Genomic DNA, 133,178 nt, shown 5'->3' with positions numbered 1-133,178 from the left:
GTCAAAATGTTGGACACACCTACTCCTTCAAGGGTTTTACTTTATTTTAACTTTCAACTACACATTAAAACTATGAAATAACACATATGGAATCATGTAGTAACCAAAAAAGTGTTAAACAAGTCAAAATATATTTTAGATTATTCAAAGTAGCCATCCTTTGCCTTGATGACAGCTTTGAACACTCTTGGCATTCTCTCAGCCAGCTTCATGGTGTAGTCACCTGGAATGTTTTTCCAACCGTCTTGAAGGAGTTCCCACATGCTGAGCACTTGTTGGCTACTTTTCCTTCACTCTGCGGTCCAACTCATCCCAAACCATCTCAATTGGGATGAGGTCGGGTGATTGTGGAGACCAGGTCATCTGATGCAGCACTCCACTCTCCTTCTTGGTCAAATAGCCCTTACACAGCCTGGATGTGTTGGTTCATTGTCCTGTTGAAAAACAAATGATATTCCAACTAAGCACAAACTAGATGGGATGGTTTATCGTTGCAGAATGCTGTGGTAGCCATGCTGGTTAAGTGTGCCTTGAATTCTAAATAAATCACAGTGTCACCTGCAAAGCACCCTCACACCTCCTCCTCCATGCTTCACGGTGGGAAACACACATGCAGAAAGACACAGCGTATGGAACCAAAAATCTAAAATTTGGAGTCCATACCAAAGGACACATTTACACTGGTATAATTTTCATTGCTCGTGTTTCTTGGCCCAAGCAAGTCTCTTCTTATTGGTGTCCTTGAGTAGTGGTTTCTTTGCAGCAATTCGACCATGAAGGCCTGATTCACGTAGCCTCCTCTGAACAGTTGATGTTGAGATGTGTCTGTTACTTGAACTCTGTGAAGCATTTATTTGGGCTGCAATATGTGGTGCAGTTAATTGTCGTTTTCTGAGGCTGGTAACTCTAATGAACTTATCATCTGCAGCAGAGGTAACTCATTTACATTTAAGTCATTTAGCAGACGCTCTTATCCAGAGCGACTTACAAATTGGTGAATTCACCTTCTGACATCCAGTGGAACAGCCACTTTACAATAGTGCATCTAAATCATTTAAGGGGGGTGAGAAGGATTACTTTATCCTATCCTAGGTATTCCTTGAAGAGGTGGGGTTTCAGGTGTCTCCGGAAGGTGGTGATTGACTCCGCTGTCCTGGCGTCATGAGGGAGTTTGTTCCATCATTGGGGGGCCAGAGCAGCGAACAGTTTTGACTGGGCTGAGCGGGAACTGTACTTCCTCAGTGGTAGGGAGGCGAGCAGGCCAGAGGTGGATGAACGCAGTGCCCTTGTTTGGGTGTAGGGCCTGATCAGAGCCTGGAGGTACTGCGGTGCCGTTCCCCTCACAGCTCCGTAGGCAAGCACCATGGTCTTGTAGCGGATGCGAGCTTCAACTGGAAGCCAGTGGAGAGAGCGGAGGAGCGGGGTGACGTGAGAGAACTTGGGAAGGTTGAACACCAGACGGGCTGCGGCGTTCTGGATGAGTTGTAGGGGTTTAATGGCACAGGCAGGGAGCCCAGCCAACAGCGAGTTGCAGTAATCCAGACGGGAGATGACAAGTGCCTGGATTAGGACTTGCGCCGCTTCCTCTGGGTCTTCCTTTCCTGTGGCGGTCTTCATGAGAGCCAGTTTCATCATACCACAGCAGAGGTAACTCTGGGTCTTCCTTTCCTGTGGAGGTCCTCATGAGAGCCAGTTTCATCATACCACAGCAGAGGTAACTCTGGGTCTTCCTTTCCTGTGGAGGTCCTCATGAGAGCCAGTTTCATCATACCACAGCAGAGGTAACTCTGGGTCTTCCTTTCCTGTGGAGGTCCTCATGAGAGACCGTTTCATCATACCACAGCAGAGGTAACTCTGGGTCTTCCTTTCCTGTGACGGTCCTCATGAGAGACAGTTTCGTCACAGCGCTTCATGGTTTTTACAACGCGAAGAAGCTTTACATTTTCCGGATTGACTGTCCTTCATGTCTTAAAGTAATGATGGACTGTGTCACTTGTGTTATTGACTGTACGTTTGTTTATGTGTAACTCTGTGTTGTTGTTTTTGACAAACTCTGCTTTGCTTTATCTTGGCCAGGTCACAGTTGTAAATGACAACTTGTTCTCAAGTGGCCTACCTGGTTAAATAAAGTTAAAATAAATTAAAAAATAAACTGTCGTTTCTCTTTGCTTATTTGAGCTGTTCTTGACATAATATGAACTTGGTCTTTTCCCCAATAGGGTTATTGTCTGTATACTAGAGGTCGACCGATTAATTAGGGCCGATTTCAAGTTTTCATAACAATCGGTAATCAACATTTCTGGACTCCGATTACATTGCACTCCACGAGGAAACTGCGTGGCAGGCTGACCACCTGTTACAGCAGGCTGACCACCTATTACAGCAGGCTGACCACCTGTTACAGCAGGCTGACCACCTGTTACAGCAGGCTGACCACCTGTTGGCAGCAAGGAGCCAAGGTAAGTTGATAGCTAGCATTAAATTTATCTTATAAAAAAAATCTATCTTAACATAATCACTAGTTAACTACACATGTTTGATGATATTACTAGTTTAACTCGCTTGTCCTGCATTGCATATAATCGATGCGGTGCCTGTTAATTTATCATCAAATCACAGCCCACTTCAACTTCGCCAAATTGGTGATGATTTAACAAAAGCGCATTGCCGAAAAAAGCACAATCTTTGCACAAATGTACCTAATCATAAACATCAATGTACCTGACCATAAACATCAATGCCTTAATTAAAATAAATACACAGAAGTATATATTTTTAAACCTGCATATTTAGTTAAAATTAAAAGAAATTCAGGTTAGCAGGCAATATTAACTAGGGAAATTGTGTCACTTCTCTTGCGTTCATTGCACGCAGAGTCAGGGTATATGCAACAGTTTGGCCCGCCTGGCTCGTTGCCAACTAATTTGCCAGAATTGTACATAGTTATGACATAATATTGAAGGTGGTGCAACGTAACAGCAATATTTAGACTTAGGGTTGCCTCCCGTTCGATAAAATACGGAATGGTTCCTTATTTCATTGAAAGAATAAACACTTTGTTTTTCGAATTGATAGTTTCCGGATTTGACCATATTAATGACCAAAGGCTCGTATTTCTGTGTTTATTATATTATAATTAAGTCTATGATTTGATAGAGCAGTCTGACTGAGCGGTGGTAGGCAGCAGCAGGCTCGTAAGCATTCATTCAAACTTTACTCCGTTTGCCAGCAGCTCTTAGCAATGCTTGAACCACGGCGCTGTTTATGACTTCAAGCCTATCAACTCCTGAGATTAGGCTGGCAATACTAAAGTGCCTATTAGAACATCCAATAGTCAAAGGTATATGAAATACAAATGGTATAGAGAGAGAAGTCGACACGTCATAATTCCTATAATAACTACAACCTAAAACTTCTTAACTGGGAATGTTGAACCACCCAGCTTTCATATGTTCTCATGTTCTGAGCAAGGAACTTAAACGTTAGCTTTTTTTACATGGCACATATTGCACTTTTACTTTATTCTCCAACACTGTGTTTTTGCATTATTTAAACAAAAAAAATTGAGCATGATTCATTATTTATTTGAGAATAAATTTATTTTATTTATGTATTATATTAAGTTAAAAGAAATGTGTTAATTGTTCATTTAGTATTGTTGTAATTGTCATTATTATTATATATATATATTATTATATATATATATATAAGTCGGCCGATAAATCGATAGCAGCTTTTTTGGTCCTCCAATAATCGGTATCGGCCTTTTTTGGTCTTTCAATAATCGGTATCGGCTTTTCTTCGTCCTCCAATAATCTGCATCGGCCGTTTTTGGTCCTTCAATAATCGCTATCGGTGCTGAAAAATCACAATCGGTCGACTTCTACTGTGTACCAACCCTACCTTGTCACAACACACCTGATTGGCTCAGAAGGAAAGAAATTCCACCAAATTAACTTCTAACAAGACACACCTGTTAATTGAAATGCATTCCAGGTGACTACCTCATGAAGCTGGTTGAGAGAATGCCAAGAGTGTTCAAAGCTGTCATCAAGGCAAAGGGTGGCTACTTTGAAGAATCTCAAATAGAATATATATTTTGATTTGTTTAACACTTTTTTTGGTGACTGCATTATTCCATATGTGTTATTAAATCGTTTGAATGTCTTCACTATTATTCTACAATGTAAAATAGTAAAAATAAAATGAAGAATGAGTAGGTATGTCCAATCATTTGACTGGTACTGAATGTATTCAAATAGGTCTATGTTTTACAAATGCCTATTATAGCAAAAATGTAAATCATCGTTACCTTGAAAGAGCCAAGCGTCCTGTATGGTACTGAATGTATTCAAATAGGTGTTAATCATCGTTACCTTGAAACAGCCAAGCGTCCTGTGTGGTGGCCACTCCTCTCCAGTGGACTGGTGTTTTCCTCCTCTCCCCATCCCAGACCTGCAGGTGGACCACCAGGTCAGCAGGGGGTGCTCTGCTCTGTCCATACAGATAACAGAGGAGGGGTTCCACACCTGGCTAGTGCTAGGACCTCTCTCCATACCGCCCTTTGGAGAGAGAGAGAGAGAGAGAGAGAGAGAGAGAGAGAGAGTAAGAGTAAGAGAGTGAGAGAGAAAAAAGAGAGAGAGAGAGAGAGTAAGAGTAAGAGAGTGAGAGAGAGAAAGAGAGAGAGTAAGAGTAAGAGAGTGAGAGAGAGAAAGAGAGAGAGAGAGAGGAGGAGAGAGAGGAGAGAGAGAGGAGAGAGAGAGAGAGAAAGAGTAAGAGAGTGAGAGAGAGAAAGAGAGAGAGAGAGAGAGAGGAGAGAGAGAGAGGAGAGAAAGAGTAAGAGAGTGAGAGAGAGAAAGAGAGAGAGAGAGAGAGAGAGATTTGATTTGATTTTTATTTGGATCTCATTTGGACTAAATCTTCCAAGAGTCCTTAAACATTAAAATACAATTTATAATACGATCACATTTTCACATACAGTGGGGAGAACAAGTATTTGATACACTGCCGATTTTGCAGGTTTTCCCACTTACAAAACATGTAGAGGTCTGTAGTTTTTATCATAGGTACACTTCAACTGTGAGAGACGGAATCTAAAACAAAAACCCAGAAAATCACATTGTACGATAGACAGCTGCCTCTGATTGACAACAATACCAGGCCAAAACACAGAAATACCAAATCATAGAAAAAAGAACATAGACTGCCCACCCAACTCACGCCCTGACCAACCTAAAACAAAGACATCACAAAAGACATAAATAAAATGTTATTTAGCCTATTTTACTTTTCTGTCTGGAAAAACACGTAGATGGTGGACAATCTATTCCTAGTATTTACTGAATGTCTGTCTCTTACCAACTGAATACTGTTGTGATTAGAGTTTGGCCGTTTTAAATGGTGTATAGTTATGAAATAAAATAAGCATGTATTTTTTTTTCAATTATCTTGTTGATTGATGACCAACCAAGAGCATTGCGCATGACAACAACAGAAGAACCATATCTGCACCGTAAAACAGTCCTTGCTGCTTTGTTCTGTGCGTTCTGCGGCCTCCTAATTTCACTTGCTGATGCATTTCTCCAGACCACAGAACAGTAGTTCACCTGACTCTTAATTAATGCTTGTGTTATTTGCTTAAGACTCTTTCTTGGTAAATATTTTCCTTCTGATCATGCTGCTGTTTTAATATTATATATTTTTTTTTTACGTAGATTAGTTATTTGAGATGACCATGATAAGCAGTTGTCTAGCTACACTCCCGGTAGTTTGGTTTCTGACACTTCCTCAGTTGTCTAGCTGCCCTCCCGGTAGTTTGGTTTCTGACACTTCCTCAGTTGTCTAGCTGCCCTCCCGGTAGTTTGGTTTCTGACACTTCCTCAGTTGTCTAGCTGCCCTCCCGGTAGTTTGGTTTCTGACACTACCTCAATTTGTACTCCCTCCATACTTAATTGTATCCAATGCTGTGTTGGCCTTTTCTTAGTGGAACAGACCAACATAACTTTGGTTTTCTTGGTGTTTAAAACAAGTTTGTTCCGGGCAAACCCACTCCCTGATATTCTCCAAATCTCCTTGTAAAGCTTGCTGTACCTGTTGAACCGATTGTCTTGCTGTATAAATTGTTGTATCATCTGCAAATATAGTAGCTTGAGTTTCAGATAAGGCATAAGGAAGATCACTGGTATATATTAAATTAAGAAGTGGCCCAAGGCAACTGCCCTGCGGTATTCCACAGTTTAAAGCATGAGGGGAAGAAAATTAACCGTTGATACAGGTGGACTGTTTCCTATCAGTTAGATATGGCTGTACCCAATTCAATGCTACCTCCTTAAAACCATAATGCATTACATTTTTGTCAAAATTATCTCATGATCCACTAAATCAAACGCTGCACTGAAATCTAAAAAGAATACGCCCGCAAACCTGTCATTATCCGTAGCATTGAGCCACTGGTCGTTCATGTCGACCAATGCAGTGGTAGTGCAATGGTTTTTGTGATACGCATGCTGATTGGCTGTAATAAGATCATTCTTTTCCATGTACTCCCATATTTGTCTACTCACAATTACCCTGCAATATCTTACTGAGTGAAGGGAGTAGATGAGTGAAGGGAGAGAGAGGAGAGGAGGGAGAGAGACAGGGAGAGTGAGGAGGGGAGGGAGAGAGACAGGGAGAGTGAGGAGGGGAGGGAGAGAGACAGGGAAAGAGGAGGGAGAGAGAAAGAGGGAGAAAGAGAGGAGGGAGAGAGACAGGGAGAGTGAGGAGGGGAGGGAGAGAGACAGGGAGAGAGGAGAGAGGAGGGAGAGAGACAGGGAGAGTGAGGAGGGGAGGGAGAGAGACAGCGAGAGAGGAGAGAGGAGGGAGAGAGACAGGGAGAGTGAGGAGGGGAGGGAGAGAGACAGGGAGAGAGGAGAGAGGAGGGAGAGAGACAGGGAGAGTGAGGAGTGGAGGGAGAGAGACAGGGAGAGTGAGGAGGGGAGGGAGAGAGACAGGGAGAGAGGAGAGAGGAGGGAGAGAGAGAGGAGGGAGAGAGACAGGGAGAGTGAGGAGGGGAGGGAGAGAGAGGAGGTGAGGGAGAGAGAGAGAGGTAAGGGAGAGAGAGGGAGAGAGACAGGGAGAGTGAGGAGTGGAGGGAGAGAGAGAGACGGAGTGGGAGAGAGAGGAGGTGAGGGGGAGAGAGAGAGGTAAGGGAGAGAGAGGGAGAGAGACAGGGAGAGTGAGGAGTGGAGGGAGAGAGAGAGACGGAGTGGGAGAGAGAGGAGGTGAGGGGGAGAGAGACAGAGAGGGGGGGTCAAGCAGGTAGCTTAACTAATGGGGAAGGAGATCGATAGGGAGAGAGAATTGGGATTGGAGAGAACAGAGGAGAGAGACAGACAGACTCTAATTTCTGTAACCAGTCATATCTCAGTCTGTGTAAACTGTAGCTACTGTCTGTCTGTCTGTGTTGTTTATCCTCCAGGTCTCTGTCTGTTGGTGTTGTTTATCCTCCAGGTCTCTGTCTGTCTGTCTGTGTTGTTTATCCTCCAGGTCTCTGTCCGTTGGTGTTGTTTATCCTCCAGGTCTCTGTCTGTTGGTGTTGTTTATCCTCCAGGTCTCTGTCTGTCTGTTGGTGTTGTTTATCCTCCAGGTCTCTGTCTGTCTGTTGGTGTTGTTTATCCTCCAGGTCTCTGTCTGTTGGTGTTGTTTATCCTCCAGGTCTCTGTCTGTCTGTCTGTGTTGTTTATCCTCCAGGTCTCTGTCTGTCTGTTGGTGTTGTTTATCCTCCAGGTCTCTGTCTGTTGGTGTTGTTTATCCTCCAGGTCTCTGTCTGTCTGTTGGTGTTGTTTATCCTCCAGGTCTCTGTCTGTCTGTTGGTGTTGTTTATCCTTCAGGTCTCTAACTGTTGGTGTTGTTTATCCTCCAGGTCTCTGTCTGTCTGTTGGTGTTGTTTATCCTCCAGGTCTCTGTCTGTTGGTGTTGTTTATCCTCCAGGTCTCTGTCTGTTGGTGTTGTTTGTCCTCCAGGTCGCTGCTTGTTGGTGTTGTTTATCCTCCAGGTCTCTGTCTGTTGGTGTTGTTTATCCTCCAGGTCTCTGTCTGTTGGTGTTGTTTATCCTCCAGGTCTCTGTCTGTCTGTCTGTTGGTGTTGTTTATCCTCCAGGTCTCTGTCTGTCTGTTGGTGTTGTTTATCCTCCAGGTCTCTGTCTGTCTGTTGGTGTTGTTTATCCTCCAGGTCTCTGTCTGTCTGTTGGTGTTGATTGTCCTCCAGGTCTCTGTCTGTTGGTGTTGTTTATCCTCCAGGTGTCTGTCTGTTGGTGTTGTTTATCCTCCAGGTCTCTGTCTGTCTGTTGGTGTTGTTTATCCTCCAGGTCTCTGTCTGTCTGTTGGTGTTGTTTATCCTGCAGGTCTCTGTCTGTCTGTTGGTGTTGTTTATCCTCCAGGTCTCTGTCTGTTGGTGTTGTTTATCCTCCAGGTCTCTGTCTGTTGGTGTTGTTTATCCTCCAGGTCTCTGTCTGTCTGTTGGTGTTGTTTATCCTCCAGGTCTCTGTCTGTCTGTTGGTGTTGTTTATCCTTAGGGTCTCTGTCTGTTGGTGTTGTTTATCCTCCAGGTCTCTGTCTGTCTGTTGGTGTTGTTTATCCTTAGGGTCTCTGTCTGTTGGTGTTGTTTATCCTCCAGGTCTCTGTCTGTCTGTCGGTGTTGTTTATCCTCCAGGTCTCTGTCTGTTGGTGTTGTTTGTCCTCCAGGTCTCTGTCTGTCTGTTGGTGTTGTTTATCCTCCAGGTCTCTGTCTGTCTGTTGGTGTTGTTTATCCTTAGGGTCTCTGTCTGTTGGTGTTGTTTATCCTCCAGGTCTCTGTCTGTCTGTTGGTGTTGTTTATCCTCCAGGTCTCTGTCTGTTGGTGTTGTTTATCCTCCAGGTCTCTGTCTGTCTGTTGGTGTTGTTTATCCTCCAGGTCTCTGTCTGTTGGTGTTGTTTATCCTCCAGGTCTCTGTCTGTTGGTGTTGTTTATCCTCCAGGTCTCTGTCTGTTGGTGTTGTTTATCCTCCAGGTCTCTGTCTGTCTGTGTTGTTTATCCTCCAGGTCTCTGTCCGTTGGTGTTGTTTATCCTCCAGGTCTCTGTCTGTCTGTGTTGTTTATCCTCCAGGTCTCTGTCTGTCTGTTGGTGTTGTTTATCCTCCAGGTCTCTGTCTGTTGGTGTTGTTTATCCTCCAGGTCTCTGTCTGTTGGTGTTGTTTATCCTCCAGGTCTCTGTCTGTCTGTTGGTGTTGTTTATCCTCCAGGTCTCTGTCTGTTGGTGTTGTTTATCCTCCAGGTCTCTGTCCTCCTCTAGGAGGCTACATGGCTGGCATGTCAAACATATCACCATCACTAAAAAGTTGATCACTATGCTTACACAGTACACACACACACACACACACACACACACACACACACACACACACACACACACACACACACACACACACACACACACACACACACACACACACACACACACACACACACACACACACACACACACACACACACACACAGGATAGAGTGTCAGGATAGAGGGAGAGTGTCAGGATAGAGGGAGTAGATGATCAGTCTGACCTTTATCATATCTACTGGGGCATGTTGCTACTTATTAATCACTAATGACCCCACTGGGACTGGGACTGGGAGTGTGTGTGTGTGTGTGTGTGTGTGTGTGTGTGTGTGTGTGTGTGTGTGTGTGTGTGTGTGTGTGTGTGTGTGTGTGTGTGTGTGTGTGTGTGTGTGTGTGTGTGTGTGTGTGTGTGTGTGTGTGTGTGTGTGTGTCCTAAGGGAACTTCGGTTGAGCCCTCAGCTGAACAAAAGGTCACCTTACTGGGGGAGGAGGTGCAAAGACACAACTGCCCCTCCCCCTCCCCTGCTCCTTGAGGATGTGAATGTGTGTTTAAGCTTCTTGCTCCCCCCTCAAACCCTTCCACCACCTCTTCTGCTCTGCATGTAACCTCACCCACACACCCACACACACACACACACACACACACACACACACACACACACACACACACACACACACACACACACACACACACACACACACACACACACACACACACACACACCCACCCACCCACCCACCCACCCACCCACCCACTCTCTCTCTCTGCCATTGTCTCTCCGGTGTAATGATGTCTGTGGGTTGTTTTAGAACTGCTGCGTGTGATCAGGTGGACTACAGGACGGTGATGACGTAAAGCAATAAAATACATTCTACAACACACACACACCTGCTGCACCTGAAGGGGTCGACGACACACACACACCTGCTGCACCTGAATGGGTCGACGACACACACACACCTGCTGCACCTGAAGGGGTCGACGACACACACACACCTGCTGCACCTGAAGGGGTCGACGACACACACACACACACACACAAACACGGGTACCCACACACACACACGGGTACACACACACACACACATGGGTACACACACACACGGGCACACACGCACACACGGGCACACACACACACACAGGTACACACACACACGGGTACACACGCACACACGGGCACACACACACACACAGGTACACACACACACGGGTACACACACACACACGGGCACACACGGGCACACACACACACAAGTGTACACACACACACACGGGTAAACACACACGTACACACTCACATCCATGATGCAATAATGATTCAATCAGAACCACTATAATAACCAAGACAGATAACAATCACAATATAGACCCACATATCGCAGACTGTCTGGCGCTAGGTGTGTGTGTGTGTGTGTGTGTGTGTGTGTGTGTGTGTGTGTGTGTGTGTGTGTGTGTGTGTGTGTGTGTGTGTGTGTGTGTGTGTGTGTGTGGTACTGTCCTTGAGTCAGTTATTTAAACTGACTCAAGGACAGTTCCTTTGTCATAAAGAATGGCTCGGTAACCGTGGCGACTTCGGGAAACGTTTACGTGACCCATGGATTGCGGTTGCCGTGAGAGATGATGCTGAAAAATCTGTGATGTCATTGTCTCCTCCTTACGATCAAAGGCCTAGACTAGGGTCTAGTCAAGACTATTGAGAAACACACTGTATCTGTGGGTCCTAGACTAGGGTCTAGTCAAGACTATTGAGAAACACCCTGCATCTGTGGATCCTAGACTAGGGTCTAGTCAAGACTATTGAGAAACACACTGTATCTGTGGGTCCTAGACTAGGGTCTAGTCAAGACTATTGAGAAACACCCTGCATCTGTGGATCCTAGACTAGGGTCTAGTCAAGACTATTGAGAAACACCATTTATCTGTGGGTCCTAGACGAGGGTCTAGTCAAGACTATTGAGAAACACCATTTATCTGTGGGTCCTAGACTAGGTCCTAGTCATGACTATTGAGAAACACCCTTAATCTGTGGGTCCTAGACGAGGGTCTAGTCAAGACTATTGAGAAACACCATTAATCTGTGGGTCCTAGACTAGGCTCTAGTCAAGACTATTGAGAAACACCCTGTATCTGTGGATCTTCGACTAGGCTCTAGTCAAGACTATTGAGAAACACCCTGTATCTGTGGCTTCGAGACGAGTAAAACTATTTACAAAACAATGTGTAGCTTACACAGGAAAGGGCTAAGAATTGCCCATATTAATATATGTGCCCTTAGAAATAAGGTGCATGAATTCAATAACATCGGGTAACATTCGTATACTGGCCATCTGAACTCAGATCATTATTTTGATGATACAGCAGTAGCAATACAGGGATATAATGTAACATCTACAGAGAAGACAGGAATGCCTATGGTGGAGGTGTAAGTTGTTTATATTCAGAGACAACAGCTGCTACTTCCTGTTCGGCTTAACAAAGGATCTCATGTCAAATGCTGTTGACGTAATATGGCTACAGGTTCACCTGCCTCGGCTAAACTCTTCTTTTGGGGCGCTGCTACAGGCCAAGTGCCAACAGTCAGTATGTGGATAACATGTGTTGCAATGCTTGATAATGTGTGTGATGTAAACAGAGAGGTCTATTTTCTGGGTGACCTGAACACTCAGCCAACTACAGTGTGACTGATGCCGGTAATACAACCCAGATTATCACTCAGCCAACTACAGTGTGACTGATGCCTGTAATCTAACCCAGATTATCACTCAGCCAACTACAGTGTGACTGATGCCTGTAATCTAACCCAGATTATCACTCAGCCAACTACAGTGTGACTGATGCCTGTAATCTAACCCAGATTATCACAAAACCAACTACAGTGTGATTGATGCCGGTAATATAACCCAGATTATCACTCAGCCAACTACAGTGTGATTGATGCCGGTAATATAACCCAGATTATCACTCAGCCAACTACAGTGTGACTGATGCCTGTAATCTAACCCAGATTATCACTCAGCCAACTACAGTGTGATTGATGCCGGTAATACAACCCAGATTATCACTCAGCCAACTACAGTGTGACTGATGCCTGTAATCTAACCCAGATTATCACTCAGCCAACTACAGTGTGACTGATGCCTGTGATATAACCCAGATTATCACTCAGCCAATTTAGAGTGTGACTGATGCCTGTGATACAACCCAGATTATCACTCAACCAACTACAGTGTGATTGATGTCGGTAATACAACCCAGATTATCACTCAGCCAACTACAGTGTGACTGATGCCTGTGATACAACCCAGATTATCACTCAGCCAACTACAGTGTGACTGATGCCTGTGATACAACGCAGATTATCACCCAGGCAACTACAGTGTGACTGATGCCGGTAATACAACCCAGATTATCACTCAGCCAACTACAGTGTGACTGATGCCTGTAACCTAACCCAGATTATCACTCAGCCAACTACAGTGTGACTGATGCTGGTAATCTAACCCAGAGTATCACTCAGACAACTACAGTGTGATTGATGCCGGTAATATAACCCAGATTATCACTCAGCCAACTACAGTGTGACTGATGCCTGTGATACAACACAGATTATCACTCAGCCAACTACAGTGTGACTGATGCCGGTAATACAACCCAGATTATCACTCAGCCAACTACAGTGTGACTGATGCCTGTGATACAACCCAGATTATAACTCAACCAACTACAGTGTGACTGATGCTGGTAATCTAACCCAGAGTATCACACAGCCAACTACAGTGTGACTGATGCCTGTAATCTAACCCAGAGTATCACTCAGCCAACTACAGTGTGACTGATGCCTGTAATCTAACCCAGAGTATCACTCAGACAACTACAGTGTGATTGATGCCGGTAATACAACCCAGATTATCACTCAGCCAACTACAGTGTGACTGATGCCTGTAATCTAACCCAGATTATCACTCAGCCAACTACAGTGTGATTTATGCCGGTAATCTAACCCAGATTATCACTCAGCCAACTACAGTGTGACTGATGCCTGTAATACAACCCAGAATATCACTCAACCAACTGCAGTGTGACTGATGCCTGTAATACACCCCAGATTATCACTCAGCCAACTACAGTGTGACTGATGCCTGTAATCTAACCCAGATTATCACTCAGCCAACTACAGTGTGACTGATGCCTGTAATCTAACCCAGATTATCACTCAGCCAACTACAGTGTGATTGATGCCTGTAATACACCCCAGATTATCACTCAGCCAACTACAGTGTGACTGATGCCTGTAATCTAACCCAGATTATCACTCAGCCAACTACAGTGTGACTGATGCTGGTAATCTAACCCAGAGTATCACTCAGACAACTACAGTGTGATTGATGCCGGTAATACAACCCAGATTATCACTCAGCCAACTACAGTGTGACTGATGCCTGTGATACAACCCAGATTATCACTCAGCCAACTACAGTGTGACTGATGCCTGTGATACAACCCAGATTATCACTCAGCCAACTACAGTGTGACTGATGCTAGTAATCTAACCCAGATTATCACTCAGCCAACTACAGTGTGACTGATGCCGGTAATATAACCCAGATTATCACTCAGCCAACTACAGTGTCACTGATGCCTGTAATCTAACCCAGATTATCACTCAGCCAACTACAGTGTGATTGATGCCGGTAATATAACCCAGATTATCACTCAACCAACTACAGTGTGATTGATGCCGGTAATACAACCCAGATTATCACTCAACCAACTACAGTGTCACTGATGCCTGTAATCTAACCCAGATTATCACTCAACCAACTACAGTGTGATTGATGCCGGTAATATAACCCAGATTATCACTCAGCCAACTACAGTGTGACTGATGCCTGTGATATAACCCAGATTATCACTCAGCCAACTACAGTGTAAACCAATAGTGTCCGATCTATGACATCCACTTGTATTGATCATATAGTCACTAATGCTGATGAGCTTTGCTCCAAACTAATATAAATTCCCATTGGCTGTAGTGACCATAACATTTTTGTCAATAACAAGGAAAGTGCCAAAGGTTTGGGCCTGAAGTAAATTCATCAGAGATCAGACAATATATTTTCTCAGGACTCTGTTGTTGTTGTTGAAGATGTAAACATGTACAAGTTGGTCTGATGTGTTTGAGGAAGTGAATCCAGATGCAGCACTGGAAATATTTGTAAAATTATTCTTGCCAATTGTTAATTCCTTAACTGTTAGAACCCTGTTAGAACCCTGTGAGAACTGTTAGAACCCTGTTAGAACCCAGTTGGAACCCTGTGAGAACTGTTAGAACCCTGTTAGAACCATGTGAGAACTGTTAGAACCCTATTAGAACCCTGTGAGAACTGTTAGAACCCTGTTAACTTGATGAGGAATTGAAACATTTTATGGTTCAAAGACATGATGCAAAAAAAGTCAGGCTGCTCAGCTGATTGGTTGACGTATTGTTCATTGAGACCTATTGTGACTTAAACTTAGCAAAAAAAAAATAAGAAGAAATGATATTACCAAACCGAGATAGACGACGTAAAACACAATGGGAAAAGACGTTGGAGTACCTTAAATGATATAACGGACAGAAAACCCCATTCATCTCCGTCGGTCTTTGAAGTTGACAGGTCACCGATAACAAAACCTTTTGGTGTTGCCCGTACGGTTAAATGGCTGTTTCCCTACTAAAACTGGAGGACAAAACACAATATTGAACAGTGAACCGTCATACTAATATATAAAATATCTAACAGTGAAAGAGAAGGATTGCAGTTTTGAATTTGGTCAAGTTAGTGTGGGAGAGGTAGAGAAACTACCTCAGCATGCGTATAGAGAAGGGCACTCAACTGGTACTGCACTGACTCAGATGACTGCTGATTGGTTAAAATAACAGGATGACATTGGAGCTGTATTGTTAGATTTCAGAGCAGCTTTTAATGTTATTGAAGAAACTAACTTGCCGTGGCTTTACATCACCTGCCATCACATGACTGGAGAGTCATTTAACCAATAGAACCCAGAGTTCTTCAGTGGAAGCTTCTCTAGCATCAGATATGTACAGTGTGCAGTGTCCCTCAGGCAGGTCGGGCCGTTACATTTAACCAATAGAACCCAGAGAGTTCTTCAGTGGAAGCTTCTCTAGCATCAGATATGTACAGTGTGCAGTGTCCCTCAGGCAGGTCGGGCCGTTACATTTAACCAATAGAACCCAGAGAGTTCTTCAGTGGAAGCTTCTCTAGCATCAGATATGTACAGTGTGCAGTGTCCCTCAGGCAGGTCGGGCCGTTACATTTCTCTATGTTCATAAATGATTTTACCGCTGGTCTAACACCAAGCCAGGACGGTATGCGCATGATTCTACTCTCTACATGGCAGCACCCAAAGCCAGTGAGCTCACTGAGGTTCTAAATAAGAATGGGTGATGTAATAATGAACTGGTCACGGTCAGTATCAGAATGGGTGATGTAATAATGAACTGGTCAGTATCAGAATGGGTGATGTAATAATGAACTGGTCAGTATCAGAATGGGTGATGTAATAATGAACTGGTCAGTATCAGAATGGGTGATGTAATAATGAACTGGTCAGTATCAGAATGGGTGATGTAATAATGAACTGGTCAGTATCAGAATGGGTGATGTAATAATGAACTGGTCAGTATCAGAATGGGTGATGTAATAATGAACTGGTCAGTATCAGAATGGGTGATGTAATAATAAACTGGTCAGTATCAGAATGGGTGATGTAATAATGAACTGGTCACGGTCAGTATCAGAATGGGTGATGTAATAATGAACTGGTCAGTATCAGAATGGGTGATGTAATAATGAACTGGTCAGTATCAGAATGGGTGATGTAATAATGAACTGGTCAGTATCAGAATGGGTGATGTAATAATGAACTGGTCACGGTCAGTATCAGAATGGGTGATGTAATAATGAACTGGTCAGTATCAGAATGGGTGATGTAATAATGAACTGGTCACGGTCAGTATCAGAATGGGTGATGTAATAATGAACTGGTCAGTATCAGAATGGGTGATGTAATAATGAACTGGTCACGGTCAGTATCAGAATGGGTGATGTAATAATGAACTGGTCACGGTCAGTATCAGAATGGGTGATGTAATAATGAACTGGTCAGTATCAGAATGGGTGATGTAATAATGAACTGGTCAGTATCAGAATGGGTGATGTAATAATGAACTGGTCACGGTCAGTATCAGAATGGGTGATGTAATAATGAACTGGTCAGTATCAGAATGGGTGATGTAATAATGAACTGGTCACGGTCAGTATCAGAATGGGTGATGTAATAATGAACTGGTCAGTATCAGAATGGGTGATGTAATAATGAACTGGTCAGTATCAGAATGGGTGATGTAATAATGAACTGGTCAGTATCAGAATGGGTGATGTAATAATGAACTGGTCAGTATCAGAATGGGTGATGTAATAATGAACTGGTCAGTATCAGAATGGGTGATGTAATAATGAACTGGTCAGTATCAGAATGGGTGATGTAATAATGAACTGGTCAGTATCAGAATGGGTGATGTAATAATAAACTGGTCAGTATCAGAATGGGTGATGTAATAATGAACTGGTCACGGTCAGTATCAGAATGGGTGATGTAATAATGAACTGGTCACGGTTAGTATCAGAATGGGTGATGTAATAATGAACTGGTCAGTATCAGAATGGGTGATGTAATAATGAACTGGTCAGTATCAGAATGGGTGATGTAATAATGAACTGGTCAGTATCAGAATGGGTGATGTAATAATGAACTGGTCACGGTCAGTATCAGAATGGGTGATGTAATAATGAACTGGTCAGTATCAGAATGGGTGATGTAATAATGAACTGGTCACGGTCAGTATCAGAATGGGTGATGTAATAATGAACTAGTCAGTATCAGAATGGGTGATGTAATAATGAACTGGTCACGGTCAGTATCAGAATGGGTGATGTAATAATGAACTGGTCACGGTCAGTATCAGAATGGGTGATGTAATACTGAACTGGTCACGGTCAGTATCAGAATGGGTGATGTAATAATGAACTGGTCAGTATCAGAATGGGTGATGTAATAATGAACTGGTCAGTATCAGAATGGGTGACGTAATAATGAACTGGTCAGTATCAGAATGGGTGATGTAATAATGAACTGGTCAGTATCAGAATGGGTGATGTAATAATGAACTGGTCAGTATCAGAATGGGTGATGTAATAATGAACTGGTCACGGTCAGTATCAGAATGGGTGATGTAATAATGAACTGGTCACGGTCAGTATCAGAATGGGTGATGTAATAATGAACTGGTCACAGTCAGTATCAGAATGGGTGATGTAATAATGAACTGGTCAGTATCAGAATGGATGATGTAATAATGAACTGGTCAGTATCAGAATGGGTTATGTAATAATGAACTGGTCACGGTCAGTATCAGAATGGGTGATGTAATAATGAACTGGTCAGTATCAGAATGGGTGATGTAATAATGAACTGGTCACGGTCAGTATCAGAATGGGTGATGTAATAATGAACTGGTCAGTATCAGAATGGGTGATGTAATAATGAACTGGTCAGTATCAGAATGGGTGATGTAATAATGAACTGGTCAGTATCAGAATGGGTGATGTAATAATGAACTGGTCAGTATCAGAATGGGTGATGTAATAATGAACTGGTCACGGTCAGTATCAGAATGGGTGATGTAATAATGAACTGGTCAGTATCAGAATGGGTGATGTAATAATGAACTGGTCACGGTCAGTATCAGAATGGGTGATGTAATAATGAACTGGTCAGTATCAGAATGGGTGATGTAATAATGAACTGGTCACGGTCAGTATCAGAATGGGTGATGTAATAATGAACTGGTCACGGTCAGTATCAGAATGGGTGATGTAATACTGAACTGGTCACGGTCAGTATCAGAATGGGTGATGTAATAATGAACTGGTCAGTATCAGAATGGGTGATGTAATAATGAACTGGTCAGTATCAGAATGGGTGATGTAATAATGAACTGGTCACGGTCAGTATCAGAATGGGTGATGTAATAATGAACTGGTCAGTATCAGAATGGGTGATGTAATAATGAACTGGTCACGGTCAGTATCAGAATGGGTGATGTAATAATGAACTGGTCAGTATCAGAATGGGTGATGTAATAATGAACTGGTCAGTATCAGAATGGGTGATGTAATAATGAACTGGTCAGTATCAGAATGGGTGATGTAATAATGAACTGGTCAGTATCAGAATGGGTGATGTAATAATGAACTGGTCAGTATCAGAATGGGTGATGTAATAATGAACTGGTCAGTATCAGAATGGGTGATGTAATAATGAACTGGTCAGTATCAGAATGGGTGATGTAATAATAAACTGGTCAGTATCAGAATGGGTGATGTAATAATGAACTGGTCACGGTCAGTATCAGAATGGGTGATGTAATAATGAACTGGTCACGGTTAGTATCAGAATGGGTGATGTAATAATGAACTGGTCAGTATCAGAATGGGTGATGTAATAATGAACTGGTCAGTATCAGAATGGGTGATGTAATAATGAACTGGTCAGTATCAGAATGGGTGATGTAATAATGAACTGGTCACGGTCAGTATCAGAATGGGTGATGTAATAATGAACTGGTCAGTATCAGAATGGGTGATGTAATAATGAACTGGTCACGGTCAGTATCAGAATGGGTGATGTAATAATGAACTAGTCAGTATCAGAATGGGTGATGTAATAATGAACTGGTCACGGTCAGTATCAGAATGGGTGATGTAATAATGAACTGGTCACGGTCAGTATCAGAATGGGTGATGTAATACTGAACTGGTCACGGTCAGTATCAGAATGGGTGATGTAATAATGAACTGGTCAGTATCAGAATGGGTGATGTAATAATGAACTGGTCAGTATCAGAATGGGTGACGTAATAATGAACTGGTCAGTATCAGAATGGGTGATGTAATAATGAACTGGTCAGTATCAGAATGGGTGATGTAATAATGAACTGGTCAGTATCAGAATGGGTGATGTAATAATGAACTGGTCACGGTCAGTATCAGAATGGGTGATGTAATAATGAACTGGTCACGGTCAGTATCAGAATGGGTGATGTAATAATGAACTGGTCACAGTCAGTATCAGAATGGGTGATGTAATAATGAACTGGTCAGTATCAGAATGGATGATGTAATAATGAACTGGTCAGTATCAGAATGGGTTATGTAATAATGAACTGGTCACGGTCAGTATCAGAATGGGTGATGTAATAATGAACTGGTCAGTATCAGAATGGGTGATGTAATAATGAACTGGTCACGGTCAGTATCAGAATGGGTGATGTAATAATGAACTGGTCAGTATCAGAATGGGTGATGTAATAATGAACTGGTCACGGTCAGTATCAGAATGGGTGATGTAATAATGAACTGGTCAGTATCAGAATGGGTGATGTAATAATGAACTGGTCAGTATCAGAATGGGTGATGTAATAATGAACTGGTCACGGTCAGTATCAGAATGGGTGATGTAATAATGAACTGGTCAGTATCAGAATGGGTGATGTAATAATGAACTGGTCAGTATCAGAATGGGTGATGTAATAATAAACTGGTCAGTATCAGAATGGGTGATGTAATAATGAACTGGTCACGGTCAGTATCAGAATGGGTGATGTAATAATGAACTGGTCACGGTTAGTATCAGAATGGGTGATGTAATAATGAACTGGTCAGTATCAGAATGGGTGATGTAATAATGAACTGGTCAGTATCAGAATGGGTGATGTAATAATGAACTGGTCAGTATCAGAATGGGTGATGTAATAATGAACTGGTCAGTATCAGAATGGGTGATGTAATAATGAACTGGTCACGGTCAGTATCAGAATGGGTGATGTAATAATGAACTGGTCAGTATCAGAATGGGTGATGTAATAATGAACTGGTCACGGTCAGTATCAGAATGGGTGATGTAATAATGAACTGGTCAGTATCAGAATGGGTGATGTAATAATGAACTGGTCACGGTCAGTATCAGAATGGGTGATGTAATAATGAACTGGTCAGTATCAGAATGGGTGATGTAATACTGAACTGGTCACGGTCAGTATCAGAATGGGTGATGTAATACTGAACTGGTCAGTATCAGAATGGGTGATGTAATAATGAACTGGTCAGTATCAGAATGGGTGATGTAATAATGAACTGGTCAGTATCAGAATGGGTGATGTAATAATGAACTGGTCAGTATCAGAATGGGTGATGTAATAATGAACTGGTCACGGTCAGTATCAGAATGGGTGATGTAATAATGAACTGGTCACGGTCAGTATCAGAATGGGTGATGTAATAATGAACTGGTCAGTATCAGAATGGGTGATGTAATAATGAACTGGTCACGGTCAGTATCAGAATGGGTGATGTATTAATGAACTGGTCAGTATCAGAATGGGTGATGTAATAATGAACTGGTCACGGTCAGTATCAGAATGGGTGATGTAATAATGAACTGGTCAGTATCAGAATGGGTGATGTAATAATGAACTGGTCAGTATCAGAATGGGTGATGTAATAATGAACTGGTCAGTATCAGAATGGGTTATGTAATAATGAACTGGTCAGTATCAGAATGGGTGATGTAATAATGAACTGGTCAGTATCAGAATGGGTGATGTAATAATGAACTGGTCAGTATCAGAATGGGTGATGTAATAATAAACTGGTCAGTATCAGAATGGGTGATGTAATAATGAACTGGTCACGGTCAGTATCAGAATGGGTGATGTAATAATGAACTGGTCACGGTCAGTATCAGAATGGGTGATGTAATAATGAACTGGTCACGGTCAGTATCAGAATGGGTGATGTAATAATGAACTGGTCAGTATCAGAATGGGTGATGTAATAATGAACTGGTCAGTATCAGAATGGGTGATGTAATAATGAACTGGTCACGGTCAGTATCAGAATGGGTGATGTAATAATGAACTGGTCACGGTCAGTATCAGAATGGGTGATGTAATAATGAACTGGTCACGGTCAGTATCAGAATGGGTGATGTAATAATGAACTGGTCAGTATCAGAATGGGTGATGTAATAATGAACTGGTCACGGTCAGTATCAGAATGGGTGATGTAATAATGAACTGGTCACGGTCAGTATCAGAATGGGTGATGTAATAATGAACTGGTCACGGTCAGTATCAGAATGGGTGATGTAATAATGAACTGGTCAGTATCAGAATGGGTGATGTAATAATGAACTGGTCACGGTCAGTATCAGAATGGGTGATGTAATAATGAACTGGTCACGGTCAGTATCAGAATGGGTGATGTAATACTGAACTGGTCACGGTCAGTATCAGAATGGGTGATGTAATAATGAACTGGTCAGTATCAGAATGGGTGATGTAATAATGAACTGGTCAGTATCAGAATGGGTGATGTAATAATGAACTGGTCAGTATCAGAATGGGTGATGTAATAATGAACTGGTCAGTATCAGAATGGGTGATGTAATAATGAACTGGTCACGGTCAGTATCAGAATGGGTGATGTAATAATGAACTGGTCACGGTCAGTATCAGAATGGGTGATGTAATAATGAACTGGTCAGTATCAGAATGGGTGATGTAATAATGAACTGGTCACGGTCAGTATCAGAATGGGTGATGTAATAATAAACTGGTCAGTATCAGAATGGGTGATGTAATAATGAACTGGTCAGTATCAGAATGGGTGATGTAATAATGAACTGGTCAGTATCAGAATGAGTGATGTAATAATGAACTGGTCTTGAATAATTCTAAAACTAAATGCATTGTGTTTGGTTCTAAACATTCTCTAAGACCTTAACTGGCATGGTGCATGGAGGGTGTTGTGAGCACTGAGGAAGCTAAACTCCTAGGTATAACATTGGATGGTCAATTATCATGGTCTAGTCATATTGACTAAGTTGTTGTTTAGATGAGGTGAAGTTATCATGGTCAGGTCATATTGAGTAAGTTGTTGTTTAGATGAGGTGAAGTTATCATGGTCAACTGTTGTTAGACTAAGTTGTTGTGTAGTTAACATGGTCTAGTCATATTGACTAAGTTGTTGTGTAGTTATCATGGTCAGGTCATATTGACTAAGTTGTTGTTTAGATGAGGTGTAGTTATCATGGTCAGGTCATATTGACTAAGTTGTTGTTTAGATGAGGTGTAGTTATCATGGTCAGGTCATATTGACTAAGTTGTTGTTTAGATGAGGTGTAGTTATCATGGTCAAGTCATATTGACTAAGTTGTTGTGAAGTTAACATGGTCTAGTCATATTGACTAAGTTGTTGTGAAGTTAACATGGTCTAGTCATATTGACTAAGTTGTTGTGAAGTTAACATGGTCTAGTCATATTGACTAAGTTGTTGTTTAGATGAGGTGAAGTTAACATGGTCTAGTCATATTGACTAAGTTGTTGTTTAGATGAGGAGAAGTTAACATGGTCAACTGTTAGACTAAGTTGCTGTGAAAATGGAGAGGGGTATTGTCTGTTATAAAAATATGTTCTGTGTTTCTGACACAAAGATCCACTGTACTAGTTGTTCAGACTCTGGTCTTGTCCCATCTTGATGACTGGCTGGTAATGTGGTCAGGTGCAGAAAAGAAAGACCGAGCAAAGCTGTCTCAAAACAAAACAGCACGTCCTTGCCCTTTAAAACTACACACATAGAACTAACATCAACAACATGGTTGATAGTCTTTAGGGTTGAGGGTTGAGGAGAAATGTACTGCTTCTCTTATAGTTATGATAAATATTACTGTGGTCGAAAATTCCAAATTGTCTTCATAATCAAATCACATTCAGCTCACACACCCATACATACCCCACAAGACATGCCACCAGGGGTTTCTTCAGACACCCATACATACCCCACAAAACATGCCACCAGGGGTCTCGTCAGACACCCATACATACCCCACAAGACATGCCACCAGGGGTTTCTTCAGACACCCATACATACCCCACAAGACATGCCACCAGGGGTTTCTTCAGACACCCATACATACCCCACAAAACATGCCACCAGGGGTCTCTTCAGACACCCATACATACCCCACAACACATGACACCAGGGGTCTCTTCACACACCCATACATACCCCACAAGACATGCCATCAGTGGTCTCTTCACACACCCATACATACCCCACAAGACATGCCACCAGGGGTCTCTTCACACACCCATACATACCCCACAATACATGCCATCAGGGGTCTCTTCAGACACCCATACATACCCCACAAAACATGCCATCAGGGGTCTCTTCACACACCTATACATACCCCACAACACATGCCACCAGGGGTCTCTTCACACACCCATACATACCCCACAAGACATGCCATCAGGGGTCTCTTCAGACACCCATACATACCCCACAAGACATGCCACCAGGGGCCTCTTCCCAATACCAAAACGGGAATGGTGAGGGGACACACACACAGACATCATTTTTTTGTGTATTGTATATCGTTGTATTTTAATTTTGTGGGACTGTCCTTGTCTATCAGTGTATCAGTGTTGTGTCACTTGTCATGTTTTTTTGTGGACCCCATGAAGAGTAGCTGATGCTTCTAAAGAAGCTAATGGGTGTCCAAATGAACAAATAGAGACACCCTTTGTCTGTGTGTCCTAGACGAGGGTCTAGTCAAGAGTATTGAGATACACCCTTTGTCTGTGTGTCCTAGACGAGGGTCTAGTCAAGAGTATTGAGATACACCCTTTGTCTGTGTGTCCTGGACGAGGGTCTAGTCAAGAGTATTGAGATACACCCTTTGTCTGTGTGTCCTGGTCTCAAGGTCCTTTGTTGCAGCTGCCATGGCGGATTTAAGCGTCCGTAACGGGCCTCTACTGAAGCAGGCTCACCTCCTCTCACACAAAGAGCCATTTAAACACTGAAAGGACGACTGAAGTCTTCATTATATATACCTCCCGGAGAAAGAGAGAGGAACCTCGGGGGCGAGGAGGAGAACACATTGGCCCGCGTCCCAAATGACACCTTATTCCCAATACACCGAGTCAACAAATAATTAGGAACACCTGCTCTTTCCATGACATAACGACTGACCAGGTGAATGGTAGGATCTCTTATTGACGTCGCCTGTTAAATCCACTTCAGTCAGTGTAGATGAAGGGGGAGGAGACGGGTTAAAGAAGTTGTTTTTTTTAAGACGAGACATGGGATTGTGGGTGTTTGCCATTGAACGGGAAGGACAAAAGATTTAAGTGCCTTTGAACGGGGTACCGGTTTGAGTGTGTCAAGAACTGCCACGCTGCTGGGTTATTCACGCTCAAGAATGTATCAAGAACGGTCCACCACCCGAAGGACATCCAGCCAACTTGACGCAACTGTAGGAAGCATTGGAGTCAACATGGGCCAGCATCCCTGCGGAAACGCTTTCGACACCTTCCAGAGTCCATGCTCCGACGACTTGAGGCTGTTCTGAAGACAAAGGGGGTTGTGCAACCCAATATTAGGACGTTGTTCCTAATGTTTTGTACACTCAGTGTGTAGCGCACAATTTCTTACCAGAGCCAATAGGGTAGTAATGCACTACGTAGGGAATAAGGCACCATTTGGGAAGCAGCCTGTTTGGAGAGGGTTGGTTCGTAGCTAAACCGCCATGGAGGACGGCTGTTTGGAGAGGGTTGGTTCGTAGCTAAACAGCCATGGGGGACGGCTGTTTGGAGAGGGTTGGTTCGTAGCTAAACAGCCATGGGGGACGGCTGTTTGGAGAGGGTTGGTTCGTAGCTAAACAGCCATGGGGGACGGCTGTTTGGAGAGGGTTGGTTCGTAGCTAAACAGCCATGGGGGACGGCTGTTTGGAGAGGGTTGGTTCGTTGCTAAACAGCCATGGGGGACGGCTGTTTGGAGAGGGTTGGTTCGTAGCTAAACAGCCATGGGGGACGGCTGTTTGGAGAGGGTTGGTTCGTTGCCAAACAGCCATGGGGGACGGCTGTTTGGAGAGGGTTGGTTCGTAGCTAAACAGCCATGGGGGACGGCTGTTTGGAGAGGGTTGGTTCGTAGCTAAACAGCCATGGGGGACGGCTGTTTGGAGAGGGTTGGTTCGTAGCTAAACAGCCCACAATATGTGTTAAGAGACACGAAGCATCAAACTAAGGAGACGAGCACGACTTGTTGGTTTATTGTGTGGAGAACAGTAGAACAGTAGCTATCATCCGTATTCTGTGGGTTCTACAGCACACAGACAATCCTAACAGCTAACGAGAGAAAGGCTGAGATCTGTCTCTCTCTTCTCAGAGCTCCACACAGGCTCATTACCGAGTAATAACCAGAAAAAGAAGAAAAACAACTGGAAAGAGGAAAAAAAAGCCTAGAAACCACAACGCCTGAGAGGTGTTTAAACCCATTCATTCATCCCCTGTTCTTTTTCAGCCCGGCTCGGGCCCATAAAGAGGACTGTCAGCGTGTCTGCAATGGCTTCCTACTGATGTGTATTGAGACAGTGTGAATATAGAGAGACCAAAATGGCCTCCTCCTCCTCCTCCTCCTCCTGCAAGGCTGGATTAGCTACACTGGATTAAAAGATTTACCTCCTGCTGCTTATTCAAATATTGTTTCACGTATTGTCATCAACAGTCTTGGAGACTCTACCTACTGCCCAGGCGAGAGAGAGAGAAAAAAAGAACCCTACATTAAACCTAGTTTAGAAATCGGAAATGTTTCCTCTCTATAACAGTCTAACAAAGGAGTTCTATTTGATTGGGGAATGAGAATGTGGAATCGGAACGTTGTGGGTTAGTGAAATAATGGAGGAGAGTTCTGAGGCATTCTGCAGCCAAGGAAGAGCGGATGGGGTGGAAGGAGATGGAGGGTAGAGATGGAGCAGGATGGGGTGGAAGGAGATGGAGGGTAGAGATGGAGCAGGATGGTGCAGGATAGAGCAGGATGGGGTGGAAGGAGATGGAGGGTAGAGATGGAGCAGGATGGGGTGGAAGGAGATGGAGGGTAGAGATGGAGCAGGATGGGGTGGAAGGAGATGGAGGGTAGAGATGGAGCAGGATGGTGCAGGATAGAGCAGGATGGGGTGGAAGGAGATGGAGGGTAGAGATGGAGCAGGATGGGGTGGAAGGAGATGGAGGGTAGAGATGGAGCAGGATGGGGTGGAAGGAGATGGAGGGTAGAGATGGAGCAGGATGGAGCAGGATGGAGCAGGATGGGATGAAAGGGGATGGAGGGTAGAGATGGAGCAGGATGGAGCAGGATGGAGCAGGATGGAGCAGAATGGAGCAGGATGGGGAGAAGAACCCCAGCAAGGCGAAGATGTAAATGAATGTGTCAGGAAAGCGGTGATCTTCGAGGTCTTTTTCCTGGAGACTCTCCTGGCAGTCAAACCAATTGATGTGGTTCCTTTGATGTGGATAAAGGGCTTCTGGAGACAGAAGGACCAGGATGAAAGGAGCGCAAAAAAAACAGAAGGAAAAAACTAACGGTTATTAGATTAGAAGACGAACACGACAACAAAACGGGTCGGACGACGACGACGACGACGCCGCGGCGGGGGACATGTTTTGGAGGTTCCGTTGGCGTACGGACGGTGGGAGGGCGGTGGCAACGACATGGTAAACGGTGATTCTTACCGTGACGATGATGTGGCGGTGTCCGGCCGATCGTCGTCCCGTTGTAACGGACAACGGTTCTGGTACTCCGCAGGACGATCCGTTAATCTGGACTCCCGTTGGCGTCCCGCAGTGGAATCTGTCGCCATCTTTGTGTCGTTGTCTTGGTTATCAGCCCTTCTCTCTCTCTCTCCTCCTCTCTTTCTCATCCCCTCCCTCCCTCCCTCCCACCCCTCCCTCCCTCTCTTGTTTCCGTGTTGTGATGTCATCACGCTGCAGCGACATTGAGGAGCAACGAAGGCCTTCTCCGTTCTGCAGGGGGCCCCGCCACCAACACACACACACCAGACAGACCCTTAGTAGAAAGGACGTCAGACTGACAGAAGACCCCCTGCTGGGCTTGCCCTGTGTTTGATGTTGTATTTAACAGCTTTATTCATATCTCTCTCTCTCGCCCTCTCTCTTTCACCCCCCCTCTCTCCTCTCCCTCTCTCTCTCTGTCTCTCTCTCCCCTCTCTCTCTCTCTCTCTCTCCCTCTCTCTTTCCCTCTCTCTCTCTGTCTCTCCCCCTCTCTCTTTCTCGCCCCCTCTCTCCTCCCTCTGTCCCCCTCTCTCTCTATGTTCAATACCTTCTCAAATCCTGTTAATGCTGCAAGGGGCAGTGTGTGTGTGTGTGTGTGTGTGTGTGTGTGTGTGTGTGTGTGTGTGTGTGTGTGTGTGTGTGTGTGTGTGTGTGTGTGTGTGTGTGTGTGTGTGTGTGTGTGTGGGTGTGTGTGTGTGTGTGTTGGAGAGCCCTTCTGTCTGGATCATCAACCGTGGCAGCTGCTTCTCTTTGAAGTCTTCATATATAATCACTATTCATGTTCCTCCTTTCAACATTTGTTTATCCCTTTTGAGTTGTGTTGACATGCTATCTGTGTGTGTGTGTGTGTGTGTGTGTGTGTGTGTGTGTGTGTGTGTGTGTGTGTGTGTGTGTGTGTGTGTGTGTGTGTGTGTGTGTGTGTGTGTGTGTGTGTGTGTGTGTGTGTGTGTGTGTGTGTGTGTGTGTGTGAGTGCATGCGTGTGTGTGCGTGTGTGGGTTTAATCTATATAGTTTGATGTGCTGCTTTAGCGAGGGTAACTTGGAAAGGGGAAAGCAGAAGATGACACCGCAGAAAGCAGCCATTTTGGAAACGTGAATCTGATCCATTCACTGGAAGCAGACATGATGGGTCATATCTCAATACTCTGAGGCAGACATGATGGGTCATATCTCAATACTCTGAGGCAGACATAATGGGTCATATCTCAATACTCTGAGGCAGACATGATGGGTCATATCTCAATACTCTGAGGCAGACATGATGGGTCATATCTCAATACTCTGAGGCAGACATGATGGGTCATATCTCAAGACTCTGAGGCAGACATGATGGGTCATATCTCAAGACTCTGAGGCAGACATGATGGGTCATATCTCAAGACTCTGAGGCAGACATGATGGGTCATATCTCAAGACTCTGAGGCAGACATGATGGGTCATACAGTGCCTTGCGAAAGTATTCGGCCCCCTTGAACTTTGCGACCTTTTGCCACATTTCAGGCTTCAAACATAAAGATATAAAACTGTATTTTTTTGTGAAGAATCAACAACAAGTGGGACACAATCATGAAGTGGAACGACATTTATTGGATATTTCAAATTTTTTTAACAAATCAAAAACTGAAAAATTGGGCGTGCAAAATTATTCAGCCCCTTTACTTTCAGTGCAGCAAACTCTCTCCAGAAGTTCAGTGAGGATCTCTGAATGATCCAATGTTGACCTAAATGACTAATTACATTTACATTTAAGTCATTTGGCAGACGCTCTTATAAATACAATCCACCTGTGTGTAATCAAGTCTCCGTATAAATGCACCTGCACTGTGATAGTCTCAGAGGTCCGTTAAAAGCGCAGAGAGCATCATGAAGAACAAGGAACACACCAGGCAGGTCCGAGATACTGTTGTGAAGAAGTTTAAAGCCGGATTTGGATACAAAAAGATTTCCCAAGCTTTAAACATCCCAAGGAGCACTGTGCAAGCGATAATATTGAAATGGAAGGAGTATCAGACCATTGCAAATCTACCAAGACCTGGCCGTCCCTCTAAACTTTCAGCTCATACAAGGAGAAGACTGATCAGAGATGCAGCCAAGAGGCCCATGATCACTCTGGATGAACTGCAGAGATCTACAGCTGAGGTGGGAGACTCTGTCCATAGGACAACAATCAGTCGTATATTGCACAAATCTGGCCTTTATGGAAGAGTGGCAAGAAGAAAGACATTTCTTAAAGATATCCATAAAAAGTGTAATTTAAAGTTTGCCACAAGCCACCTGGGAGACACACCAAACATGTGGAAGACGGTGCTCTGGTCAGATGAAACCAAAATTGAACTTTTTGGCAACAATGCAATACGTTATGTTTGGCGTAAAAGCAACACAGCTCATCACCCTGAACACACCATCCCCACTGTCAAACATGGTGGTGGCAGCATCATGGTTTGGGCCTGCTTTTCTTCAGCAGGGACAGGGAAGATGGTTAAAATTGATGGGAAGATGGATGGAGCCAAATACAGGACCATTCTGGAAGAAAAGCTGATGGAGTCTGCAAAAGATCTGAGACTGGGACGGAGATTTGACTTCCAACAAGACAATGATCCAAAACATAAAGCAAAATCTACAATGGAATGGTTCAAAAATAAACATATCCAGGTGTTAGAATGGCCAAGTCAAAGTCCAGACCTGAATCCAATCGAGAATCTGTGGAAAGAACTGAAAACTGCTGTTCACAAATGCTCTCCATCCAACCTCACTGAGCTCGAGCTGTTCTGCAAGGAGGAATGGGAAAAAATTTCAGTCTTTCGATGTGCAAAACTGATAGAGATCTACCCCAAGCGACTTACAGCTGTAATCGCAGCAAAAGGTGGCGCTACAAAGTATTAACTTAAGGGGGCTGAATAATTTTGCACGCCCAATTTTTCAGTTTTTGATTTGTTAAAAAAGTTTGAAATATCCAATAAATGTCGTTCCACTTCATGATTGTGTCCCACTTGTTGTTGATTCTTCACAAAAAATACAGTTTTATATCTTTATGTTTGAAGCCTGAAATGTGGCAAAAGGTCGCAAAGTTCAAGGGGGCCGAATACTTTCGCAAGGCACTGTATCTCAATACACTGAATCAGACATGATGGGTCATATCTCAATACTCTGAAGCAGACATGATGGGTCATATCTCAATACTCTGAAGCAGACATGATCGGTCATATCTCAATACTCTGAAGCAGACATGATGGGTCATATCTCAATACTCTGAAGCAGACATGATGGGTCATATCTCAATACTCTGAAGCAGACATGATCGGTCATATCTCAATACTCTGAGGCAGACATGATGGGTCATATCTCAATACTCTGAGGCAGACATGATGGGTCATATCTCAATACTCTGAGGCAGACATGATGGGTCATATCTCAATACTCTGAATCAGACATGATGGGTCATATCTCAATACTCTGAATCAGCTTCCTCCCCTCTTCTACTTCTTCCTGTCTCTTTCTTTCACTCTCCACAGTTCACACCACAACAGACTCGCACTCCTCAATCTCCCCTCCCGTCCTCTCCCCTCCTCCCCTCTCCCCTCTCCCCTCCTCCCCTCTCCCCTCCTCTCCCCTCCTCCCCTCTCCCCTCCTCTCCCCTCTCCCCTCCTCTCCTCTCTCCCCTCCTCCCCTCTCCCCTCCTCCCCCTCCCCTCTCCTCTCCTCTGCCCTCTCCCCTCCTCTCCTGCCCTCTCCTCTCCCATCCTCTGCCCTCTTCCCCTCCTCCTCTCCTCTGCCCTCTCCCCTCCTCCCCTCTCCTCTCCAATCCTCTGCCCTCTTCCCCTCCTCTCCTCTCCTCTCCTCTCCTCTCCCCTCCTGTCATCTTCCCCTCCTCTCCTCTCCTCTTCCCCTCCTCTCCTCTCCTCTTCCCCTCCTCTTCCCCTCCTCTCCTCTCCTCTCCTCTCCCATCCTCTGCCCTCTTCCCCTCCTCTTCCCCTCCTCTCCTCTCCTCTCCTCTCCCCTCCCTCTCCTCTTCCCCTCCCTCTCCTCTCCCCTCCTCTGCCCTCTTCCCCTCCTCTCCTCTCCCCTCCTCTGCCCTCTTCCCCTCCTCTCCTCTCCCCTCCTCTGCCCTCTTCCCCTCCTCTCCTCTCCTCTGCCCTCTTCCCCTCCTCTCCTCTCCTCTCCTCTACCCTCTTCCCCTCCTCTCCTCTCCCCTCCTCTGCCCTCTTCCCCTCCTCTCCTCTCCTCTCCTCTCCTCTGCCCTCTTCCCCTCCTCTCCCCTCCTCTGCCCTCTTCCCCTCCTCTCCTCTCCCCTCCTCTGCCCTCCTCTGCCCTCTTCCCCTCCTCTCCTCTCCCCCTCCTCTGCCCTCTTCCCCTCCTCTCCTCTCCCCCCTCCTCTGCCCTCTTCCCCTCCTCTCCCCTCCTCTGCCCTCTTCCCCTCCTCTCCTCTCCCCTCCTCTGCCCTCTTCCCCTCCTCTCCTCTCCTCTCCTCTGCCCTCTTCCCCTCCTCTCCTCTCCTCTCCTCTCCTCTACCCTCTTCCCCTCCTCTCCTCTCCCCTCCTCTGCCCTTTTCCCCTCCTCTCCTCTCCCTCTCCTCTGCCCTCTTCCCCTCCTCTCCTCTCCTCTCCTCTACCCTCTTCCCCTCCTCTCCTCTCCCCTCCTCTGCCCTCTTCCCCTCCCCTCCTCTCCTCTCCTCTGCCCTCTTCCCCTCCTCTCCTCTCCCCTCCTCTGCCCTCTTCCCCTCCTCTCTCCCCTCCTCTGCCCTCTTCCCCTCCTCTCCCCTCCTCTGCCCTCTTCCCCTCCTCTCCCTCTCCCCTCCTCTGCCCTCTTCCCCTCCTCTCCCCTCCTCTGCCCTCTTCCCCTCCTCTCCTCTCCCCTCCTCTGCCCTCTTCCCCTCCTCTCCTCTCCCCTCCTCTGCCCTCTTCCCTCCTCTCCTCTCCCCTCCTCTGCCCTCTTCCCCTCCTCTCCCCTCCTCTGCCCTCTTCCCCTCCTCTCCTCTCCTCTCCTCTGCCCTCTTCCCCTCCTCTCCTCTCCTCTACCCTCTTCCCCTCCTCTCCCTCCCCCTCCCCCTCCTCTGCCCTCTTCCCCTCCTCTCCTCTCCTCTCCTCTGCCCTCTTCCCCTCCTCTCCTCTCCTCTACCCTCTTCCCCTCCTCTCCTCTCCCCTCCTCTGCCCTCTTCCCCTCCTCTCCTCTCCTCTCCTCTGCCCTCTTCCCCTCCTCTCCTCTCCTCTCCTCTACCTTCTTCCCCTCCCTCTCCTCTCCCCCTCCTCTGCCCTCTTCCCCTCCTCTCCCTCTCCCCTCCTCTGCCCTCTTCCCCTCCTCTCCTCTCCCCCTCCTCTGCCCTCTTCCCCTCCTCTCCCCCTCCTCTGCCCTCTTCCCCTCCTCTCCCCTCCTCTGCCCACTTCCCCTCCTCTCCTCTCCCCTCCTCTGCCCTCTTCCCCCTCCTCTCCTCTCCCCTCCTCTGCCCTCTTCCCCTCCTCTCCCCTCCTCTGCCCTCTTCCCCTCCTCTCCTCTCCCCTCCTCTGCCCTCTTCCCCTCCTCTCCTCTCCTCTCCTCTGCCCTCTTCCCCTCCTCTCCTCTCCTCTCCTCTACCCTCTTCCCCTCCTCTCCTCTCCCCTCCTCTGCCCTTTTCCCCTCCTCTCCTCTCCTCTCCTCTGCCCTCTTCCCCTCCTCTCCTCTCCTCTCCTCTCCTCTACCCTCTTCCCCTCCTCTCCTCTCCCCTCCTCTGCCCTCTTCCCCTCCTCTCCTCTCCTCTACCCTCTCCCCTCCTCTCCTCTCCTCTCCTCTGCCCTCTTCCCCTCCTCTCCTCTCCCCTCCTCTGCCCTCTTCCCCTCCTCTCTCCCCTCCTCTGCCCTCTTCCCCTCCTCTCCCCTCCTCTGCCCTCTTCCCCTCCTCTCCTCTCCCCTCCTCTGCCCTCTTCCCCTCCTCTCCTCTCCCCTCCTCTGCCCTCTTCCCCTCCTCTCCCCTCCTCTGCCCTCTTCCCCTCCCTCTCCTCCTCCCTCCCTCTGCCCTCTTCCCCTCCTCTCCCCTCCTCTGCCCTCTTCCCCTCCTCTCCTCTCCTCTCCTCTGCCCTCTTCCCCTCCTCTCCCCTCCTCTGCCCTCTTCCCCTCCTCTCCTCTCCTCTCCTCTGCCCTCTTCCCCTCCTCTCCCCTCCTCTGCCCTCTTCCCCTCCTCTCCTCTCCTCTCCCTCTCCTCTGCCCTCTTCCCCTCCTCTTCCCCTCCTCTCCTCTCCTCTCCCCTCCTCTCCTCTTCCCCTCCTCTCCCCTCCTCTGCCCTCTTCCCCTCCTCTCCCCCTCCTCTGCCCTCTTCCCCTCCTCTCCTCTCCCCTCCTCTGCCCTCTTCCCCTCCTCTCCCCTCCTCTGCCCTCTTCCCCTCCTCTCCTCTCCCCTCCTCTGCCCTCTTCCCCTCCTCTCCCCTCCTCCTGCCCTCTTCCCCTCCTCTCCTCTCCCCTCCTCTGCCCACTTCCCCTCCTCTCCTCTCCCCCTCCTCTGCCCTCTTCCCCTCCTCTCCTCTCCCCTCCTCTGCCCTCTTCCCCTCCTCTGCCCTCCTCTGCCCTCTTCCCCTCCTCTCCTCTCCCCTCCTCTGCCCTCTTCCCCTCCTCTCCTCTCCCTCTCCTCTGCCCTCTTCCCCTCCTCTCCTCTCCTCTCCTCTACCCTCTTCCCCTCCTCTCCTCTCCCCTCCTCTGCCCTTTTCCCCTCCCTCTCCTCTCCTCTCCTCTGCCCTCTTCCCCTCCTCTCCTCTCCTCTCTCCTCTACCCTCTTCCCCTCCTCTCCTCTCCCCTCCTCTGCCCTCTTCCCCTCCTCTCCTCTCCTCTACCCTCTCCCCTCCTCTCCTCTCCTCTCCTCTGCCCTCTTCCCCTCCTCTCCTCTCCCCTCCTCTGCCCTCTTCCCCTCCTCTCTCCCCCTCCTCTGCCCTCTTCCCCTCCTCTCCCCCCCTCCTCTGCCCTCTTCCCCTCCTCTCCTCTCCCCCTCCTCTGCCCTCTTCCCCTCCTCTCCTCTCCCCTCCTCTGCCCTCTTCCCCTCCTCTCCCCTCCTCTGCCCTCTTCCCCTCCTCTCCTCTCCCCTCCTCTGCCCTCTTCCCCTCCTCTCCCCTCCTCTGCCCTCTTCCCCTCCTCTCCCTCTCCTCTCCTCTGCCCTCTTCCCCCTCCTCTCCCCCTCCTCTGCCCTCTTCCCCTCCCCTCCTCTCCCTCTCCTCTGCCCTCTTCCCCTCCTCTCCCCTCCTCTGCCCTCTTCCCCTCCTCTCCTCTCCTCTCCTCTGCCCTCTTCCCCTCCTCTTCCCCTCCTCTCCTCTCCTCCCTCTCCCCTCCTCTCCTCTTCCCCTCCTCTCCCCTCCTCTGCCCTCTTCCCCTCCTCTCCTCTCCCCTCCTCTGCCCTCTTCCCCTCCTCTCCCCTCCTCTGCCCTCTTCCCCTCCTCTCCTCTCCTCTCCTCTCCTCTGCCCTCTTCCCCTCCTCTTCCCCTCCTCTCCCTCTCCTCTCCCCCTCCTCTCCTCTTCCCCTCCTCTCCCCTCCTCTGCCCTCTTCCCCTCCTCTCCCCTCCTCTGCCCTCTTCCCCTCCTCTCCTCTCCCCTCCTCTGCCCTCTTCCCCCTCCTCTCCCCTCCTCTGCCCTCTTCCCCTCCTCTCCTCTCCCCCTCCTCTGCCCTCTTCCCCTCCTCTCCCCTCCTCTGCCCTCTTCCCCTCCTCTCCTCTCCCCTCCTCTGCCCACTTCCCCTCCTCTCCTCTCCCCTCCTCTGCCCTCTTCCCCTCCTCTCCTCTCCCCCCTCCTCTGCCCTCTTCCCCTCCTCTGCCCTCCTCTGCCCTCTTCCCCTCCTCTCCTCTCCCCTCCTCTGCCCTCTTCCCCTCCTCTCCTCTCCTCTCCTCTGCCCTCTTCCCCTCCTCTCCCCTCCTCTGCCCTCTTCCCCTCCTCTCCTCTCCTCTCCTCTCCTCTGCCCTCTTCCCCTCCTCTTCCCCTCCTCTCCTCTCCTCTCCCCTCCTCTCCTCTTCCCCTCCTCTCCCCTCCTCTGCCCTCTTCCCCTCCTCTCCCCTCCTCTGCCCTCTTCCCCTCCTCTCCTCTCCCCTCCTCTGCCCTCTTCCCCTCCTCTCCCCTCCTCTGCCCTCTTCCCCTCCTCTCCCTCTCCCCTCCTCTGCCCTCTTCCCCCTCTCCCCCTCCTCTGCCCTCTTCCCCTCCTCTCCTCTCCCCTCCTCTGCCCACTTCCCCTCCTCTCCTCTCCCCTCCTCTGCCCTCTTCCCCTCCTCTCCTCTCCCCTCCTCTGCCCTCTTCCCCTCCTCTGCCCTCCTCTGCCCTCTTCCCCTCCTCTCCTCTCCCCTCCTCTGCCCTCTTCCCCTCCTCTCCTCTCCTCTCCTCTGCCCTCTTCCCCTCCTCTCCTCTCCTCTCCTCTACCCTCTTCCCCTCCTCTCCTCTCCCCTCCTCTGCCCTTTTCCCCTCCTCTCCTCTCCTCTCCTCTGCCCTCTTCCCATCCTCTCCTCTCCTCTCCTCTACCCTCTTCCCCTCCTCTCCTCTCCCCTCCTCTGCCCTCTTCCCCTCCTCTCCTCTCCTCTACCCTCTCCCCTCCTCTCCTCTCCTCTCCTCTGCCCTCTTCCCCTCCTCTCCTCTCCCCTCCTCTGCCCTCTTCCCCTCCTCTCTCCCCTCCTCTGCCCTCTTCCCCTCCTCTCCCCTCCTCTGCCCTCTTCCCTCCTCTCCTCTCCCCTCCTCTGCCCTCTTCCCCCTCCTCTCCTCTCCCTCCTCTGCCCTCTTCCCATCCTCTCCCCCTCCTCTGCCCTCTTCCCCTCCTCTCCTCTCCCCTCCTCTGCCCTCTTCCCCTCCTCTCCCCTCCTCTGCCCTCTTCCCCTCCTCTCCCCTCCTCTGCCCTCTTCCCCTCCTCTCCCCTCCTCTGCCCTCTTCCCCTCCTCTCCTCTCTCCTCTCCTCTGCCCTCTTCCCCTCCTCTCCCCTCCTCTGCCCTCTTCCCCTCCTCTCCTCTCCTCTCCTCTGCCCTCTTCCCCTCCTCTCCCTCCTCTGCCCTCTTCCCCTCCTCTCCTCTCTCCTCTCCTCTCCTCTGCCCTCTTCCCCTCCTCTTCCCCTCCTCTCCTCTCCTCTCCCCCTCCTCTCCTCTTCCCCTCCTCTCCCTCCTCTGCCCTCTTCCCCTCCTCTCCCCTCCTCTGCCCTCTTCCCCTCCTCTCCTCTCCCCTCCTCTGCCCTCTTCCCCTCCTCTCCCCTCCTCTGCCCTCTTCCCCTCCTCTCCTCTCCCCTCCTCTGCCCTCTTCCCCTCCTCTCCCCTCCTCTGCCCTCTTCCCCTCCTCTCCTCTCCCCTCCTCTGCCCACTTCCCCTCCTCTCCTCTCCCCTCCTCTGCCCTCTTCCCCTCCTCTCCTCTCCCCTCCTCTGCCCTCTTCCCCTCCTCTGCCCTCCTCTGCCCTCTTCCCCTCCTCTCCTCTCCCCCTCCTCTGCCCTCTTCCCCTCCTCTCCTCTCCTCTCCTCTGCCCTCTTCCCCTCCTCTCCTCTCCTCTCCTCTACCCTCTTCCCCTCCTCTCCTCTCCCCTCCTCTGCCCTTTTCCCCTCCTCTCCTCTCCTCTCCTCTGCCCTCTTCCCCTCCTCTCCTCTCCTCTCCTCTACCCTCTTCCCCCTCCCTCTCCTCTCCCCTCTCCTCTGCCCTCTTCCCCTCCTCTCCTCTCCTCTACCCTCTCCCCTCCTCTCTCTCTCTCTCCTCTGCCCTCTTCCCCTCCTCTCCTCTCCCCCCCTCCTCTGCCCTCTTCCCCTCCTCTCTCCCCTCCTCTGCCCTCTTCCCCTCCTCTCCCCTCCTCTGCCCACTTCCCCTCCTCTCCCTCTCCCCTCCTCTGCCCTCTTCCCCTCCTCTCCTCTCCCCTCCTCTGCCCTCTTCCCATCCTCTCCCCTCCTCTGCCCTCTTCCCCTCCTCTCCTCTCCCCTCCTCTGCCCTCTTCCCCTCCTCTCCCCTCCTCTGCCCTCTTCCCCTCCTCTCCTCTCCTCTCCTCTGCCCTCTTCCCCTCCTCTCCCCTCCTCTGCCCTCTTCCCCTCCTCTCCTCTCCTCTCCTCTGCCCTCTTCCCTCCTCTCCCCTCCTCTGCCCTCTTCCCCTCCTCTCCTCTCCTCTCCTCTGCCCTCTTCCCCTCCTCTTCCCCTCCTCTGCCCTCTTCCCCTCCTCTCCTCTCCCCTCCTCTGCCCTCTTCCCCTCCTCTCCCCTCCTCTGCCCTCTTCCCCTCCTCTCCTCTCCTCTCCTCTCCTCTCCTCTGCCCTCTTCCCCTCCTCTTCCCCTCCTCTCCTCTCCTCTCCCCTCCTCTCCTCTTCCCCTCCTCTCCCCTCCTCTGCCCTCTTCCCCTCCTCTCCCCTCCTCTGCCCTCTTCCCCTCCTCTCCTCTCCCCTCCTCTCTGCCCTCTTCCCCCTCCTCTCCCCTCCTCTGCCCTCTTCCCCTCCTCTCCTCTCCCCTCCTCTGCCCTCTTCCCCTCCTCTCCCCTCCTCTGCCCTCTTCCCCTCCTCTCCTCTCCCCTCCTCTGCCCACTTCCCCTCCTCTCCTCTCCCCTCCTCTGCCCTCTTCCCCTCCTCTCTCCTCTCCCCTCCTCTGCCCTCTTCCCCTCCTCTGCCCTCCTCTGCCCTCTTCCCCTCCTCTCCTCTCCCCTCCTCTGCCCTCTTCCCCTCCTCTCCTCTCCTCTCTCCTCTGCCCTCTTCCCCTCCTCTCCTCTCCTCTCCTCTACCCTCTTCCCCTCCTCTCCTCTCCCCTCCTCTGCCCTTTTCCCCTCCTCTCCTCTCCTCTCCTCTGCCCTCTTCCCCTCCTCTCCTCTCCTCTCCTCTACCCTCTTCCCCTCCTCTCCTCTCCCCCTCCTCTGCCCTCTTCCCCTCCTCTCCTCTCCCTCTACCCTCTCCCCTCCTCTCCTCTCCTCTCCTCTGCCCTCTTCCCCTCCTCTCCTCTCCCCTCCTCTGCCCTCTTCCCCTCCTCTCTCCCCTCCTCTGCCCTCTTCCCCTCCTCTCCCCTCCTCTGCCCTCTTCCCCTCCTCTCCTCTCCCCTCCTCTGCCCTCTTCCCCTCCTCTCCTCTCCCCTCCTCTGCCCTCTTCCCCTCCTCTCCCCTCCTCTGCCCTCTTCCCCTCCTCTCCTCTCCCCTCCTCTGCCCTCTTCCCCCTCCTCTCCCTCCTCTGCCCTCTTCCCCTCCTCTCCTCTCTCCCTCTGCCCTCTTCCCCTCCTCTCCCCTCCTCTGCCCTCTTCCCCTCCTCTCCTCTCCTCTCCTCTGCCCTCTTCCCCTCCTCTCCCCTCCTCTGCCCTCTTCCCCTCCTCTCCTCTCCCTCTCCTCTGCCCTCTTCCCCTCCTCTTCCCCTCCTCTCCTCTCCTCTCCCCCCTCTCCTCTTCCCCTCCTCTCCCCCCTCCTCTGCCCTCTTCCCCTCCTCTCCCCTCCTCTGCCCTCTTCCCCTCCTCTCCTCTCCCCTCCTCTGCCCTCTTCCCCTCCTCTCCCCTCCTCTGCCCTCTTCCCCTCCTCTCCCTCCTCTGCCCACTTCCCCTCCTCTCCCCTCCCCTCCTCTGCCCTCTTCCCCTCCTCTCCCTCTCCCCTCCTCTGCCCTCTTCCCCTCCTCTCCCCTCCTCTGCCCTCTTCCCCTCCTCTCCTCTCCCCTCCTCTGCCCTCTTCCCCTCCTCTCCTCTCCTCTCCTCTGCCCTCTTCCCCTCCTCTCCTCTCCTCTCCTCTACCCTCTTCCCCTCCTCTCCTCTCCGCTCCTCTGCCCTTTTCCCCTCCTCTCCTCTCCTCTCCTCTGCCCTCTTCCCCTCCTCTCCTCTCCTCTCCTCTACCCTCTTCCCCTCCTCTCCTCTCCCCTCCTCTGCCCTCTTCCCCTCCTCTCCTCTCCTCTACCCTCTCCCCTCCTCTCCTCTCCTCTCCTCTGCCCTCTTCCCCTCCTCTCCTCTCCCCTCCTCTGCCCTCTTCCCCTCCTCTCTCCCCTCCTCTGCCCTCTTCCCCTCCTCTCCCCTCCTCTGCCCTCTTCCCCTCCTCTCCTCTCCCCTCCTCTGCCCTCTTCCCCTCCTCTCCTCTCCCCCTCCTCTGCCCTCTTCCCCTCCTCTCCCCTCCTCTGCCCTCTTCCCCTCCTCTCCTCTCCCCTCCTCTGCCCTCTTCCCCTCCTCTCCCTCCTCTGCCCTCTTCCCTCCTCTCTCCTCTCCTCTCCTCTGCCCTCTTCCCCTCCTCTCCCCTCCTCTGCCCTCTTCCCCTCCTCTCCTCTCCTCTCCTCTGCCCTCTTCCCCTCCTCTCCCCCTCCTCTGCCCTCTTCCCCTCCTCTCCTCTCCTCTCCTCTCCTCTCCTCTCCTCTGCCCTCTTCCCCTCCTCTTCCCCTCCTCTCCTCTCCTCTCCCCCCCTCTCCTCTTCCCCTCCTCTCCCCTCCTCTGCCCTCTTCCCCTCCTCTCCCCCTCCTCTGCCCTCTTCCCCTCCTCTCCTCTCCCCTCCTCTGCCCTCTTCCCCTCCTCTCCCCTCCTCTGCCCTCTTCCCCTCCTCTCCTCTCCCCTCCTCTGCCCTCTTCCCCTCCTCTCCCCTCCTCTGCCCTCTTCCCCTCCTCTCCCTCTCCCCTCCTCTGCCCACTTCCCTCCTCTCCTCTCCCCTCCTCTGCCCTCTTCCCCTCCTCTCCTCTCCCCTCCTCTGCCCTCTTCCCCTCCTCTGCCCTCCTCTGCCCTCTTCCCCTCCTCTCCTCTCCCCTCCTCTGCCCTCTTCCCCTCCTCTCCTCTCCTCTCCCTCTGCCCTCTTCCCCTCCTCTCTCCTCTCCTCTCCTCTACCCTCTTCCCCTCCTCTCCTCTCCCCTCCTCTGCCCTTTTCCCCTCCTCTCCTCCCTCTCCTCTGCCCTCTTCCCCTCCTCTCCTCTCCCTCCCTCTACCCTCTTCCCCTCCTCTCCTCTCTCCCTCCTCTGCCCTCTTCCCCTCCTCTCTCTCCTCTCCCTCTCCCCTCTCCCCCTCCTCTCCTCTCTTCCCTCCTCCCTCTGCCCTCTTCCCCCTCTTCCTCTCCTCTCCCCTCCTCTGCCCTCTTCCCCTCCTCTCTCCCCTCCTCTGCCCTCTTCCCCTCCTCTCCCTCCCTCCTCTGCCCTCTTCCCCTCCTCTCCTCTCCCCTCCTCTGCCCTCTTCCCCTCCTCTCCCCTCCTCCCCTCCCCTCTCTCTCCTCTCCCCCTCCTCTCCCCTCCCCTCTGCCCTCTTCCCCTCCTCTCCTCCCTCCCCTCCCTCTGCCCTCTTCCCCTCCTCTCCCCCTCCTCTGCCCTCTTCCCTCCTCTCCTCTCCTCTCCTCTGCCCTCTTCCCCTCCTCTCCCCCTCCTCTGCCCTCTTCCCCTCCTCTCCTCTCCTCTCCTCTGCCCCTTCCCCTCCTCTCCCTGCCTCCTCTCCCTCCCTCCTCCCCTCCTCTCCCTCTTCCCCTCCTCTCCCCTCCCTCTCCCTCTTCCCCTCCTCCCCCTCCTCTCCCTCTTCCCCTCCCCCTCCTCTCCCTCCTCTGCCCTCTTCCCCCCTCTCCCCTCCTCTGCCCTCTTCCCCTCCCTCTCCTCTCCCTCTCCCCTCCTCTCCCTCTTCCCCTCCTCTCCCTCTGCCCTCTTCCCCTCCCCTCCCCTCCTCCTCCCCTCCTCTCCCTCTCTTCCCCTCCTCTCCCCTCTCCTCTGCCCTCTTCCCCTCCTCCCCCTCCTCTGCCCTCTTCCCCTCCTCTCCTCCCCCTCCTCTGCCCTCTTCCCCTCCTCTCCCCTCCTCTGCCCTCTTCCCCTCCTCTCCTCTCCCCCCCTCCTCTGCCCTCTTCCCCTCCTCTCCCCTCCTCTGCCCTCTTCCCCCTCCTCTCCTCTCCCCTCCTCTGCCCACTTCCCCTCCTCTCCTCTCCCCTCCTCTGCCCTCTTCCCCTCCTCTCCTCTCCCCTCCTCTGCCCTCTTCCCCTCCTCTGCCCTCCTCTGCCCTCTTCCCCTCCTCTCCTCTCCCTCTCCTCTGCCCTCTTCCCCTCCTCTCCCTCTCCTCTCCTCTCTGCCCTCTTCCCCTCCTCTCCTCTCCTCTCCTCTACCCTCTTCCCCTCCTCTCCTCTCCCCTCCTCTGCCCTTTTCCCCTCCTCTCCTCTCCCTCTCCTCTGCCCTCTTCCCCTCCTCTCCTCTCCCTCTCCTCTCCTCTACCCTCTTCCCCTCCTCTCCTCTCCCCTCCCTCTGCCCTCTTCCCCTCCTCTCCCTCTCCTCTACCCTCTCCCCTCCTCTCTCCTCTCCTCTCCTCTGCCCTCTTCCCCTCCTCTCCCTCTCCCCTCCTCTGCCCTCTTCCCCTCCTCTCTCCCCTCCTCTGCCCTCTTCCCCTCCTCTCCCCTCCTCTGCCCTCTTCCCCTCCTCTCCTCTCCCCTCCTCTGCCCTCTTCCCCTCCTCTCCTCTCCCCTCCTCTGCCCTCTTCCCCTCCTCTCCCCTCCTCTGCCCTCTTCCCCTCCTCTCCTCTCCCCTCCTCTGCCCTCTTCCCCTCCTCTCCCCTCCTCTGCCCTCTTCCCCTCCTCTCCTCTCCTCTCCTCTGCCCTCTTCCCTCCTCTCCCCTCCTCTGCCCTCTTCCCCTCCTCTCCTCTCCTCTCCTCTGCCCTCTTCCCCTCCTCTCCCCTCCTCTGCCCTCTTCCCCTCCTCTCCTCTCCTCTCCTCTGCCCTCTTCCCCTCCTCTTCCCCTCCTCTCCTCTCCTCTCCCCTCCTCTCCTCTTCCCCTCCTCTCCCCTCCCCTCTGCCCTCTTCCCCTCCTCTCCCCCCCCTCTGCCCTCTTCCCCTCCTCTCCTCTCCCCTCCTCTGCCCTCTTCCCCTCCTCTTCCCCTCCTCTCCTCTCCTCTCCCCTCCTCTCCTCTTCCCCTCCTCTCCCCTCCTCTGCCCTCTTCCCCTCCTCTCCCCTCCTCTGCCCTCTTCCCCTCCTCTCCTCTCCTCTCCTCTGCCCTCTTCCCCTCCTCTCCTCTCCCCTCCTCTGCCCTCTTCCCCTCCTCTCCCCTCCTCTGCCCTCTTCCCCTCCTCTCCTTTCCTCTCCTCTGCCCTCTTCCCCTCCTCTCAGGATAATAAATACTGAGTACCATTGACTGATTGCCGTGAGTCAGGTGTTAAAACTCATGTCTCATCACTAATTAACACATCATTATAAAAACATATCTTCCCTTCTCCATTCCCTTCCTGGTTTGTTTCTCCTCCAATCACATCTCAAACTACTCCACATTTAGGGCCCAGATGGCACCCTATTCCCTATGGGCCCTGGTCTGAAGTAGTGCACCCTATTCCCTATGGTCCCTGGTCTGAAGTAGTGCACCCTATTGGCCCTGGTCTGAAGTAGTGCACCCTATTCCCTATGGTCCCTGGTCTGAAGTAGTGCACCCTATTGGCCCTGGTCTGAAGTAGTGCACCCTATTCCCTATGGATCCTGGTCTCAAGTAGTGCACCCTATTCCCCATGGATCCTGGTCTGAAGTAGTGCACCCTATTCCCTATGGATCCTGGTCTGAAGTAGTGCACCCTGTTCCTTATGGTCCCTGGTCTGAAGTAGTGCACCCTATTCCCTATGGTCCCTGGTCTGAAGTAGTGCACCCTATTCCCTATGGGCCCTGGTCTGAAGTAGTGCACCCTATTCCCTATGGGCCCTGGTCTGAAGTAGTGCACCCTATTCCCTATGGGCCCTGGTCTGAAGTAGTGCACCCTATTCCCTATGGGCCCTGGTCTGAAGTAGTGCACCCTATTCCCTATGGATCCTGGTCTGAAGTAGTGCACCCTATTTCCTATGGGCCCTGGTCTGAAGTAGTGCACCCTATTCCCTATGGGCCCTGGTCTGAAGTAGTGCACCCTATTCCCTATGGATCCTGGTCTGAAGTAGTGCACCCTATTTCCTATGGGCCCTGGTCTGAAGTAGTGCACCCTATTTCCTATGGGCCCTGGTCTGAAGTAGTGCACTAGTTAGGGGGGATCCATCCGTCTGATCACTTCCATTCCCCCAGAAAGCTTTGGGGTCCGAGGGGACCAATGGGTGCTCAGAGTCAACACGGGCCACTTGAGACAGCTCCACCTGCTGTGTTCTGCTGTGTTGCCGTGGTTACAGCTAATAGCCAGTCAGCTGACAGACTGCTGAGTGATGATAAGAGTTTTTCATTATAAAACTCAGTCACACAGCGTACACACACACACACACACAGAGGGAAAGGGGAGAGTCATTACGGGGTAATCTCACCAGTAAATGGATGTAACTACATCTCCCAACAAGGTGTGAATAACAAGTGGGACTTTATATTACCTGTGGTGAGTGATACGGAGAGGAGTTCAGGAAGTGTTTGTGTATGTCGTGACTGTGGGAAGGGGAAAGTGTGTGTGGCATGAGAATCACAAAACCACTCAGCACACAACAGTCTAGAGAATCACACCCTGAAATATCACTTCTTCCTGTTCAACTCTGACCTCTGTAGCAGCAGTCTGACGTCCTGTTCAACTCTGACCTCTGTAGCAGCAATCTGTCGTCCTGTTCAACTCTGACCTCTGTAGCAGCAGTCTGTCGTCCTGTTCAACTCTGACCTCTGTAGCAGCAGTCTGTCGTTCTGTTCAACTCTGACCTCTGTAGCAGCAATCTGACGTCCTGTTCAACTCTGACCTCTGTAGCAGCAGTTTGACTGACGTCCTGTTCAACTCTGACCTCTGTAGCAGCAGTCTGACGTCCTGTTCAACTCTGACCTCTGTAGCAGCAATCTGACGTCCTGTTCAACTCTGACCTCTGGAGCAGCAGTCTGTCGTCCTGTTCAACTCTGACCTCTGTAGCAGCAATCTGTCGTCCTGTTCAACTCTGACCTCTGTAGCAGCAATCTGTCGTCCTGTTCAACTCTGACCTCTGTAGCAGCAATCTGTCGTCCTGTTCAACTCTGACCTCTGTAGCAGCAGTCTGACTGACGTCCTGTTCAACTCTGACCTCTGTAGCAGCAATCTGTCGTCCTGTTCAACTCTGACCTCTGTAGCAGCAGTCTGTCGTCCTGTTCAACTCTGACCTCTGTAGCAGCAATCTGTCGTCCTGTTCAACTCTGACCTCTGTAGCAGCAGTCTGACGTCCTGTTCAACTCTGACCTCTGTAGCAGCAGTCTGACGTCCTGTTCAACTCTGACCTCTGTAGCAGCAATCTGTCGTCCTGTTCAACTCTGACCTCTGGAGCAGCAGTCTGTCGTCCTGTTCAACTCTGACCTCTGTAGCAGCAGTCTGACGTCCTGTTCAACTCTGACCTCTGTAGCAGCAGTCTGTCGTCCTGTTCAACTCTGACCTCTGTAGCAGCAATCTGTCGTCCTGTTCAACTCTGACCTCTGTAGCAGCAGTTTGACTGTCGTCCTGTTCAACTCTGACCTCTGTAGCAGCAGTCTGACTGACGTCCTGTTCAACTCTGACCTCTGTAGCAGCAATCTGTCGTCCTGTTCAACTCTGACCTCTGTAGCAGCAGTCTGACTGACGTCCTGTTCAACTCTGACCTCTGTAGCAGCAGTCTAACATCCTGTTCAACTCTGACCTCTGGAGCAGCAGTCTGACGTCCTGTTCAACTCTGACCTCTGTAACAGCAGTCTGACGTCCTGTTCAACTCTGACCTCTGTAGCAGCAGTCTAACATCCTTTAAATGCTGAATTGAATGGCAGAACTCAATAATTAGCGAGCTAACTCTTCAGCAGAGACCAGTGTGATGCCTACATGCATAGTACGTGTGTGTGTGTGTGTGTGTGTGTGTGTGTCAGGACCAGATGTCTTGGAGGAGGCCCAGGAGACAGATAAGTTTGCGTCTGACGGTGAAGGTCACATATGGCTTGATTCCCAAATGGCAACACTATACCCTAGGTAGTGCACTACTATTGAGTAGGGCCCAGAGGGCTCTATATAGGGAACAAGGTCCCATTTGGAACTCAGCCATAGGGCTACACTTGTGGATGATAATCCCCATGTCCTCAGGGACAATGTGCACAGGAGTGTGTAGAAGTGTGTGTGTGTACTGTATGTTCCATTGTTTCCGGGGCCTCTGACCTTTCCACTCAAACGAGAGGGGTTTCGGCCAATCCTGAGTGACGGGTGTGTGAGTCTCAGGTCTGAGTGGCAGGGGGGCCTCAGGTCCCACAGAGAAACACAGAGCAATTAGACAGGACCAGAGGGCCAATTAAATCATCAGAGACAGGAAGAGGGTGTGTGTGTGTGTGAGACTCCTGTGTGTTTTCTTAAGAGACGACCGAGCACAAACTGAATTCATGGGTAATATTGTTGGCTTCAACCTCTTCACTTTATTACGTTACCTAATTACCATATTATTCTAACAGTATGAACGGGTTAATGCATGTAGGTCAGGATAGACTAACAGGTGTAGGTCAGGATAGACTAACAGGTGTAGGTCAGGATAGACTATCAGGTGTAGGTCAGGATAGACTAACAGGTGTAGGTCAGGATAGACTAACAGGTGTAGGTCAGGATAGACTAACAGGTGTAGGTCAGGATAGACTAACAGGTGTAGGTCAGGATAGACTAACAGGTGTAAGTCAGGATAGACTAACAGGTGTAAGGGATAGACTAACAGGTGTAGGTCAGGATAGACTAACAGGTGTAGGTCAGGATAGACTAACAGGTGTAGGTCAGGATAGACTAACAGGTGTAAGTCAGGATAGACTAACAGGTGTAAGGGATAGACTAACAGGTGTAGGTCAGGATAGACTAACAGGTGTAGGTCAGGATAGACTAACAGGTGTAGGTCAGGATAGACTAACAGGTGTAGGTCAGGATAGACTAACAGGTGTAAGTCAGGATAGACTAACAGGTGTAAGGGATAGACTAACAGGTGTAGGTCAGGATAGACTAACAGGTGTAGGTCAGGATAGACTAACAGGTGTAGGTCAGGATAGACTAACAGGTGTAGGTCAGGATAGACCAACAGGTGTAGGTCAGGATAGACTAACAGGTGTAAGGGATAGACTAACAGGTGTAGGTCAGGATAGACCAACAGGTGTAGGTCAGGATAGACTATCAGGTGTAGGTCAGGATAGACTAACAGGTGTAGGTCAGGATAGACTAACAGGTGTAAGGGATAGACTATCAGGTGTAGGTCAGGATAGACTAACAGGTGTAAGGGATAGACTATCAGGTGTAGGTAAGGATAGACTAACAGGTGTAAGGGATAGACTAACAGGTGTAGGTCAGGATAGACTAACAGGTGTAGGTCAGGATAGACTAACAGGTGTAAGGGATAGACTAACAGGTGTAGGTCAGGATAGACCAACAGGTGTAAGGGATAGACTAACAGGTGTAGGTCAGGATAGACCAACAGGTGTAGGGGATAGACTAACAGGTGTAGGTCAGGATAGACTAACAGGTGTAGGTCAGGATAGACTAACAGGTGTAGGTCAGGATAGACTAACAGGTGTAGGTCAGGATAGACTAACAGGTGTAAGGGATAGACTAACAGGTGTAGGTCAGGATAGACTAACAGGTGTAAGGGATAGACTAACAGGTGTAGGTCAGGATAGACTAACAGGTGTAGGTCAGGATAGACTATCAGGTGTAGGTCAGGATAGACTAACAGGTGTAAGGGATAGACTAACAGGTGTAGGTCAGGGATAGACTAACAGGTGTAGGTCAGGATAGACTAACAGGTGTAGGTCAGGGATAGACTATCAGGTGTAGGTCAGGATAGACTAACAGGTGTAGGTCAGGATAGACTATCAGGTGTAAGGGATAGACTATCAGGTGTAAGGGATAGACTAACAGGTGTAAGGGATAGACTAACAGGTGTAGGTCAGGATAGACTAACAGGTGTAAGGGATAGACTAACAGGTGTAGGTCAGGATAGACTAACAGGTGTAGGTCAGGATAGACTAACAGGTGTAAGGGATAGACTACCAGGTGTAGGTCAGGATAGACTAACAGGTGTAGGTCAGGATAGACTAACAGGTGTAGGTCAGGATAGACTAACAGGTGTAGGTCAGGATAGACTAACAGGTGTAAGGGATAGACTAACAGGTGTAGGTCAGGATAGACTAACAGGTGTAGGTCAGGATAGACTAACAGGTGTAGGTCAGGATAGACTAACAGGTGTAAGGGATAGACTATCAGGTGTAAGGGATAGACTAACAGGTGTAGGTCAGGATAGACTAACAGGTGTAAGGGATAGACTAACAGGTGTAAGGGATAGACTAACAGGTGTAGGTCAGGATAGACTATCAGGTGTAAGGGATAGACTAACAGGTGTAGGTCAGGATAGACTAACAGGTGTAGGTCAGGATAGACTATCAGGTGTAAGGGATAGACTAACAGGTGTAGGTCAGGATAGACTAACAGGTGTAGGTCAGGGATAGACTAACAGGTGTAGGTCAGGATAGACTAACAGGTGTAAGGGATAGACTAACAGGTGTAGGTCAGGATAGACTAACAGGTGTAAGGGATAGACTAACAGGTGTAGGTCAGGATAGACTAACAGGTGTAGGTCAGGATAGACTATCAGGTGTAAGGGATAGACTAACAGGTGTAAGGGATAGACTAACAGGTGTAGGTCAGGATAGACTAACAGGTGTAAGGGATAGACTAACAGGTGTAGGTCAGGATAGACTAACAGGTGTAGGTCAGGATAGACTAACAGGTGTAGGTCAGGGATAGACTAACAGGTGTAAGGGATAGACTAACAGGTGTAGGTCAGGATAGACTAACAGGTGTAGGTCAGGATAGACTAACAGGTGTAGGTCAGGATAGACTATCAGGTGTAGGTCAGGATAGACTAACAGGTGTAGGTCAGGATAGACTAACAGGTGTAGGTCAGGATAGACTAACAGGTGTAAGGGATAGACCAACAGGTGTAGGTCAGGATAGACTAACAGGTGTAAGGGATAGACTAACAGGTGTAGGTCAGGATAGACTAACAGGTGTAGGTCAGGATAGACTATCAGGTGTAAGGGATAGACTAACAGGTGTAGGTCAGGATAGACTAACAGGTGTAGGTCAGGATAGACTAACAGGTGTAGGTCATGATAGACTAACAGGTGTAGGTCAGGATAGACTAACAGGTGTAAGGGATAGACTAACAGGTGTAGGTCAGGATAGACTAACAGGTGTAGGTCAGGATAGACTAACAGGTGTAGGTCAGGATAGACTAACAGGTGTAGGTCAGGATAGACTATCAGGTGTAAGGGATAGACTAACAGGTGTAGGTCAGGATAGACTAACAGGTGTAGGTCAGGATAGACTAACAGGTGTAAGGGATAGACTAACAGGTGTAGGTCAGGATAGACTATCAGGTGTAGGTCAGGATAGACTAACAGGTGTAGGTCAGGATAGACTATCAGGTGTAGGTCAGGATAGACTAACAGGTGTAAGGGATAGACTAACAGGTGTAGGTCAGGATAGACTAACAGGTGTAGGTCAGGATAGACCAACAGGTGAAGGTCAGGATAGACTAACAGGTGTAGGTCAGGATAGACTATCAGGTGTAGGTCAGGATAGACTAACAGGTGTAGGTCAGGATAGACTAACAGGTGTAAGGGATAGACTAACAGGTGTAGGTCAGGATAGACTAACAGGTGTAGGTCAGGATAGACTATCAGGTGTAGGTCAGGATAGACTAACAGGTGTAGGTCAGGATAGACTAACAGGTGTAAGGGATAGACTAACAGGTGTAGGTCAGGATAGACTAACAGGTGTAGGTCAGGATAGACTATCAGGTGTAGGTCAGGATAGACTAACAGGTGTAGGTCAGGATAGACTAACAGGTGTAAGGGATAGACTAACAGGTGTAGGTCAGGATAGACTAACAGGTGTAGGTCAGGATAGACTAACAGGTGTAGGTCAGGATAGACTATCAGGTGTAAGGGATAGACTAACAGGTGTAAGGGATAGACTAACAGGTGTAGGTCAGGATAGACTAACAGGTGTAGGTCAGGATAGACTAACAGGTGTAGGTCAGGATAGACTATCAGGTGTAGGTCAGGATAGACTATCAGGTGTAGGTCAGGATAGACTAACAGGTGTAAGGGATAGACTAACAGGTGTAGGTCAGGATAGACTAACAGGTGTAGGTCAGGATAGACTAACAGGTGTAAGGGATAGACTATCAGGTGTAGGTCAGGATAGACTAACAGGTGTAAGGGATAGACTAACAGGTGTAGGTCAGGGATAGACTATCAGGTGTAGGTCAGGATAGACTAACAGGTGTAAGGGATAGACTAACAGGTGTAGGTCAGGATAGACTAACAGGTGTAGGTCAGGATAGACTATCAGGTGTAGGTCAGGATTGACTAACAGGTGTAAGGGATAGACTAACAGGTGTAAGGGATAGACTAACAGGTGTAGGTCAGGATAGACTAACAGGTGTAAGGGATAGACTAACAGGTGTAAGGGATAGACTAACAGGTGTAGGTCAGGATAGACTAACAGGTGTAGGTCAGGATAGACTAACAGGTGTAAGGGATAGACTAACAGGTGTAGGTCAGGATAGACTAACAGGTGTAGGTCAGGATAGACTATCAGGTGTAAGGGATAGACTATCAGGTGTAAGGGATTGACTAACAGGTGTAGGTCAGGATAGACTAACAGGTGTAAGGGATAGACTAACAGGTGTAGGTCAGGATAGACTATCAGGTGTAGGTCAGGATAGACTAACAGGTGTAGGTCAGGATAGACTAACAGGTGTAAGGGATAGACTATCAGGTGTAAGGGATTGACTAACAGGTGTAGGTCAGGATAGACTAACAGGTGTAAGGGATAGACTAACAGGTGTAGGTCAGGATAGACTAACAGGTGTAAGGGATAGACTATCAGGTGTAAGGGATAGACTAACAGGTGTAGGTCAGTATAGACTAACAGGTGTAGGTCAGGATAGACTAACAGGTGTAGGTCAGGATAGACTAACAGGTGTAAGGGATAGACTAACAGGTGTAAGGGATAGACTAACAGGTGTAAGGGATAGACTAACAGGTGTAGGTCAGGATAGACTAACAGGTGTAGGTCAGGATAGACTAACAGGTGTAGGTCAGGATAGACTATCAGGTGTAGGTCAGGATAGACTTACAGGTGTAGGTCAGGATAGACTATCAGGTGTAAGGGATAGACTAACAGGTGTAGGTCAGGATAGACTAACAGGTGTAAGGGATAGACTAACAGGTGTAGGTCAGGATAGACTAACAGGTGTAAGGGATAGACTAACAGGTGTAAGGGATAGACTAACAGGTGTAGGTCAGGATAGACTAACAGGTGTAAGGGATAGACTAACAGGTGTAGGTCAGGATAGACTTACAGGTGTAGGTCAGGATAGACTAACAGGTGTAGGTCAGGATAGACTAACAGGTGTAAGGGATAGACTAACAGGTGTAGGTCAGGATAGACTATCAGGTGTAAGGGATAGACTAACAGGTGTAAGGGATAGACTAACAGGTGTAAGGGATAGACTAACAGGTGTAGGTCAGGATAGACTAACAGGTGTAGGTCAGGATAGACTATCAGGTGTAGGTCAGGATAGACTAACAGGTGTAGGTCAGGATAGACTAACAGGTGTAAGGGATAGACTTACAGGTGTAGGTCAGGATAGACTAACAGGTGTAGGTCAGGATAGACTAACAGGTGTAGGACAGGATAGACTAACAGGTGTAGGGATAGACTAACAGGTGTAGGTCAGGATAGACTAACAGGTGTAGGTCAGGATAGACTAACAGGTGTAGGTCAGGATAGACTTACAGGTGTAGGTCAGGATAGACTAACAGGTGTAAGGGATAGACTTACAGGTGTAGGTCAGGATAGACTAACAGGTGTAGGTCAGGATAGACTAACAGGTGTAGGTCAGGATAGACTAACAGGTGTAAGGGATAGACTAACAGGTGTAGGTCAGGATAGACTAACAGGTGTAAGGGATAGACTAACAGGTGTAGGTCAGGATAGACTAACAGGTGTAAGGGATAGACTAACAGGTGTAAGGGATAGACTAACAGGTGTAGGTCAGGATAGACCAACATGTGTAAGGGATAGACTAACAGGTGTAGGTCAGGATAGACTAACAAGTGTAGGTCAGGATAGACTAACAGGTGTAGGTCAGGATAGACTAACAGGTGTAGGTCAGGATAGACTAACAGGTGTAGGTCAGGATAGACTAACAGGTGTAGGTCAGGATAGACTAACAGGTGTAGGTCAGGATAGACTAACAGGCAGTCCGTATTCCGTTGACTCATATTCTGTAAATGGGTCATTATGACGTTAGATATCTGATGGGGTATATTATAATTTTTTAATGGCCGTTGTTTTTCCAGGCTTGAAAACGCGCTCCAATCATCCTCTACTCGGGCGCTATTGAGATACTCACCTTGTCCAGTAAAATGTCAAACCGGGGTCGCTTGAGACGAGCCGGTAGCAGCTAATTTACCAACGAGGAGGAACGGAACGCACCGGCTGTCGGGACTAACGATTGGCGGGGTCGTTAGGAACACTCCCTGCCCAGGTAATTAGCTTTAATAAGGGAGAGTGAAAACTGCCACTTTGGGGAGATGTGTGTGTGTGTGTGGGAGAGAGAGAGGTCAATATGGCATACAAATGAGAGAGAGAGAGGGGGGAGCGAGAGGTGTGGGTGGGAGAGAGAGGAGGCAGAGAGAAGGGGCGGGAGGTAGAGAGAGAGCGAGCGAGCGAGCGAGACGGGGCGGGAGGGAGAGAGACGGGGTCGGGAGGCAGAGAAAGAGAGAGGGGAGAGAGAGAGAGGTGTTCTAAATTAGCTTTACAAATGAGTCAGCTCCTACTAAATGGAAGACAAAATTGAATATGAAAATATTCTGTTCTGTTCTAATGGAAGCCTCCGTCTCCACATTGGCAACCTGTCTCTCCTATCTGTTTGTCTGTCAATATCACTGGAAGTCTGTGAGCCAATTAGTACAACCCATCCCCCCTGTCTCTGTCTGTCTGACAGTCATTGCACTCTGCCTACAGATCCATAATGGAACTCAATAAGTTGTCGCTCAAATTACACTCAAGTGGCACCCTGGTCCAAAGAAGTGCACTATATAGGGAATAGGACTCTGGTCTAAAGTAGTGCACTATATAGGGAATAGGTCTCTGGTCTAAAGTAGTGCACTATATAGGGAATAGGACTCTGGTCTATAGTAGTGTTCTACATAGGGAATAGGGCTCTGGTCTAAAGTAGTGCACTATATAGGGAATAGGTCTCTGGTCTAAAGTAGTGCACTATATAGGGAATAGGGCTCTGCTCTAAAGTAGTGCACTATACAGGGAATAGGGCCCTGGTCTATAGTAGTGTTCTATATAGGGAATAGGGCTCTGGTCTATAGTAGTGTTCTATATAGGGAATAGGGCTCTGGTCTATAGTAGTGTTCTATATAGGGAATAGGGCTCTGGTCTATCGTAGTGTTCTATATAGGGAATAGGGCTCTGGTCTATAGTAGTGTTCTATATAGAGAATAGGGCTCTGGTCTGTAGTAGTGCACCATATAGGGAATAGGGCTCTGGTCTATAGTAGTGTTCTATATAGGGAATAGGGCTCTGGTCTGTAGTAGTGCACCATATAGGGAATAGGGCTCTGGTCTATAGTAGTGTTCTATATAGGGAATAGGGCTCTGGTCTGTAGTAGTGCACCATATAGGGAATAGGGGGCCATTAGGGAAGCATACTAACACTCCTGAGATGGTGAGTGTCCAGACTGGACCAATGCTTCACTGATCCTGACCTGCTCATGAAGGAGAGATATGAAGAGACCGATGGCTGATGGCGGATGGCCTGAACTTGGCCATCTTCAGTTGTTGTGCAGGGTAGCCTAGTGGTTAGAGAGTTGTCCCCGAGCTGACAAGGTACAAATCTGTTGTTCTGCCACTGAACAGGTGTCATTGAAGATTAGAATTTGTTCTTAACTGACTTGCCTAGTTAAATATAAAGATAAAAAAAATCTTAATTCCGGAGCAGTCTTTGTGGTAAATAACAGGTACCAAAACAGGGAGGGCCAACCACTGTTCCTAGGCCGTCATTGAAAATAAGAATTTGTTCTTTATTGACTTGCCTAGTTAAATAAAGGTAAAATAAATAAATAAAACCTGCACTACCCCAATAATACTCCTCCCCATTGCAAAATGTTTTGCTTCGCTGTGCCCCGAATGAATTGGACCCAGGAGTCGAGGTGGTCAGAGCTGCACACCAGTAGCAAGGTTTTGTGCCACTCCTGCGCAGTGCACGCTGACACGGTTGCCAGGTTACGGTGTTTCCTCCGAGTCACTGGTGCGGCTGGCTTCCGGGTTCAGCGGGCATTGTGTCAAGAAACAGTGCGGCTTGTTTCGGAGGACGCACGGCTCTCGACCTTCGTCGTTCGGGAGTGCCAATCGATGGGACAAGACTGTAACTACCAAAGAAAATGGGGGTAAATAAATAAAAATAGGTCGGAGCAAAAGCCTGCTCTGTCGGTAGCTCTCTATATGAAGAGGATTTGGTCACCTCTGTGCTACTGGCTGGGTTTAGTGTAATACAGCGCCACCTGGTGTTACACAGCAGTAACGGCAAAATTAAATTGGAATAGGTATTTGTAACCAGGTTTACACACAACTTTTGATTTAAGAATAAATCTGAGTGAAGTAAAAATGTCATGACAGGCCTGACGGAAACAACTATTTGTTTTCGGTAAACTTTCCAAATGTCGACAAAACAAAATACGCTGGACAAGGTGGGATTTTATGCAGATATTGATATAATAACCATCATATGGAAGTAACCGTTGAGTTACGCGATGACGCGGTGTGTGATCCTCCCCTACGACTCGTCGGGAAAGCAAGCAGTTTATTAGGCTTCAGATGAAATATGTAAGAAATCATGAACTTCACAGGGTGGTGAAAGGATCTTATTCCGGTGACATGATGATTGATGCCGAACTGCCCTTTGACAAATAAAAATTATTCATCTCTTTAGTACATAATCTCATCGCTCGCTATACAACGCAACATGTCTTGAGCTGACTATTAAGAGCTGAAAATGCAACGGAAACAGATTGTCGGTACGTGGGAATTTAACCCTAAAAACAATGTATTTTATATGCACCATGTCATCACACACAGCCTTTTATCTGCTACAAGTCAGTTTGATGGAAACACCTCTCTCTCTCCCGTGGGAAACTTTGCATATTGTTTTTATGCAGATTTTACAATATTCGCATTGAAAATCTCCCGTCAGTTAGACGGAAACCGAGCTGGTGAGTTACTTTGAAAATAAAGTGGAGGGAGAATGAGAATATAAAAACACACAAAAAAATCACTTTATTTAAAGGATCTGTTTTTTGGGGGGGGGGGGGGGTTACTCTGTTCTACAAAACAAAAAGGTATATTACAGTATACCTCCATTATCGGACAGTATACAAGAGAGTCCTGCACTCAGATCAGGCCTACATTCCTGGTCTCAGAGCTGATCTAGGCACAGTTGTCTTTAAGATTATAACAAATACAATTATATGGACAGAGGGAACCTGATCCTAGATCAGCACTCCTACTCTGAGACACATGATACATAACAGCCCTTGGACTAAGAAGCACTTTCAATGGAGATTCTCAATGAAAGAGTGTTTTATGAGGTCCATGAGTGTGTTTCATCTGGGTCCATCTGGGTCCATGAGTGTGTTTCATCTGGGTCCATGAGTGTGTTTCATCTGGGTCCATGAGTATGTTTCATCTGGGTCCATGAGTATGTTTCATCTGGGTCCATGAGTGTGTTTCATCTGGGTCCATGAGTGTGTTTCATCTGGGTCCATGAGTGTGTTTCATCTGGGTCCATGAGTATGTTTCATCTGGGTCCATGAGTATGTTTCATCTGGGTCCATGAGTGTGTTTCATCTGGGTCCATGAGTGTGTTTCATCTGGGTCCATGAGTATGTTTCATCTGGGTCCATGAGTATGTTTCATCTGGGTCCATGAGTATGTTTCATCTGGGTCCATGAGTGTGTTTCATCTGGGTCCATGAGTGTGTTTCATCTGGGTCCATGAGTATGTTTCATCTGGGTCCATGAGTGTGTTTCATCTGGGTCCATGAGTGTGTTTCATCTGGGTCCATGAGTGTGTTTCATCTGGGTCCATGAGTATGTTTCATCTGGGTCCATGAGTGTGTTTCATCTGGGTCCATGAGTGTGTTTCATCTGGGTCCATCTGGGTCCATGAGTGTGTTTCATCTGGGTCCATGAGTATGTTTCATCTGGGTCCATGAGTATGTTTCATCTGGGTCCATGAGTGTGTTTCATCTGGGTCCATGAGTGTGTTTCATCTGGGTCCATGAGTGTGTTTCATCTGGGTCCATGAGTATGTTTCATCTGGGTCCATGAGTGTGTTTCATCTGGGTCCATGAGTGTGTTTCATCTGGGTCCATGAGTGTGTTTCATCTGGGTCCATGAGTATGTTTCATCTGGGTCCATGAGTATGTTTCATCTGGGTCCATGAGTGTGTTTCATCTGGGTCCATCTGGGTCCATGAGTATGTTTCATCTGGGTCCATCTGGGTCCATGAGTGTGTTTCATCTGGGTCCATCTGGGTCCATGAGTGTGTTTCATCTGGGTCCATGAGTATGTTTCATCTGGGTCCATGAGTATGTTTCATATGGGTCCATCTGGGTCCATGAGTGTGTTTCATCTGGGTCCATGAGTATGTTTCATCTGGGTCCATGAGTATGTTTCATCTGGGTCCATCTGGGTCCATGAGTGTGTTTCATCTGGGTCCATGAGTATGTTTCATCTGGGTCCGGGAAACCAGCCCTGTAAGAACTGGGTCAACTTAGAAGTGTAGTCTTCTACCATTAATTTACAGAGGAGAGACTGTCAGGTGACTCGGGTTGAAAAGTCCCAGATGCAGCATATCCTGAATAGAGAAGGACTAAGCAGGGAACTCAGAACCCTACCGCCAGGATTTCTGGGAAATTAGGGAATTTAAATCAAATAAAAAATATGACACCTTTATGTTAAAAAAAAAAGTATTGATTTTAAAAATCTAATGAAATGTAATAAAAAATTATCCATCAGCTTTCAGTGAGAGCTCGGTGATGGAGAGGAGACCAATGGACTGTCAGCTTTCAGTGAGAGCTCGGTGATGGAGAGGAGACCAATGGACTGTCAGCTTTCAGTGAGAGCTCGGTGATGGAGAGGAGACCAATGGACTGTCAGCTTTCAGTGAGAGCTCGGTGATGGAGAGGAGACCAATGGACTGTCAGCTTTCAGTGAGAGCTCGGTGATGGAGAGGAGACCAATGGACTGTCAGCTTTCAGTGAGAGCTCGGTGATGGAGAGGAGACCAATGGACTGTCAGCTTTCAGTGAGAGCTCGGTGATGGAGAGGAGACCAATGGACTGTCAGCTTTCAGTGAGAGCTCGGTGATGGAGAGGAGACCAATGGACTGTCAGCTTTCAGTGAGAGCTCGGTGATGGAGAGGGGACCAATGGACTGTCAGCGATGAGGAGGACATGTTGGAGACGATACAAAATGGAGGACCGAAGGGATTTTGTCATAGTCAGGGTTGGGTACCCTATTCCCTACATAGTGCACTACATTAGACCAGGTCCTATGGTACCCTGTTCCCTTCATAGTGCACTCATTCTGACAAGGGATCCATAGGCCTCAGGTCAAAAATAGTGCACTATATAGGGATTAGGGTTCCATTTGGAATGGACAACAGGAATAGGACCTGTTCTACAGTAAAACTACCTAAAACACATTGACTGCATCACCTGCACTGTGAGATGCCTTTTGAGTTGTTTATCAGTCCCATTCCCCTCCCTCCCTCCCTCCCTCTTCTTCTCTCCCTTCCTGGTACAGGGATCTCCTTCTCTTCCTCCCTCATTCCCCTCCCTCTTCTTCTCTCCCTTCCTGGTACAGGGATCTCCTTCTCTTCCTCCCCCATTCCCCTCCCTCTTCTTCTCTCCCTTCCTGGTACAGGGATCTCCTTCTCTTCCTCCCCCATTCCCCTCCCTCTTCTTCTCTCCCTTCCTGGTACAGGGATCTCCTTCTCTTCCTCCCCCATTCCCCTCCCTCTTCTTCTCTCCCTTCCTGGTACAGGGATCCCCTTCCTCCCTCATTCCCCTCCCTCTTCTTCTCTCCCTTCCTGGTACAGGGATCTCCTTCTCTTCCTCCCTCATTCCCCTCCCTCTTCTTCTCTCCCTTCCTGGTACAGGGATCTCCTTCCTCCCTCATTCCCCTCCCTCTTCTTCTCTCCCTTCCTGGTACAGAGATCTACTTCTCTTCCTCCCCCTTTCCTTCCCGATCTGTTTTTGGGGCATCCTTTCCCTCTTCCTGCTTTCCATCCTTCTCTTCCTGGTTCGACTTGATCTCTTCCTGTTTCCCATCCTTCTCTTCCTGGTTCGACTTGATCTCTTCCTGTTTCCCATCCTTCTCTTCCTGTTTCCCATCCTTCTCTTCCTGTTTCCCATCCTTCTCTTCCTGTTTCCCATCCTTCTCTTCCTGTTTCCCATCCTTCTCTTCCTGGTTCGACTTGATCTCTTCCTGATTTGTGGTGACCTTTTCCTGTTTCCCATCTTTAGGCCCCTCCTCCTTGGCTACCTCCTGCAGGTTGTACTTCCTGTATAGAGTGTAGTCCCTGACGACGCTGACGCAGCACACACTCTTGATGACCTCGACGATGATGGTGAGCTCAGGGGTGGTCAGGTCAACCTTGTTTTTAGGATTCATCTTCCCCACCAGGCCTGCAGGGGGGAGATAAACATAATGAGCATGGCCAGGTACAGAGTTTATAGGAGCGAACACAGTACACACACAGGGGTTGTCCCATGGACAGAGGACAGGTGTGTGAGATATGGATACACTAGGAACATGTAGAGACAGTTTCCTGGATGTAATCTCTACCCAGCATGCTTCTCAGACCAGGCCCAATCTGTGTCTGGGGAAAATGGTCCAATGAGACACACAGAAACATCCAGGATGGAAGTGGTCGGACCAAGCAAAGAGGTTTAACTTTGAGGAAGATTAAATCTGTCTTCAGTATTCTAGAAGACCGTTTTAGAATTCTATAATAGAACTTCATTTAATGTGTTCTATTCGATAGGATCTCTGTGATTATACGGCATCACAATAGATCAAAGGTAAAAGAGGGAGGTCCTCAATAAGGAAGTGGTCGGGCCAAGCAGACACGAGGCCGGAAGACCGTTTTGCTAGTACAGACTGGGATATGTTCCAGGGATTCAACCACAACAGTCACGAGCTTCCCCAATAAGTGCATAGACGATGAACGCGCCCACAGTACCTATAAGAACGTATCCAAACCAAACACCATGGATTACAGGCAGTATCCACGATGGGCTGAAAGCCCGAGTCACATCTCACAGGGGACGGGACATGGACACATACAAGAAAGCTACGACATCAAACATGCAGAAGGACAATATAGGAGGAATCGTAGTACAGCGTCTCCGATGCTCGTCGTACGTGGCAGGGCTTTGCAGATGGTAACGGATTGCAAAGGGAAACCCAGCCGAGACCTGCCCAGCGATGCAGGAGCCATAGACTGTCACTGTTCACTCTGCTACCCTCTATATCAGCCACCCAGGCCATAGACTGTCACTGTTCACTCTGCTACCCTCTATATCAGCCACCCAGGCCATAGACTGTCACTGTTCACTCTGCTACCCTCTATATCAGCCACCCAGGCCATAGACTGTCACTGTTCACTCTGCTACCCTCTATACCAGCCACCCAGGCCATAGACTGTCACTGTTCACTCTGCTACCCTCTATATCAGCCACCCAGGCCATAGACTGTCACTGTTCACTCTGCTACCCTCTATACCAGCCACCCAGGCCATAGACTGTCACTGTTCACTCTGCTACCCTCTATACCAGCCACCCAGGCCATAGACTGTCACTGTTCACTCTGCTACCCTCTATACCAGCCACCCAGGCCATAGACTGTCACTGTTCACTCTGCTACCCTCTATACCAGCCACCCAGGCCATAGACTGTCACTGTTCACTCTGCTACCCTCTATACCAGCCACCCAGGCCATAGACTGTCACTGTTCACTCTGCTACCCTCTATACCAGCCACCCAGGCCATAGACTGTCACTGTTCACTCTGCTACCCTCTATACCAGCCACCCAGGCCATAGACTGTCACTGTTCACTCTGCTACCCTCTATATCAGCCACCCAGGCCATAGACTGTCACTGTTCACTCTGCTACCCAGGACCTCTATACCAGCCACCCAGGCCATAGACTGTCACTGTTCACTCTGCTACCCTCTATATCAGCCACCCAGGCCATACACTGTCACTGTTCACTCTGCTACCCAGGACCTCTATACCAGCCACCCAGGCCATAGACTGTCACTGTTCACTCTGCTACCCTCTATACCAGCCACCCAGACCATAGACTGTCACTGTTCACTCTGCTACCCTCTATACCAGCCACCCAGGCCATAGACTGTCACTGTTCACTCTGCTACCCTCTATACCAGCCACCCAGGCCATAGACTGTCACTGTTCACTCTGCTACCCAGGACCTCTATACCAGCCACCCAGGCCATAGACTGTCACTGTTCACTCTGCTACCCTCTATATCAGCCACCCAGGCCATAGACTGTCACTGTTCACTCTGCTACCCTCTATACCAGCCACCCAGGCCATAGACTGTCACTGTTCACTCTGCTACCCTCTATACCAGCCACCCAGGCCATAGACTGGCACTGTTCACTCTGCTACCCTCTATACCAGCCACCGAGGCCATAGACTGTCACTGTTCACTCTGCTACCCTCTATACCAGCCACCCAGGCCATAGACTGTCACTGTTCACTCTGCTACCCTCTATACCAGCCACCCAGGCCATAGACTGTCACTGTTCACTCTGCTACCCTCTATACCAGCCACCCAGGCCATAGACTGTCACTGTTCACTCTGCTACCCTCTATACCAGCCACCCAGGCCATAGACTGTCACTGTTCACTCTGCTACCCTCTATACCAGCCACCCAGGCCATAGACTGTCACTGTTCACTCTGCTACCCTCTATACCAGCCACCCAGGCCATAGACTGTCACTGTTCACTCTGCTACCCTCTATACCAGCCACCCAGGCCATAGACTGTCACTGTTCACTCTGTCTGACAAACGGTACCGGAACATCGGCTCCGAGACAGGTTCTATCCCCAAGCCAGAATATATATTGCTCAATATAGCCAGACTGCTCAATATAGCCAGACTGATCAATATAGCCAGACTGCTCAATATAGCCAGACTGATAAATATAGCCAGACTGATAAATATAGCCAGACTGATCAATATAGCCAGACTGATCAATATAGCCAGACTGATCAATATAGCCAGACTGCTCAATATAGCCAGACTGATAAATATAGCCAGACTGATATAAATAGCCAGACTGATCAATATAGCCAGACTGATATAAATAGCCAGACTGATCAATATAGCCAGACTGATCAATATAGCCAGACTGATATAAATAGCCAGACTGATCAATATAGCCAGACTGATAAATATAGCCAGACTGATATAAATAGCCAGACTGATCAATATAGCCAGACTGATCAATATAGCCAGACTGATCAATATAGCCAGACTGATCAATATAGCCAGACTGATCAATATAGCCAGACTGATAAATATAGCCAGACTGATCAATATAGCCAGACTGATCAATATAGCCAGACTGATAAATAGTCAATAAATAGTGTCCAGACTATATTGCACTGATCGCACAATCGCTAGACTTTATACCCACAAACACACACACCTTCACACTCATCATATGCTGCTGCTACTCTGTTCTTTATTTGACTCTTATTGTGATCTATCCTGATGCCTAGTCACTTTACCCTGCCTTCATCTACATATCTACCTCAAATACCTTGTTATTATCTATCCTGATGCCTAGTCACTTTACCCTGCCTTCATGTACATATCTACCTCAAAGACCTTATTATTATCTATCCTGATGCCTAGTCACTTTCTCCCTGCCTTCATGTACATATCTACCTCAAATACCTTGTTATTATCTATCCTGATGCCTAGTCACTGTACCCTGCCTTCATGCACATATCTACCTCAAATACCTTATTATCTATCCTGATGTCTAGTCACTTTACCCTGCCTTCATGTACATATCAACCTCAAATACCTTGTTATCTATCCTGATGTCTAGTCACTTTCTCCCTGCCTTCATGTACATATCTACCTCAAATACCTTATCTATCCTGATGCCTAGTCACTTTACCCTACCTTCATCTACATATCTACCTCAAATACCTTATTATCTATCCTGATGTCTAGTCACTTTCTCCCTGCCTTCATGTACATATCTACCTCAAAGACCTTGTACCTCTGCACATTGATCTGGTGCTGGTACTCTCTGTGTACAGCTTATTATTGTGCATTTTATTGTGTTAATGTTAGTTAGCATGTTACTGTATTCCTCGTGTTAGTTAGCATGTTATTGTATTCCTCGTGTTAGTTAGCATGTTATTGTATTCCTCGTGTTAGTTAGCATGTTATTGTATTCCTCGTGTTAGTTAGCATGTTATTGTATTCCTCGTGTTAGTTAGCATGTTATTGTGTTAGTTACCATGTTACTGTATTCCTCGTGTTAGCTACCATGTTATTGTATTCCTCGTTAGTTACCATGTTATTGTGTTAGTTACCATGTTACTGTATTCCTCGTGTTAGTTACCATGTTACTGTATTCCTCGTGTTAGTTACCATGTTATTGTATTCCTCGTGTTAGTTACCATGTTATTGTATTCCTCGTGTTAGTTAGCATGTTATTGTGTTAGTTACCATGTTACTGTATTCCTCGTGTTAGTTATCATGTTACTGTATTCCTCGTGTTAGTTACCATGTTACTGTATTCCTCGTGTTAGTTAGCATGTTATTGTATTCCTCGTGTTAGTTAGCATGTTACTGTATTCCTCGTGTTAGTTAGCATGTTACTGTATTCCTCGTGTTAGTTAGCATGTTATTGTATTCCTTGTGTTAGTTAGCATGTTATTGTGTTAGTTACCATGTTACTGTATTACTCATGTTAGTTAGCATGTTACTGTATTCCTCGTGTTAGTTAGCATGTTATTGTATTCCTTGTGTTAGTTAGCATGTTATTGTGTTAGTTACCATGTTACTGTATTCCTCATGTTAGTTAGCATATTACTGTATTCCTCGTGTTAGTTAGCATGTTATTGTATTCCTTGTGTTAGTTAGCATGTTATTGTGTTAGTTACCATGTTACTGTATTCCTCATGTTAGTTAGCATATTACTGTATTCCTCGTGTTAGTTAGCATGTTATTGTATTCCTTGTGTTAGTTAGCATGTTATTGTGTTAGTTACCATGTTACTGTATTCCTCGTGTTAGTTATCATGTTACTGTATTCCTCGTGTTAGTTACCATGTTACTGTATTCCTCGTGTTAGTTATCATGTTACTGTATTCCTCGTGTTAGTTACCATGTTACTGTATTCCTCGTGTTAGTTAGCATGTTATTGTATTCCTCGTTAGTTAGCATGTTATTGTATTCCTCGTGTTAGTTAGCATGTTATTGTGTTAGTTACCATGTTACTGTATTCCTCGTTTTAGTTATCATGTTACTGTATTCCTCGTGTTAGTTAGCATGTTATTGTATTCCTCGTTAGTTAGCATGTTATTGTATTCCTCGTGTTAGTTAGCATGTTATTGTGTTAGTTACCATGTTACTGTATTCCTCGTGTTAGTTAGCATGTTACTGTATTCCTCGTGTTAGTTATCATGTTACTGTATTCCTCGTGTTAGTTAGCATGTTACTGTATTCCTCGTGTTAGTTACCATTTTAATCTTAAACTCTTCATCGTTGAGAAAGGTTCGTAAGCATTTCAATGTTCACCAGTTGTATTCGGTGCATGTGATCAATAAAATGTGATCTGATTTGGGCTTATTCTCTGGTCTCTGAACACACTGTATCTCGAGATGTGTTTCCCAGTACTGTGTCCATGTAGCCCACCTGCCAGGGCCTTGATGATGTCATCCCTCTTGTTGTGGGAGCTGTTCCGAGCCTTGAAGGCGATCTGGTAGCTGCCCTGGTTGGGGGCTTTAAACCACGGCTCTAAGAACACACTCAGGTACTTATCCATGTCCTCCTGGAACGCCTTGCACGTTCCACTCACCTAGAACACACGGAGAACCATCAGAACCACAAGGAACCCCCCCCCCACCACCAAAAAAACCCCACACATTCCCAAAAAGAGACATTCTTCCAGCCAGTCTTTCCCTCTCTCTTCTGGTTGGATGGTCAGGAAACCTCCATGCCATCTGATACTCAGCCCCATGACATTACATGTGCTCACCGGCAGCATTCTGAGGATGACTCGTGACTTGTTCTTCTTGGTGATGTGGAGGTCTGACAGGATGTGATGCACCAGCTTCTCAGGGTCTGGAGAGAGAGAGGGGAGAGAGACAGAGAGACAGAGACAGAGAGAGACAGAGAGAGAGAATAAAAATACTAGTTATAAACAAAACAGACTATTTTAAAAACTTCATAATAGGTGTAACTGTCAATGTTGGCAGTTCTTTATAAAACCTAGCCTGGTCCCAGATCTATTTCTGCTATCATGTCAGCTCCTTGTCATGCCAAGTTAGTGGCATGACGGCACGAAACAGACTGGTACCCAGGCTAGGATAAAACTAAGGATTATTGAAATGAGCTAAAGAACTATGATAAAAGTGTCTGCTATAAATGAGTCGTCTCACTCTCCACTCAGGGCCCTGGTCCAAAGTAGTGGGCTCCCGAGTGGCACAGCGGTCTAAGACACAGCATCTCAGTGCTAGAGGGGTCACTACAGACACCCTGGTTCCAATCCAGGCTGTATCACAACCGGCCGCCATTGGGAGTCCCACAATTGGCCCAGTGTCGTCCTGGTTTGGCCGGTGTAGGCCGTCATTGTAAAAAAGAATTTGTTCTTAACTGACTTGCCCAGTTAAATCAAGGTTCAGTTAAAAATATATACTGGGAGTCTTTTGAGACATGCTTAATCTCAGTCAAACTCTTCCTCACCGAGGTTCCTGGTCTTGATGAAGATGACGTTGTTGGCCCCGCTGTCCATGGCCTGAAAGCGCCGCTGCCGTTTCCCCGACGACGCTTTGAGCTGCTTCACCTCCTTCTTCAGAGCCGCCTCCACATCTTCATCCTCCTCTTCCTCGCTACTGCTCTCCTCGGGTTCCTTAAACTGGGTTGTCAGAAGAGTTGAGTAGTTAAAAAAAAAGACTTAAGATTTATAACTATTAACAAAGATTACTACCAATAAAGATGTACAGTACAAATAATAACTAATAACAATTCACACTGAAAGTTGGCTTGGCGCAGTTACTTTAGGAATGACTCCTATTTACGTTCAGTTGATGCCTGATTTGAATGACATGATTGGACAGTTATCCGTTCCACCAGTGACGAGTTCAAGGAAGGAATTAAGGGAAACACCTCGTCACGTATTCGTACATGGCCTCGCTAAATGTACTGCTTACATTCTCAGGTCCGTAGAGTTGGTCGGCGTATTCGTTCAGCAGGTTGAAGGCTTCCGCGGTGCATTTCCTCTCGTTCATATTGCAGGTGATGAGGACACCTTGCATGCCCACCTCGAGCTCCCGGGAACCCTTGTACTTCTTACTCCGGTGTCCGCCGCCATAACGTTTCTTACTGCGCTTTCTCAAGTCTTGTGCTTCGGACATATTTGATCATATACAGGAGTCCTGGATAATAGTTTGTTAACAGTTAGAAAAAACACATTTACCTGGATAACATTAACTATTTGGTTTATTGTTTGGCACTAGCAAGTATAGCAGAATTGGCTAGCTAGCTAACATGCAAGCACAACAAACGACACGAGCCGGGATTGCTTACGTTAGCTACTGTACTAAATCTCAATCCTTGATCGTACACGTTGGATTAAATGCTAACAATGTATCGTTTAATTTGCTAAATTACAGAGCTACTAGTCAACGTTTATCGTACTCTTCTCGAGTTGAGTCTGAAGGTACTCGTGGGCTCCTTCCTTCATTCAAACACGCGAGTGTTGTGAGCAGCAAAAGTGGAATCGGCTTATCGCCTTCAAAATAAAAGTCCCCAATTGAAACATGCAAACTAATAAAAAAATATTGAAATCATGACACAATTGGACTATATATGTTAAACAAGGTTGGAATGTTGTTAGAAAAATTCAACATTAGACTATTTGACAACAAAATTGTTAAATCTGTTGATCGCAATGTATAAACTTAGGGATGATGGTCCAAGCGCATCAAGACAGTCGTGGAGAGGGCACGACACAACCTATTCCCCCTCGGGAGACTGAAAAGATTTGTCATGGGTCCTCAGATCCTCCAAACGTTTTACAGCTGCACCACCGAGAGCATCCTGACGGGTTGCATCACTGCCTGGTATGGCAACTGCTCTGCCTCCGACCACAATGCACTACAGAGGGTAGTGTGTATGGTCCAGTACATCACCGGGGCAAAGCTTCCTGCCATCCAGGACCTCTATACCAGGCGGTGTCAGAGGAAGGCCCTAAAAACTGTTAAAGACTGCTAAGTCTAGGTCCAAGAGGCTTCTAAACAGCTTCTACCCCTAAGCCATTAGACTCCTGAACATCTAATCAAATGGCTACCCAGACTATTTTCATTGCCCCCCCCCCCTTTTACACCGCTGCTACTCTCTGTTGTTATCATCTAGTAGTCACTTCAATAACTCTACCTACATGTACATATTACCTCGACTAACCGGTACCCCCTCACATTGACTCTGTACCGGTACCCCCTCACATTGACTCTGTACCGGTACCCCCTCACATTGACTCTGTACCGGTACCCCCTCACATTGACTCTGTACCGGTACCCCCTCACATTGACTCTGTACCGGTACCCCCTCACATTGACTCTGTACCGGTACCCCCTCACATTGACTCTGTACCGGTACCCCCTCACATTGACTCTGTACCGGTACCCCCTCACATTGACTCTGTACCGGTACCCCCTCACATTGACTCTGTACCGGTACCCCCTCACATTGACTCTGTACCGGTAGCCCCTCACATTGACACTGTACCGGTACCCCTCACATTGACTCTGTACCGGTAGCCCCTCACATTGACTCTGTACCGGTACCCCCTCACATTGACTCAGTACCGGTACCCCCTCACATTGACTCTGTACCGGTACCCCCTCACATTGACTCTGTACCGGTACCCCCTCACATTGACTCTGTACCGGTAGCCCCTCACATTGACTCTGTACCGGTACCCCCTCACATTGACTCTGTACCGGTAGCCCCTCACATTGACTCTGTACCGGTACCCCCTCACATTGACTCTGTACCGGTACCCCCTCACATTGACTCTGTACCGGTAGCCCCTCACATTGACTCTGTACCGGTACCCCCTCACATTGACTCTGTACCGGTACCCCCTCACATTGACTCTGTACCGGTACCCCCTCACATTGACTCTGTACCGGTACCCCCTCACATTGACTCTGTACCGGTACCCCCTCACATTGTCTCTGTACCGGTACCCCACTGTATATGGTGTTGCTGTTGTTATTTTACCGCTGCTCTTTAATGACCTGTAACTTGTATTTCTTATTGTTATTGGTACTGCGTTGTTGGTTAGGGGCTCGTAAGTAAAGCATTTCACTGTAAGGAGGAATGTATTCGTGGCATGTGACTGATACAATTTGATTTGAACTTCAGAATTGCAAATAACATCAAATTGTATTGGTCACATACACACGGTCAGCAGATATTAATGCAAGTATAGCGAAATGCTTGTTCTTCTAGTTCTGACAGTGCAGTAATATCTAACAAGTAATCTAGCAATTCCCCAACAACTACCTAATGACACACAAATCTAAAGGGGTGAATGAGAATATGTACGTGTAAGTGTAACAGTATAACTTTAGACCGTCCCCTCGCCCCCTACCCGGGCGCGAACCAGGGACCCTTTGCACACATCAACATCTGACACCCACGAAGCATCGTTACCCATCGCTCCACAAAAGCCACGGCCCTTGCAGAACAAGGGGAGCTACTACTTCAAGGTCTCAGAGCAAGTGACGTCACCGATTGAAATGCTATTAGCGCGCACCACCGCTAACGAAGCTAGCCATTTCACATCCGTTACATAAGTATATGGATGAGCGATGGCCGAGCTGCATAGGCAAGGTGCAGTAGATGGTATAAAATACAGTATACACATGTGATATGAGTAATGTAAGATACGTAAACATTATTAAAGTGGCATTATTTAGAGTGCGTTGTATAAAGTGACCAATGATCCATTTATTAAAGTGGCCAGTGATTGGGTTTCAATGTAGGCAGCAGCCTCTCTGAGTTAGTGATGGCTGTTTAGCAGTCTGAGGGCCTTGAGATAGAAGCTGTTTTTCAGTCTCTCGGTCCTAGCTGTACTGACCTCGCTTTCTGGATGGTAGCGGTGTGAACAGGATGTGGCTCGGGTGGTTGTTGTCCTTGATGATCTTTATGGCCTTCATATATACACTATTTACATACGTTATGGTCTAGTGAAGGCCGGCTAAATTCTGGAAAAGAGGATGTTATTTTATCTCAGCATGTCCTACAGAGGATCCCATCTTCCTGTTATTTTATCTCAGCATGCCCTACAGAGGATCCCATCTTCCTGTTATTTTATCTCAGCATGCCCTACAGAGGATCCCATCTTCCTGTTATTTTATCTCAGCATGTCCTACAGATGATACAATCTTCCTGTTATTTTATCTCAGCATGTCCTACAGAGGATCCCATCTTCCTGTTATTTTATCTCAGCATGCCCTACAGATGATCCCATCTTCCTGTTATTTTATCTCAGCATGCCCTACAGATGATCCAATCTTCCTGTTATTTTATCTCAGCATGCCCTACAGAGGATCCCATCTTCCTGTTCTTTTAGCTCAGCATGTCCTACAGAGGATCCCATCTTCCTGTTATTTTATCTCAGCATGCCCTACAGATGATCCCATCTTCCTGTTATTTTATCTCAGCATGCCCTACAGATGATCCAATCTTCCTGTTATTTTATCTCAGCATGCCCTACAGAGGATCCCATCTTCCTGTTCTTTTAGCTCAGCATGTCCTACAGAGGATCCCATCTTCCTGTTATTTTATCTCAGCATGTCCTACAGAGGATCCCATCTTCCTGTTATTTTAGCTCAGCATGCCCTACAGAGGATCCCATCTTCCTGTTATTTTATCTCAGCATGCCCTACAGATGATCCAATCTTCCTGTTATTTTATCTCAGCATGCCCTACAGAGGATCCCATCTTCCTGTTCTTTTATCTCAGCATGCCCTAGGGGCAGGGTGGTGGACTGGACCTTTGATCTACTTCAGTCTTATCAATCACTTATACATATGTAATAATCTCTTACCCAGCTTGATGACTGTGGGCATTTTGGCTTCCTGTTTGTTGTTCTAAATAGAGACGACTATAAAGGTCATGGGTCATATTGGATTGTGTAGATAGGCAGGAAATGAGCTTTAAATGCCCCCCAAAAAATCTGGAGCAGGAACCCCAGAACCCCCGCCAGGTTATCCCCCCCCCCCCCCACTTCTAAAACTAAAGTTGCACCCCTGTATTAATTGTTACCCAGAAATGATTTGATATTGAGATTAAAAACGGTTGCATTGGACCTTTAAACAAAACCTCTTTCTCTGAGAAATTGTATTGGTATAAAATAATTGAATTGTCAATACCCTTTATCAATGGTGCCAATGATTATGGACGTGACTGTAAATTAATCGTTTGACACTTTTCTACTATTGCATGGGGGACTTTTATTTTGAAATCCCCCCAAATTCCGTGACCCGGATTTGACCTGTTAGTGCTACTGGCAAGAACACGTAGCTAGCTAACAAAGCTCGAAATGCAACATCTCAAGGAAAAAGGTAACTAGTAGCTAGACAGTAGTTAGCTATCGTTGCAGTGTGGTAGCATCTGCAGAGAAATTTTCCTAAAATTGTTCTCTCTTTGGCCTCTGTCTCATAGCTAACTTTGCTAAAGTGAGTTATTTAAGTTGCGATCAAGTGATAGCTCGGCTAGCGAGCTATATAAACGAGCCTATTACGAATTCGGCAGGAACATTTTTATCTTGTTATTTTCCGTGGTAGCTTCACGTTATGTCAAGAGCAGCATTTGTATTTATTAGGGATCCCCATTAGTTCCTGCCAAGGCAGCAGCTACTCTTCTTGGGGTCCAAACACACCAAAGCACCCAGATATAAAACTGAACTATATTTGTACTGAATGCACTAAAGATAAAACAGTACGTCATATAACATCCCTACACCACAACACAACATGTAAAATACCCCCATACAATTTTGAACATTTTATTTAACTAGGCAAGTCAATACTAGAACAAATTCTTATTTACAATAAGCCAATAGTGCGCCACCCTATGGAACTCGCAATTACGTCTGGTTGTGATACAGCCTGGAATCGTGCCAGGGTCTGTAGTGACGCCTCAGGTTCTGAGATGCAGTGCCTTAGACAGCTGCACCACTCGGGAGCCATCCCCAGAACCTTCTCTTAATTGCCTATGACCACAACAAATAATAATTGCCTATAATCGCAGGTCAATCTACGTTGAGAGCTTCCGTTTCTATGGCGATTTAAAGGTGAAGTCTCAAATACACAATGAAAACAGGAACAGATTGTCTTTGAGGAGGGTGGATATTGAAATTCAGTCTGTTAGCTTCATGGATACTGACATGAGTGCTATGGGTCGGTAGTCATTTAGGCAGGTTACCTTAGCTTTTTTGGGGGCACAAGGACTATGGTGGTCTACTTGAAACATGTAGGTATTACAGACCCGGTCAGGGAGAGGTTGAAAATGTAAATTAAAACACTTGCCAGTTGGTTCGCGCATGCTCTGAGTACACGTCCTGGTAATGTCTGGCCCTGCGTCCTTGTGAATGTTGACCTGCTTAAAGGTCTTACTCACATTGGCTACAAAGAGTGTGATCATCGTTTGGAACAGCTGGTGCTCTCATGCATGCTTCAGTGTTGCTTGCCTCGAAGCGAACGTAAAAGGCATTTTGCCCGTCTGGTAGGCACTGGGCAGCTCACGTCTGGGTTTCCCTTTTGTCGTCCGTAACAGTTTGCGGTGTAGAAGCATACAATATGATTGACTGAAATGCATAATTTGAGACAACCGGAAGGTTGCAAGTTCAAACCCCTGAGCTGACAAGGTACAAATCTGTCGTTCTGCCCCTGAACAGGCAGTTAACAGGCCGTCATTGAAAATATGAATTTGTTCTTAACTGACTTGCCTAGTTAAAATAATTATAAAATATAGACCTCAGGGATAATGAGCAACATGGTATCATTTGGAAATGTCAAACTTTATTTCTGTACGCTCAGGTTGACTTCCCCAGGGAATGGCCCACAAACAATGTCTCCTGTGCCCGTAGGTCCATTTCTTCCCCCAGCGTCTCTGCGTCTTTTGGTTCCTCCGCTGCGGCTGGTGTCTGCAGCTCTATGGCAGGTTGTTCAGCGGAGAGACGTCATGGACTACGGCTTGGTGGAGGAGTTTGTCGTCACCGTGTTGGACGTAGTCCCAGATCTGATGAGTTACAGGGAGAAAGTCCAACTCATCATGGGTCTGAGAGCACAGGTGAGAGATGGGGATGATGGGTGGAGAGGGGGACGGAGAGATGGGGCTGATGGGTGGAGAGGGTGAAGGAGAGATGGGGCTGATGGGTGGAGAGGGGGAAGGAGAGATGGGGCTGATGGGTGGAGAGGGGGACGGAGAGATGGGGCTGATGGGTGGAGAGGGGGACGGAGAGATGGGGCTGATGGGTGGAGAGGGGGAAGGAGAGATGGGGCTGATGGGTGGAGAGGGGGACGGAGAGATGGGGCTGATGGGTGGAGAGGGGGAAGGAGAGATGGGGCTGATGGGTGGAGAGGGGGAAGGAGAGATGGGGCTGATGGGTGGAGAGGGTGAAGGAGAGATGGGGCTGATGGGTGGAGAGGGGGACGGAGAGATGGGGCTGATGGGTGGAGAGGGGGAAGGAGAGATGGGGCTGATGGGTGGAGAGGGGGAAGGAGAGATGGGGCTGATGGGTGGAGAGGGGGAAGGAGAGATGGGGATGATGGGTGGAGAGGGGGAAGGAGAGATGGGGCTGATGGGTGGAGAGGGGGAAGGAGAGATGGGGCTGATGGGTGGAGAGGGGGAAGGAGAGATGGGGCTGATGGGTGGAGAGGGGGAAGGAGAGATGGGGCTGATGGGTGGAGAGGGGGACGGAGAGATGGGGCTGATGGGTGGAGAGGGTGAAGGAGAGATGGGGCTGATGGGTGGAGAGGGGGAAGGAGAGATGGGGCTGATGGGTGGAGAGGGTGAAGGAGAGATGGGGCTGATGGGTGGAGAGGGGGAAGGAGAGATGGGGCTGATGGGTGGAGAGGGGGACGGAGAGATGGGGCTGATGGGTGGAGAGGGGGAAGGAGAGATGGGGCTGATGGGTGGAGAGGGGGAAGGAGAGATGGGGCTGATGGGTGGAGAGGGGGACGGAGAGATGGGGCTGATGGGTGGAGAGGGGGAAGGAGAGATGGGGCTGATGGGTGGAGAGGGGGACGGAGAGATGGGGCTGATGGGTGGAGAGGGGGACGGAGAGATGGGGCTGATTTCCATAGACACGCTGCCTACAACACCGTGTTAAAACGTCTCCTACAACACCGTGTTAAAACGTCTCCTACAACACCGCGTTAAAACGTCTCCTACAACACTGTGTTAAAATGTCTCCGTTTCCATAGACACGCTGCCTACAACACTGCGTTAAAACGTCTCCTACAACGCCGCGTTAAAACGTCTCCTACAACACCGTGTTAAAACGTCTCCTACAACACCGTGTTAAAACGTCTCCTACAACACTGCGTTAAAACGTCTCCTACAACACCGCGTTAAAACGTCTCCTACAACACCGTGTTAAAACGTCTCCGTTTCCATAGACACGCTGCCTACAACACCGCGTTAAAACGTCTCCTACAACACCGCGTTAAAACGTCTCCTACAACACCGCGTTAAAACGTCTCCTACAACACCGCGTTAAAACGTCTCCTACAACACCGTGTTAAAACGTCTCCTACAACACCGCGTTAAAACATCTCCTACAACACCGTGTTAAAACGTCTCCTACAACACCGTGTTAAAACGTCTCCTACAACACCGTGTTAAAACGTCTCCTACAACACCGTGTTAAAACGTCTCCTACAACACCGCATTAAAACGTCTCCTACAACACCGTGTTAAAACGTCTCTTACAACACAGTGTTAAAACGTCTCCTACAACACCGCGTTAAAACGTCTCCTACAACACCGCGTTAAAACGTCTCCTACACCGCGTTAAAACGTCTCCTACAACACCGTGTTAAAACGTCTCCTACAACACCGTGTTAAAACGTCTCCTACAACACCGTGTTAAAACGTCTCCTACAACACCGCGTTAAAACGTCTCCGTTTCCATAGACACGCTGCCTACAACACCGCGTTAAAACGTCTCCTACAACACCGTGTTAAAACGTCTCCTACAACACCGCGTTAAAACGTCTCCTACAACACCGCGTTAAAACGTCTCCTACAACACCGCGTTAAAACGTCTCCTACAACACCGCGTTAAAACGTCTCCTACAACACCGCGTTAAAACGTCTCCTACAACACCGCGTTAAAACGTCTCCTACAACACCGCGTTAAAACGTCTCCAACAACACCTCGTTAAAACGTCTCCTACAACACCGCGTTAAAACGTCTCCTACAACACCGCGTTAAAACGTCTCCTACAACACCGCGTTAAAACGTCTCCTACAACACGGCGTTAAAACGTGTCCTACAACACCGCGTTAAAACGTCTCCTACAACACCGCGTTAAAACGTCTCCTACAACACCGCGTTAAAACGTCTCCTACAACACCGCGTTAAAACGTCTCCTACAACACCGTGTTAAAACGTCTCCGTTTCCATAGACACGCTGCCTACAACACCGCGTTAAAACGTCTCCTACAACACCGCGTTAAAACGTCTCCTACAACACCGCGTTAAAACGTCTCCTACAACACCGTGTTAAAACGTCTCCTACAACACCGCGTTAAAACATCTCCTACAACACCGTGTTAAAACGTCTCCTACAACACCGTGTTAAAACGTCTCCTACAACACCGTGTTAAAACGTCTCCTACAACACCGTGTTAAAACGTCTCCTACAACACCGCATTAAAACGCGTCTCCTACAACACCGTGTTAAAACGTCTCTTACAACACAGTGTTAAAACGTCTCCTACAACACCGCGTTAAAACGTCTCCTACAACACCGCGTTAAAACGTCTCCTACAACACCGCGTTAAAACGTCTCCTACAACACCGTGTTAAAGCGTCTCCTACAACACCGTGTTAAAACGTCTCCTACAACACCGTGTTAAAACGTCTCCTACAACACCGTGTTAAAACGTCTCCTACAACACCGCGTTAAAAAACGTCTCCGTTTCCATAGACACGCTGCCTACAACACCGCGTTAAAACGTCTCCTACAACACCGTTTAAAACACCGCTGCGTCTCCTACAACACCGTGTTAAAACGTCTCCTACAACACCGCGTTAAACGTCTCCTACAACACCGCGTTAAAACGTCTCCTACAACACCGCGTTAAAACGTCTCCTACAACACCGCGTTAAAACGCGTCTCCTACAACACCGCGTTAAAACGTCTCCAACAACACCTCGTTAAAACGTCTCCTACAACACCGTGTTAAAACGTCTCCTACAACACCGCGTTAAAACGTCTCCTACAACACCGCGTTAAAACGTCTCCTACAACACGGTGTTAAAACGTGTCCTACAATACCGTGTTAAAACGTCTCCTACAACACCGCGTTAAAACGTCTCCTACAACACCGCGTTAAAACGTCTCCTACAACACCGCGTTAAAACGTCTCCTACAACACCGTGTTAAAACGTCTCCGTTTCCATAGACATGCTGCCTACAACACCGTGTTAAAACGTCTCCTACAACACCGTGTTAAAACGTCTCCTACAACACCGTGTTAAAACGTCTCCTACAACACCGTGCTAAAACGTCTCCTACAACACCGTGTTAAAACGTCTCCTACAACACCGCGTTAAAACGTCTCCTACAACACCGCGTTAAAACGTCTCCTACAACACCGCGTTAAAACGTCTCCTACAACACCGCGTTAAAACGTCTCCTACAACACCGCGTTAAAACGTCTCCTACAACACCGTGTTAAAACGTCTCCTACAACACCGCGTTAAAACGTCTCCTACAACACTGTGTTAAAATGTCTCCGTTTCCATAGACACGCTGCCTACAACACTGCGTTAAAACGTCTCCTACAACGCCGCGTTAAAACGTCTCCTACAACACCGTGTTAAAACGTCTCCTACAACACCGTGTTAAAACGTCTCCTACAACACTGCGTTAAAACGTCTCCTACAACACCGCGTTAAAACGTCTCCTACAACACCGCGTTAAAACGTCTCCTACAACACCGCGTTAAAACGTCTCCTACAACACCGCGTTAAAACGTCTCCTACAACACCGCGTTAAAACGTCTCCTACAACACCGTGTTAAAACGTCTCCTACAACACCGTGTTAAAACGTCTCCTACAACACCGTGTTAAAACGTCTCCTACAACACCGCGTTAAAACGTCTCCGTTTCCATAGACACGCTGCCTACAACACCGCGTTAAAACGTCTCCTACAACACCGTGTTAAAACGTCTCCTACAACACCGTGTTAAAACGTCTCCTACAACACCGTGTTAAAACGTCTCCGTTTCCATAGACACGCTGCCTACAACACCGCGTTAAAACGTCTCCTACAACACCGTGTTAAAACGTCTCATACAACACCGTGTTAAAACGTCTCCGTTTCCATAGACACGCTGCCTACAACACCGCGTTAAAACGTCTCCTACAACACCGTGTTAAAACGTCTCCTACAACACAGTGTTAAAACGTCTCCATTTCCATAGACACGCTGCCTACAACACCGTGTTAAAACGACTCCTACAACACCGCGTTAAAACGTCTCCTACAACACCATGTTAAAACGTCTCCTACAACACCGCGTTAAAACGTCTCCTACAACACCGCGTTAAAACGTCTCCTACAACACCGCGTTAAAACGTCTCCTACAACACCGCGTTAAAACGTCTCCTACAACACCGCGTTAAAACGTCTCCTACAACACCGCGTTAAAACGTCTCCTACAACACCGCGTTAAAACGTCTCCTACAACACCGCGTTAAAACGTCTCCTACAACACCGCGTTAAATCGTCTCCTACAACACCGCGTTAAAACGTCTCCTACAACACCGCGTTAAAACGTCTCCTACAACACCGCGTTAAAACGTCTCCTACAACACCGTGTTAAAACGTCTCCTACAACACCGTGTTAAAACGTCTCCTACAACACCGCGTTAAAACGTCTCCGTTTCCATAGACACGCTGCCTACAACACCGCGTTAAAACGTCTCCTACAACACCGTGTTAAAACGTCTCCTACAACACCGTGTTAAAACGTCTCCTACAACACCGTGTTAAAACGTCTCCGTTTCCATAGAAAAGCTGCCTACAACACCGCGTTAAAACGTCTCCTACAACACCGTGTTAAAACGTCTCCTACAACACAGTGTTAAAACGTCTCCATTTCCATAGACACGCTGCCTACAACACCGTGTTAAAACGACTCCTACAACACCGCGTTAAAACGCGTCTCCTACAACACCATGTTAAAACGTCTCCTACAACACCGCGTTAAAACGTCTCCTACAACACCGTGTTAAAACGTCTCCGTTTCCATAGACATGCTGCCTACAACACCGTGTTAAAACGTCTCCTACAACACAGTGTTAAAACGTCTCCTACAACACCGCGTTAAAACGTCTCCTACAACACCGCGTTAAAACGTCTCCTACAACACCGCGTTAAAACGTCTCCTACAACACCGCGTTAAAACGTCTCCTACAACACCGTGTTAAAACGTCTCCGTTTCCATAGACACGCTGCCTACAACACCGCGTTAAAACGTCTCCTACAACACCGCGTTAAAACGTCTCCTACAACACCGCGTTAAAACGTCTCCTACAACACCGCGTTAAAACGTCTCCTACAACACCGTGTTAAAACGTCTCCTACAACACCGCGTTAAAACGTCTCCTACAACACCGTGTTAAAACGTCTCCTACAACACCGTGTTAAAACGTCTCCTACAACACCGTGTTAAAACGTCTCCTACAACACCGTGTTAAAACGTCTCCTACAACACCGCGTTAAAACGTCTCCTACAACACCGCGTTAAAACGTCTCCTACAACACCGTGTTAAAACGTCTCCTACAACACCGTGTTAAAACGTCTCCTACAACACCGCGTTAAAACGTCTCCGTTTCCATAGACACGCTGCCTACAACACCGCGTTAAAACGTCTCCTACAACACCGTGTTAAAACGTCTCCTACAACACCGTGTTAAAACGTCTCCTACAACACCGCGTTAAAACGTCTCCTACAACACCGCGTTAAAACGTCTCCTACAACACCGCGTTAAAGCGTCTCCTACAACACCGCGTTAAAGCGTCTCCTACAACACCGCGTTAAAACGTCTCCTACAACACCGCGTTAAAACGTCTCCTACAACACCGTGTTAAAACGTCTCCTACAACACCGTGTTAAAACGTCTCCTACAACACCGCGTTAAAACGTCTCCGTTTCCATAGACACGCTGCCTACAACACCGCGTTAAAACGTCTCCTACAACACCGTGTTAAAACGTCTCCTACAACACCGTGTTAAAACGTCTCCTACAACACCGTGTTAAAACGTCTCCGTTTCCATAGACACGCTGCCTACAACACCGCGTTAAAACGTCTCCTACAACACCGTGTTAAAACGTCTCCTACAACACAGTGTTAAAACGTCTCCATTTCCATAGACACGCTGCCTACAACACCGTGTTAAAACGACTCCTACAACACCGCGTTAAAACGTCTCCTACAACACCATGTTAAAACGTCTCCTACAACACCGCGTTAAAACGTCTCCTACAACACCGTGTTAAAACGTCTCCGTTTCCATAGACATGCTGCCTACAACACCGTGTTAAAACGTCTCCTACAACACAGTGTTAAAACGTCTCCTACAACACCGCGTTAAAACGTCTCCTACAACACCGCGTTAAAACGTCTCCTACAACACCGCGTTAAAACGTCTCCTACAACACCGCGTTAAAACGTCTCCTACAACACTGTGTTAAAACGTCTCCGTTTCCATAGACACGCTGCCTACAACACCGCGTTAAAACGTCTCCTACAACACCGCGTTAAAACGTCTCCTACAACACCGCGTTAAAACGTCTCCTACAACACCGCGTTAAAACGTCTCCTACAACACCGTGTTAAAACGTCTCCTACAACACCGCGTTAAAACATCTCCTACAACACCGTGTTAAAACGTCTCCTACAACACCGTGTTAAAACGTCTCCTACAACACCGTGTTAAAACGTCTCCTACAACACCGTGTTAAAACGTCTCCTACAACACCGCATTAAAACGTCTCCTACAACACCGTGTTAAAACGTCTCTTACAACACAGTGTTAAAACGTCTCCTACAACACCGCGTTAAAACGTCTCCTACAACACCGCGTTAAAACGTCTCCTACACCGCGTTAAAACGTCTCCTACAACACCGTGTTAAAACGTCTCCTACAACACCGTGTTAAAACGTCTCCTACAACACCGTGTTAAAACGTCTCCTACAACACCGCGTTAAAACGTCTCCGTTTCCATAGACACGCTGCCTACAACACCGCGTTAAAACGTCTCCTACAACACCGTGTTAAAACGTCTCCTACAACACCGTGTTAAAACGTCTCCTACAACACCGCGTTAAAACGTCTCCTACAACACCGCGTTAAAACGTCTCCTACAACACCGCGTTAAAACGTCTCCTACAACACCGCGTTAAAACGTCTCCTACAACACCGCGTTAAAACGTCTCCAACAACACCTCGTTAAAACGTCTCCTACAACACCGTGTTAAAACGTCTCCTACAACACCGCGTTAAAACGTCTCCTACAACACCGCGTTAAAACGTCTCCTACAACACGGTGTTAAAACGTGTCCTACAATACCGTGTTAAAACGTCTCCTACAACACCGCGTTAAAACGTCTCCTACAACACCGCGTTAAAACGTCTCCTACAACACCGCGTTAAAACGTCTCCTACAACACAGTGTTAAAACGTCTCCATTTCCATAGACACGCTGCCTACAACACCGTGTTAAAACGACTCCTACAACACCGCGTTAAAACGTCTCCTACAACACCATGTTAAAACGTCTCCTACAACACCGCGTTAAAACGTCTCCTACAACACCGTGTTAAAACGTCTCCGTTTCCATAGACATGCTGCCTACAACACCGTGTTAAAACGTCTCCTACAACACCGCGTTAAAACGTCTCCTACAACACCGCGTTAAAACGTCTCCTACAACACCGCGTTAAAACGTCTCCTACAACACCGCGTTAAAACGTCTCCTACAACACCGCGTTAAAACGTCTCCTACAACACCGTGTTAAAACGTCTCCGTTTCCATAGACACGCTACAACACCGCGTTAAAACGTCTCCTACAACACCGCGTTAAAACGTCTCCTACAACACCGCGTTAAAACGTCTCCTACAACACCGCGTTAAAACGTCTCCTACAACACCGCGTTAAAACATCTCCTACAACACCGTGTTAAAACGTCTCCTACAACACCGTGTTAAAACGTCTCCTACAACACCGTGTTAAAACGTCTCCTACAACACCGTGTTAAAACGTCTCCTACAACACCGCGTTAAAACGTCTCCTACAACACCGTGTTAAAACGTCTCTTACAACACAGTGTTAAAACGTCTCCTACAACACCGCGTTAAAACGTCTCCTACAACACCGCGTTAAAACGTCTCCTACAACACCGCGTTAAAACGTCTCCTACAACACCGTGTTAAAACGTCTCCTACAACACCGTGTTAAAACGTCTCCTACAACACCGTGTTAAAACGTCTCCTACAACACCGCGTTAAACGCGTCTCCGTTTCCATAGACACGCTGCCTACAACACCGCGTTAAACACGTCTCCTACAACACCGTGTTAAAACGTCTCCTACAACACCGTGTTAAAACGTCTCCTACAACACCGCATTAAAACGTCTCCTACAACACCGTGTTAAAACGTCTCTTACAACACAGTGTTAAAGCGTCTCCTACAACACCGCGTTAAAACGTCTCCTACAACACCGCGTTAAAGCGTCTCCTACACACAGCGTTAAAACGTCTCCTACAACACCGTGTTAAAACGTCTCCTACAACACCGTGTTAAAACGTCTCCTACAACACCGTGTTAAAACGTCTCCTACAACACCGCGTTAAAACGTCTCCGTTTCCATAGACACGCTACAACACCGCGTTAAAGCGTCTCCTACAACACCGTGTTAAAACGTCTCCTACAACACCGTGTTAAAACGTCTCCTACAACACCGCGTTAAAACGTCTCCTACAACACCGCGTTAAAACGTCTCCTACAACACCGCGTTAAAACGTCTCCTACAACACCGCGTTAAAACGTCTCCTACAACACCGCGTTAAAACGTCTCCTACAACACCTCGTTAAAACGTCTCCTACAACACCGTGTTAAAACGTCTCCTACAACACCGCGTTAAAACGTCTCCTACAACACCGCGTTAAAACGTCTCCTACAACACCGTGTTAAAACGTGTCCTACAATACCGTGTTAAAGCGTCTCCTACAACACCGCGTTAAAACGTCTCCTACAACACCAGCGTTAAAACGTCTCCCACAACACCGCGTTAAAACGTCTCCTACAACACAGTGTTAAAACGTCTCCATTTCCATAGACACGCTGCCTACAACACCGTGTTAAAACGACTCCTACAACACCGCGTTAAAACGTCTCCTACAACACCATGTTAAAGCGTCTCCTACAACACCGCGTTAAAACGTCTCCTACAACACCGTGTTAAAACGTCTCCGTTTCCATAGACATGCTGCCTACAACACCGTGTTAAAACGTCTCCTACAACACCGCGTTAAAACGTCTCCTACAACACCGCGTTAAAACGTCTCCTACAACACCGCGTTAAAACGTCTCCTACAACACCGCGTTAAAACGTCTCCTACACCACCGCGTTAAAACGTCTCCTACAACACCGTGTTAAAACGTCTCCGTTTCCATAGACACAACACCGCGTTAAAACGTCTCCTACAACACCGCGTTAAAACGTCTCCTACAACACCGCGTTAAAACGTCTCCTACAACACCGCGTTAAAACGTCTCCTACAACACCGCGTTAAAACGTCTCCTACAACACCGTGTTAAAACGTCTCCTACAACACCGTGTTAAAACGTCTCCTACAACACCGTGTTAAAACGTCTCCTACAACACCGTGTTAAAACGTCTCCTACAACACCGCGTTAAAACGTCTCCTACAACACCGTGTTAAAACGTCTCCTACAACACAGTGTTAAAACGTCTCCTACAACACCGCGTTAAAACGTCTCCTACAACACCGCGTTAAAACGTCTCCTACACCGCGTTAAAACGTCTCCTACAACACCGTGTTAAAACGTCTCCTACAACACCGTGTTAAAACGTCTCCTACAACACCGTGTTAAAACGTCTCCTACAACACCGCGTTAAAACGTCTCCGTTTCCATAGACACGCTGCCTACAACACCGCGTTAAAACGTCTCCTACAACACCGTGTTAAAACGTCTCCTACAACACCGTGTTAAAACGTCTCCTACAACACCGCGTTAAAACGTCTCCTACAACACCGCGTTAAAACGTCTCCTACAACACCGCGTTAAAACGTCTCCTACAACACCGCGTTAAAACGTCTCCTACAACACCGCGTTAAAACGTCTCCAACAACACCTCGTTAAAACGTCTCCTACAACACCGTGTTAAAACGTCTCCTACAACACCGCGTTAAAACGTCTCCGTTTCCATAGACATGCTGCCTACAACACCGTGTTAAAACGTCTCCTACAACACCGCGTTAAAACGTCTCCTACAACACCGCGTTAAAACGTCTCCTACAACACCGCGTTAAAACGTCTCCTACAACACCGCGTTAAAACGTCTCCTACAACACCGCGTTAAAACGTCTCCTACAACACCGCGTTAAAACGTCTCCTTCCATACACGCTGCCTACAACACCGCGTTAAAACGTCTCCTACAACACCGCGTTAAAACGTCTCCTACAACACCGCGTTAAAACGTCTCCTACAACACCGCGTTAAAACGTCTCCTACAACACCGTGTTAAAACGTCTCCTACAACACCGTGTTAAAACGTCTCCTACAACACCGTCGTCTCCTACAACACCGCGTTAAAACGTCTCCTACAACACCGCGTTAAAACGTCTCCTACAACACCGTGTTAAAACGTCTCCTACAACACAGTGTTAAAACGTCTCCTACAACACCGCGTTAAAACGTCTCCTACAACACCGCGTTAAAACGTCTCCTACAACACCGCGTTAAACGCGTCTCCTACAACACAACGTTAAAACGTCTCCTACAACACCGTGTTAAACGTCTCCAACAACGCGTCTCCTACAACACCGCGTTAAAACGTCTCCGTTTCCATAGACACGCTGCCTACAACACCGCGTTAAAACGTCTCCTACAACACCGTGCTAAAACATCTCCTACAACACCGTGTTAAAACGTCTCCTACAACACCGTGTTAAAACGTCTCCTACAACACCGCGTTAAAACGTCTCCTACAACACCGCGTTAAAACGCCTCCAAAACGTCTCCTACAACACCGCGTTAAACGTCTCCTACAACACCGCGTTAAAACGTCTCCTACAACACCGCGTTAAAACGTCTCCTACAACACCGTGTTAAAACGTCTCCTACAACACCGCGTTAAAACGTCTCCTACAACACCGCGTTAAAACGTCTCCTACAACACCGTGTTAAAACGTCTCCTACAACACCGTGTTAAAACGTCTCCTACAACACCGCGTTAAAACGTCTCCTACAACACCGCGTTAAAACGTCTCCTACAACACCGTTAAACGTCTCCTACAACACCGTGTTAAAACGTCTCCGTTTCCATAGACATGCTGCCTACAACACCGTGTTAAAACGTCTCCTACAACACCGTGTTAAAACGTCTCCTACAACACCGTGTTAAAACGTCTCCTACAACACCGCGTTAAAACGTCTCCTACAACACCGTGTTAAAACGTCTCCTACAACACCGCGTTAAACGTCTCCTACAACACCGCGTTAAAACGTCTCCTACAACCGCGTTAAAACGTCTCCTACAACACCGCGTTAAAACGTCTCCTACAACACCGCGTTAAAACGTCTCCTACAACACCGTGTTAAAACGTCTCCTACAACACCGCGTTAAACACGTCTCCTACAACACTGTGTTAAAATGTCTCCGTTTCCATACAACAACACTGCGTTAAAACGTCTCCTACAACACGTCTCCTACAACACCGCGTTAAAACGTCTCCTACAACACCGTGTTAAAACGTCTCCTACAACACCGTGTTAAAACGTCTCCTACAACACTGCGTTAAAACGTCTCCTACAACACCGCGTCTAAACACCGCGTCTCCTACAACACCGCGTTAAAACGTCTCCTACAACACCGCGTTAAAACGTCTCCTACAACACTGCGTTAAAACGTCTCCTACAACGCCGCGTTAAAACGTCTCCTACAACACCGTGTTAAAACGTCTCCTACAACACCGTGTTAAAACGTCTCCTACAACACCGTGTTAAAACGTCTCCTACAACACCGTGTTAAAACGTCTCCTACAACACTGCGTTAAAACGTCTCCTACAACACCGTGTTAAAACGTCTCCTACAACACCGTGTTAAAACGTCTCCTACAACACCGTTAAAACGTCTCCTACAACACCGTGTTAAAACGTCTCCTACAACACCGTGTTAAAACGTCTCCTACAACACCGTGTTAAAGCGTCTCCTACAACACCGTGTTAAAACGTCTCCTACAACACCGCATTAAAACGTCTCCTACAACACCGTGTTAAAACGCGTCTCCTACAACACAGTGTTAAAACGTCTCCTACAACACCGCGTTAAAACGTCTCCTACAACACCGCGTTAAAACGTCTCCTACAACACGCGTTAAAACGTCTCCTACAACACCGTGTTAAAACGTCTCCTACAACACCGTGTTAAAACGTCTCCTACAACACCGTGTTAAAACGTCTCCTACAACACCGTTAAAACGTTCCTAAACACGTCTCCTACAACACCGCGTTAAAACGTCTCCGTTTCCATGACACGCTGCCTACAACACCGCGTTAAAACGTCTCCTACAACACCGTGTTAAAACGTCTCCTACAACACCGTGTTAAAACGTCTCCTACAACACCGCGTTAAAACGTCTCCTACAACACCGCGTTAAAACGTCTCCTACAACACCGCGTTAAAGCGTCTCCTACAACACCGCGTTAAAACGCGTCTCCTACAACACCGCGTTAAAACGTCTCCTACAACACCTCGTTAAAACGTCTCCTACAACACCGCGTTAAAACGTCTCCTACAACACCGCGTTAAAACCGCGTCTCCTACAACACCGCGTTAAAACGTCTCCTACAACACCGCGTGTTAAAACCGCGTCTCCTACAACACCGTGTTAAAACGTCTCCTACAACACCATGTTAAAACGTCTCCTACAACACCGCGTTAAAAAAACGCGTCTCCTACAACACCGCGTTAAAACGTCTCCTACAACACCGTGTTAAAACGTCTCCGTTTCCATAGACATGCTGCCTACAACACCGTGTTAAAACGTCTCCTACAACACCGTGTTAAAACGTCTCCTACAACACCGTGTTAAAACGTCTCCTACAACACCGTGCGTTAAAACGTCTCCTACAACACCGTGTTAAAACGTCTCCTACAACACCGCGTTAAAACGTCTCCTACAACACCGCGTTAAAAAAACGTCTCCTACAACACCGCGTTAAAACGTCTCCTACAACACCGCGTTAAAACGTCTCCTACAACACCGCGTTAAAACGTCTCCTACAACACCGTGTTAAAACGTCTCCTACAACACCGCGTTAAAACGTCTCCTACAACACCGTGTTAAAATGTCTCCTTTCCATAGACACGCTGCCTACAACACTGCGTTAAAACGCGTCTCCTACAACACCGCGTTAAAACGTCTCCTACAACACCGTGTTAAAACGTCTCCTACAACACCGTGTTAAAACGTCTCCTACAACACCGCGTTAAAACGTCTCCTACAACACCGCGTTAAAACGTCTCCTACAACACCGCGTTAAAACGTCTCCTACAACACCGCGTTAAAACGTCTCCTACAACACCGCGTTAAAACGTCTCCTACAACACCGCGTTAAAACGTCTCCTACAACACCGTGTTAAAACGTCTCCTACAACACCGTGTTAAAACGTCTCCTACAACACCGTGTTAAAACGTCTCCTACAACACCGCGTTAAAACGTCCGTCCTACACGCTGCCTACAACACCGCGTTAAACGTCTCCTACAACACCGTGTTAAAACGTCTCCTACAACACCGTGTTAAAACGTCTCCTACAACACCGTGTTAAAACGTACACGACTCCTTTCCATACACGCTGCCTACAACACCGCGTTAAAACGTCTCCTACAACACCGTGTTAAAACGTCTCCTACAACACCGTGTTAAAACGTCTCCGTTTCCATAGACACGCTGCCTACAACACCGCGTTAAAACGTCTCCTACAACACCGTGTTAAAACGTCTCCTACAACACAGTGTTAAAACGTCTCCATTTCCATAGACACGCTGCCTACAACACCGTGTTAAAACGTCTCCTACAACACCGCGTTAAAACGTCTCCTACAACACCGCGTTAAAACGTCTCCTACAACACCGCGTTAAAACGTCTCCTACAACACGCTCCTACAACACCGTTAAACGTCTCCAACAACACGCGTTAAAACCGCGTCTCCTACAACACCGCGTTAAAACGTCTCCTACAACACCGCGTTAAAACGACTCCTACAACACCGCGTTAAAACGTCTCCTACAACACCATGTTAAAACGTCTCCTACAACACCGCGTTAAAACGTCTCCTACAACACCGCGTTAAAACGTCTCCTACAACACCGCGTTAAAACGTCTCCTACAACACCGCGTTAAAACGTCTCCTACAACACCGCGTTAAAACGTCTCCTACAACACCGTGTTAAAACGTCTCCTACAACACCGTGTTAAAACGTCTCCTACAACACCGCGTTAAAACGTCTCCGTTTCCATAGACGTCTCCTACAACACCGCGTTAAAACGTCTCCTACAACACCGTGTTAAAACGTCTCCTACAACACCGTGTTAAAACGTCTCCTACAACACCGTGTTAAAACGTCTCCGTTTCCATAGACACGCTTCCTACAACACCGCGTTAAAACGTCTCCTACAACACCGTGTTAAAACGTCTCCTACAACACAGTGTTAAAACGTCTCCATTTCCATAGACACGCTGCCTACAACACCGTGTTAAAACGTCTCCTACAACACCGCGTTAAAACGTCTCCTACAACACCGCGTTAAAACGTCTCCTACAACACCGCGTTAAACGTCTCCTACAACACCGTGTTAAAACGTCTCAGTTTCCATAGACATGCTGCCTACAACACCGTGTTAAAACGTCTCCTACAACACAGTGTTAAAACGTCTCCTACAACACCGCGTTAAAACGTCTCCTACAACACCCTACAACGTTAAAACGTCTCCTACAACACCGCGTTAAAACGTCTCCTACAACACCGCGTTAAAACGTCTCCTACAACACCGTGTTAAAACGTCTCCGTTTCCATAGACACGCTGCCTACAACACCGCGTTAAAACGTCTCCTACAACACCGCGTTAAAACGTCTCCTACAACACCGCGTTAAAACGTCTCCTACAACACCGCGTTAAAACGTCTCCTACAACACCGTGTTAAAACGTCTCCTACAACACCGCGTTAAAACGTCTCCTACAACACCGTGTTAAAACGTCTCCTACAACACCGTGTTAAAACGTCTCCTACAACACCGCGTTAAAGCGTCTCCTACAACACCGCGTTAAAACGTCTCCTACACACCGCGTTAAAACGTCTCCTACAACACCGCGTTAAAACGTCTCCTACAACACCGTGTTAAAACGTCTCCTACAACACCGTGTTAAAACGTCTCCTACAACACCGCGTTAAAACGTCTCCGTTTCCATAGACACGCTGCCTACAACACCGCGTTAAACGTCTCCTACAACACCGTGTTAAAACGTCTCCTACAACACCGTGTTAAAACGTCTCCTACAACACCGCGTTAAAACGTCTCCTACAACACCGCGTTAAAACGTCTCCTACAACACCGCGTTAAAACGTCTCCTACAACACAACACCGTTAAAACGTCTCCTACAACACCAGCGTTAAAACGTCTCCTACAACACCGCGTTAAAACGTCTCCTACAACACCGTGTTAAAACGTCTCCTACAACACCGTGTTAAAACGTCTCCTACAACACCGTTAAAACGTCTCCGTTTCCATAGACACGCTGCCTACAACACCGCGTTAAAACGTCTCCTACAACACCGTGTTAAAACGTCTCCTACAACACCGTGTTAAAACGTCTCCTACAACACCGTGTTAAAACGTCTCCGTTTCCATAGACACGCTGCCTACAACACCGCGTTAAAACGTCTCCTACAACACCGTGTTAAAACGTCTCCTACAACACCGTGTTAAAACGTCTCCATTTCCATAGACACGCTGCCTACAACACCGTGTTAAAACGTCTCCTACAACACCGCGTTAAAACGTCTCCTACAACACCATGTTAAAACGTCTCCTACAACACCGCGTTAAAACGTCTCCTACAACACCGTGTTAAAACGTCTCCGTTTCCATAGACATGCTGCCTACAACACCGTGTTAAAACGTCTCCTACAACACAGTGTTAAAACGTCTCCTACAACACCGCGTTAAACACGTCTCCTACAACACCGCGTTAAAACGTCTCCTACAACACCGCGTTAAAACGTCTCCTACAACACCGCGTTAAAACGTCTCCTACAACACTGTGTTAAAACGTCTCCTTTCCATAAACACGCGTGCCTACAACACCGCGTTAAAACGTCTCCTACAACACCGCGTAAAACGTCTCCTACAACACCGCGTTAAAGCGTCTCCTACAACACCGCGTTAAAACGTCTCCTACAACACCGTGTTAAAACGTCTCCTACAACACGTCTCCCTACAACACGTTAAAACGTCTCCTACAACACCGTGTTAAAACGTCTCCTACAACACCGTGTTAAAACGTCTCCTACAACACCGTGTTAAAACGTCTCCTACAACACCGTGTTAAAACGTCTCCTACAACACCGCGTTAAAACGTCTCCTACAACACCGTGTTAAAACGTCTCCTTACAACACAGTGTTAAAACGTCTCCTACAACACCGCGTTAAAACGTCTCCTACAACACCGCGTTAAAACGTCTCCTACAACCGCGTTAAAACGTCTCCTACAACACCGTGTTAAACACGTCTCCTACAACACCGTACAACACCGCGTTAAAACGCGTCTCCTACAACACCGTGTTAAAACGTCTCCTACAACACCGCGTTAAAACGTCTCCGTTTCCATAGACACGCTGCCTACAACACCGCGTTAAAACGTCTCCTACAACACCGTGTTAAAACGTCTCCTACAACACCGCGTTAAAACGTCTCCTACAACACCGCGTTAAAACGTCTCCTACAACACCGCGTTAAAACGCGTCTCCTACAACACCGCGTTAAAACGTCTCCTACAACACCGCGTTAAAACGTCTCCTACAACACCGCGTTAAAACGTCTCCTACAACACCGCGTTAAAACGCGTCTCCTACAACACCGTGTTAAAACGTCTCCTACAACACCGCGTTAAACGTCTCCTACAACACCGCGTTAAAACGTCTCCTACAACACCGTGTTAAAACGCGTGTCCTACAATACCGTGTTAAAACGTCTCCTACAACACCGCGTTAAAACGTCTCCTACAACACCGCGTTAAAACGTCTCCTACAACACCGCGTTAAAACGTCTCCTACAACACAGTGTTAAAACGTCTCCTACAACACGCTGCCTACAACACGTGTTAAAACGACTCCTACAACACCGCGTTAAAACGTCTCCTACAACACCGTGTTAAAACGTCTCCTACAACACCGCGTTAAAACGTCTCCTACAACACCGTGTTAAAACGTCTCCGTTTCCATAGACATGCTGCCTACAACACCGCGTTAAAACGCGTCTCCTACAACACCGCGTTAAAACGTCTCCTACAACACCAGCGTTAAAGCGTCTCCTACAACACCGCGTTAAAACGTCTCCTACAACACCGTGTTAAAACGTCTCCTACAACACCGTGTTAAAAACACCGCGTCTCCTACAACACCGTGTTAAAACGTCTCCTACAACACCGCGTTAAAACGTCTCCGTTTCCATAGACACCGCTGCCTACAACACCGCGTTAAAACGTCTCCTACAACACCGTGTTAAAACGTCTCCTACAACACCGTGTTAAAACGTCTCCTACAACACCGCGCGTTAAAACGTCTCCTACAACACCGCGTTAAAACGTCTCCTACAACACCGCGTTAAAGCGTCTCCTACAACACCGCGTTAAAACGTCTCCTACAACACCGCGTTAAAACGTCTCCTACAACACCGCGTTAAAGCGTCTCCTACAACACCGTGTTAAAACGTCTCCTACAACACCGCGTTAAAACGTCTCCTACAACACCGCGTTAAAACGTCTCCTACAACACCGTGTTAAACACGTCTCCTACAACACCGTGTTAAAGCGTCTCCTACAACACCGCGTTAAAACGTCTCCTACAACACCCAGCGTTAAAACGTCTCCTACAACACCGCGTTAAAACGTCTCCTACAACACCGTGTTAAAACGTCTCCATTTCCATAAACACGCTGCCTACAACACCGTGTTAAAACGTCTCCTACAACACCGCGTTAAAACGTCTCCTACAACACCATGTTAAAACGTCTCCTACAACACCGCGTTAAACGTCTCCTACAACACCGTGTTAAAACGTCTCCGTTTCCATAACATGCTGCCCTACAACACCGTGTTAAAACGTCTCCTACAACACCGCGTTAAAACGTCTCCTACAACACCGCGTTAAAACGTCTCCTACAACACCGCGTTAAAACGTCTCCTACAACACCGTTAAAACGTCTCCTACAACACCGCGTTAAAGCGTCTCCTACAACACCGTGTTAAAACGTCTCAACACCGTTTCCATAGACAACACGCTGCCTACAACACCGCGTTAAAACGTCTCCTACAACACCGCGTTAAAACGTCTCCTACAACACCGCGTTAAACGTCTCCTACAACACCGCGTAAAGCGTCTCCTACAACACCGCGTTAAAACGTCTCCTACAACAACGTGTTAAAACGTCTCCTACAACACCGTGTTAAAACGTCTCCTACAACACCGTGTTAAAACGCCTCTCCTACAACACCGTGTTAAAACGTCTCCTACAACACCGCGTTAAAACGTCTCCTACAACACCGTGTTAAAACGTCTCCTACAACACCGCTGTTAAAACGTCTCCTACAACACCGCGTTAAAACGTCTCCTACAACACCGCGTTAAAACGTCTCCTACAACACCGCGTTAAAACGTCTCCTACAACACCGTGTTAAAACGTCTCCTACAACACCGTGTTAAAACGTCTCCTACAACACCGTGTTAAAACGTCTCCTACAACACCGCGTTAAAACGTCTCCGTTTCCATAGACAACAACACCGCGTTAAAACGTCTCCTACAACACCGTGTTAAAACGTCTCCTACAACACCGTGTTAAAACGTCTCCTACAACACCGCGTTAAAACGTCTCCTACAACACCGCGTTAAAACGTCTCCTACAACACCGCGTTAAAGCGTCTCCTACAACACCGCGTTAAAACAACACGTCTCCTACAACACCGCGTTAAAACGTCCTCCTACAACACCTGTTAAAACGTCTCCTACAACACCGCGTTAAAACGTCTCCTACAACACCGTTAAAACGTCTCCGTTTCCAAACACGTCTCCTACAACACCGTGTTAAAACGTCTCCTACAACACCGCGTTAAAACGTCTCCTACAACACCGCGTTAAAGCGTCTCCTACAACACCGCGTTAAAACGTCTCCTACAACACCGCGTTAAAGCGTCTCCTACAACACCGTGTTAAAACGCGTCTCCTACAACACCGCGTTAAAACGTCTCCTACAACACCGCGTTAAAACGTCTCCTACAACACCGCGTTAAAACGTCTCCTACAACACCGCGTTAAAACGTCTCCTACAACACCGCGTTAAAACGTCTCCTACAACACCGCGTTAAAACGTCTCCTACAACACCGCGTTAAAACGTCTCCTACAACACCGCGTTAAAACGTCTCCTACAACACCGCGTTAAAACGTCTCCTACAACACCGTGTTAAAACGTCTCCTACAACACCGCGTTAAAACGTCTCCTACAACACCGTGTTAAAACGTCTCCTACAACACAGTGTTAAAACGTCTCCTACAACACCGCGTTAAAACGTCTCCTACAACACCGCGTTAAAACGTCTCCTACAACACCGCGTTAAAACGTCTCCTACAACACCGCGTTAAAACGTCTCCTACAACACCGTGTTAAAGCGTCTCCTACAACACCGCGTTAAAACACCGCGTCTCCTACAACACCGCGTTAAAACGTCTCCGTTTCCATAGACAACAACACCGCGTTAAAACGTCTCCTACAACACCGCTAAAAACGTGTTAAAACGTCTCCTACAACACCGTGTTAAAACGTCTCCTACAACACCGCGTTAAAACGTCTCCTACAACACCGCGTTAAACGTCTCCTACAACACCGCGTTAAAACGTCTCCTACAACACCGCGTTAAAACGTCTCCTACAACGCACAACACCGTTAAAACGTCTCCTACAACACCGTGTTAAAACGTCTCCTACAACACCGTGTTAAAACGTCTCCTACAACACCGCGTTAAAACGTCTCCTACAACACCGCGTTAAAACGTCTCCTACAACACGTGTTAAAACGTCTCCTACAACACCGTGTTAAAACGTCTCCTACAACACCGCGTTAAAACGTCTCCTACAACACCGCGTTAAAACGTCTCCTACAACACCGCGTTAAAACGTCTCCTACAACACCGTGTTAAAACGTCTCCGTTTCCATAGACATGCTCCTACAACACCGCGTTAAAACGTCTCCTACAACACCGTGTTAAAACGTCTCCTACAACACCGTGTTAAAACGTCTCCTACAACACCGCGTTAAAACGTCTCCTACAACACCGTGTTAAAACGTCTCCTACAACACCGCGTTAAAACGTCTCCTACAACACAGCGTTAAAACAACAACACCGCGTTAAAGCGTCTCCTACAACACCGCGTTAAAACGTCTCCTACAACACCGCGTTAAAACGTCTCCTACAACACCGCGTTAAACACGTCTCCTACAACACCGCGTTAAAACGTCTCCTACAACACTGTGTTAAAACGTCTCCTACAACACCGCCTACAACACTTAAAACGTCTCCTACAACACCGCGTTAAAACGTCTCCTACAACACCGCGTTAAAACGTCTCCTACAACACCGTGTTAAAACGTCTCCTACAACACCGCGTTAAAACGTCTCCTACAACACCGCGTTAAAACGTCTCCTACAACACCGCGTTAAAACGTCTCCTACAACACCGCGTTAAACACGTCTCCTACAACACCGCGTTAAAACGTCTCCTACAACACCGCGTTAAAACGTCTCCTACAACACCGTGTTAAAACGTCTCCTACAACACCGTGTTAAAACGTCTCCTACAACACCGTGTTAAAACGTCTCCTACAACACCGCGTTAAAACGTCTCCGTTTCCATAGACACGCTGCCTACAACACCGCGTTAAAACGTCTCCTACAACACCGTGTTAAAACGTCTCCTACAACACCGTGTTAAAACGTCTCCTACAACACCGTGTTAAAACGTCTCCGTTTCCATAGACAACGCTGCCTACAACACCGCGTTAAAACGTCTCCTACAACACCGTGTTAAAACGTCTCCTACAACACAGTGTTAAAACGTCTCCATTTCCATAGACACGCTGCCTACAACACCGTGTTAAAACGTCTCCTACAACACCATGTTAAAACGTCTCCTACAACACCGCGTTAAAACGTCTCCTACAACACCGTGTTAAAACGTCTCCGTTTCCATAGACATGCTGCCTACAACACCGTGTTAAAACGTCTCCTACAACACAGTGTTAAAACGTCTCCTACAACACCGCGTTAAAACGTCTCCTACAACACCGCGTTAAAACGTCTCCTACAACACCGCGTTAAAACGTCTCCTACAACACCGCGTTAAAACGTCTCCTACAACACCGTGTTAAAACGTCTCCGTTTCCATAGACACGCTGCCTACAACACCGCGTTAAAACGTCTCCTACAACACCGCGTTAAAACGTCTCCTACAACACCGCGTTAAAACGTCTCCTACAACACCGCGTTAAAACGTCTCCTACAACACCGTGTTAAAACGTCTCCTACAACACCGTTAAAACGTCTCCTACAACACCGTGTTAAAACGTCTCCTACAACACCGTGTTAAAACGTCTCCTACAACAAAACACAACACCGTGTTAAAACGTCTCCTACAACACCGCGTTAAAACGTCTCCTACAACACCGCGTTAAAACGTCTCCTACAACACAGTGTTAAAACGTCTCCTACAACACCGCGTTAAAACGTCTCCTACAACACCGCGTTAAAACGTCTCCTACAACACCGCGTTAAAACGTCTCCTACAACACCGCGTTAAAACGTCTCCTACAACACCGCGTTAAAACGTCTCCTACAACACCGCGTTAAAACGTCTCCTACAACACCGCGTTAAACGTCTCCTACAACACCGCGTTACAAAAAACGTCTCCTACAACACCGCGTTAAAACGTCTCCTACAACACCGTGTTAAAACGTCTCCTACAACACCGCGTTAAAACGTCTCCTACAACACATCTCCTACAACACCGTTAAAACGTCTCCTACAACACCGCGTTAAAACGTCTCCTACAACACCGCGTTAAAACGTCTCCTACAACACCGCTCGTCTCCTACAACACCTCGTTAAAACGTCTCCTACAACACCGCTTAAAACGTCTCCTACAACACCGCGTTAAAACGTCTCCTACAACACCGCGTTAAAACGTCTCCTACAACACCGTGTAAAACGTCTCCTACAACACCGTGTTAAAGCGTCTCCTACAACACCGCGTTAAAACGTCTCCTACAACACCGCGTTAAAGCGTCTCCTACAACACCGCGTTAAAACGTCTCCTACAACACACCGTGTTAAAACGTCTCCATTTCCATACACACGCTGCCTACAACACACGTGTTAAAACGTCTCCTACAACACCGCGTTAAAACGTCTCCTACAACACCATGTTAAAACGTCTCCTACAACACCGCGTTAAAGCGTCTCCTACAACACCGCGTTAAAACGTCTCCTACAACACCGCTTACAACAGACATGCTGCCTACAACACCGCGTTAAACGTCTCCTACAACACAGTGTTAAAACGTCTCCTACAACACCGCGTTAAAACGTCTCCTACAACACCGCGTTAAAACGTCTCCTACAACACCGCGTTAAAACGTCTCCTACAACACCGCGTTAAAACGTCTCCTACAACACCGTGTTAAAACGTCTCCTACAACACCGTTTAAAACGTCTCCGTTTCCATAGACATGCTCCTACAACACCGCGTTAAAACGTCTCCTACAACACCGCGTTAAACGTCTCCTACAACACCGCGTTAAACGCGTCTCCTACAACACCGCGTTAAAACGTCTCCTACAACACCGCGTTAAAACGTCTCCTACAACACCGCGTTAAAACGTCTCCTACAACACCGCGTTAAAACGTCTCCTACAACACCGTGTTAAAAAAAACGCGTCTCCTACAACACCGCGTTAAAACGTCTCCTACAACACCGTGTTAAAACGTCTCCTTTCAACACCGTAAAACGCTCCTACAACACCGCTGTTACAACACCGCTAAAACGTCTCCTACAACACCGCGTTAAAACGTCTCCTACAACACCGTGTTAAAACGTCTCCTACAACACCGCGTTAAAACGTCTCCTACAACACCGTTAAAACGTCTCCTACAACAAACGCTAAAACGCTCCTACAACACCGCGTTAAAACGTCTCCTACAACACCGCGTTAAACGTCTCCTACAACACCGCGTTAAAACGTCTCCTACAACACCACGTTAAAACGTCTCCTACAACACCGCGTTAAAACGTCTCCTACAACACCGCGTTAAACACGCGTCTCCTACAACACCGCGTTAAAACGTCTCCTACAACACCGCGTTAAACGTCTCCTACAACACCGTGTTAAAACGTCTCCTACAACACCGTGTTAAAACGTCTCCTACAACACCTACGTTTCCAAACACGTCTCCTACAACACCGCGTTAAAACGTCTCCTACAACACCGCGTTAAAACGTCTCCTACAACACAGTGTTAAAACGTCTCCTACACACCGCTGCCTACAACACCGTTAAAACGTCTCCTACAACACCGCGTTAAAACGTCTCCTACAACACCGCGTTAAAACGTCTCCTACAACACCGCGTTAAAACGTCTCCTACAACACCGTGTTAAAACGTCTCCTTGTCCATAGACACGCTGCCTACAACACCGCGTTAAAACGTCTCCTACAACACCGCGTTAAAACGTCTCCTACAACACCGCGTTAAAACGTCTCCTACAACACCGCGTTAAAACGTCTCCTACAACACCGCGTTAAAACGTCTCCTACAACACCGCGTTAAAACGTCTCCTACAACACCGCGTTAAAACGTCTCCTACAACACCGTGTTAAAACGTCTCCGTTTCCATAGACATGCTGCCTACAACACCGTGTTAAAACGTCTCCTACAACACAGTGTTAAAACGTCTCCTACAACACCGCGTTAAAACGTCTCCTACAACACCGCGTTAAAACGTCTCCTAAACACGCGTCCTACAACACCGCGTCTCCTACAACACCGCGTTAAAACGTTCCTACAACACGCGTCTCCTACAACACCGTTAAAACGTCTCCTACAACACCGCGTTAAAACGTCTCCTACAACACCGCGTTAAAACGTCTCCTACAACACCGCGTTAAAACGTCTCCTACAACACCGTTTAAACACGCATGTTAAAACGCTCCTACAACACCGCGTTAAAACGCGTCTCCTACAACACCGTGTTAAACGCCTCCTACAACACCGTGTTAAAACGTCTCCTACAACACCGCGTTAAAACGCTCCTACAACACCGCGTTAAAACGTCTTAAAACGTCTCCTACAACACCGCGTTAAAAACGTCTCCTACAACACCGCGTTAAAACGTCTCCTACAACACCGCGTTAAAACGCTCCTACAACACCGTGTTAAAACGTCTCCTACAACACCAAAACGTCTCCTACAACACCGCGTTAAAACGTCTCCTACAACACCGTGTTAAAACGTCTCCTACAACACCGCGTTAAAACGTCTCCTACAACACCGCGTTAAAACGTCTCCTACAACACCGCGTTAAAACGTCTCCTACAACACCGCGTTAAAACGTCTCCTACAACACCGTGTTAAAACGTCTCCTACAACACATAAAACGCTCCTACAACACCGCGTTAAAACGTCTCCTACAACACCGCGTTAAAACGTCTCCTACAACACCGCGTTAAAACGTCTCCTACAACACAAAACGTCTCCTACAACGTTTAAAACGTCTCCTACAACACCGCTGTTAAAACGTCTCCTACAACACCGCGTTAAAACGTCTCCTACAACACCGCGTTAAAACGTCTCCGTTCCATAGACATGCTGCCTACAACACCGCTCCTACAACACCAGTTAAAACGTCTCCTACAACACAGTGTTAAAACGTCTCCTACAACACCGCGTTAAAACGTCTCCTACAACACCGCGTTAAAACGTCTCCTACAACACCGCGTTAAAACGTCTCCTACAACACCGTGTTAAAACGCTCCTAAACACCGCGTTAAAAACGTCCTACAACACCGCGTTAAAACGTCTCCTACAACACCGCGTTAAAACGTCTCCTACAACACCGCGTTAAAACGTCTCCTACAACACCGTTAAAACGTCTCCTACAACACCGCGTTAAAACGCTCCTACAACACCGCGTTAAAACGTCTCCTACAACACCGCGTTAAAACGTCTCCTACAACACCGCGTTAAAACGTCTCCTACAACACCGCGTTAAACGTCTCCTACAACACCGCGTTAAAACGTCTCCTACAACACCGCGTTAAAACGCGTCTCCTACAACACCGTGTTAAAAAAACGCCTCCTACAACACCGCGTTAAAACGTCTCCTACAACACCGCGTTAAAACGTCTCCTACAACACCGCGTTAAAACGTCTCCTACAACACCGCGTTAAAACGTCTCCTACAACACCGTGTTAAAACGTCTCCTACAACACCGCGTTAAAACGTCTCCTACAACACCGCGTTAAAACGTCTCCTACAACACCGCGTTAAACACGTCTCCTACAACACCGCTTAAAACGTCTCCTACAACACCGTGTTAAAACGTCTCCGTTTCCATAGACACGCTGCCTACAACACCGTCTCCTACAACACCGTTAAAACGTCTCCTACAACACCGTGTTAAAACGTCTCCTACAACACCGTGTTAAAACGCTCCTACAACACCGTGTTAAAACGTCTCCTACAACACCGCGTTAAAACGTCTCCTACAACACCGCGTTAAAACGTCTCCTACAACACACGCGTTAAAACGTCTCCTACAACACCGTGTTAAAACGTCTCCTACAACACCGCGTTAAAACGTCTCCTACAACACCGCGTTAAAACGTCTCCTACAACACCGTGTTAAAACGTCTCCTACAACACCGTGTTAAAACGTCTCCTACAACACCGCGTTAAAACGTCTCCGTTTCCATAGACACGCTGCCTACAACACCGCGTTAAAACGCCTCCTACAACACCGCGTAAAACGCCTCCTACAACACCGTGTTAAAACGTCTCCTACAACACCGCTTAAAACGCCTCCTACAACACCGCTTAAAACGCCTCCTACAACACCGCTTAAAACGCCTCCTACAACACCGCGTTAAAACGCCTCCTACAACACCGCGTTAAAACGCTCTCCTACAACACGCGTCTAAAACGCCTACAACACCGCGTTAAAACGCTCCTACAACACCGCTTAAAACGTCTCCTACAACACCGCTAAAACGTCTCCTACAACACCGCGCCTCCTACAACACCGCGTTAAAACGTCTCCTACAACACACCGCGTACAACACCGCGTCCTACAACACCGCATAAAACGCTCCTACAACACCGCGTTAAAACGTCTCCTAAAACACCGCTGTTAAACACGCCTCCTACAACACCGCGTTAAAACGCCTCCTACAACACCGCGTTAAAACGCTCCTACAACACCGCTTAAACGCGTCTCCTACAACACCGCTAAAACGCCTCCTACAACACCGCGTTAAAACGCCTCCTACAACACCGCTTAAAACGTCTCCTACAACACCGCTTTCCATAGACACGCTCCTACAACACCGTACGCCTCCTACAACACCGTGTTAAAACGCCTCCTACAACACAGTGTTAAAACGCCTCCTACAACAGACAAAACGCTCCTACAACACCGCGTTAAAACGCCTCCTACAACACCGCAACACCGCGTAAAACGCCTCCTACAACACCGCGCTAAAACAACAACACCGCTGTTAAAACGCCTCCTACAACACCGCTTAAAACGCTCCTACAACACCGTGTTAAAACGCCTCCTACAACACCGCTGTAAAACGCCTCCTACAACACCGCGTTAAAACGCCTCCTACAACACCGCTTAAAACGTCTCCTACAACACCGCGTTAAAACGCTCCTACAACACCGCGTAAAACGCTCCTACAACACCGCTTAAAACGCCTCCTACAACACCGTTAAAACGCCTCCGTTTCCATAGACATGCTCCTACAACACCGCGTTAAAACGCCTCCTACAACACAGTGTTAAAACGCTCCTACAACACCGCGTTAAAACGCTCCTACAACACCGCTTAAAAACGCCTAAAACGTCTCAACACCGCTGTTAAAACGCCTCTACAACACACGCTTAAAACGCCTCCTACAACACCGCTTAAAACGCCTCCTACAACACCGCGTTAAAACGCCTCCTACAACACCGCTTAAAACGCCTCCTACAACACCGCTTAAAACGTCTCCTACAACACCGTGTTAAAACGCCTCCTACAACACCGTTAAAACGCTCCTACTTCCATAGACACGCTGCCTACAACACCGCGTTAAAACGTCTCCTACAACACCGCGTTAAAACGCTCCTACAACACCGCTGTTAAAACGCCTCCTACAACACCGCTAAAACGCCTCCTACAACACCGTTAAAACGTCTCCTACAACACCGCGCTAAAACGCCTCCTACAACACCGCTTAAAACGTCTCCTAAAACGCCTCCTACAACACCGCGTTAAAACGCTCCTACAACACCGCTTAAAACGCCTCCTACAACACCGCTTAAAACGTTAAAACGCTCTCCTACAACACCGCGTTAAAACGCCTCCTACAACACCGCTTAAAACGCCTCCTACAACACCGCGTTAAAACGCCTCTACAACACCGCGTTAACAACACCGCTGCTTAAAACGCTCCTACAACACCGTTCCTAAACACCGCGTTAAAACGTCCCTACAACACCGCGTTAAAACGCCTCCTACAACACCGCAAAACGCCTCCTACAACACCGCGTTAAAACGCCTCCTACAACACCGCTTAAAACGCCTCCTACAACACCGCGTTAAAACGCCTCCTACAACACCGCGTTAAAACGTCTCCTACAACACCGCGTTAAAACGCCTCCTACAACACCGCTTAAAACGTCTCCTACAACACGCGTTAAAACGCTCCTACAACACCGCGTTAAAACGCCTCCTACAACACCGCGTTAAAACGCCTCCTACAACACCGTGTTAAAACGCTCCTACAACACCGTGTTAAAACGCTCCTACAACACCGTGTTAAAACGCCTCCGTTTCCATAGACACGCTGCCTACAACACCGCTTAAAACGTCTCCTACAACACCGTGTTAAAACGCCTCCTACAACACCGTGTTAAAACGCCTCCTACAACACCGTGTTAAAACGCTCCAACAGACACGCTGCCTACAACACCGCGTTAAAACGTCTCCTACAACACCGTGTTAAAACGTCTCCTACAACACAGTGTTAAAACGTCTCCATTTCCATACAACACCTGCCTACAAACGTGTTAAAACGTCTCCTACAACACCATGTTAAAACGTCTCCTACAACACCGCGTTAAAACGCCTCCTACAACACCGTGTTAAAACGTCTCCGTTTCCATAGACATGCTGCCTACAACACCGTGTTAAAACGTCTCCTACAACACAGTGTTAAAACGCTCCTACAACACCGCGTTAAAACGCCTCCTACAACACCGCGTTAAAACGTCTCCTACAACACCGCTTAAAACGTCTCCTACAACACCGCTTAAAACGCCTCCTACAACACCGTGTTAAAACGTCTCCGCTTTCCATAGACACGCTGCCTACAACACCGCGTTAAAACGTCTCCTACAACACCGCGTTAAAACGTCTCCTACAACACCGCGTAAAACGCCTCCTACAACACCGCGTTAAAACGCTCCTACAACACCGTGTTAAAACGTCTCCTACAACACCGCTTAAAACGTCTCCTACAACACCGCGTTAAAACGTCTCCTACAACACCGCGCTCCTACAACACCGCGTTTCCAAACATGCTCCTACAACACCGTGTTAAAACGCTCCTACAACACAGTGTTAAAACGCCTCCTACAACACCGCGTTAAAACGCTCCTACAACACCGCTGTTAAAACGCCTCCTACAACACCGCGTTAAAACGCCTCCTACAACACCGCGTTAAAACGTCTCCTACAACACCGCTTAAAACGCTCCTACAACACCGCGTTAAAACGCCTCCTACAACACCGCTTAAAACGCCTCCTACAACACCGTTAAAACGCTCCTACAACACCGCTTAAACGCCTCCTACAACACCGCTTAAAACGCCTCCTACAACACCGTTAAAACGCCTCCTACAACACCGTGCTAAAACGCTCCTACAACACCGCGTTAAAACGCCTCCTACAACACCGCTGTTAAAACGCCTCCTACAACACCGCTTAAAACGCCTCCTACAACACCGCTGTTAAAACGCCTCCTACAACACCGCGCTAAAACGCCTCCTACAACACCGCAAAACGCCTCCTACAACACCGCTAAAACGCCTCCTACAACACCGCTAAAACGCCTCCTACAACACCGCTTAAAACGCCTCCTAAACACCGCGTTAAAACGCCTCCTACAACACCGCTTAAAACGCCTCCTACAACACCGCTGTTAAACGCCTCCTACAACACCGCTAAAACGCTCCTACAACACCGTGTAAAACGCCTCCTACATGCTGCCTACAACACCGCTTAAAACGCTCCTACAACACACGTTAAAACGCTCCTACAACACCGCTAAAACGCTAAAACGCCTCCTACAACACCGCTAAAACGCCTCCTACAACACCGCTAAAACGCCTCCTACAACACCGCTAAAACGCCTCCTACAACACCGCTTAAAACGCCTCCTACAACACCGCTTAAACGCTCCTAAACACCGCGTTAAAACGCCTCCTACAACACCGTTAAAACGCTAAAACCGTGTTAAAACGCTCCTACAACACCGCTTAAAACGCCTCCGCTTCCATAGACACGCTGCCTACAACACACGCTGCTAAAACGCCTCCTACAACACCGCTTAAAACGCCTCCTACAACACCGCTTAAAACGCCTCCTACAACACCGCTTAAAACGCCTCCCTACAACACCGCTAAAACGCTCCTACAACACCGCTTAAAACGCCGTCTCCTACAACACCGCGTTAAAACGCCTCCTACAACACCGCGTTAAAACGTCTCCTACAACACCGCTTAAAACGTCTCCTACAACACCGCTGCGTTAAAACGTCTCCTACAACACCGTGTTAAAACGTCTCCTACAACACCGCGTTAAAACGCCTCCTACAACACCGCTTAAAACGCCTCCTACAACACCGCGTTAAAACGCTCCTACAACACCGCGTTAAAACGTCTCCTAAACACCGCGTTAAAACGTCTCCTACAACACCGCGTTAAAACGCCTCCTACAACACCGTGTTAAAACGCTCTCCTACAACACCGCGTTAAAACGCTCCTACAACACCGCGTTAAAACGCTCCTACAACACCGCTAAAAACGTTTCCATAGACACGCTGCCTACAACACCGCGTTAAAACGCCTCCTACAACACCGTTAAAACGTCTCCTACAACACCGTGTTAAAAACGCCTCCTACAACACCGTGTTAAAACGCTCCGTTTCCATAGACACGCTGCCTACAACACCGCTAAAACGCTCCTACAACACCGTGTTAAAACGCCTCCTACAACACAGTGTTAAAACGCCTCCATTTCCAAAACGCTCCTACAACACCGCTAAAACGCCTCCTACAACACCATGTTAAAACGCCTCCTACAACACCGCTAAAACGCCTCCTACAACACCGTGTTAAAACGCTCCGCTTCCATAGACATGCTGCCTACAACACCGCGTTAAAACGCCTCCTACAACACAGTGTTAAAACGCCTCCTACAACACCGCTAAAAACGCCTCCTACAACACCGCTAAAACGCCTCCTACAACACCGCTAAAACGCCTCCTACAACACCGCTTAAAACGCCTCCTACAACACCGTTAAAACGCTCTCCTTCCATAGACACGCTGCCTACAACACCGCGTTAAAACGCCTCCTACAACACCGCTTAAAACGCCTCCTACAACACCGCTAAAACGCCTCCTACAACACCGCTAAAACGCCTCCTACAACACCGCTTAAAACGCCTCCTACAACACCATGTTAAAACGCCTCCTACAACACCGCGTTAAAACGCCTCCTACAACACCGTGTTAAAACGCTCCGCTTCCATAGACATGCTGCCTACAACACCGTTAAAACGCTCCTACAACACAGTGTTAAAACGCCTCCTACAACACCGCTAAAACGCTAAAACGCCTAACAACACCGCTAAAACGCCTCCTACAACACCGCTTAAAACGCCTCCTACAACACCGCTAAAACGCCTCCTACAACACCGCGCTAAAACGCCTCCTACAACACCGCTAAAACGCCTCCTACAACACCGCGTTAAAACGCCTCCTACAACACCGTTAAAACGCCTCCTACAACACCGCGTTAAAACGCGTTTCCATAGACACGCTACAACACCGCTAAAAACGCCTCCTACAACACCGCGTTAAAACGCCTCCTACAACACCGCTGTTAAAACGCCTCCTACAACACCGTTAAAACGCTCCTACAACACCGCGTTAAAACGCCTCCTACAACACCGCTGTTAAAACGCCTCCTACAACACCGCTTAAAACGCCTCCTACAACACCGCTTAAAACGCCTCCTACAACACCGCTAAAAACGCCTCCTACAACACCGCTTAAAACGCCTCCTACAACACCGCTAAAACGCCTCCTACAACACCGCTAAAACGCCTCCTACAACACCGCTGTTAAAACGCTCCTACAACACCGCTAAAACGCTCCTACAACACGCTCGCCTCCTACAACACCGCTGTTAAAACGCCTCCTACAACACCGCTAAAACGCCTCCTACAACACGCTTAAAACGCCTCCTACAACACCGCCGTTAAAACGCCTCCTACAACACCGTGTTAAAACGCCTCCTACAACACCGTGTAAAACGCCTCCTACAACACCGCTAAAACGCCTCCGTTAAACACGCTCCTACAACACCGCTAAAACGCCTCCTACAACACCGTTAAAACGCCTCCTACAACACCGCGTTAAAACGCCTCCTACAACACCGTGTTAAAACGCCTCCATAGACACGCTGCCTACAACACCGCTTAAACGCCTCCTACAACACCGTGTTAAAACGCCTCCTACAACACAGTGTTAAAACGCTCCATTTCCATAGACACGCTACAACACCGCGTTAAAACGCCTCCTACAACACCGTTAAAACGCCTCCTACAACACCGCTGTTAAAACGCCTCCTACAACACCGCGTTAAAACGCATAGACATGCTGCCTACAACACCGCTGTTAAAACGCCTCCTACAACACAGTGTTAAAACGCCTCCTACAACACCGCTAAAACGCCTCCTACAACACCGCTGCTAAAACGCCTCCTACAACACCGCGCGCCTCCTACAACACCGCTTAAAACGCCTCCTACAACACCGTTAAAACGCCTCCGCTTCCAACACGCTGCCTACAACACCGCGTAAAACGCCTCCTACAACACCGCGTAAAACGCCTCCTACAACACCGCTGTTAAAACGCCTCCTACAACACCGCTAAAACGCCTCCTACAACACCGCGTTAAAACGCTCCTACAACACCGTTAAAACGCCTCCTACAACACCGCTTAAAACGCCTCCTACAACACCGTGTTAAAACGCCTCCGTTTCCATAGACATGCTGCCTACAACACCGCGTTAAAACGCCTCCTACAACACAGTGTTAAAACGCCTCCTACAACACCGCTGTAAAACGCTCCTACAACACCGCTGCTAAAACGCTCCTACAACACCGCTAAAACGCCTCCTACAACACCGCTAAAACGCTCCTACAACACCGCGCTAAAACGCCTCCTACAACACCGCTAAAACGCCTCCTACAACACCGCGTTAAAACGCTCCTACAACACCGTTAAAACGCCTCCTACAACACCGTTAAAACGCCTCCTTCCATAGACACGCTGCCTACAACACCGCTTAAAACGCCTCCTACAACACCGCTTAAAACGCCTCCTACAACACCGCTTAAAACGCCTCCTACAACACCGTTAAAACGCCTCCTACAACACCGCGTTAAAACGCCTCCTACAACACCGCTAAAACGCCTCCTACAACACCGCTAAAACGCTCCTACAACACCGCTAAAAACGCCTCCTACAACACCGCTTAAAACGCCTCCTACAACACCGCTTAAAACGCCTCCTACAACACCGCTAAAACGCCTCCTACAACACCGCTAAAACGCCTCCTACAACACCGCTTAAAACGCCTCCTACAACACCGCTGTTAAAACGCCTCCTACAACACCGCTAAAACGCCTCTCCTACAACACCGCGTAAAACGCTCCTACAACACCGCTGTTAAAACGCCTCCTACAACACCGCTTAAAACGCCTCCTACAACACCGTTTAAAACGCCTCCTACAACACCGCGTTAAAACGCTCCTACAACACCGTGTTAAAACGCTCCTACAACACCGCTAAAAACGCCTCTCGCTTTCCATAGACACGCTGCCTACAACACCGCTTAAAACGCCTCCTACAACACCGCTTAAAACGCCTCCTACAACACCGCTTAAAACGCCTCCTACAACACCGTTAAAACGCCTCCGCTTTCCATAGACACGCTGCCTACAACACCGCTAAAACGCCTCCTACAACACCGTTAAAACGCTCCTACAACACAGTGTTAAAACGCTCCATTTCCATAGACACGCGCCTACAACACCGTGTAAAACGCTCCTACAACACCATGTTAAAACGCTCCTACAACACCGCGCTAAAACGCTCCTACAACACCGCGTTAAAACGCCTCCTTTCCATAGACATGCTGCCTACAACACCGCTTAAAACGCCTCCTACAACACAGTGTTAAAACGCTCCTACAACACCGCGTTAAAACGCCTCCTACAACACCGCGTTAAAACGCCTCCTACAACACCGCGTTAAAACGCCTCCTACAACACCGCTTAAAACGCCTCCTACAACACCGCTTAAAACGCCTCCGCTTCCAAACACGCTGCCTACAACACCGCGTTAAAACGCCTCCTACAACACCGCGTTAAAACGCTCCTACAACACCGCGTTAAAACGCCTCCTACAACACCGCTAAAACGCCTCCTACAACACCGCTTAAAACGCTCCTACAACACCGCGTTAAAACGCCTCCTACAACACTGTGTTAAAACGCCTCCTACAACACCGTGTAAAACGCCTCCTACAACACCGCGTTAAAACGCCTCCTACAACACCGCATTAAAACGCCTCCTACAACACCGTTAAAACGCCTCTTACAACACAGTGTTAAAACGCTCCTACAACACCGCTAAAACGCTCCTACAACACCGCGTTAAAACGCCTCCTACAACACGCTAAAACGCCTCCTACAACACCGCCTCCTACAACACCGCGTTAAAACGCTCCTACAACACCGCGTTAAAACGCTCCTACAACACCGTTTAAAACGCTCCTACAACACCGCTAAAACGCTCCGTTTCCATAGACACGCTGCCTACAACACCGCTAAAACGCCTCCTACAACACCGCTAAAACGCCTCCTACAACACCGTGTAAAACGCCTCCTACAACACCGCGTTAAAACGCCTCCTACAACACCGCTTAAAACGCCTCCTACAACACACGCTGCCTAAAACGCCTCCTACAACACCGCTAAAACGCCTCCTACAACACCGCATTAAAACGCCTCCTACAACACCGTGTAAAACGCTCCTACAACACCGCGTTAAAACGCCTCCTACAACACCGCGCTAAAACGCCTCCTACAACACCGCTGCTAAAACGCCTCCTACAACACCGTTAAAACGCTCCTACAACACCGCTTAAAACGCCTCCTACAACACCGCTGCTTAAAACGCCTCCTACAACACCGCGTTAAAACGCCTCCTACAACACCGTTAAAACGCTAAAACGCCTCCTACAACACCGCGTTAAAACGCCTCCTACAACACCGCTTAAAACGCCTCCTACAACACCGTTAAAACGCCTCCTACAACACCGCGTAAAACGCTCCTACAACACCGCGTAAAACGCGCCTCCTACAACACCATGTTAAACGCCTCCTACAACACCGCGTTAAAACGCCTCCTACAACACCGTTAAAACGCCTCCGCTTCCATAGACATGCTGCCTACAACACCGCAGTTAAAACGCTCCTACAACACAGTGTTAAAACGCCTCCTACAACACCGCTGTTACGCCTCCTACAACACCGCTAAAACGCCTCCTACAACACCGCTAAAACGCTCCTACAACACCGCGCTAAAACGCCTCCTACAACACCGCTAAAACGCCTCCTACAACACGCTAAAACGCCTCCTACAACACCGCGTAAAACGCCTCCTACAACACCGTGTTAAAACGCCTCCTACAACACCGTGTTAAAACGCCTCCTACAACACCGCTTAAAACGCCTCCGCTTCCATAGACACGCTGCCTACAACACCGCTTAAAACGCCTCCTACAACACCGCGTTAAAACGCCTCCTACAACACCGCGTTAAAACGCCTCCTACAACACCGCGTTAAAACGCCTCCTACAACACCGCGTTAAAACGCTCCTACAACACCGCGTTAAAACGCCTCCTACAACACCGCGTAAAACGCCTCCTACAACACCGCTTAAACGCCTCCTACAACACCGCTGTTAAAACGCCTCCTACAACACCGCTGCTAAAACGCCTCCTACAACACCGTTAAAACGCCTCCTACAACACCGCGTTAAAACGCCTCCTACAACACCGCTAAAACGCCTCCTACAACACCGCTAAAACGCCTCCTACAACACCGCTAAAACGCCTCCTACAACACCGCGTAAAACGCCTCCTACAACACCGCTAAAACGCCTCCTACAACACCGCGTTAAAACGCCTCCTACAACACCGCGTTAAAACGCCTCCTACAACACCGTTAAAACGCCTCCTACAACACCGCTAAAACGCTCTCCGTTTCCATAACACGCTGCCTACAACACCGCGTTAAAACGCCTCCTACAACACCGTGTTAAAACGCCTCCTACAACACCGCGTTAAAACGCCTCCTACAACACCGTGTAAAACGCCTCCGCTTTCCATAGACACGCTGCCTACAACACCGCGTTAAAACGCCTCCTACAACACCGTGTTAAAACGCCTCCTACAACACAGTGTTAAAACGCGTCTCCATTTCCATAGAACACTGCCTACAACACCGTGTTAAAACGCCTCCTACAACACCATGTTAAAACGCCTCCTACAACACCGCGTTAAAACGCCTCCTACAACACCGTGTTAAAACGCGCTTCCATAGACATGCTGCCTACAACACCGTGTTAAAACGCTCTCCTACAACACAGTGTTAAAACGCCTCCTACAACACCGCGCTAAAACGCCTCCTACAACACCGCTAAAACGCCTCCTACAACACCGCGCTAAAACGCCTCCTACAACACCGCTAAAACGCCTCCTACAACACCGTTAAAACGCTCCGCTTCCATAGACACGCTGCCTACAACACCGCGTAAAACGCCTCCTACAACACCGCTTAAAACGCCTCCTACAACACCGCGTAAAACGCCTCCTACAACACCGCTAAAACGCCTCCTACAACACCGCTTAAAACGCCTCCTACAACACCGCGTTAAAACGCCTCCTACAACACCGCTGTTAAAACGCCTCCTACAACACCGCGTTAAAACGCCTCCTACAACACCGTTAAAACGCGCTTCCATAGACATGCTGCCTACAACACCGTGTAAAACGCCTCCTACAACACAGTGTTAAAACGCCTCCTACAACACCGCTGCTAAAACGCCTCCTACAACACCGCTAAAAACGCTCCTACAACACCGCTTAAAACGCCTCCTACAACACCGCTAAAACGCCTCCTACAACACCGCTAAAACGCCTCCTACAACACCGCTTAAAACGCCTCCTACAACACCGCTCCGCCTACAACACCGCTTAAAACGCCTCCTACAACACCGTGTTAAAACGCCTCCTACAACACCGTTAAAACGCTCCTTTCCATAGACACGCTGCCTACAACACCGCTTAAAACGCTCCTACAACACCGCTAAAACGCCTCCTACAACACCGCTAAAACGCCTCCTACAACACCGCTAAAACGCCTCCTACAACACCGCCGCCTCCTACAACACCGCTAAAACGCCTCCTACAACACCGCTAAAACGCTCCTACAACACCGCTAAAACGCCTCCTACAACACCGCTAAAACGCCTCCTACAACACCGCTAAAACGCCTCCTACAACACCGCGTTAAAACGCCTCCTACAACACCGCATTAAAACGCCTCCTACAACACCGCGTTAAAACGCCTCCTACAACACCGCGTTAAAACGCCTCCTACAACACCGCTAAAACGCCTCCTACAACACCGCTGTTAAAACGCCTCCTACAACACCGCGTTAAAACGCCTCCTACAACACCGTGTTAAAACGTCTCCTACAACACCGTGTTAAAACGCCTCCTACAACACCGTGTTAAAACGCCTCCTACAACACCGCGTTAAAACGCCTCCGTTTCCATAGACACGCTACAACACCGCGTTAAAACGCCTCCTACAACACCGTGTTAAAACGCCTCCTACAACACCGTGTTAAAACGCCTCCTACAACACCGTTTAAAACGTCTCCGTTTCCATAGACACGCTGCCTACAACACCGCGTTAAAACGTCTCCTACAACACCGTGTTAAAACGTCTCCTACAACACAGTGTTAAAACGTCTCCATTTCCATAGACACGCTGCCTACAACACCGTGTTAAAACGTCTCCTACAACACCATGTTAAAACGTCTCCTACAACACCGCGTTAAAACGTCTCCTACAACACCGTGTTAAAACGTCTCCGTTTCCATAGACATGCTGCCTACAACACCGTGTTAAAACGTCTCCTACAACACAGTGTTAAAACGCCTCCTACAACACCGCTGTTAAAACTAAAACGCCTCCTACAACACCGCTTAAAACGTCTCCTACAACACCGCGTTAAAACGCCTCCTACAACACCGTGTTAAAACGCTCCTACAACACCGCCATAGACACGCTCCTACAACACCGCGTTAAAACGCCTCCTACAACACCGCTAAAACGCCTCCTACAACACCGCTTAAACGCCTCCTACAACACCGCGCCAAAACGCCTCCTACAACACCGTTAAAACGCCTCCTACAACACCGCGTTAAAACATCTCCTACAACACCGCGTTAAAACGTCTCCTACAACACCGTGTTAAAACGCCTCCTACAACACCGTTAAAACGCCTCCTACAACACCGTGTTAAAACGCGTCTCCTACAACACCGCGTTAAAACGCTCTCCTACAACACCGCATTAAAACGCTCCTACAACACCGCGTTAAAACGCTCCTACAACACAGTGTTAAAACGCCTCCTACAACACCGCGTTAAAACGCTCCTACAACACCGCGTTAAAACGTCTCCTACAACACCGTGTTAAACGTCTCCTACAACACCGCGTTAAAACGTCTCCTACAACACCGTTTAAAACGTCTCCTACAACACCGCGTTAAAACGTCTCCGTTTCCATAACACGCTCCTACAACACCGCGTTAAAACGCCTCCTACAACACCGTGTTAAAACGTCTCCTACAACACCGTGTTAAAACGCGTCTCCTACAACACCGTTAAAACGCTCCTACAACACACCGTTAAAACGTCTCCGTTTCCATAGACACGCTGCCTACAACACCGCGTTAAAACGCCTCCTACAACACCGCGTTAAAACGCTCCTACAACACCGTGTTAAAACATCTCCTACAACACCGCGTTAAAACGCCTCCTACAACACCGTGTTAAAACGCTCTCCTACAACACCGTGTTAAAACGCCTCCTACAACACCGCGTTAAAACGCCTCCGTTTCCATAACACGCTGCCTACAACACCGCTTAAAACGCCTCCTACAACACCGTGTTAAAACGTCTCCTACAACACCGTGTTAAAACGCCTCCTACAACACCGTGTTAAACGTCTCCGCTTCCATAGACACGCTGCCTACAACACCGCTTAAAACGTCTCCTACAACACCGTGTTAAAACGTCTCCTACAACACAGTGTTAAAACGTCTCCATTTCCATAGACACGCTGCCTACAACACCGTGTTAAAACGACTCCTACAACACCGCGTTAAAACGTCTCCTACAACACCATGTTAAAACGTCTCCTACAACACCGCTAAAACGTCTCCTACAACACCGTTTTAAAACGCTCCGCTTCCATAGACATGCTGCCTACAACACCGTGTTAAAACGTCTCCTACAACACAGTGTTAAAACGTCTCCTACAACACCGCGTTAAAACGTCTCCTACAACACCGCGTTAAAACGTCTCCTACAACACCGCGTTAAAACGTCTCCTACAACACCGCGTTAAAACGCCTCCTACAACACCGCGTAAAACGCCTCCCTACAACACCGCTTAAAACGCCTCCTACAACACCGCTTAAAACGCTCCTACAACACCGCGTTAAAACGTCTCCTACAACACCGTGTTAAAACGTCTCCTACAACACCGCGTTAAAACGTCTCCTACAACACCGCGTTAAAACGCCTCCTACAACACCGTGTTAAAACGCCTCCTACAACACCGCGTTAAAACGCCTCCTACAACACCGTGTTAAAACGCCTCCTACAACACCGCGTTAAAACGCCTCCTACAACACCGTGTTAAAACGCTCCTTACAACACAGTGTTAAAACGCCTCCTACAACACCGCGTTAAAACGCCTCCTACAACACAGCGTTAAAACGCCTCCTACACACGCTAAAACGCTCCTACAACACCGTGTTAAAACGCCTCCTACAACACCGTGTTAAAACGCCTCCTACAACACCGCTGCTAAAACGCCTCCTACAACACCGCTAAAACGCCTCCGCTTTCCATAGACACGCTGCCTACAACACCGCGTTAAAACGCTCCTACAACACCGTGTTAAAACATCTCCTACAACACCGTGTAAAACGCCTCCTACAACACCGTTAAAACGCCTCCTACAACACCGTGTTAAAACGCTCCTACAACACCGCGTAAAACGCCTCCTACAACACCGTTAAAACGCTCCTACAACACAGTGTTAAAACGTCTCCTACAACACAGTGTTAAAACGCTCCTACAACACCGCGTTAAAACGTCTCCTACAACACCGCTTAAAACGCCTCCTACAACACCGTGTTAAAACGCCTCCTACAACACCGCTGTTAAAACGTCTCCTACAACACCGTGTTAAAACGCCTCCTACAACACAGTGTTAAAACGTCTCCTACAACACCGCGTAAAACGCCTCCTACAACACCGCTAAAACGCCTCCTACAACACCGCGTTAAAACGCCTCCTACAACACCGCTGTTAAAACGCCTCCTACAACACCGTTAAAACGCCTCCTACAACACCGCGTTAAAACGTCTCCTACAACACCGCTAAAACGCCTCCTACAACACCGCGTAAAACGCCTCCTACAACACCGTGTTAAAACGTCTCCTACAACACCGTGTTAAAACGTCTCCTACAACACCGTGTTAAAACGCCTCCTACAACACAGTGTTAAAACGCTCCGTTTCCATAGACACGCTCCTACAACACCGTGTTAAAACGCTCCGTTTCCATAGACACGCTGCCTACAACACCGCTTAAAACGCTCCTACAACACCGTGTTAAAACGCCTCCTACAACACAGTGTTAAAACGTCTCCGTTTCCATAGACACGCTGCCTACAACACCGTTAAAACGACTCCTACAACACCGTCTAAAACGCTCCTACAACACCGCGTTAAAACGTCTCCTACAACACCGTGTTAAAACGTCTCCTACAACACCGTGTTAAAACGTCTCCGTTTCCATAGACACGCTGCCTACAACACCGCGTTAAAACGTCTCCTACAACACCGCGTTAAAACGTCTCCTACAACACCGCGTTAAAACGTCTCCTACAACACCGCGTTAAAACGTCTCCTACAACACCGTGTTAAAACATCTCCTACAACACCGTGTTAAAACATCTCCTACAACACCGTGTTAAAACGTCTCCTACAACACCGTGTTAAAACGTCTCCTACAACACCGCGTTAAAACGTCTCCTACAACACCGTGTTAAAACGTCTCCTACAACACAGTGTTAAAACGTCTCCTACAACACAGTGTTAAAACGTCTCCTACAACACCGCGTTAAAACGTCTCCTACAACACCGCGTTAAAACGTCTCCGTTTCCATAGACACGCTGCCTACAACACCGCGTTAAAACGTCTCCTACAACACCGTGTTAAAACGTCTCCTACAACACCGTGTTAAAACGTCTCCGTTTCCATAGACACGCTGCCTACAACACCGCGTTAAAACGTCTCCGTTTCCATAGACACGCTGCCTACAACACCGCGTTAAAACGTCTCCTACAACACCATGTTAAAACGTCTCCTACAACACCGCGTTAAAACGTCTCCTACAACACTGTGTTAAAACGTCTCCGTTTCCATAGACATGCTGCCTACAACACCGTGTTAAAACGTCTCCTACAACACAGTGTTAAAACGTCTCCTACAACACCGCGTTAAAACGTCTCCTACAACACCATGTTAAAACGTCTCCTACAACACCGCGTTAAAACGTCTCCTACAACACCGTGTTAAAACGTCTCCGTTTCCATAGACATGCTGCCTACAACACCGTGTTAAAACGTCTCCTACAACACCGCGTTAAAACGTCTCCTACAACACCGCGTTAAACGTCTCCTACAACACCGCGTTAAAACGTCTCCTACAACACCGCGTTAAAACGTCTCCTACAACACCGTGTTAAAACGTCTCCTACAACACCGTGTTAAAACGTCTCCTACAACACCGTGTTAAAACGTCTCCGTTTCCATAGACACGCTGCCTACAACACCGCGTTAAAACGTCTCCTACAACACCGCGTTAAAACGTCTCCTACAACACCGCGTTAAAACGTCTCCTACAACACCGCGTTAAAACGTCTCCTACAACACCGTGTTAAAACGTCTCCTACAACACAGTGTTAAAACGTCTCCTACAACACAGTGTTAAAACGTCTCCTACAACACCGCGTTAAAACGTCTCCTACAACACCGCGTTAAAACGTCTCCTACAACACCGTGTTAAAACGTCTCCTACAACACCGTGTTAAAACGTCTCCTACAACACCGCGTTAAAACGTCTCCTACAACACCGTGTTAAAACGTCTCCTACAACACAGTGTTAAAACGTCTCCTACAACACCGCGTTAAAACGTCTCCTACAACACCGCGTTAAAACGTCTCCTACAACACCGCGTTAAAACGTCTCCTACAACACCGCGTTAAAAACGTCTCCTACAACACCGTGTTAAAACGTCTCCTACAACACCGCGTTAAAACGTCTCCTACAACACCGCGTTAAAACGTCTCCTACAACACCGCGTTAAAACGTCTCCTACAACACCGCGTTAAAACGTCTCCTACAACACCGTGTTAAAACGTCTCCTACAACACCGTGTTAAAACGTCTCCTACAACACCGTGTTAAAACGTCTCCTACAACACAGTGTTAAAACGTCTCCGTTTCCATAGACACGCTGCCTACAACACCGTGTTAAAACGTCTCCGTTTCCATAGACACGCTGCCTACAACACCGCGTTAAAACGTCTCCTACAACACCGTGTTAAAACGTCTCCTACAACACAGTGTTAAAACGTCTCCGTTTCCATAGACACGCTGCCTACAACACCGTGTTAAAACGACTCCTACAACACCGCGTTAAAACGTCTCCTACAACACCATGTTAAAACGTCTCCTACAACACCGTGTTAAAACGTCTCCTACAACACCGTGTTAAAACGTCTCCGTTTCCATAGACACGCTGCCTACAACACCGCGTTAAAACGTCTCCTACAACACCGCGTTAAAACGTCTCCTACAACACCGCGTTAAAACGTCTCCTACAACACCGCGTTAAAACGTCTCCTACAACACCGTGTTAAAACATCTCCTACAACACCGTGTTAAAACATCTCCTACAACACCGTGTTAAAACGTCTCCTACAACACCGTGTTAAAACGTCTCCTACAACACCGCGTTAAAACGTCTCCTACAACACCGTGTTAAAACGTCTCCTAGACACGCTGCCTACAACACCGCGTTAAAACGTCTCCGTTTCCATAGACACGCTGCCTACAACACCGCGTTAAAACGTCTCCTACAACACCATGTTAAAACGTCTCCTACAACACCGCTTAAAACGTCTCCTACAACACCGTGTTAAAACGCTCCGTTTCCATAGACATGCTGCCTACAACACCGTGTTAAAACGTCTCCTACAACACAGTGTTAAAACGTCTCCTACAACACCGCGTTAAAACGTCTCCTACAACACCGCGTTAAAACGTCTCCTACAACACCGCGTTAAAACGTCTCCTACAACACCGCGTTAAAACGTCTCCTACAACACCGCGTTAAAACGTCTCCTACAACACCGTGTTAAAACGTCTCCTACAACACCGTGTTAAAACGTCTCCTACAACACCGTGTTAAAACGTCTCCGTTTCCATAGACACGCTGCCTACAACACCGCGTTAAAACGTCTCCTACAACACCGCGTTAAAACGTCTCCTACAACACCGCGTTAAAACGTCTCCTACAACACCGCGTTAAAACGTCTCCTACAACACCGCGTTAAAACATCTCCTACAACACCGCGTTAAAACATCTCCTACAACACCGTGTTAAAACGTCTCCTACAACACCGTGTTAAAACGTCTCCTACAACACCGCGTTAAAACGTCTCCTACAACACCGTGTTAAAACGTCTCCTACAACACAGTGTTAAAACGTCTCCTACAACACAGTGTTAAAACGTCTCCTACAACACCGCGTTAAAACGTCTCCTACAACACCGCGTTAAAACGTCTCCTACAACACCGTGTTAAAACGTCTCCTACAACACCGTGTTAAAACGTCTCCTACAACACCGCGTTAAAACGTCTCCTACAACACCGTGTTAAAACGTCTCCTACAACACAGTGTTAAAACGTCTCCTACAACACCGCGTTAAAACGTCTCCTACAACACCGCGTTAAAACGTCTCCTACAACACCGCGTTAAAACGTCTCCTACAACACCGCGTTAAAACGTCTCCTACAACACCGTGTTAAAACGTCTCCTACAACACCGTGTTAAAACGTCTCCTACAACACCGTGTTAAAACGTCTCCGTTTCCATAGACACGCTGCCTACAACACCGCGTTAAAACGTCTCCTACAACACCGTGTTAAAACGTCTCCTACAACACAGTGTTAAAACGTCTCCATTTCCATAGACACGCTGCCTACAACACCGTGTTAAAACGACTCCTACAACACCGCGTTAAAACGTCTCCTACAACACCATGTTAAAACGTCTCCTACAACACCGCGTTAAAACGTCTCCTACAACACCGTGTTAAAACGTCTCCGTTTCCATAGACATGCTGCCTACAACACCGTGTTAAAACGTCTCCTACAACACAGTGTTAAAACGTCTCCTACAACACCGCGTTAAAACGTCTCCTACAACACCGCGTTAAAACGTCTCCTACAACACCGCGTTAAAACGTCTCCTACAACACCGCGTTAAAACGTCTCCTACAACACCGCGTTAAAACGTCTCCTACAACACCGTGTTAAAACGTCTCCTACAACACCGTGTTAAAACGTCTCCTACAGCACCGTGTTAAACGTCTCCGTTTCCATAGACACGCTGCCTACAACACCGCGTTAAAACGTCTCCTACAACACCGCGTTAAAACGTCTCCTACAACACCGCGTTAAAACGTCTCCTACAACACCGCGTTAAAACGTCTCCTACAACACCGTGTTAAAACATCTCCTACAACACCGTGTTAAAACGTCTCCTACAACACCGTGTTAAAACGTCTCCTACAACACCGTGTTAAAACGTCTCCTACAACACCGTGTTAAAACGTCTCCTACAACACCGCGTTAAAACGCCTCCTACAACACCGTGTTAAAACGTCTCCTACAACACCGTGTTAAAACGTCTCCTACAACACCGTGTTAAAACGTCTCCTACAACACCGCGTTAAAACGCTCCTACAACACCGTGTTAAAACGTCTCCTACAACACAGTGTTAAAACGTCTCCTACAACACCGCGTTAAAACGTCTCCTACAACACCGCGTTAAAACGTCTCCTACAACACTGCGTTAAAACGTCTCCTACAACACCGCGTTAAAACGTCTCCTACAACACCGTGTTAAAACGTCTCCTACAACACCGTGTTAAAACGTCTCCTACAACACCGTGTTAAAACGTCTCCTACAACACCGCGTTAAACGCTCCGTTTCCATAGACACGCTGCCTACAACACCGCGTTAAAACGTCTCCTACAACACCGTGTTAAAACGTCTCCTACAACACCGTGTTAAAACGTCTCCTACAACACCGTGTTAAAACGCGTCTCCGTTTCCATAGACACGCTGCCTACAACACCGCGTTAAAACGTCTCCTACAACACCGCGTTAAAACGTCTCCTACAACACCGCGTTAAAACGTCTCCTACAACACCGCGTTAAAACGTCTCCTACAACACCGTGTTAAAACATCTCCTACAACACCGTGTTAAAACATCTCCTACAACACCGTGTTAAAACGTCTCCTACAACACCGTGTTAAAACGTCTCCTACAACACCGCGTTAAAACGTCTCCTACAACACCGTGTTAAAACGTCTCCTACAACACAGTGTTAAAACGTCTCCTACAACACAGTGTTAAAACGTCTCCTACAACACCGCGTTAAAACGTCTCCTACAACACCGCGTTAAAACGTCTCCGTTTCCATAGACACGCTGCCTACAACACCGCGTTAAAACGTCTCCTACAACACCGTGTTAAAACGTCTCCTACAACACCGTGTTAAAACGTCTCCGTTTCCATAGACACGCTGCCTACAACACCGCGTTAAAACGTCTCCGTTTCCATAGACACGCTGCCTACAACACCGCGTTAAAACGTCTCCTACAACACCATGTTAAAACGTCTCCTACAACACCGCGTTAAAACGTCTCCTACAACACTGTGTTAAAACGTCTCCGTTTCCATAGACATGCTGCCTACAACACCGTGTTAAAACGTCTCCTACAACACAGTGTTAAAACGTCTCCTACAACACCGCGTTAAAACGTCTCCTACAACACCATGTTAAAACGTCTCCTACAACACCGCGTTAAAACGTCTCCTACAACACCGTGTTAAAACGTCTCCGTTTCCATAGACATGCTGCCTACAACACCGTGTTAAAACGTCTCCTACAACACCGCGTTAAAACGTCTCCTACAACACCGCGTTAAAACGTCTCCTACAACACCGCGTTAAAACGTCTCCTACAACACCGCGTTAAAACGTCTCCTACAACACCGTGTTAAAACGTCTCCTACAACACCGTGTTAAAACGTCTCCTACAACACCGTGTTAAAACGTCTCCGTTTCCATAGACACGCTGCCTACAACACCGCGTTAAAACGTCTCCTACAACACCGCGTTAAAACGTCTCCTACAACACCGTGTTAAAACGTCTCCTACAACACCGCGTTAAAACGTCTCCTACAACACCGTGTTAAAACGTCTCCTACAACACAGTGTTAAAACGTCTCCTACAACACAGTGTTAAAACGTCTCCTACAACACCGCGTTAAAACGTCTCCTACAACACCGCGTTAAAACGCCTCCTACAACACCGTGTTAAAACGTCTCCTACAACACCGTGTTAAAACGTCTCCTACAACACCGCGTTAAAACGTCTCCTACAACACCGTGTTAAAACGTCTCCTACAACACAGTGTTAAAACGCGTCTCCTACAACACCGCGTTAAAACGTCTCCTACAACACCGCGTTAAAACGTCTCCTACAACACCGCGTTAAAACGTCTCCTACAACACCGCGTTAAAACGTCTCCTACAACACCGTGTTAAAACGTCTCCTACAACACCGCGTTAAAACGTCTCCTACAACACCGCGTTAAAACGTCTCCTACAACACCGCGTTAAAACGTCTCCTACAACACCGCGTTAAAACGTCTCCTACAACACCGTGTTAAAACGTCTCCTACAACACCGTGTTAAAACGCGTCTCCTACAACACCGTGTTAAAACGTCTCCTACAACACAGTGTTAAAACGTCTCCGTTTCCATAGACACGCTGCCTACAACACCGTGTTAAAACGTCTCCTAGACACGCTGCCTACAACACCGCGTTAAAACGTCTCCTACAACACCGTGTTAAAACGTCTCCTACAACACAGTGTTAAAACGTCTCCGTTTCCATAGACACGCTGCCTACAACACCGTGTTAAAACGACTCCTACAACACCGCGTTAAAACGTCTCCTACAACACCATGTTAAAACGTCTCCTACAACACCGTGTTAAAACGTCTCCTACAACACCGTGTTAAAACGTCTCCGTTTCCATAGACACGCTGCCTACAACACCGCGTTAAAACGTCTCCTACAACACCGCGTTAAAACGTCTCCTACAACACCGTGTTAAAACGTCTCCGTTTCCATAGACATGCTGCCTACAACACCGTGTTAAAACGTCTCCTACAACACCGCGTTAAAACGTCTCCTACAACACCGCGTTAAAACGTCTCCTACAACACCGCGTTAAAACGTCTCCTACAACACCGCGTTAAAACGTCTCCTACAACACCGTGTTAAAACGTCTCCTACAACACCGTGTTAAAACGTCTCCTACAACACCGTGTTAAAACGTCTCCGTTTCCATAGACACGCTGCCTACAACACCGCGTTAAAACGTCTCCTACAACACCGCGTTAAAACGTCTCCTACAACACCGTGTTAAAACGTCTCCTACAACACCGCGTTAAAACGTCTCCTACAACACCGTGTTAAAACGTCTCCTACAACACAGTGTTAAAACGTCTCCTACAACACAGTGTTAAAACGTCTCCTACAACACCGCGTTAAAACGTCTCCTACAACACCGCGTTAAAACGTCTCCTACAACACCGTGTTAAAACGTCTCCTACAACACCGTGTTAAAACGTCTCCTACAACACCGCGTTAAAACGTCTCCTACAACACCGTGTTAAAACGTCTCCTACAACACAGTGTTAAAACGTCTCCTACAACACCGCGTTAAAACGTCTCCTACAACACCGCGTTAAAACGTCTCCTACAACACCGCGTTAAAACGTCTCCTACAACACCGCGTTAAAACGTCTCCTACAACACCGTGTTAAAACGTCTCCTACAACACCGCGTTAAAACGTCTCCTACAACACCGCGTTAAAACGTCTCCTACAACACCGCGTTAAAACGTCTCCTACAACACCGCGTTAAAACGTCTCCTACAACACCGTGTTAAAACGTCTCCTACAACACCGTGTTAAAACGCTCCTACAACACCGTGTTAAAACGTCTCCTACAACACAGTGTTAAAACGTCTCCGTTTCCATAGACACGCTGCCTACAACACCGTGTTAAAACGTCTCCGTTTCCATAGACACGCTGCCTACAACACCGCGTTAAAACGTCTCCTACAACACCGTGTTAAAACGTCTCCTACAACACAGTGTTAAAACGTCTCCGTTTCCATAGACACACTGCCTACAACACCGTGTTAAAACGACTCCTACAACACCGCGTTAAAACGTCTCCTACAACACCATGTTAAAACGTCTCCTACAACACCGTGTTAAAACGTCTCCTACAACACCGTGTTAAAACGTCTCCGTTTCCATAGACACGCTGCCTACAACACCGCGTTAAAACGTCTCCTACAACACCGCGTTAAAACGTCTCCTACAACACCGCGTTAAAACGTCTCCTACAACACCGCGTTAAAACGTCTCCTACAACACCGTGTTAAAACATCTCCTACAACACCGTGTTAAAACATCTCCTACAACACCGTGTTAAAACGTCTCCTACAACACCGTGTTAAAACGTCTCCTACAACACCGCGTTAAAACGTCTCCTACAACACCGTGTTAAAACGTCTCCGTTTCCATAGACACGCTGCCTACAACACCGCGTTAAAACGTCTCCGTTTCCATAGACACGCTGCCTACAACACCGCGTTAAAACGTCTCCTACAACACCATGTTAAAACGTCTCCTACAACACCGCGTTAAAACGTCTCCTACAACACCGTGTTAAAACGTCTCCGTTTCCATAGACATGCTGCCTACAACACCGTGTTAAAACGTCTCCTACAACACAGTGTTAAAACGTCTCCTACAACACCGCGTTAAAACGTCTCCTACAACACCGCGTTAAAACGTCTCCTACAACACCGCGTTAAAACGTCTCCTACAACACCGCGTTAAAACGTCTCCTACAACACCGCGTTAAAACGTCTCCTACAACACCGTGTTAAAACGTCTCCTACAACACCGTGTTAAAACGTCTCCTACAACACCGTGTTAAAACGTCTCCGTTTCCATAGACACGCTGCCTACAACACCGCGTTAAAACGTCTCCTACAACACCGCGTTAAAACGTCTCCTACAACACCGCGTTAAAACGTCTCCTACAACACCGCGTTAAAACGTCTCCTACAACACCGCGTTAAAACATCTCCTACAACACCGCGTTAAAACATCTCCTACAACACCGTGTTAAAACGTCTCCTACAACACCGTGTTAAAACGTCTCCTACAACACCGCGTTAAAACGTCTCCTACAACACCGTGTTAAAACGTCTCCTACAACACAGTGTTAAAACGTCTCCTACAACACAGTGTTAAAACGTCTCCTACAACACCGCGTTAAAACGTCTCCTACAACACCGCGTTAAAACGTCTCCTACAACACCGTGTTAAAACGTCTCCTACAACACCGTGTTAAAACGTCTCCTACAACACCGCGTTAAAACGTCTCCTACAACACCGTGTTAAAACGTCTCCTACAACACAGTGTTAAAACGTCTCCTACAACACCGCGTTAAAACGTCTCCTACAACACCGCGTTAAAACGTCTCCTACAACACCGCGTTAAAACGTCTCCTACAACACCGCGTTAAAACGTCTCCTACAACACCGTGTTAAAACGTCTCCTACAACACCGTGTTAAAACGTCTCCTACAACACCGTGTTAAAACGTCTCCGTTTCCATAGACACGCTGCCTACAACACCGCGTTAAAACGTCTCCTACAACACCGTGTTAAAACGTCTCCTACAACACAGTGTTAAAACGTCTCCGTTTCCATAGACACGCTGCCTACAACACCGTGTTAAAACGACTCCTACAACACCGCGTTAAAACGTCTCCTACAACACCATGTTAAAACGTCTCCTACAACACCGCGTTAAAACGTCTCCTACAACACCGTGTTAAAACGTCTCCGTTTCCATAGACATGCTGCCTACAACACCGTGTTAAAACGTCTCCTACAACACAGTGTTAAAACGTCTCCTACAACACCGCGTTAAAACGTCTCCTACAACACCGCGTTAAAACGTCTCCTACAACACCGCGTTAAAACGTCTCCTACGACACCGCGTTAAAACGTCTCCTACAACACCGCGTTAAAACGTCTCCTACAACACCGTGTTAAAACGTCTCCTACAACACCGTGTTAAAACGTCTCCTACAGCACCGTGTTAAAACGTCTCCGTTTCCATAGACACGCTGCCTACAACACCGCGTTAAAACGTCTCCTACAACACCGCGTTAAAACGTCTCCTACAACACCGCGTTAAAACGTCTCCTACAACACCGCGTTAAAACGTCTCCTACAACACCGTGTTAAAACATCTCCTACAACACCGTGTTAAAACGTCTCCTACAACACCGTGTTAAAACGTCTCCTACAACACCGTGTTAAAACGTCTCCTACAACACCGTGTTAAAACGTCTCCTACAACACCGCGTTAAAACGTCTCCTACAACACCGTGTTAAAACGTCTCCTACAACACCGTGTTAAAACGTCTCCTACAACACCGTGTTAAAACGTCTCCTACAACACCGCGTTAAAACGTCTCCTACAACACCGTGTTAAAACGCGTCTCCTACAACACAGTGTTAAAACGTCTCCTACAACACCGCGTTAAAACGTCTCCTACAACACCGCGTTAAAACGTCTCCTACAACACTGCGTTAAAACGTCTCCTACAACACCGCGTTAAAACGTCTCCTACAACACCGTGTTAAAACGTCTCCTACAACACCGTGTTAAAACGTCTCCTACAACACCGTGTTAAAACGTCTCCTACAACACCGCGTTAAAACGTCTCCGTTTCCATAGACACGCTGCCTACAACACCGCGTTAAAACGTCTCCTACAACACCGTGTTAAAACGTCTCCTACAACACCGTGTTAAAACGTCTCCTACAACACCGTGTTAAAACGTCTCCGTTTCCATAGACACGCTGCCTACAACACCGCGTTAAAACGTCTCCGTTTCCATAGACACGCTGCCTACAACACCGCGTTAAAACGTCTCCTACAACACCGTGTTAAAACGTCTCCTACAACACAGTGTTAAAACGTCTCCGTTTCCATAGACACGCTGCCTACAACACCGTGTTAAAACGTCTCCTACAACACCGCGTTAAAACGTCTCCTACAACACCATGTTAAAACGTCTCCTACAACACCGCGTTAAAACGTCTCCTACAACACCGTGTTAAAACGTCTCCGTTTCCATAGACATGCTGCCTACAACACCGTGTTAAAACGTCTCCTACAACACCGTGTTAAAACGTCTCCTACAACACCGCGTTAAAACGTCTCCTACAACACCGCGTTAAAACGTCTCCTACAACACCGCGTTAAAACGTCTCCTACAACACCGCGTTAAAACGTCTCCTACAACACCGCGTTAAAACGTCTCCTACAACACCGTGTTAAAACGTCTCCTACAACACCGTGTTAAAACATCTCCTACAACACCGTGTTAAAACGTCTCCTACAACACCGTGTTAAAACGTCTCCGTTTCCATAGACACGCTGCCTACAACACCGCGTTAAAACGTCTCCGTTTCCATAGACACGCTGCCTACAACACCGCGTTAAAACGTCTCCTACAACACCGTGTTAAAACGTCTCCTACAACACAGTGTTAAAACGTCTCCGTTTCCATAGACACGCTGCCTACAACACCGTGTTAAAACGTCTCCTACAACACTGCGTTAAAACGTCTCCTACAACACTGCGTTAAAACGTCTCCTACAACACCGCGTTAAAACGTCTCTTACAACACCGCGTTAAAACGTCTCCTACAACACCGTGTTAAAACGTCTCCTACAACACCGTGTTAAAACGTCTCCTACAACACCGCGTTAAAACGTCTCCTACAACACCGCGTTAAAACGTCTCCTACAACACCGCGTTAAAACGTCTCCTACAACACCGCGTTAAAACGTCTCCGTTTCCATAGACACGCTGCCTACAACACCGTGTTAAAACGTCTCCTACAACACCGCGTTAAAACGTCTCCTACAACACTGCGTTAAAACGTCTCCTACAACACCGCGTTAAAACGTCTCCGTTTCCATAGACACGCTGCCTACAACACCGCGTTAAAACGTCTCCTACAACACCGTGTTAAAACGTCTCCTACAACACTGCGTTAAAACGTCTCCTACAACACCGCGTGAAAACGTCTCCGTTTCCATAGACACGCTGCCTACAACACCGCGTTAAAACGTCTCCTACAACACCGTGTTAAAACGTCTCCTACAACACCGTGTTAAAACGTCTCCTACAACACCGCGTTAAAACGTCTCCTACAACACCGTGTTAAAACGTCTCCTACAACACTGTGTTAAAACGGCTCCTACAACACCGTGTTAAAACATCTCCTACAACACCGTGTTAAAACGGCTCCTACAACACCGCGTTAAAACGTCTCCGTGGGGGAAAAGGCTCTTCTCAGCTGCAGTCAATACACTGGTTTTGTTTTCTGGATTTCTTAAAAAAAAAAAAAAATGTTACCTTTTATTCCCATCAGCTGGTTCTGAAGTTGTTGTTCTCAGAACACCTCGCCGACTCTGACACCATCCAGTCACACCTGAATAGGATGAAAACCTGTAGCATCACTCATAGGGACAACCAGGTGAGTGTCACTCAATGGCATTGTAACTCTGCTGGTATTACTTGAAGTGGTTGATACCAAACCATAGTGACAGAAACACGGCTCACCTTTGTATCGGTGTCATAATGGCTTCTGGGACAGCATGGCCAGCGCCATTGAGGGATGTCTCCATTGTAAAGACGTCCATTTTCATCTTCGTGTAAAGCTAATATTGGTGATGTCCCGCCCCCTGCCGTGCTGGGGTCTTGAACCGAATCTAGTGTGTCATTCACTTAGTGTGGCCACTAGATGGCGGTCATATAACATAAAGCCATTTAAAAACAATAGCACTCTATATGAAAAAGAAGACATTCGCTCTGAACATTGGCTGTTAGGAATCCCCACCCAGTTGACTACTTTAAAATGGTGGAAGCCTTCAATGTCATTATCCATGCTAAAATGGGTTATATCCATCCAGAGAGGGACGTCAACGGCATTCACACAGCTTGCGATTGTGCCATGTGCTCTGGTTAGCCGGGCAAGGTGTTTATAGATGCTGGCTCTATTTATTCACTGTGCTATCCATACTTCCTGTTAGTCACTGTGCTATCCATACTTCCTGTTAATCACTGTGCTATCCATACTTTCTGTTATTCACTGTGCTATCCATACTTCCTGTTATTCACTGTGCTATCCATACTTCCTGTTAGTCACTGTGCTATCCATACTTCCTGTTAGTCACTGTGCTATCCATACTTCCTGTTAGTCACTGTGCTATCCATACTTCCTGTTAGTCACTGTGCTATCCATACTTCCTGTTAGTCACTGTGCTATCCATACTTCCTGTTAGTCACTGTGCTATCCATACTTCCTGTAGATTTGTGATCCTGAGGTGGAGGCATCAGAATCCAACTTCCTGAAGCTGATTAAAACGCTGCTGGAAGACCCAGTCGAGAGAGAACGCTTCTTTCAGGTCAGCGACTTAAGTAGCTGATTCTGTTGATGATGGTGATGAGGAGGATAATAACTCCCAAGGTGTTGAATGCTTTGACAAGGTAATGTTCAATGCTTAGATTTTTAAAAAAAAGCACTGTCCTATTCTCTACTTCTTTGGTTGTTTCTCAGAACGTTTTTCCAGAGGAATTCGGCGCCATGTATCACGCCGCACTGCAGACGCTGCTGTGGGAGTTCCTCTCCAGACTGGAGAAGCTGCTTCCAACACCGACCCTTCACCAGGTACCAACATAACGCCTCTTCATCAGCGCTGAGGCGTCATACATCTGAGGCGTCATACATCTGAGGCGTCATACATCTGAGGCGTCATACATCTGAGGCTTCATACATCTGGGTCGTCATACATCTGGGTCGTCATACATCTGGGTCGTCATACATCTGGGTCGTCATACATCTGGGTCGTCATACATCTGAGGCTCTGAGGCGTCATACATCTGAGGCTTCATACATCTGGGTCGTCATACATCTGAGGCTCTGAGGCGTCATACATCTGAGGCGTCATACATCTGAGGCTCTGAGGCGTCATACATCTGAGGCTCTGAGGCTTCATACATCTGAGGCTCTGAGGCTTCATACATCTGGGTCGTCATACATCTGAGGCGTCATACATCTGAGGCTCTGAGGCGTCATACATCTGAGGCGTCATACATCTGAGGCGTCATACATCTGAGGCGTCATACATCTGGGTCGTCATACATCTGAGGCGTCATACATCTGAGGCGTCATACATCTGAGGCTCTGAGGCGTCATACATCTGAGGCGTCATACATCTGAGGCTCTGAGGCGTCATACATCTGAGGCGTCATACATCTGAGGCGTCATACATCTGAGGCTCTGAGGCGTCATACATCTGAGGCTCTGAGGCTTCATACATCTGAGGCGTCATACATCTGAGGCGTCATACATCTGAGGCTCTGAGGCATCATACATCTGAGGCTTCATACATCTGGGTCGTCATACATCTGGGTCGTCATACATCTGGGTCGTCATACATCTGGGTCGTCATACATCTGGGTCGTCATACATCTGAGGCGTCATACATCTGAGGCGTCATACATCATACCAAACATTTACACAAATGCTAAAATATCCATTAATTGGATGAATAGATGCATAAAAGGTTTTTATTTTTATTTTATTTAACTAGGCAAGGATCTTTAAGTAGAATGCTTTTATTTCGTCACAATATTTTAGATCTTGTTGTAATTTATCTTCCTGTAATGATGGATACAAATGAGCTAAAGTTAAGACGTTGTCAGCTATATGCTCTGGTCATTATTTTAACTGGCTAGGCAGCGAGCTAACAAGCTAGAAACAAAACAAACATTGTTTAGGAAGTTGAGGTTTTGATGTTATAGAACTGGATCTGTTGTCATTGTCAAGCCCTTCTCGTTCCCTCAGACTGCATCTTGGTTTCTACAACAAGTTAGACAAAAACGTAGTGTATGAAATCCTCGTCTCCTCTGCTTTTCAAATACTTCTTCCACTACCACGAAAATACATTCAAATAGCTCAAGCAAGTCACACAATTTTTCCTTATGGACAATTACAATCTCGTTGCTTGTATTAAAAGTTCACAAGGTAATTTGAATTCCTTTTTATTAATTATACTACAGTCAGTAAACTTTTACAGGACATGGATGGCAATAACAGCTTTTTTTTAATGTAAAAAATACAAATAAATTCTAGGGCAACGAGGTTATGATATTATAGAACTGAATCTGTTGCCTTTCTCTTTCCCTCAGACTGCATCTTGGTTTCTACCTGACCCCTCTGTCCTGGAGGAGTGTGGGCAGTCTGTGCGTCACCCTCAACCTTTGAGGACCCTTCTCCAGTACCACACCAACCTTTCTCCAGACCCACATGTTGAGGCCAATGGTAGGAGAAGAAGACTTTTGAAAAATGGGAGAATTATATTTTTTATGTCCTTTACGTTTTTTTGACATTCGTGTTTTGATATTGCCTTTTCTTCTTCTCTTGTCCTCGGCTCTGTCACCTGGAGACAACCACATCCTGTCTCCATCTCCCCGAGAGTCATCCACTGACCAAGCTGACCCAGAGATCCAATCAGAACCCATACAGACATTTATGACCATTCAAAGCCCTGCATCATATTGCTGTGAGTCAGAAATGACACCTTCGCTGGATTACAGGGAGAGTCAACGAGGGATAGATTTAGACCGCACTGCAAATGTCGACATTTTGCCTTCGAATGAAGAGGTGGAGTGTGTCAACAAGGAAAGTCTTGACAAAGAGAGTGAAATGCATCAAGCTTTTCTTCACCTTCGTGCTGACAGTGGGCCGAAAATCCAACCAGGAGCTCACCGCTTCGAAAAGGAAGCGCAGGACGTTTCTAATTTGTCTACGTCCTGTCGGCTCCGTCAGCCCACGGTGCTGCTGCACAGACTTCACATTACTGATACGCCGTCAACCGTGTCAGAGGTCAATCCAACGCCGAGCAGAGAGACGCTTCAGATTGACAATGTGGAAACCCAAGGACGGAGAGGAGACCGGGTCGTATCACAAAAGAGCGAGAGGAATGTCGAAGTCGAGCCCTCAGATAGCCCACCTCAGTATTCTCTGATCCCTGGCCCATGCCGTACTAAGGGGCAGCCTAAAAGAAGCAAGCGTGTCAAAAAATGCTCCTTGTGTGGGAAAACTTTCAGGGAAGCAAAGGATTTGACAGTACACATAACATCTCACGCTGAGCAGAGGCCTCACCAGTACACCCTGTGTAGTAGACGAGACGTTGAACACCATGAGGACTTGCAGAAGCATCATCAGAGTGTGTGTGAGGCGGCAGCTCAACCAGAAGAGGATAACATATCTCTGTCTCCTCCGTCGATGACATCTCAGCCCCACGACACACTACCTCAGAGAAGGCACCTGACAACCCAACACGGTAAACCAAGACAGTCTTCCAAAGTCACCAAATGCTCCGTGCGTGACGAGACCTTCAGTAAGGCATCGCACGTGGGAAAGCACGTGAGATACACACATGGGAAGCTCCTGTGCCTCAACTGTGGGGATGTTTTTGAGAACTCCACTTTGAGGAAACACAAAAAAGTGTGTTTGAAGACAAAGAAACGTCTCTCTTGCTCTCTGTGCGGAGACACCTTTGATCTCTCTGAGCCAAACGAGCGTGAGGACGTGAACCCACAGCAACTTCCGAGGGAGGCTCTTCCAGAGGCCGGCGCTGTTTTGGCAGCAGTAGAAAATTCGACAGAGATACCTCAGCCCTCAAACACAACACCCCAAAACCCAACCACCTCCAATGCTCTGCCCTTTCAGCTAGCTAATCATTACACAAAATGCCTTTTATGTAAAGAAGCTTTTGATAACGGAGAAGACCTGAGAAGACATCTGAGATTTGAACATGGTGTACTTCCCTACCTGTGTTTTAAATGTGGGGAGAGTTTCCAAAGCGCCTCTGATCGGAAGAAACACTCGGACCAGTGTTCCGGTCAAAACATTCCAGAGTCCAGGAAGTGTCCCGGTTGCAGGACGAGGACTTCTCAATATAGACAGCAGCAGCAGCAGCAGGAAATGACAAGTCAGGAAGTGAACCTTAAAAGACACCAGACAGCCTGGCCGCTACATACAGGGAAAACAAGATGGAGATCCCACAGTCCAGCAGCACAGACGTAGACTTCTCAAATGACTCTCGGCAACACCGGCTAAACCAATCCGTCGATCAATCAAATGACTCTCGGCAACACCGGCTAAACCAATCCGTCGATCAATCAAATGACTCTCGGCAACACCGGCTAAACCAATCCGTCAATCAATCAAATGACTCTCGGCAACACCGGCTAAACCAATCCGTCGATCAATCAAACTTATTTGTAAGGTGCTTTTTCGATCAGCGAACTGCTCTTACAGGAAGCCGGTCGAGACCCGAAGAGAGAAGCGCTGTGACGAGACGGACTTCCAGACACAGCAAGACTTTAATGAGGAAGTCAATCCAAGCCAAACCCGAAGGGAGGTTGACCCAGCAGGTGGAGGCACATCTCAGCCTTCAAGGGGGAACGGGATAGAGACTCCCCAGCCCCACAGTACTGAATCCCAGAACCCAACAACCTACGACGCTTCCCCCACTCTGCCCCCTGGTGTGAATTTAGATTCTAGAACATGTCACGTGTGTTCCAAGAGTTTTCGTCGGAAACAATCCCTGATTTTGCATCTGAGACGTCACGGTGAGGGGGCCATTAAGTGTCCCATATGTTCACGGTGCTTTGGTCGCAACAGGGATTTAAAGTTTCACCTGGCCAACAAATCAGGGTGTGGGCCAACGCGTCGTAATCTTACCGCCGTAATCGTTCCCACAAAAGACACGCCGGTCTTCACTTGCCCCGAATGTCTGCAACAGTTCACCAGCGAAAAGAAACTGAAATCCCACATGGTATGTCACACAGGAGATGGGTTCTCCTGTAGCTTTTGTGGCAAAATGTTTGCCGGACACAACCAATTGAAGTTTCATATCCGTTGTCATAGTTACAGGCCTTATCTATGTGATACGTGTGGCAAGGATTTCCCATCTCAGAGTGCGTTGGAATCGCACGAGCGCGTGCACACGGACGAGCGGGCGTACTCTTGCACAGATTGTGGGAAAACGTTTAAGCGTAAGGGTACGCTGACACAACACCGACTGATTCATACGGGGGAGCGGCCATTTGCCTGTGCTCTCTGTCGAGTACATTTTACCACCAATAAGCATCTGAAACTGCACATGATGTGTCACACGGGGGAGAGGCCTTTTAAATGTCCGGTTTGTGGGAGGGGCTTTAGACAGAAAGGCGATTTGAGACAACATCAAGCTTTGTGTTCCTAGTTGCCTTTGGGGCTCAAGAGGTTTTAAGATAAAGAGTTCTTGCGTTCTTATTGTGTCTGTCAGTATTCCGACATTCTAATTCCGTCTCACCCTGCGTTCATAACATCTGGTAAATTTGTGAATTCCAGCAATCCGACTGTGAAGAATCCACTTTGAACGCCTCTCCAACTGGTAACTACTTGTGGGGAAACGTATCTGTCATCGCTGAGCTTCCGACTTCTGCCATATGCTGAACTCTGACGTCACAAAGGAAATCACCTTTGATAACAGCAGTTTTGGCGGTTAAATGCAACAACAAAACATTATTTATAAAAAATTAAAATAAATATTATGTTTTTTTGAAAACAAGTTGTTCAGTTTGTGGTTGAAACAGTTTTGCCATCCAGCCAATCGGCGTTTTCTCAATTGGTTCAAAGCATGTGAATGTACTCAACTCATTGCGCCCAGTTTCCCGTTTGTCATGAAGGCAGCATAAAGCACGTCCATGGGAAGTGCCGCAGGTGCATTCCATTACGGTTTGGAATGGAGACTTCAATTTACGATTTTGACGAGGTTATCAATTAGTCTATTCGACCAATGGCAATGGGGGATGTTTCGAAATGCAATAGACCTTATACCACCCGTCGCATAAATAAGGCGAATTAAGTACGACAGAAATGGTTGAATTTTGTTTTTGTCTTGCACAATTGTCCATGGCTGTCTTATTGCAACGATCCAGAACTTTCTGAGAGTTGATTAAATATGGTCGGGTTATCTGATTGGAGGAATCACTGAAGACTGAAACGCTGATAACATGCTGTTGTAACAGATCTCTCAGTGGGCAGATGTTCCATTGGGTACGTCGTTGGGGAGGGATGATGCGCTGCCCAGTTTCAAGCACACGTGTTGAAGTCTGAATACTGCGGCTCGTGCCAGTCAACTCATAATTCAGCCAACTCTGAAAAGAGCACGAGTCATTTTGATTTGTGATCTACACTAACCAGATGTATTTTGTCAGGTAAATTAGATTCCTGTTGGGTGGTTCTTATCAACAGACTAAAACCCTTCTACCTTTTCCACACACAAAAAAAACTTGCTTCTTTGAGTTAATTTTGAATTCTCCATATTGAATGAGTTAATTTTGAATTCTCCATATTGAATGAGTTCATTTTGAATTCTCCATATTGAATGAGTTAATTTTGAATTCTCCATATTGAAGGAGTTCATTTTGTATTCTCCATATTGAATGAGTTAATTTTGAATTCTCCATATTGAATGAGTTCATTTTGAATTCTCCATATTGAATGAGTTCATTTTGAATTCTCCATATTGAAGGAGTTCATTTTGAATTCTCCATATTGAAGGAGTTACTTTTGAATTCTCCATATTGAAGGAGTTTATTTTGAATTCTCCATATTGAAGGAGTTTATTTTGAATTCTCCATATTGAAGGAGTTCATTTTGAATTCTCCATATTGAAGGAGTTCATTTTGAATTCTCCATATTGAAGGAGTTACTTTTGAATTCTCCATATTGAATGAGTTACTTTTGAATTCTCCTTATTGAATGAGTTAATTTTGAATTCTCCATATTGAATGAGTTCATTTTGAATTCTCCCCTTTTTGAATGAAATAATCTAATCTGTTGAAAAAGTTTTATTTTTTTTAATTACAAACTTCTTAGCTTTGTAAAACAGCCAATTGTATATATCCTTTACAAAACTGCAACTATATGTCTACAATAATTGTAATAAACATAACAGCAACCCATGCATTATCCTCAATTTTGTCATCCTTCCATTTTGTACTTCACAATTTGTTCTACGATGTAATGAACGGTTAGAAACATGTCAAAACAAATCATTTTGGCCTCTCCCCGATCTATCTCCGTGAAAAGTTAAAGACAACCGGTTCTGAATTTACATCCATTGTACAGAAATTATTATTCTGTGGGAATCATTCTTAAGGTATTGGTTGTTACAGGTAACTGCCAAAATAATGGAAACAAAGCAGGTGCATCTACACAGGTGTGGTTCCTGAGTTAGTTCCTGAGTTAATGAAGCAATTAACATCCCATCATGTTTAGGGTCATGTACTGGTATAAAAATGCTGGGCAGTGAGTTAATTAAGCAATTAACATCCCATCATGCTTAGGGTCATGTACTGGTATAAAAACGCTGGGCAGGCCATTATTTTAGCTACCATGGCGAAGCTCTCATAGGATGACAATGCCCCCCATCCACAGGGCACGAGTGGTCACAGAAGGGTTTGATGAGCATGAAAACAATGTAAACCATATGTCAGGGCCGTCTCAGTCACCAGATCTCAACCCAGTTGAACTATGGGAGGTTCTGGAGCGGGGCCAGAGGCAGCGTTTTCCCACCACCAACAAAACAACTAATTATTCAATTTCTCATGGAATACGGGTGTCACATCCCTCCAATAGAGTTCCAGACTCTTGTAGAATCTATGCCAAGGTGCATTGAAGTTGTTCTGTCTCATGTTGGCCCACCCCCAAGAGAGTTCCAGACCCTTGTAGAATATATGCCATGGTGCATTGAAGGTGTCCTGGCTCGTGGTGACCCAACACCCTAATAAGAATCTTATGTTGGTGTTTCCTTTATTTTGGCAGTTACGTAAAAAAAAACATTATTTTTTCTTCTTCTTTTTTTAATAACCTTTATTTAACTAGACAAGTCAGTTAAGAACAAATTCTTATTTTCAATTCACTACCCTGCCGTCCCAGTAGTCAGTAGTGAGACACGAGCTGAATTAACGCGATAAAGCCAACATGATTGAAAGCCACAATCATTTCTATCTTAATAGTCAAATCATTTTCTGGGTAACAAATAAGTACCTTACTGTGATTGTTTTCAACTCAAATTGTAAAAAATAAGCAAAGATTTGCTTCTCAGCGAAGTGCAATTTCTCAAGCTTGAATTTTGCTCGGACTGTCTGGGAGTGGCCTTAGTGGGGAGGTGAAAACAGAAAACTAGCTGTTATTGGCAGAGAAGATTGGAACTCTCTTATTGGTCTATTAACTAATTTACCTTCCGGTGATGTCACCAGACAGGGTATTTGGTATTTTATTAGGATCCCTATGAAACATGACATAATACACAACATTAATAGACAAGAACAACTCTTCAGGTCCTGTACCTCTCTGGTCGGGTCCTGTACCTCTCTGGTCGGGTCATGTACCTCTCTGGTCAGGTCCTCTCTGGTCAGGTC

At 47.6% G+C, this 133,178-nt stretch overlaps 2 protein-coding genes across 4 annotated transcripts; one reads left to right on the top strand and one right to left on the bottom strand.

The window, feature by feature from the left end:
• Window positions 1-56,738: 56,738 nt before the first annotated feature.
• LOC135529497 (THUMP domain-containing protein 1-like) lies at window positions 56,739-65,007 on the bottom strand. Of its 3 annotated transcripts, none has more exons than XM_064958189.1 (6): window positions 64,944-65,007; window positions 64,457-64,681; window positions 63,990-64,161; window positions 63,283-63,368; window positions 62,940-63,102; window positions 56,739-57,654 (listed from the first exon to the last, which is right to left on the bottom strand). In XM_064958189.1, exons 2-6 carry the CDS (start codon window positions 64,658-64,660, stop codon window positions 57,185-57,187), a joined length of 1,095 nt encoding a protein of 364 aa, XP_064814261.1. In that variant the 5' UTR covers window positions 64,661-64,681; window positions 64,944-65,007; the 3' UTR covers window positions 56,739-57,184. The 3 variants fall into 3 exon arrangements, with proteins under 3 accessions (XP_064814261.1, XP_064814260.1, XP_064814259.1); XM_064958188.1 differs by having other exon boundaries at window positions 64,833-65,002; XM_064958187.1 differs by having other exon boundaries at window positions 64,457-65,002.
• A 3,797-nt stretch (window positions 65,008-68,804) lies between these two features.
• LOC135529496 (zinc finger protein 16-like) lies at window positions 68,805-129,767 on the top strand (the record flags this gene model as incomplete). Its single annotated transcript, XM_064958186.1, has 9 exons — window positions 68,805-68,881; window positions 70,408-70,610; window positions 124,063-124,167; window positions 125,003-125,098; window positions 125,251-125,361; window positions 126,885-127,017; window positions 127,142-128,783; window positions 129,022-129,541; window positions 129,683-129,767. Coding segments are annotated over exons 1-9 (2,917 nt in total), but the record flags the coding sequence as incomplete, so codon positions are not given.
• Between the last annotated feature and the right edge of the window lie 3,411 nt (window positions 129,768-133,178).

The sequence above is a fragment of the Oncorhynchus masou genome, unplaced genomic scaffold (assembly GCF_036934945.1).
Source record: "Oncorhynchus masou masou isolate Uvic2021 unplaced genomic scaffold, UVic_Omas_1.1 unplaced_scaffold_1165, whole genome shotgun sequence".
Classification (NCBI taxonomy): domain Eukaryota; kingdom Metazoa; phylum Chordata; class Actinopteri; order Salmoniformes; family Salmonidae; genus Oncorhynchus; species Oncorhynchus masou.
Note: the sequence above shows the minus strand (reverse complement) of the source record. Positions and strands in the feature narration are given on the sequence as shown.

Bases quoted from the DNA above. Each gene is read 5' to 3' on its own strand.
- LOC135529497 (XM_064958189.1), bottom strand. From the start codon at position 64,660: ATGTCCGAAGCACAAGACTTGAGAAAGCGCAGTAAGAAACGTTATGGC. The intron at 64,162-64,456 runs GTAAGCAGTACA...CTGACAACCCAG, and splicing joins AACTCTACGGACCTGAGAAT to TTTAAGGAACCCGAGGAGAG. The intron at 63,103-63,282 runs GTGAGCACATGT...CGTGTGTTCTAG, and splicing joins TCATCCTCAGAATGCTGCCG to GTGAGTGGAACGTGCAAGGC.